Source organism: Xenopus laevis, chromosome 6L (genome assembly GCF_017654675.1).
Source record: "Xenopus laevis strain J_2021 chromosome 6L, Xenopus_laevis_v10.1, whole genome shotgun sequence".
NCBI classification, from domain to species: Eukaryota; Metazoa; Chordata; class Amphibia; order Anura; family Pipidae; genus Xenopus; species Xenopus laevis.
This window is the reverse complement of record NC_054381.1, coordinates 134,672,315-134,816,493: the sequence shown is the minus strand read 5'-3', so window position 1 is coordinate 134,816,493 and position 144,179 is coordinate 134,672,315. Positions and strand designations below refer to the sequence as shown.

The 144,179-nt window shown below is 39.1% G+C and overlaps 6 protein-coding genes and 1 long non-coding RNA gene across 10 annotated transcripts in view; 3 read left to right on the top strand and 4 right to left on the bottom strand.

Moving 5' to 3' along the window:
• The window catches only part of ca1.L (carbonic anhydrase I L homeolog), an 11,017-nt gene extending 8,292 nt beyond the window's left edge, over positions 1 to 2,725 (top strand). The window contains exons 5-7 of the mRNA XM_018266920.2: positions 443 to 505; positions 1,822 to 1,977; positions 2,512 to 2,725. Coding sequence (XP_018122409.1) covers positions 443 to 505; positions 1,822 to 1,977; positions 2,512 to 2,631 — 339 coding nt within the window. The 3' untranslated portion in view covers positions 2,632 to 2,725. The remainder of the gene's footprint in view (positions 1 to 442; positions 506 to 1,821; positions 1,978 to 2,511) is intronic.
• Positions 2,726 to 13,708: 10,983 nt separating this feature from the next.
• ca13.L (carbonic anhydrase XIII L homeolog) lies at positions 13,709 to 27,119 on the bottom strand. The gene is given in 7 exon segments (NM_001093512.1): positions 13,709 to 15,863; positions 16,364 to 16,519; positions 16,915 to 16,977; positions 18,977 to 19,072; positions 21,052 to 21,170; positions 23,711 to 23,908; positions 27,020 to 27,119. Coding segments are annotated over 7 exon segments (792 nt in total). The 5' UTR covers positions 27,054 to 27,119; the 3' UTR covers positions 13,709 to 15,737.
• An 8,116-nt stretch (positions 27,120 to 35,235) lies between these two features.
• Positions 35,236 to 57,119, bottom strand: LOC108719319 (carbonic anhydrase 2). Of its 2 annotated transcripts, none has more exons than XM_041566537.1 (7): positions 56,778 to 57,119; positions 40,627 to 40,835; positions 39,181 to 39,299; positions 38,351 to 38,446; positions 37,226 to 37,288; positions 36,900 to 37,055; positions 35,236 to 35,604 (listed from the first exon to the last, which is right to left on the bottom strand). In XM_041566537.1, the coding sequence occupies exons 2-7, from the start codon at positions 40,820 to 40,822 to the stop codon at positions 35,458 to 35,460; spliced, it is 777 nt and encodes a 258-aa protein (XP_041422471.1). In that variant the 5' UTR covers positions 40,823 to 40,835; positions 56,778 to 57,119; the 3' UTR covers positions 35,236 to 35,457. The 2 variants fall into 2 exon arrangements, with proteins under 2 accessions (XP_041422471.1, XP_041422470.1); XM_041566536.1 differs by lacking the exon at positions 56,778 to 57,119 and adding an exon at positions 48,840 to 49,441.
• A 9,843-nt stretch (positions 57,120 to 66,962) lies between these two features.
• Positions 66,963 to 72,172, top strand: rbis.L (ribosomal biogenesis factor L homeolog). Its single transcript, XM_018268103.2, has 4 exons — positions 66,963 to 67,122; positions 68,025 to 68,197; positions 69,993 to 70,109; positions 72,071 to 72,172. The coding sequence occupies exons 2-4, from the start codon at positions 68,084 to 68,086 to the stop codon at positions 72,137 to 72,139; spliced, it is 300 nt and encodes a 99-aa protein (XP_018123592.1). The 5' UTR covers positions 66,963 to 67,122; positions 68,025 to 68,083; the 3' UTR covers positions 72,140 to 72,172.
• Positions 72,173 to 74,589: 2,417 nt separating this feature from the next.
• On the bottom strand, positions 74,590 to 87,495 carry e2f5.L (E2F transcription factor 5 L homeolog). Of its 3 annotated transcripts, none has more exons than XM_018268101.2 (9): positions 84,622 to 84,737; positions 83,201 to 83,354; positions 82,747 to 82,908; positions 80,806 to 80,849; positions 80,617 to 80,681; positions 80,186 to 80,438; positions 76,870 to 77,085; positions 76,660 to 76,704; positions 74,590 to 74,937 (listed from the first exon to the last, which is right to left on the bottom strand). In XM_018268101.2, exons 2-9 carry the CDS (start codon positions 83,338 to 83,340, stop codon positions 74,831 to 74,833), a joined length of 1,032 nt encoding a protein of 343 aa, XP_018123590.1. In that variant the 5' UTR covers positions 83,341 to 83,354; positions 84,622 to 84,737; the 3' UTR covers positions 74,590 to 74,830. The 3 variants fall into 3 exon arrangements, with proteins under 3 accessions (XP_018123590.1, XP_018123591.1, XP_018123589.1); XM_018268102.2 differs by lacking the exon at positions 83,201 to 83,354 and adding an exon at positions 87,248 to 87,495 and having other exon boundaries at positions 74,592 to 74,937; positions 84,622 to 84,731; XM_018268100.2 differs by lacking the exon at positions 83,201 to 83,354 and adding an exon at positions 86,999 to 87,486 and having other exon boundaries at positions 74,593 to 74,937; positions 84,622 to 84,731.
• Positions 77,126 to 80,813, top strand: LOC121394755. Its single transcript, XR_005961998.1, has 2 exons — positions 77,126 to 77,446; positions 79,905 to 80,813. It is a non-coding gene; the product is annotated as an uncharacterized LOC121394755 (long non-coding RNA).
• A 4,489-nt stretch (positions 87,496 to 91,984) lies between the features above and the next one.
• On the bottom strand, positions 91,985 to 129,793 carry lrrcc1.L (leucine rich repeat and coiled-coil centrosomal protein 1 L homeolog). Its single transcript, NM_001091416.1, is given in 19 exon segments — positions 91,985 to 92,391; positions 95,595 to 95,730; positions 97,949 to 98,086; positions 98,188 to 98,396; positions 100,204 to 100,367; positions 103,955 to 104,129; positions 106,879 to 107,064; positions 108,690 to 108,891; positions 111,827 to 111,966; positions 112,856 to 113,060; positions 115,695 to 115,843; positions 117,841 to 118,033; positions 118,123 to 118,316; positions 118,965 to 119,177; positions 120,650 to 120,816; positions 122,140 to 122,307; positions 123,766 to 123,831; positions 126,363 to 126,568; positions 129,558 to 129,793. Coding segments are annotated over 19 exon segments (3,093 nt in total). The 5' UTR covers positions 129,617 to 129,793; the 3' UTR covers positions 91,985 to 92,268.
• Positions 129,794 to 144,179: the final 14,386 nt, after the last annotated feature.

Genomic DNA, 144,179 nt, shown 5'->3' with positions numbered 1-144,179 from the left:
GAAGTGTCTCTGCGTCCAGTCCCTGTGTCCGTGGGATTGCGCTACTGCGCATGTGCCCCACGGACCATCTAGCGTCCGTTAATTTAACGGGCTTAATGTCTAGTAATAATATAATACTGTTTTTTATGTTTACATAAACTTTAAAGTGCTGTAATTCTTGTTAAGATGGCCCTACATGAATATATATATATTGTCTTTTACCATACTAATGTTAATATAAATGATCATTTGGCAAATGACAAACCATTCATATGAAGACTACTATGCTGCAAAAATAATTGTTCATAGAAAAGATCAGCGTAAGGATTTTTGTTTAGGATGTCATCTGAAAAAATTGGTTAGCACAACATTGGCTATACAGGTATATCTGTTGCAGTATGAACTGAAGGCCATATTTTATAAAGGTTTGTTGTTCACTTGATTTATGTCCTGTTTATTAAAGGTTGGCAGTTCCCATCCAGGCCTGCAGAGAGTTGTTGAAGCACTCAAGCTGATTGCGGCAAAGGTAAGCGGTTTGTTACTTCTAAGAATCATTAAGAATAAGTACATTTTACTTGTATTTTCTCAAATTCAAAGATATAGGATATTTGACAAGAAATACTACACTGCATTGAGTATACAGTCTAGGAGGGGCAAGTGCCTTAGAAATAAGAAGTTAAAGCAGTCACTTTACACTATCTATTAAGCACATTTTATACTTTCAAAGGTCTGGAGATATTAGCAAATCCTTTTCTATTTCTCAGTGCCTACAGTTTCGATTCTTTTCTCAATATCAAATATCTAATTTTCTAACTGGTAGGTGACTGATCAAAGCTAAACTGCTGATTGGTTGCTATGGGTGGGCAACTGCATTTGTACTATAAGCACCTATTTTTGCAAATTAGCCCTTCTGTCTCCTTTATTCTTCTATTGTGCTTCTGACAGCCAGCATAAAAATAGTAGGGATGCACGGAATCCACTATTTTGGATTCGGCCGTACCCCAGAATCCGAATACTGAACCGAATCCTAATTTGCATATTCATATTAGGTATGGAAAAAAATTTTACTTCCTTGTTTTGTGATAAAAAGTCACACAATTTCCATCCCCGCACCCAATTTGCATATGCGAATTAGGATTCAGATTCGGTTCGGCCGGGCAATAGGATCCGAATCCTGCTGAAAAAGGCGGAATCCTGGCCGAATCCCGAATTGAATCCTGGATTTGGTGCCATGATATGTACCTAAAATTATTACTAAATGAATTTACAAAGTAAATTATATAAAAAAATATCATAACATGCATGTTACGCTGTATATAGTCATATAGGATGATGTGGTTTTAGTCTTTTTTCACAACCTAGAGAAGGAGTCTATTAGGTTTGTGAAGCTAATTATTAATCTTATGAAGGTCTACAAACAATGTGGATTAAATTATATGGGTGCAGACTACACCCTTTCCTCCCTGTATCCTTCTGCTTTGCACATATTGTGCCTCTGTCGGCACATCTATAACTATTTGTGTGGGCAGCAGCACTATATATATATATATATATAGCATGTAGTACATGAGTATACTGAAAATTCTGGTTCCATGAAATACAAGAATGGAATCATCAGCAAGTAACCAAGGGGTATATGTATTTGTAAATATGCTAGCATAAGCACCTAAGCATATAGTAAAATATCCATCACTTAACGGTAGGTTTTGAAGGTTAAGATTTTATCCCAGTACTAGTACTCGTAGTGAATTATAAACAACTGTATGGGACACTATGCAGCAAAAGAATCTTATTATAATAAGATATTGCTCTTAATTTTGATATATGATAATTTGGTTTTAGGGTAAACAAGCAGCTTTTACAAATTTTGATGCTTCAACTTTACTTCCTGCTTCAATGGACTACTGGACTTACCAAGGGTCTTTGACTCACCCTCCTCTGCTTGAGTGTGTGACCTGGATTATATTCAAGGAACCAATCAGTGCTAGCTCTGAACAGGTACATACGTGTGACATGTGACAACAACCTGACTTACAGTATATTCCACTGCTAATAAAACATGTTCTATTCCCACCAGAGTTGGACAACTTTTAAAGATCTAGTGTTTTAGAACTAAAAGACAAGTTCAGGGAGGGGATTTCAGGTGCCTAGAACCCCCCCCCTTCCCCTGCTGAGGTCTGCATTCCTCTGGATCAACTGGCAGATAGGCAGGTTAAAAAAAGTTGAACTTGATGGACGTGTGTCTTTTTTCAACCTAACTTACTATGTTACTATGTATATGCCCTGCTACTTTAAGACTAAAATTCAATGCTATTCCATATTTTAGTTCTGAATGGCCTTATTTATAAAAGGGCTTGCATGCACTTTTCCATTGTCTGGCTGCAGCACAAGTGGTGAGAGAGTTTCCAAATTCTGGTGGGCAAGGTATCAAGGAGACACTGCTTCAAGTTGGAAGTCCAAAAATTCCTGCTTTGCTTATTGCTTGAACTGGGAACGTCGTTTTTTGTAATCTACTATTTCTTCTTTCATTAGATAAACTTGTTCCGCAGCATTCTGTCTTCTGCCGAGGGAGAAAAAATGTGTCCTATTTTGACCAATTACCGACCAATCCAGCCCCTGAAGGGCAGAGAAGTCAAAGCTTCATTCCAATAACAGATGTAGTTAGAATGGTGCTGGGCGCAATAAAGAGAAAAAGAGTGTGTAATAATATGTTTTCTGCAATTAGAACAATAAACATTAAATGGTCGCTTTGGTATTGCTCTCAGCATTAAATCTTCACTATTTAGTGATGGTTTGGCCTCCATTCACAGAAGTATAAACTAAAATGCAATGACCATTTCAATAGTAAGCAACATTAAAAAGAAAGGGAAAATAAACATTTTCTTGCTCCTCTTTACCCTTTACAGGCATCGCTTAAGTGGTTTTCAGACTTCTTGTGTTGAGCCCTTGTAGGACAGTCCTTCCTTAGCACATAATATGGTTATGGATTCAATGCTAAAAACCTTCAGTGTATCTCAGAAGACTTTTAGTGGGATGGGGGGCTTGGTTGTGGGGAGGTCTGGGAGTACAGGGGGGCCTGGTGGGGAGGAAATGTTGCAGGTGAGTCAACGCTAACACCACACCATGGGTGACCCGCAATTTTTCTTTTCAGGGGCCCGGGCCCTCATAGTCACGCCACTGGTTCCTTACATTTCAATACAGCAATTTCATCAGTTGTGCAATGACTATAACGATATAACTACAACAATAAAAATTGACACTTTGACATTTATTTGGTGTAATAACACACATTTTAACAAATGGAAAAATAATGGCCAACCCACATTAATTGAATTATCTCACACTTGAGCCACCTCTAGTGAATATACCCTATAGCTCCATATGTAAAAGGTAAAATGCTACCTGCTGATTAGTTGCTACAGGTATAAGATCTGTTATCAGGAAACCTGTTATCCAGAAAGCTCCAAATTACAGAAAGGTCCCATACCTGTATTGGTTAATACACCTGGACAAACTTAGTGTGTTTTAATGCATAACCCCAAGTTATTAAGAATGCTTGGGACTTGGGTTTTCCAGCCGGCATTCCGGTTGGGGATAACAGTAGTTATCCCCCAAAAAAAAGCACTACGCTACCCGCACTGGGTGGAAGTTCCCGCTGTGAGCAGCCATGTCTGGTCACTCACATGTGCATAACGCGCATGAGACTTCAAGGATTACTTGTTTTTTTAGTTAGGATTAAATAAAATGTACTGTTTTATTATTACAAAGAAAAAGGAAATAATTTGAAACAATTTGAATTATTTGGAAAAAATGGAGCCTATTTACGATGACCTTCCTGTAATTCTAATCTTTCTGGCTAATGGGTTTCCTGATAACAGATCCCATACTTGTAGTACACTTGAGAGCAGGGAAACAATTTCTACAAATTCTAGCCCCTTTAGACCCAGAAAAAAAACAAAATAATTACAATTTATATTGGGATCTGGGGACTCAAAACCAACCTCCCTCTTATAAGAGAAAGCTATTCCTAAATACACAAATATATCTCAATAAATCCCTTTGTAATGCAAATCACATCCATTGACTGATATAAAGGTTCTCAGGACATATTTTTTTCTGTAGCAGTAGCCAAACTTTGTTTCCACATCCGCATGGTCAATATTCAGGGACTGCTAATGATACTGGCCAAAGTATCATTTTAAACACTTAAACATTGAATATGAATATATATATATATATATATATATATATATATATATATATATATATATGTACAGCTCAGCTGTACTCAACAAAATACCCAGCACAGCTAGAGGCCCCCAAATCAGTTCCACCCAAACCAGCATATGTATGTTGTCTTCTTTACAATATGACTGAGCTTTGAGGTCCCATAAGCCTCTAAAGTAATGTATATACAAAAATACCTACTTTTTCCCAACAGAATGAATACAGAGCGGCTCAGACTGGGGTTTGGTGGGTTCCCCAATAATGTACATACATTAAAGCCATATTTTGAATCTTTTTTTAAAGTCACGCACTCTCCTAAAGAAACAAGTATGAGACTAATTTGCCACAGAGATCTGCCCTGTTTGCAGGAGCCAGAGAGACAAAAATTAGCTGAGATCAGAAACACCATTATGGGGAACTGGGGGCTGGGGCACATACTATTGCCCTGTTTGAGGGGAAAGCTTCATGGACAGGGCAGTTATCCACCTTTGCACACCCCCCCCCACACACACACAGTCTCCATCCCCCTCTCGTAAATAAAGATAAGATGCCATTATTGTCTGACACACGTTGCCCTTTGAGTCACTAAGCAGGAGCTGCTCAAATACTTGCATAGGTTTCCTCATCTTTACACCTATAATAAGTGGTGTTTAGCACTGACTGGGGCATCAGCCAAACAACCTTACACCATACCTCCAGCTGCTCCATGTTTCTTACTACAGCTTGGAGTGGATCAACACAAGCACAAGATATGGGATGTGAATCATGACATGCAGTGAAGAAGTACTGTCTTCTGTCTGTCTCTAGCCTTGGGCTTTTTGGCCGATATAACTAGGGATGCACCAAATCCTGCTTTTCAGGGTTCATCAGATTTGGCTGAATACTGAATCAAACCCTTCTTCTGCACCAGAAAAGCCAGCACACTGGTGGAGATACCCGATGCACATGATATAGGGTTCGGATTCATTTCGGCCAGGCTCTTAGATTCATCCGAATCCTGATAAAAATAGCTTGGTTCAGCTGAACTCCAAACTGAATCCAGGATTTGGTGCATCCCTATATACAGTATATTACTTTGTAAAATAGCTATGGCATGAATCTAAAAGTAACTGAAAAATAAATGCACGTTCTGCTCAAATGGCTTAAACTGCTAGTTACATTGTATATTGTCATACAGGTATGGGAACTGTTATCCAGCATCCTTGGGACCTGGGGGTTTCTGGATAAGGGATCTTTTGGTAATATAGATGTCCATACTTACATCTACTAAAAAAAATAATTTAAACATATTAAATCCAATAGTATTGTTTTGCTACCAATATGGATTCATTTTAGCTTAGTTGGGGTGAAGTACCAGGTACTGCTCTATTTTTACAGAGAAAACATTTATCATTTTTTAAAAAACGATTTATTTGATTAAAATAAAGTCTCTGGGAGATGGCCTTCCTGTAATTAAGAGCTTTCTGGCTAAAAGGTTTCCAGATAATTGATCCTATGCCTGTACGGGAAGCCCTAGAGAAGGAGTCTATGAAGTGTGTGCAGTTACTTAAGCTAATAAAGGCCTGATATCACTGTAAACAGGGTCAGACTGGGCTGGGGGGAACACTGGGTATAAACCTGGTGGGCTTTGGCCCTTGTGGGCTCCTGCTGACCCAGATCCGCTTCTTTCCTGGATGTGAACTGCAGGTGCTCATCTGCGTACCTCACGTCTGCAAGGAGTTGAATATAAAGTAAGATACATGGTATATAGGGGATTATGGTTCTTGCAGCTGGGGTGAAGGGCCCCCACACGCCTACCCCTGGTATGCCCCAGACACCCCAGTCCAACAATGAATGTAATGATTTGTATCGACAAATCCTTTTCCTTTTTTCAGGTGTACTCGTAAGTACGAACTAGGTAGCACTAACCTGTTGGGTACAGAAAAGATTGCTATCAATGTTCCCTCTAGGTCAGAATAAATGCAAAACTTGGTGTTTTCACAAAAAATTCTATGTGCGCAACACAATTTCCTGTGTGAGTTGTCCTCCAAACTTGTGTGCACACATGATCGCACAGGTTAGAGGGAACATTGGTAGCTATCATCTTATTTCGTGTTGCTTATCCATATTCATGAATGTGTATTGGGCAAAGGAATTAGATGATAATGGCACATTACACACTTTTATTGCCATCTAGCGGTTAACAAGTATGTTATCAAAGTGCAATGTTATTTCAGGTTGTGCAATACTATTGTAGGGACCAACAGGGTTAATGTTCCCCTATGGCTTTATTTCCCTATCCCTTCCCTAGTTACTGGGCAAAAGCTCATGTATCTAGTTAAGTATTTGCATATCCAGGTTATTGGACAGGAGGCTCTGTGACCAAGTCCTGTCACACTCTGGTATAGTGAGAGAGATGGGGTGGATCTTCCCTTTTGGCTGCTGGTGTCCTGATCGACTGGTTGTTCCCATTGAGCCTGGGTACAACAAGGCCCAGTTAAGTGTTAGCCCTAGCGTGACGGGTCCTCTAGTGTCTGAGTAGGGAATGCAGGTAACATCTTGAATGAGGTTAGTTAAACAGGGTTAATTCTGTCATAGACTCTCTAGTAGAGTAAGGTATAGAGGACAGATAGTAAGAGCAGTTGGAGCTCTATCGAGGATTGTAGTAGGGAGTAGCTTCCCAAGGCTTTTGAATTGCCTAGAGTGAAGGGGCCACAGTTGATAGGGTGTCAGGATTAGAAAGGTGTTCTCCCTGACCACTCCACTGGGGGGAGCCGGACCACTTTGAGGTATATTCCAGAAGGAATGGATGTACTACCTGACTACCTCGCCTGATGGGAGTCACCGTTCTCTGCTGTGTAATGTAACCTGTTTCAGCCTGGCATTGTGTATACCTTGACCTCTGTAATTAAACCCTGGGCTCATTTGTCTTGTATAAATAAACTGTTATTTGTTTGGTTCATCACAAGAATCTCCTGGTGCCCATTATTTCTATTTGGCGTTGCAAAGTAGAGATGCTATTGTTGTAGTTATACTACTCCACCTGGGAAATCTTCCATGCAGCGAAGGCCCTAGCCTGAAGTGTTTTGAGTCGCATGTAACCCACTCCCACAACTAGCTGGACATTAACCCCTTTTTGGTCTGCCTAGTCCACTGTAGCGTTACACTATACTTGTGTAATAGTAATCCAGCAGTGAGAATGTGAAATGGTGTGTTGCTCTGTCTACGGATGTCGCCACAAGTCCTTAATGCATGGGCTCTAAGCGCAAGTATCCATTAATGAGCCCCATATACTGAATATATTGAAACCATATAATTTACCGTAGAAGGCAAGACATTGTCAATATAACAGAAATAAATACAATGATAAGAGATGAATCATTTGCGATGACACCTCTAGATGGCAGTGCACATACGTTGGGTGAATTATAGAACACGTTTCACTGTAACTAAAAAACATTCTTAAATGCCATTACTTGCACTTCATTATTTTGTTATCTAGTGTTTACTGGGCACAAAAGAGAAAAACATTAATGACAGGTTAGCCAAAAAAAAGTTTACACATTCAACACTACATAAGTTAAACGAAAAGTCATGGGAATGAAAAAAAATCCTTAGGCAACAGTTATAACTCATTAGGTCACTATATAGTTTAAATAATAATGCTATATGGAACAGGACATTGTTGTCGATTTAAATAGAGTAGACATCAGGTGGGTTTTAAATACATTATACAGACTACAGGTACAATAATTCAGCTCCTATTACCATGGTAATAATATTAGACCATCAGCACAACATTAGATATCGCAGTTCAATATGTAAATAGTTGTTATCTTAAAGGAGGCCTGTTATCTCTCAGATAAATAAAGAAATGTGCAGAACGAAAGGTCAGGGAAGTCTAACTATCCAACGTGTGCCATAAAATCTACTTCTAGGAATCAATTATACACAGATATTAGACGTCAGTTAGCAGTGCTAAAGCCAAACAAAGCTAGTAAATAGTAAACTAGTAAATAATCACTGCCATTGACTTGTATGTGAACTCTGAGTAGTATTTTGGCAGTGTTGGATCTAATGTAAACCTTAATGTAAATGATAAGGATAGTTGAAATCACTATGGAGTTCTGAGGCCATATAAAGTCACAAGTACACAGACTGAATTATATTATTCAACTGATGGATTATAAAATGTTTTATCCTATAATATAAGGAGCTCTGCGACCATATAAAGTCATTATGCTATAGGCTGACAAAGACCAAAGTCAGAGCAATGAAATCACTCCTGAGTGATATGGCATAATGTGCCCCCTAGTGTAAATTACAAGATTTTAAAGTTCAGTGAGTTGTGTGATCATTTAAAGTCACAATGCTGCTTGCTCATTTATACTGGTACATAACCTCTGAGTATCATTTTTGTAGTGTAAGGGTGCAATCTGCCATGTGTTTTGCACTTTGTGCACTGTCTTGCACCTTAAAAAATCGCAGAGACCTGTGTCCCCTCAGATTTCCAAAACCCATGTCCCAAACTTTGAGATCCCATATGAAGTCATTATGGAGTTGAGAGACAAAATGAAGTTGTAATTTTCCAGACTGCGTTATACAAGTTTTTGAGAGAATATTGAGAATATTGAGGCCAAATAATGAAGGTCAACTTGGACAGTTCCATCAAACATTACATATGTTCACATAAAAACATTTTCACATAAAATGCTAAAAATGCATAAGACATTGGTCTGGTATTAGTCTGATTTTAATGGAGTAAATAGACTATAGGAGCACAGCGTGTTGCTGTTCCAAATTTTTTTTCTTATATCTGTTCACATAAAAGGCCTGATTTGTCCATTAAAACTAAAGGGATCATTTGCATTTTACCCACTGTGGAGGCATTCTGTGAACAATTGAAGGTGTCTGAGCATGGTTTTGGAGTGCAGAGTCCTGCAGACTGCTGTTTGAATCTAGTGTGGCTTTCATTATGCCACGCTCTATTCAAAATGGACACGTAGGCGCCTGCCCCACCCATTCCTAACATGTATCATTTGTTTTATTCACAGCTATTTCAATTCATTGAGTGAGTAAATGAACATAGAGAAGAGATGAAGTATACTAGATCATTAGGAATGCATGGAATACAATAACTATAATAATAATATAACAAACTATCCTGCTGACTATTATTGGTGAATTAGCAAAGTGTTTTATTTGTGTAGGGACCCATAGGTTTTACTATGTTCCTATGGCTTTAAGCCCTACCATTTTCCTTATCCTTAGTTACTAGGCAAAAGCCTATGTATCTATTTAAGCATTTACATATCCAGTGTTATTGGTCAAAGGGTGTAATGACCATTTCCTGCAACACTTCAATATACAGTAGTGTGTGGAAAGGGGTGGATCTTCCTCTTTGGCTGCTGGTGTCCTAACCATCTGGATGTGCCCATTGAGCCTGGGTACACCAAGGCCCAGTAAAGCCACTGCCCTAAAGGGACAGCACCTTTAGGGGCTGATTCACTAAGGGTCGAATATCGAGGGTTAATTAACCCTCGATATTCGACTGGGAATTGAAATCCTTCGACTTCGAATATCGAAGTCGAAGGATTTAGCGCAGATAGTACGATCGAACGATCGAAGGATTATTCCTTCGATCGAACGATAAAATCCTTCGAATCGAACGATAAAATCCTTCAAATCGAACGATTCGAAGGATTTAAATCCAACGATCGAAGGAATATCCTTCGATCAAAAAAAGTTAGGCAAGCCTATGGGGACCTTCCCCATAGGCTAACATTGACTTCGGTAGCTTTTAGATGCCGAACTAGGGGGTCGAAGTTTTTTTTAAAGAGACAGTACTTCGACTATCGAATGGTCGAATAGTCAAACTATTTTTACTTCGAATCCTTCGATTCGAAGTCGTAGTCGAAGGTCGAAGTAGCCCATTCGATGGTCGAAGTAGCCCAAAAAAAACTTCGAAATTCGAAGTTTTTTTACTTCGAATCCTTCATTCGAAGTTAGTGAATCGGCCCCTTAGTGTTCAAGTCAGGGACCAGGGAACCCCGTGAATGAGGATTAGTAAGAGCAGGATAGATCTTTCATAGACTCTCTAGGAGAGTGAGATAGGCAGGTTATATAGCAAGAGCAGTTGTGTGCTCCATCAAGGATCAGTAGCAGGAGTAGCTTCCCAAAAGGCTTCCTTGTATGCCTTTAGTGAAGGGACCACAGTGGATAGGATGTTAGGCTAGACTTCTTCTCTCTAACCACTCCACTGGATGGGATCCGGACCACTTAGAGGTATATCGGCCTGAGGGAATTGATGTACACTTGACTACTATGCCTTATGGGGGTCACATCCTTCATTGCTGTATCATCCTCCTCTATCCACGCTCATCTTTGATATGCTAATACGTGAGTAAAACCTGTGGTCATTTGTCTCTGATATAATAAACCATCCTTTTTGTTTCACCTTAAGAACCTCCTGGCGTCCAATCTTTTTCCTATTTAATGTACACTAGCCTGAGAGTTGTAGTTCCACTACACCTTTATGGGAAACTTCCACTTAGCGAAGGCCCTGACCTTGATGTGTAAGTCGCAATGTAACCCATACTCATATCACTAGCTGGACACTTAACTATCTGTGGTCTGGATAGCCCAGACTAGCGTTACATCTGTATGGCTTGAACATCATCAGATTAAATGATGGAGTATCCACTGTCATGTACAGCAGTGTTTTGTTAGTGTTAGTGCACTTAATAGGTAAAAATAGATAGAACTTTGACAGCAAATTATGAATAAAGCTTATATACATAGGGAATCTATTAGGAAGAATTCTTAGGACCTGGAGTTCTCTCGATAAATGACCTTTATGTTTTTGGACCACTATACCTTAAAGAGATACTGACACCAGAAATTAAACCATTTTTACATCTATCATAGTATTGGCTTTGTTTGCTATTTTTTGCCAAAAAGTATTTGCTCAAAGCTTTTACATTATCTATCTGACTCCCTTATAAGGGGGCTGCCATATTTGTGCAGCAGAAGTCCGTTACGAAAAAAACATAAATATATAGGAAGGCCAGTATTTTTTTCCAGAAAAGGTGGCAACCCTAGTTGGTAAAACAGTCAGGTTTAGGAACATCAATTAAAAATTATTTACAAAAACAGACCTCTCAGGAAAAAACCTTCAACATGACCTATAGCTAACTTTTAATGTACATTCATATTTTAAAAAGTCGTTTTTTTAGCATCAGTATCACTTTAAGGCTACTAAATGGCATTTAAAACATTACAGTAGAAAATATTTTTGCCATTAGCATGGATTTACCTACCGACTGATTTATGCTACCTCAGTTGACTTTATGTACAAAGTACTGATTAATACATAGAATATCAAATCAGCTGAAATAAAGAATTTTTTGATTTACCTAGAACACTATTAAAAATTGCATTCCCATATTTTAGAGCTCTCTAAATAACAGGTTTCAAAATGATAATAATATCTGGCAAGCTTGGTGACACTTGAGCCCCAAAAGATGTGCTTGCTTCTTCTATTATCTCTAGTAAGTATTCACTTTTTTCTTTACACCAGTGATTGTTGGACTTTTTAGGTTCCAGCTCCCATTTCAATGTCCTGCCTTGGGTCAGGGCCCCCTATGTCCATAACAGCATTATTAATATATAAAAATATTGGGGTACCAGTCATTTAGCCAGAGTCATGTAGGCTATGCAAGAAGTGATTTGGAAAAAGATTTTGTTTTCCAGAGCAGATTAAGGTGATTTTTAAAATCATTTTTCAAGCAGTTATATATCTTTATGGGTGAAAACTGATGAGTCTGGAAGCGAATTACTTAATTTTTATTAGCTTTTTTCCCCACATAGTGTCACTAACAGAAGAAACAAGGAAAACAAAGTAGGAAGTTAAGAATACACACTGCCGCAGGAGACGTTACAAAGGTTACAAGTAATAAAAGTGTAGGAAAATGACATAATGTCACAAGAGGTTGGTTACTACTCCTTTGTGTATGAGGTCCTTTCACAATATCGGAAAAATCATTCTTTTAGTGAATCAAACCTGTGTGAGGCTGCACATTAGCAATGGCCATGAAACAAGATTATTGGAATTGGTCATTGCAACATACCATGTGATACAGATAAAGTGTTATATCTCCTTTTCTGAACATTAGGGATCAGTCAGCACCTTGCCATGAAGTGTCTTGTCATTCTTAATCATGCTATGAACCTTGGAAGTATCTGCTCTCTAAGAAACGTTTTTGGACAATGAAATGGAGGCATTACAGTTCAGGTGAAAATACCTATCCTAGCATTGCTTTATGTTATATCTCTGCACAGATTATGAACAAACATAGAGACCATAACTGCATAACTCCATTTGAGGTAGCCAGCATGGAAAAAAGGCAGTTTAGGCAAGACTATAAAAGGAGAAGTAAAACTCAACAAAGAAGTAGGCCTGAAATGCTGCACATTAGGGAGCTCGAGTGAAGGAATAGAGGAAAATAGAGGAAAAAAACTTCTAATTTCGAATGTTTTTTTTTGGCTAATTCGTCCATCGAATTGGCTACTTCGACCTTCCACTACGACCTTCGAATCGAACGATTCGAACTAAAAATTGTTCGAATATTCGACCATTTGATAATCAAAGTACTGTCTCTTTAAAAAAAAACTTTGACCCCCTAGTTTGCCACCTAAAACCTACCGAAGCCAACCTTTACAAGGTTTTTTTGATCGAAGGAATTACGTTCGATCGAAGGATTAAAATCCTTCGAATTTAAACGAATTGCGCTAAATCCTTCGACTTCGATATTCGAAGTCGAAGGATTTCAATTCGGCAGTCGAATATCAAGGGTTAATTAACCCTCGATATTTGACCCTAGGTAAATGTGCCCCTACGTTTTGGGGATCTCTGAAGGTGCCCAGTTGCTCCCCATCTTATTCCCTGCTGATTCACTGCACATGCCCTGGACTGCTGTCAGTTACCTGAGCAATAATAAACAATATAAAGCTATGGCATCTGTTATCCAGAAACACATCCAGAAAGCTCCCAATTACGGGAAGGCTATTTCCCTTAGGGACACATTTACTAAAGGGCAAATTATGGATGTTTATAGAAAATATTCCAAAAAGACAATTCGCCAAATACTTGTATCATGGACAGCACCACTCACGGTTTTCCTTTTCTTTAAAAAGCCTTTATTAAGCCATGGGCTCTGACCCAAACAATTTGGCAACGTTTCAGACCGACATCGGTCTTTTATACATGGTGATCAGCCAATTGCTCAACGCCACATCATCAGCCCCACCCCTGACATCACACACCCCACCTCCCCACGTCAGCCGCCCCGCCCCAGATATCACTGACCCCACCCCGACATTAGGACCTGGGACTTTCCAGATACTTTAACGGATCTTTCTGTAATTTGGAACTTCATACCTTAAGTCTACTAGAAAATCATGTAAACACTAAATAAACCCAATACGCTAGTTTTGCTTCCAATAAGGATTAATTATATCTTAGTTTGGATCAAGTACAAGCTACTGTTTTATTATTACAGAATACAAGGAAATCATTTTTAGAAATCTGTATTATTGGATAATAAAATATCATAAAATAATAATTTGGAGCTTGGCAAATAGGTTTTACGGACAGAAACAGGTGAACAACACCTACACAGAACTGAAAATGCAATAAATAAGCAGCCTATGTTGCAAAGTGGTTGACTTATATAAGTATTTTGAATAGCTGTTATGACTGATACAGTACAAGCAAGCACTGGCCAAAGGTCTTAAACAAGCAAAAAGAGAAGTTTTGTTTCACACATATATTAAAATCAATGTTTATTTGGCCATATCTGCACCAGTATAAAAGAATACGCAGAGCTGATACATTAGAAAAAATATACAATTATCAAAAAGGATAAAAAGCTCTAAACGTTCCTGACCAAGATGACTATGTACGTAGTACTACGTATATACCTATATACCTTCTGGTCATTACCTCTCAAACAATGGAATGTGGCATTGACCAACAAGGCCTCTCAATACACAAGGCCACATAGGGAATTTTACATATTGTGAAAGTGGAAGATGAAGGAAAATCACCACCTCTGTTGAACCAATTAGAAGTGGATAATTTTAGTATTTTAAAATCATTAGGTTGAAAAAATACTAAAATAACTATAACAAAAGTAACAAGATATAAACATGTTATAACTGGGGTTATGCAAAATGAGCCTCTAATGCAACACATTCCATTTATCCCATCCAAGTCTAGGTAGCTAGATGAGTTAGTGCGCAAAAGGGTTATTGGCCTCTGGGTTGTCTTAATAGAGTACCAGTTAAATGTTTTAAGTAATACTGCAGAAAATGTTTTCAAACTAATTACATATACACTATATGGCCAAATATATTCGGGTGGGAAATTTACTAAAGGGCTAACGGTGGCAAAGATTTGCCAGCGTAACGTCATTTCGGAACTTCGCCGATTTACTAACGGGCGCTGGCGTAACTTCACTAGCGAAGGAGATAGACTCTAGCGGCACTTCGCACCCTAACGCCAGGCGACGTTGCGCTCTGGCGAACAAACGTAAGTTTGCTAATTCACTAAGATTGAAATTTGACTGGACGTTACCTCTTGCGCCAGACTTGCCTTCGCCAGCTCAGGGTGATAGGCTACAAAAGATCGTAATTTTTTTTGGGGTATCCGGCTTCCCCCCTACATTTCCTAAAATATGGCACATGGGATCATGTGTAGGGCAATATAACAACTCTAGTTTATTTTATTAAGGTTCCCTGGGCTTGTGTAGTGTAATGTATTGGCTGCAACATATATGTCCATTGAACTTTAACGTCCCACCGTATGCAAATTAGCCAATGCTATCGTAACTTCGCTTTGCTTGCCGCAGTAACGCTAGCACAACTTCGCCCTGGACGCAACTTCGGATTTTCATTAATAAATGTTGTCCTGGCGAAGTGTTGCGATGTCAGCTAAGCCGTCGCTGGCGCAATTTTGTACATTTGCCCCTTCAACAACTGTCTGTCCAACATCTCATTCTTATACCAAGCATCTAAATATGAAGTTAGTACCCTCTCTGTTGCCAGAACAGTTTATACTCTCTACTTTCCACTAGATTTTGTAATTTTGGTGGTGGAATTTGTTTCCAAATCTATTGATGTTGGCGATCAGACCTGACTCATATCTGAGTTTTAGTTCATCCAAAAGGTGTTCCATGTGCTGAGGTTAGACGAGCTATGTTCTTCCATCTCAACAAATCCATTCTGTACAGACCTTACTTTGTGCATGGGGGGATTATTGTGCTGAAATAGAAGATTGCCTTCATTAAACTCTTGTCAACAAAGATGGAAGCACTGAATTATCAAGAATGTCTTTGTACGATGTTGTGGCTCCTGTATCTGCAATGACAGCTGTGGTTTAAATAGCCAATCTGTCATTAAAAAATGTGTCCATACTTTACGTCATATATTGTACTTGAAGCTAAAGACACCTACAACAAGCATAAACACTTCAGCAAAGCACTTGAAGTGATCTAAAGGAACGATGCCCTGACTTTCCGGTTCTTGAGTGGCTGAACTGGGCGATGGTTGGTTGTCATGCAGCACGATTCTATTCCTGCTGTCTCTTTGGTTGACAAGAGGCTGCGGAACATGGCCAGCTGGAAAAAAAATACAATACAGAGGAAATAATTACAGTGACCTAAACCTCACAATGTTTATTTTAAATATATGAAGTCGAATAAAAGAAGGATAGAATCGTGCTGGCTGTACTAAACTGGGTCTATCCCGAGTCATTCACTTTCCACGCAGTATAACAACAGAATAGTCTTCAGTGTTGCAATAATTGTGCACTGTACATTTGCATTGTTTAAGGCACTGGCTATTTTTGGCAGCCAATATTTATAATAATTAGTTGAAAGCTAAAAATAAGTTTGGAAATTGATTGAGATTCAAAGTGCAGTCCAGTTCTGCCCCATTGGAGATTTGACCAGTGACTCCAACTATGCATATATTTAATTTTCACAATGGTGAGATAGAGGCTGATATTATCATGCTGTATTGTTGAGGAAGAATCCATGAAGGGAAATCACCATTGGTCAGAACCAATTTGCTAGTGTCTAGGAGCCAAGATCCAGTTACTGTACTGTATCATATTTACCTGTTCACAACTAATAGATATTGGGTCTTTCAGAACAGTCCATACGACACTCTCTAGAAGTGGTGGAACAGTTAGAGATCCTGGGTAGGTCCAAAAATCCATGGAGGCAGGGAGAAGGCACGATGGGTCAAAGTTTGTAAATGGAGACTGTTTACCCTACAAAATAAATAGGTGCGCATATGAAGTTACTCATATGAAAAACATTCACTTCTGTTATAGACAAAAACACAATAGAGATATTGGCAAAAAAATAAGGTAATTGTTTGGCACAGTGGCACAAACTAAAGCTGGTCATACACAGGCCAACACCAGCTGCCCCATCAAACCAATTCTACCCACAAACTGGGTGTCAAAGTATAAAAACAAAAAACAAACGCCTGTTATAAATGTTAAATAAAACACATCAAAGCCTTGATAGTGTCTGTATTGGACACGTTTCTCCAGTGTATTAATCAACAGAATCAGTAATGCTAAAGATCTAAGGAGAAGAACCCAAAAAAAAACAAAGGTTAGCCAATATATTTTACCAATATACGTATTTAAACTGTTACCTTAGATCTGATGGCGCCGAAAGTATCTGTTATCTTCTCAATGTATCTGTTCGGCTCACCAACCTGGATGGGAAGAGAAATGCAAATGAACATTATGTATTCAAATAGCATTTGTTACATTTTAGTCATTTTGTGAGTTCTTACCATTGACCAGATTAAAAAAGTCTACAAAGAATGATAATTAGGGCAGTCGGCAAGTATATTTTATTGTGAGACGCAATCAACACAGACAATCGCTACATTGATCATTTTTCCCCACAGCCCTAGCATTTCCTATTACCGGTCTGTATCGCACTTTATTACTGGTTTTGTACTAGCTTATTACATTACATTTACTGTATTTACTGTATAAAAGACTATACCAAGTGTTGTAGTAGGCCAATAGTACAATTAAATTCACTTAAACGGATACTGTCATGGAAAAACACATCAGTTAATAGTGCTGCTCCAGCAGTCTTCTGCACTGAAATACAATTCTCAAAAGAGCAAACAGATTTTTTATATTCATTTTTGAAATCTGACATGGGGCTAGACATATTGTCAGTTTCCCAGCTGCCCCAGCCATGTGACTTGTGCCTGCACTTTAGGATGGAATTACTTTCTGGCAGGCTGTTATTTCTCCTACTTAATGTAACTGAATCAGTCTCAGTGGGACTTGGCTTTTACTGTTGAGTGTTGTTTTTAGATCTACCAGGCAGCTGTTATCTTGTGCTAGGGAGCTGCTATCTGGTTACCTTCCCATTGGTCTGTTGTTAGGCTGCTGGGGGGGAAAGGGATGGGGGTGATATCACTCCAACTTGCAGTACAGCAGTAAAGAGTGATTGAAGTTTATCAGAGCACAAGTCACATGCCTGGGGGCAGCTGGGAAATTGACAATATGTCTAGCCCTATTAATTACTAATCAGCCTTAGATTTCAAAATTAAATATAAACAAATCTGTTTGGATTTCAGTGCAGAATTCTGCTGGAGCAGCACTATTAACTGATGCATTTGAAAAAAAACATGTTTTCCCATGACAGTATCCCTTTAATTTTACCTGAGGTTAAATAAAAACACTTGCCATGTGTTGAAAGTCCAATGTGCCTTAAATATCTTAATTAATGTATATTTGGAAGTTGCTTAGGACAGCATTAAATCTTATATGGCAAATTTTAAAAAATATTATTTGGGCGGAGTTCAATTTTTTAGGGGAATTCAATTGTTATTTTTATTAAAGGGTATATTTGTTTTGAAACAAAGCTTAGCCAATAGACCATTTGTATTTGAATATGTGACCTCTCAAAGATCTATCATATTGGCACACACATATCAATAAATATTTCCTTTGTTATTCTCCCTTGAGCCACCATTTTGTATTGTTCTGTGTCTCCCTCACTGATTGGAAAAAATGTGGGTTCTAACTGTGACAGGAAGACGTGTGGGAGTAAGGCGCACGCCTCTGTCCATTCATTGGCTTGTGTGCCTTGAGTTTGTGTGTGAACCTAGAGGAAGGGAGCGTTTCAATATAGAATTATCCAATGGCACATATTCTTAGAAAATGTTTGTGTGTGGCTGTCAGAGAAATCAACTGTAGTACTTACATTGCATTTTGGGATAAGCTAATGGCACTTATTAACTGAAAACATATTTTAATTCAGGAAATGTTTTTATTTATTAGAAATGTGTTTTAGTTTGATCTATTTTATGTGATGTAAGGTCCCATTTTTGAAGGTGAGACAAGGTACAATAAAGTGCAAAAATGTATAAAGCAATCCTCTTCTTGCACTTTGTACCTTCTGTACCTCTGTGTGTGTGTCTATTTTGTATTTAAATGCACAAAATGCAATACAAAGAGCCGAACAGGACATGGGTGCTCCTGGCATTCCCCCTACCTTACGCATCAGTCAGGATTGTGGGAGCAATTGAATTTTGTATATCCCTTGTACCCATGCAAGTTGCAAGTACAACTTGCAAATAGGATGTGTAGGGGCTCTAAAGAGGACAAATTCACACCCCTTAGTACCTTGTTAACAACTTGTTCATTTTTCAGTAGAGCAGCTTGTGCCACATATTGTTATCTTACCTTTAGAAACACCCCCAGTACCGCTAGTCCATCTGGTGCACAAGCTGCCTTAACAAAACTGGAGAACTTTTCTGAATTCCAGTGGACAATATGCAGCTGAATTGGAAAGAATGTATTGAGAAAATTGAGAAATATTGAGATGTAATTGAGAAAAAAAGCAGCAGTCCTTCCACAATAATAATGTGCTGGTGATTTATATGGATAAGGGTTATAATTGGTCCTCCCTTGTCTGATTTGGGTGACCCACACTACACCATAGTCCTTTCTAGGGATATTAACTTAAGTTATGATATGATCACACTAGGGATGCACCAAATCTACTATTTTGGATTCGGCTGAACCCCGAATCCTTCGCGAAAGATTAGGCCCAATAGTATACTGAATCGGAATCCTAATTTGCATATGCAAATTAGGGGTGGGATGGGAAAACATTTTTTATTTCCTTGTTTTGTGACAAAAAGTCACACGATTTCCCTCCCAGCCTCTAATTTGCATATGCAAATTAGGATTCGGATTCGGTTCTGCCGTACAGAAGGATTCGCCCGAATCTGAATCCTGCCGAAAAAGGCCAAATCCTGGCATAATCCTGAACCGAATCCTGGATTCGGTACATCCCTAGTAGACACCGTCTTACTGAATCTGAGCTCCTACACTAGCTAGGCAGAAAGTAGAAGCTGTACTTCAGTACAGGTATGGGATGCATTATTCAGAACAAACAAGGAAAAGTTGTGCTCACCACTAATTTTTAAAACCATTAGGCGGGGGTGCGTTAAGGCTGTGACCAGAAAATACATATAGACAAATACAAGAGTCCTCTGCACTCAACCCATTATCAATATATTTAAGACAGAGACATTTTGTGCATACTGCTACTGAAAAATGCCTTACCCTTTAAACAAAACAGGGATTGTTTGTCCATATATTGCAATATATTTAAGCTGGCCAACTAAAAGGGAAGCCAAGTTTGGGAGTTTTACTTTGAAAGCAGCGAATAAGTTGCAGGTAAAAATAGTCCCTTTGTAAAATGTATAATGAAGCAATAGAATTCTTAATGAATCAGATGAAAATTGAGCATAGGACTGGCCAGATATGGGATGACTGTGACGTAGTTGGCCAGCTTAAATATATTGCAATATATGGACAAACAATCCCTGTTTTGTTTAAAGGGTAAGGCATTTTTCAGTAGCAGTATGCACAAAATGTCTGTCTTAAATATATTGATAATGGGTTGAATGCAGAGGACTCTTGTATTTGTCTAGGCATTATTCAGAAACCCTTCATCCAGAAAGCTCCAATTTATGGGAAGAATATCTCCCATAGACTCCATTTTAATCAACTAATTAAAATTTTATTTTAAATTATTCCCTTTTTGCCTGTATTAAAAAGACAGTACATTGTACTTGATCCCAACTAAGATATAATTGATCCTTAATGGAGACAAAGCAATGTTATTGGGTTTAATTCATGTTTAAATATGAAGATCTGAATTCTGGAAAGACCCATTATCTGGAAAATTCCAGGTCCCAAAGATTCTGGATATACATGTATAGCAAGGTTTAAAAGACTCCCAAGACCCTCTGATGGTACCTGGGGTCATGCAAATCGCTGCAAATGAGTATGGAAAGACTTTCACTCAGCCACAAAAACGACTAAGTAAAAAAAGTATTTACTGTTACTTGCAAGTATTCTTAATTGATGGGTTACAGTTTCCCTTTAAAATAGAGGCCATAAAGAAAGGGATAACGGATAGCGGTGGTATTTATGATTCCTCTGTTAAAACATTTATCAGTAAAGAGTGATAAATGTACAGTAAAGTTAATTTCACCTCCCGTCATAACCTTTGAGTACACAAAAGAGACAATGACCTTTATTCAGTGTTGATTTTCATGGCAGTGAAAGCCTGACAGTACTGCACTGGGGAGCATTGATAAATCACTGGTTGGCATCACCCTGGTAATAAACTCTCTTAATTATTAAATAATATCTTTTATGTTTCATTGATTAATCATTATCAACATCTGAAAGGCATGTTTTTCATTTAAGGTTGGAATAATTAAATGATTTGTCTCTAATACCTCAGCTGCATAGTCCACGCCATCCACCTTGTGTTCAGAGCCATGGTCATCGCTGGGCCCCCAGTGAAAATGTAACTGACGTAGTCTGTAGTTTCCCATGAGTGGGCCTCCCCTGACCACTGCACAGGAGGAGATGAAAGTTATGAGAAGACAATGCAATTCACCTTCAAGAAGCTTAGAAGTAAAGGCAACCTAATTTTCAGTATGTGAAAGTCTTAATTTTGTGGCTTACCAGTTGTTCTACCACTGCGAAATGGGACACTGCTAAAAAGAAGAAATTGACCCAGGTTTTGCCTTAACTAGGCAGCCTGTGACATGCAGGAATTTGGTAGTGAAGAATGCCTGCAGCTCAGTGGACCTGACAGGGAACTGCATTTTATCTGTCCCTGTGGATATGCAGAGTCTTCTCAGTCCTACTGAGCTTCTAGGGCAGGACCTTGAGGCCATGGCCAGACATGAACTAGTGAGGATTTATAGGAAGCTCCATTGAAGAATTAAATTAGTAACTATAGTTTTAGGCTTTTTTATGCTTATGGCTATAAGTGCAAGAAACAAAGGGGCAGATTTACTACGGGTCGAAGCAAATTCGAGGGAATTTTCGAAGTTAAAAAATTCGAAATTCAAAGTAATTTTTTGGATACTTCAACCATCGAATAGGATACTACAATTTCGAATTTACTTCGACTTTGATTCGAAGTAAAAATCGTTCGACTATTCGACCATTCAATTATCGAAGTACTGTCTCTTTAAAAAAAAGTCGACTTCAATACTTCGCCAACTTAAAGCTGCCGAAGTGCTATGTTAGCCTATGGGGACCTGCCAGAGGATATTTCAAAGTTTTTGGGTATCGAAGGAAAATTGTACGATAAAATCATTCGAACCGTACGATTCGAAGTACGACCGTAATTCGATCGTATAAAGAATAAAATCCTCCAACTTCGAATTCGAATGTCGGAGGATTCTATTCGATGGTCGAATTTTGAAGTATTTTCCACTTCAAAATCCGACCCTTGATAAATCTTCCCCAAAATGTGTCAATAAAATTCTAATATAAAGTACCAATAAAATTAGAAGTTTTATTTGATCTCTGACGAATGGTGGACAGATGAATGCGCACCCATCGGGATAATACCATAGTTTTAGCCCGAATTTAAATCTTGCACCTTATAAAAATTGTCATTGGCTAAATTATGGAGGGGATTTTATCACATTTTAGGGGGCATTTACAAACACAGCCACAACTGAGGATGCTCCAAATGGACAAAATGGTGCCTCCATCTTGACGCAGTTTAGTAAGGAAATTGTGCTCAGATGCTGTGACACTGGTATTTTGAAAAAAACATGGCAAATGGAACACTGTACTTGTGGCTGTAAACGACTGCTTTTATATATCATGTATATATTTCATATATATTAATCAAAGATGAGGAAAGCCAGATCAAAAAAACAATGTTCTAAGCCACCTTTGCTACATGGGAAAGGCACTGCTATAGCATATGTGGGTGTCATCAAGGCAGAAGCACTTAATTAATTTATCATGAAAGATCCCCATCCCTGAGAGAACCACCATTGCAATTATAATGCAACAAAGTATAACATATGGAGAACCTACAGCCTACTGTCATTCATACAAATCTGTGCTGCAGAAACTGCTGCTCTTGTGAGTAGTGATGGGCGAATTTATTCGCAGGCGTGAATTTTCAGCGAATTTGCGCGATTCGCAACCAGCGAATAAATTCGCGAAACGCCCGCAAAAAATCGTCCAAAAAAAATTTGCCGACGTCAAAAAAATTTTCCGCCGCGTTGAATATAAATTCCCTCCCGCGTCAAAAACGAGACGCCGGCACGGTTTCGCACTTTTTTCACCGTTTCGCAAATTTCCCGTGAATTTTCCGGCAAAGCGAAATGGCGCAAATTCGCCCATCACTACTTGTGAGCAAACGCTCTGTTGTTAATTTAAAGGTTAAAAAAATACAGAAGAAAGTATATATATATATGTGTGTATCTAGGCTCTAGATATAATGTACAGTAAATGAAAACATTGCACAGACGTGGCGTGCAGAAGGATCACCTAAGTGCCAGCTTCACTTCTCATTATAGTGAACATTTCATTCCCTGAGTGCTAAGTAGGAAAACATAGAAGCTCAAGTTGTGTGACTCAGTGATGAAAACTTTCAACAACTTGGCGACGTAGCACAAGTGGTTTGGTTTCAGGGTTAGGCCTCTATAGCTGTTCCAGGTGTTGCAGAACTAGAGCTCACAGCTATTTAAAATTGCAGCAGGGATTTGGGGGCTTGTAACTGTTTCCTTTAACCTGTTTTATCCGGGGAAAAACTTTAAAAGTGACTTTTAATGGAGCACGGTAATGTAGCTCAAGATGGGTCGGCGTTTGCCTTAATGAACTATGATTCTACCCATTAAACATATAGTTTATTCACTCAGTTAAAGCAGGGGGAACAGGTTTGGGCAGGAAACGGAACCAATAGGAGAACCTTTCTGACTTTACAGTTGTAATGCTCAATCCAATGATGGCACAACCACAAACAAACGTGCAAAAAATTCAGCACTTCAGGAATACCTGTACAACAAATAACTGTATAATAATTCAGAGAGCAAACGACTGCAGTAAAACATAGGCAGTAAAATCAGTTCGACATACCTGAGCTATCATCCCCATCATCAAACTCCACGGCGACTGTATGGCCGCTGTTACTGATAACCTTAGCAGAGTGAGGATCATAATCAACCAGGAGGGGCTGCAGTGAGGGGTCATAGAGGGCATCTTTTGTTATTATATTGATCGGAGATTGGCGATCGCCGTTGGCAAGTGGGAACAGGTCCTGCCACACGTCTGGACCTGGATTAAGTTGAGGAAAGTTCATAATATGACTTGACAATAACAATCTCTAGGTGCAAAGTAACCCCAGCCTGGCCAGGATGTATGCACAGAGCTCCCTTTTGGAGTACTAGGCATGGAAGGCATATAAATGTAAGCCCATAGCCCATTCATGTACTAATCTACACAACCGAGAATAAAAACAGAGTGATTTTTTTCTTTACTCATTGAGAATTGAGCCATTATTCTAAAAATAAAAAGTTGCACCAGTAGGTTAAAAAAAGCTGTTTTTTGTATCTTCTCCCAGTATAACATTTAGTTTCCCTTATACAATATATGACATTAAAGTTGTTAGAGTTGTTCACCTTTACGTTAACTTTTAGTATGTTATAGAATTATTGTTTTTCATTATTTATTTTTTATAGTTTTTGAATTATTTGCCTTCTTCTTCTGACACTGACCCCATCTAAAAAACAAATTCTCGTTAAGGCTACGTTTGTTATTTCTACTTTGTGCTACTCGTCTTTTTATTCAGGCCTCTCCTATTTATATTCCAGCTTCTTATTCGCATCAGTGCATGATTGTTAGAGTAATTTGGACACTAACAAGCAGACTGCTGAAATTGCAATCTGGAGAGCTGTTGAATAATAAAAAAATAAAGCTAAATAATTTAAAAAACACAAATTATAAAAAATGAAAACCAATTGCAAATTGTCTCAGAATCTCATTCTCTCAACTGGCAGCACAGAAGAAGATGGGAAGCTACTGTGGCATCTTTGGAGGCACAGGGCTATGGTTGCCTTGGGCTGATACAGAACCCCAGGACATAATGTGTAAATATAAATAAATAATAAAAATATAATAATAATAATAATAAATAATATTAAAAATATATAAAAATGTATATAAATACAAATATATAAAAAAATATATACTAATATTAATGGAAAGTGAATATAAAATTTCTAGAGAGAGGTTATGACAAAGAATCACGTGCCACACAAGGCTTAGGGAAAGAATGTTGTTTGTATACAGTTACACTGAACTCGGGAATATTGTACTAAAGGGCAATGGCACACGCTGCAATTCCATTGCTTTAATCTTCCCACTATAAAGACAAGCAATAAAATGTTGTGTTTGTGCTACAGCCACAAGATGGAATAAGTAGAACATATATTTTTACAAAGCTTATTTCCCTTCCAGCACCCAAAAATTGGGGTTGATGAAGCACAACAATATTATTATATGCAGTGAAAGTGACAAGGGCTCAAGGAACATGTGAATAAGAAGGAGGAAACCATATATATCTTGTAACAGTAGGTAATGAGTATACAAAACACTTGGCACAGATTAGCCTATCTCTTCAATACAGAATAGACGCAGTGTGTGCTGATAGTGCTGCTGTGAGGTTCAAGGCCAGAAGGTGGAGGATAATATTTAACTGTTTTACCGCTTGCTGTTAGGCATTTGGGTATTGCACAGTTTGTTAGTCTAAAAACGTGGGGGCATATTTATCAAAGTGTGAACAGACTGTTAGACCTTTAAACATTCAATACCAGTGAACAGAGCTTTGTAATTCTTCCCTTGTGAACTGCCTGTTTGCCTTTTGGTTAATTTGCCCCATGGTGCTTTACAGAAGGGAAGTCTGTGACTGTATGCATGTGACTCAGGTTGGTGTCAAAGCAATGCAAAGGAAAGTGGGTTTATGGTCTACATGTCAGAAAATGGTTATTACCCTTATATTTTATTTATAAAACCGCTTGGTTGTACCCCCCACTACTACTGCTGCTGTTTCCCGTATTACACCCTTCTCTCTTGCGACTCCTTATATTCGGAATGCCATTCCTGAATCTTTCAGGAGAGAATCCTCCAGTGTTTTTAAAACAAAACTCAAAGACTACCTCTGGGAGCACCTGGATAACACCTGAACTGGGAACTGATACTTATATAACAGTGTAACAAACTGTAACCTACAGCACTTTAATACCCCTCTGAATTATGTCTGTATGTTACCCTCCCATTTAGACTGTAAGCCCTAAAAGGTAGGGTCCTCCAGCCTTTTGTCTCCTTGACACTGAGCACTTAATCTGTTTTGTAATTATATTTTATATTTATATGAATTCTATTTCTAATTTCAATAACCCCTTGTTTGGTACTAATTTATTGTTTTGCTGTACAGTGCTTTGACCTCAAGGTGCGCTATACAAATAAAAATGTACATACATACAAGTGCTACGCAATATGTTGGTGCTATATAAATACATGTTAATAATAAAATAATAAAGTGTATTTATGAACATAGCTGCAGGTGTGGCCGCACTAAAATGGACACAAATATTGCAGGGATTGTGTTCCAAAAACACTTCCATATAATTGCAACAGCAACATTGCATGCACTTTGCCTCTTTGGTTGAATCGCAAACAAGTTTCCCTATTAGTTGGAAATGTTTTGCATCAATAGGTGCAACAGACTTGAGCAAAAGAATCCCTTTTGGCATTTTAACATTGAGTGCTGGAAGTGCCACAGTCCCGACTCTAAAAATGTTACAGCAAATGTGCATGTGAATGTCTAAGTTTTGATACCTGGGGTGCAATGTATTGGGGAGCAAATTCACTTGTGGCCACAATGAGGATGGAGTTTGGGAAATAAACTCTGCATTTGTGCTCCAAGCTGCACTTTGTTATTGTTTTTATCCCAGAATATTACTGGTATGATTTGAGCATGCCGTTTACTATTTGGTGCCAATTCAAAATGATAAGGATTTTTTTTTTGCTGCTAAACTGGCACCATAGATTTTTTGATTATGCAGAAGGTGCCTCCAGTGTAATTCATCGTGTCCCCTTGGGATTCTATATCTGTGCTGACACCTAGATGGAAGGAGATGCTAGTCATCAGCCAGGCATAGACCGCTACTCAATGCCATGGATCCTGCATGGCCAGAATTTACTCACTTACCCCCTAAAACAGGATTTCCATGCAACTTATTGGGTTTTTATACAAACCAGAATGTACATCAAAATACCTACCTACCTACCATTCCTACTAGTTTGTGATTGTATTTTTCCCCATTCATCTGCTGTTGCATGCTTAGCTCTCTACAGATCATAAATAGCTTTAGCCACTCTACTTACCATTGTGATCTTCATATCCCCACTGATGCATCATGTTAGAGTTGTACCAGGGTCTCCTCTTTGCTCAGTTCTTTCACTGTAACCTTGTTCTAAAGTTGCTAATCTTCATATACAGCCTGTTACAGCCCTGGGCAGCTGGAGGAATAGATCTGAGTTGCTCAAGTGCTGCTATTTTACCTCTAGTCCCTGCCCACTTCTTCACACATTCATACATATGGGTGGAGTAGAGATGATATGCAAGCCAAAGTGCAATCTTATAAACCAAGCCGGAAAATATTCCACGCCGCAGACCTCTTTACCCTGTATACAAGGGAAAGCTGTACAGAAATGAAGCTTGTAGAGAAGAGTGCTCTGTGAGCAGATCAAGAAGGATTTATATTTCAGAATATGTAAGGGACCAGCTATCAACTGGCTATCAAAAAAATATCATGCTAATTTGCACCAGTGCAGTTACTCATAGCAACTAGTCATTTTTAAACTTGCAGTTGACTGACTGCTAATTAATATAGGAAACTATTACCAGGGCCGAGCCAAGCTAGCCAGGTGACCTAGGTAGCCCTGGCAGAAACAGAGCTGCACAATTGTTAACTCATTATGATCAGGGGTGGAGGAGAGTGGGCAGGACTGGGGGACTCATGGTCCACGAATAGGTGTACACATTCAAGAGTTAAGTGCCCAGCACCCACCTTGTTGCGTCCCAGGCTTACCCCTAGTTCCAGCCGCCCTGACCATTACAATTAGCATGTATATTAGTAAACCAGACACAATATGAGACATAATACAGCGTGTATATTACAGCAGATAATGAAGAATTCTTTATCCATTACTATTGCTGGTGGCTGTCATAAGCGAGGTAAACTTGTGTGTCTTTTGGCCATTGGCACATTTTGCTGCATTTTTTGTATTCTTAAAATTCTAAGGGGGAAATTTGCAAAAAGGACACATTTGCGAATAAAAAGTCACGTCGCAATGTAATATTCTTCAAAAGGTATTAATTGCATTACAAATCTTCATTGCGCGTTGGGAACCTTTAACACCAGCTTGGCAAAATTGGTTGGCAAAACACATCACGTTTAGGAACTTCAAGTAACAAAAGCAGAACCATCAGCAAAAAATGATCAACATGACTTATAGGTAACTTTTAGAGGGACATTTATCCTGGGTCGAATTTCAGGTTTTTTTTTTAACTCACATGAATTTGATTGTACTCGAGTATTCAACTATTAATTAATAAAATCGAATATTTAAAACTCAGACGAATTTTACAGACTTAAAAACACATATCAAATTCGACCAAACTCGGTTCATTTTTTTTTCAAATAAAACTCAAATGTCAGGAAGGCTACAAACATCACCAAATCCCTGGACTTCTCCCATTGACTTATACAGTAATTCGGCAGGTTTTAGGCGACGAATAGTCAAATTCAAATTCTTAAGGGGCCAGAGTATGATAAATCTCAAAAATCTAATTATCATTTTTTTTTTAAAAAAAAAAAACTTGAATCCAGTTTGGATTATTCCCTAGTCGAATTTGACAGCTTTGACCATAAAAATTCAACCCTTAATAAATCTGCCCCTTAAAGGGGTTGTTCACCTTCCAAAACTTTTTTCAATTCAGTTGTTTTTAGATTGTTCTCCAGAAATAAAGACTTCTTTCAATTATTTTCCATTATTTATTTTTACTGTTTTTCCAAAATCTAAGTTTTAAGTTGAATGTTCGTGTCTCTGGGGTTTCATCTGGCAGCTCAGTAATTCAGGCGCAGATTCTAAACGGTTACAGTTTTGCAACATTGAGTTGAGACATTTTTCAGCAGCTTCTCTGGAGTGTTAGCAAATATTGTATCAATTCTAACAGCTGTCTGTAATGAAACCCAGAGATTCTGCTCAGCAGGGACAAAGATAAGAAATGTATGAACTAAATGTATCCATTTAGAACAGTTTACAGGGTCAACGACCCCCCCCCTCTTCCAAAGCTGTTTCAGAAGGTGAAAAATGACACGTAACACTTCAATATTAGAAAAGCGGTCACACATAGTTTACACACATAGTATATTTCTGGTGATCTATCTGAAACCAACTATTTGTTTGAAGGTGAACCACCCCTTTAATGTACATTAATATTTTGAAGAGTTGTTTTTTAGTGTCAGTATCACTTATCCCCACTCTGAAAATGCTTGCTGAGGTTAGTGCATATATTGCACCCATATAACACCTATATATCACCCATATATTACCCATATAACACCCATATATCACCCATATATCAGCCATTTAACACCCATATTTCACCCACATATCACCCATATAACACCCATATATAACCCATATAACACCCATATAGCACCCATATATCACCCATATAACACCCATATATCACCCACATATCACCAATATAACACCCATATAGCACTCATATAACACCAATATAACACCCATATTTCACCCATATATCACCCATATAACACCTATATATAACCCACATAACACCCATATATCACCCATATATCACCTATATATCACCCATATAGAACCTATATATCACCCATATATTAACCATATAACACCCATATATCACCCATAATTATCCAGACATTGACTGGGGTAATGGGGTTGCTAAGACAGAAAAAACTAGTAGGTTTGTAAATATGCTGAATGACAACTTTTTATTCCAGCTCATCAAGAACCTACTAGGAATAACTCTCTTTTGGACCTTGTAATAACTAACAATACTGAACTCATCTCTAACATTTGTGTGGGGAGCATATAGGGAATAGTGATCATAACATGGTCTCCCTTGAGATTCTGTTGCAGAAGCAATTCTATAAGGGAGTAACTAAAACACTAAGGGGTATATTTATGAAAGAGTGAAGTTAATAGTGAAGTTCCGCCACTCTCCATTCATTTCTATGGGATTTTTATAGGCGTATTTATCAAAGGGTGAACTTTCACTTTCACCCATTGATAAATACGCCTTTAAAAATCCCATAGAAATGAATGGAGAGCTGCGGAATTTCACTCTAGTGGCGGAACTTCACTCTTTGATAAATTTACCCCTAAATTTCAGACGTGCAAACTTTGACAGTATAAGGGCATCTCTGCAACATATTAAGTGGGAAATGTGTTTCACAGGGTTAAACAAAAATGGGAAGTCTTTAAAATGCTGCTTAATAAATAAACTTGTCAGTATATTCCTGTAAGCAAGGAACGTCGTTGCAAAGCAAAACCTTTTTGGTTCAATAGAAGTGTTGGTGTTGAGGTGGGTAAGAAAAGACGTGCTTTTAAGGCTTTCAAGTTAGCTGGGACAGACGAATCATTTATAAGTTACAAGGAGGCCAATAAATCATGCAAAGAAGCTATAAGGCTAGCGAAAATTGATATCGAAAAGGATATTGCAGCAAGCAGTAAAAAAAATCCAAAATTATTTTTTATATATGTTAATAGTAAAAAAATGAAGCAGGAAGGGGTGGGACCCTTACTATCAGAGGGGGGTCAGCTGGTTGATAAAAACAAAATAAAAGCGCAGATTCTGAACTCATATTTTTCATGTCTACACAAATGAGGAACCAGTAAGTGAAGGTTTCCTTCTTAACAGTCCCAATTCTAATAATACAACTAATGATGCATGGTTCACACATGAAGAAATTCAAAAGAGACTAGAACATGTTAAGATTAACAAAGGTCCCGGGCCAGATGATATTCATCCCAGGGTACTTAGCGAGCTTAGCTCTGTGATTGCCAAACCTCTTGACTTAATTTTTCAGGATTCATTGAGATCTGGCATAGTGCCGAGAGACTGGCGAATTGCTAATGTGGTGCCTCTATTCAAAAAAGGATCCCGTTCTCAGCCTCAAATCTATAGGCCAGTTAGTCTGACGTCAGTGGTAGGAAAGCTTTTCGAAGGGTTAATAAAGGATAAGATACTGGACTTCATAGCAAATCATAATACTATAAGTTTGTGCCAGCATTGTTTTATGCGTAATAGATCTTGCCAGACTAACTTAATATCTTTTTATGAGAAGGTAAGTAGAGACCTCGATTCTGGGATGGCAGTGGATGTGATTTACTTAGGGGCAAATTCATCAAGGGTCGAAATTCGACTGGGGAATAGAATCGAATTGAATAGGCAATTCGGGCGAATTTACGCGCTGGCGAATAGTCGAATTGGCGAATATTCGCCAGGCGAATAGGCGCTCGATCGAAGATTCGATCGAAGGATTTTCATTCGACCGAATGCCTTTTTATTCGATCAAAAACTTGGAAAACAAGCCTATGGGACTTTCCCATAGGCTTTTAAAGCAATTCGGTAGGTTTTAGGTGGCGAAGTAGGCAGTCGAAGTATTTTTAAAAGAGACAGTACTTCGATTATCGAATGGGCGAATAGTCGCAGCATTTTTTCGCTCGATCCAGTACTTCGACTATCGAATGGCGAATAGTCGCAGCGTTTTTACGCTCGATCTATTCAAATCATTCTACTCAGGCGAATTTACGCCAATTCGATAGTCGAGGAGCACAAAAATTCAAAGTTTTTTTACTTCAAATCCTTCACTCGAAGTTAGTGAATCGGCCCCTATGACTTTGCTAAAGCATTTGATACAGTGCCACACAAAAGGTTACTGGTTAAATTAAGGAATGTTGGCCTGGAACATAGTATTTGTACCTGGATAGAGAACTGGCTAAAAGATAGACTACAAACAGTGGTGGTAAATGGAACATTTTCTAATTGGACCAGTGTTGTTAGTGGAGTACCGCAGGGCTCTGTACTTGGTCCCTTGCTTTTTAACTTGTTTATTAATGACCTGGAGATGGGCATTGAAAGTACTGTTTCTAGTTTTGCAGATGATACTAAATTGTGCAGAACTATAGGTTTCATGTAGGATGCTGCCACTTTGCAGAGTGATTTGTCCAAGTTGGAAAACTGGGCAGCAAACTGGAAAATGAGGTTCAATGTTGATAAATGCAGGTTATGCATTTTGGCAAAAATAATATAAATGCAAGTTATACACTAAGGGGCCGATTCATCAATAGTCGAATATCAAGGGTTAATTAACCCTCGATATTCGACTGAGAACTAAAATCGTTCGACTTCGAATATCGAAGTCGAATGATTTAGCGGTAATCCTGCGTTCGATCGATCGAAGGATTTTTTGGGGTTTTTGTAGATAACATGTTGTCTAATTCTGGGCAGTGTCATTCTGTGGCTACTAAAGCAAATATAGTTCTGTCTTGCATAAAAAAGGGCATTAACTCAAGGGATGAAAACATAATTATGCCTCTTTATAGGTCCCTGGTGAGGCCTCATCTGGAGTATGCAGTTCAGTTTTGGACTCCAGTCCTTAAGAGGGATATAAATGAGCTGGAGAGAGTGCAGAGACTAAGTGCAACTAAATTGGTTAGAGGGAGGGAAGACTTAAATTATGAGGAGAGACTGTCAAGGTTGGGGTTGTTTTCACTGGAAAAAAGGCGCTTGCGAGGGGACATGATTACACTTTACAAGTACATCAGAGGACATTATAGACAAATAGCAGGGGACCTTTTTACCCATAAAGTGGATCACCGTACCAGAGGCCACCCCTTCAGACTAGAAGAAAAGAACTTTCATTTGAAGCAACGTAGGGGGTCATTCACAGTGAGGACAGTGAGGTTGTGGAATGCACTGCCGAGTGATGTTGTGATGCTGATTCAGTTAATGCCTTTAAGAATGGCTTGGATGATTTTTTGGACAGACATAATATCAAAGGCTATTGTGATACTAAACTCTATAGTTAGTATAGATATGGGTATATAAAATTTAGTTAAAAGTAGGGAGGGGTGTGTGTATGGATGCTGGGTTTTCATTTGGAGGGGTTGAACTTGATGGACTTTGTCTTTTTTCAACCCAATCTAACTACCTGTATGTAACTATGTAACATATATCACCCATATATCACCCACATTACTCGTACCATAATCAGTGCTGGATTAAGCATTTCAAAGGGCCTGAGTTGAAAAGTAGAAGGAAATATTCACAAAGGATTTATAAAGATAACATTTAAAAAATGTTGAACTTGAAAACAATGTTTTAGAAATACTGGCCCTTGCACTGAAAATGAATCAATCATTAAAATCAAGTAGAGACTGACCTCGGAGAAGCTGCTGTAATTCTTCAAAAATAATGGCACACACTGCTGTTTAGATGCCAAGTTTTTAAGCAGCCCAAAAATTATACCATTGCCTCCTTTTCTATGACCCCATATAACATACACAGCCTTAATTGGTTGTTGATTTTTATTGACATTTGACATTGACATTTCATATATTCATATATTTGCTTTGGTGACAGCTTGAAAGAGTTCAATTTCTGGTTACATTTTAATCAATGTGGTATTGTTTTCAGACCGTGGTGGCATTTCTTAGTCTGGAATTATGTTTTTGGTCCAACATGCACGCCTTTCTCAGAATTCTGCATCTCTTTACTAGACAGCAGCTCACAGTACAGAACCCACTATCACTCACCCACTATCACTCACGTCTAAACACTACTAGACAGAGTGGGATTAAATCCCTCACTACTACAATCAAGACAGAGGACATACAAGAAAAGGCCATGTTTTGTACTGTTTGCTATTATTCTCAAATTAAAATTTGGTATGTTATAGAATGGCCAATTCTAAGCAATGTTTCAATTGGTCTTAATTTATTTATTTTTTATAGTTTTTGAATTATTTGCCTTCTTCTTCTGACTCTTTCCTGCTTTCAAATGGAGGTCGCTGACTCCATCTAAAAACCAAATACTCTGTGAGACTACAAATTTATTGTTACTGCTATTTTTTTTATTATTGAGCGTTCTATTCAGGGCACTCTCTTATTCAAAACAATGCATTCTTGTTAGTTTCATTTGGACCTACAAGATTGCTTAAATGGCAAACTGGAGAGCTGTGAATAAAAAGCTAAATAACTCAAAAATCACATTAGTTGGGTATAGCTATACAGTGTGGTCCATATATATTGTTCTGCTGGATGTATTTTTATCAATATGTTTTATTCATTACATCCACGCAAAAATACATTTATATATTTCAGATGGATTTGGCATTATTACTGATCCACAAAATGATTCCCCATTACTCATAGGCGCCATCCTGAACTAATATACATCGCCTATATCTTCCATGTTTTATTTCTCAAGTGTGTTCTGTCTTTTCTTTTAGCTGGATATAACTGGAGAGGTCTGAAAATGCTTTTGGGTGAGCACCACTTTGGTCCTTGTCCAACAAGTCTCAGCATGATAATATCATTGACCCTTGGCAATATAAATTCAGGGTTGGATTGACCTACCAGGGTACCAAAGTATCTCACTGTGGGCCTCAGCCAGGTATTTAGGTCCGATGCCGCCCTAGGCATTGGACATAAACACGCCCCTAGGTTGTGCGGACTGACATCACGCGCCTCTGTCTTCCTCTTACCCCCTACCCCTCAGCTCCGTCACTGGATTTCCTACGGAGGGTTTCTTTTTTAAAAAACCAAAACCCAAAAAAATAGGCACCCCGAAGCCCGCCCCCAAAACCGTGCTGCCCTAGGCAAGGCCCTCAGGGACCTATATATTTAAAATATGGCCCTGGCCTCAGCCTAGGACAATTTCCATCTACCCACCTTTTTTCCATGTTAGGCCTATATAAAAACCTAGACCATTTGGCAGTATCTATTAGGGATGCACCGAATCCAAGATTCGTTCAGGATTCAGCCTTTTTCAGCAGGATTCGGATTGGCCAAATCCTTCTGCCCGGCCGAATCCTAGATATACAAATTAGGGGAGTGGAGGGAAATTGCGTGACTTTTTGTCACAAAATAAGGAAGTAACAAAATGTTTTCCCCTTTCCACCCCTAATTTGCATATGCAAATTAGGATTCGGTTCGCATTCGGCCGAATCTTTCGCAAAGGATTCAGGGGTTCGGCCGAATCCAAAATAGTGGATTCGGTGCATCCCTAGTATCTTTATCTAATTGCTGTAGACCTGGGCCAAGCATGCCAGGTTCCTAGGATACCCAGTCCAATGCTGTATATGTCTGTTTGCTTTTTCTGCACTCCTGGCTCTGACCCCACAAACAGTGTTGCAAGCAGCTAAATAAAATATCCGGAGGAGACCTGACACCTCTTAAATTGTTTTAAAAGTCAGACCCAGAGAAAAGAAAGGGATAAAAACACATTGCTTTCACTGCATTTACAAATAATTCACAAGTTTAAATATAAACTCACAAGTTTATTTTTTTCGATGGGATGTACTAATACCTGAACCTATGCTAGCTAGATGATATCACAAATGTATTAAAATACAGCAAAGCAAAATATCTGATAATTCAAGCTTTAATCCCACAATGGACTGAACACAGGCTGCTGAAAGATGAAAGTCAAAGACGCTGAAGTGCAAAGTTCAGAGAAACCTATTGCCATTGAATCAGATTCAGAAAGTGTGAAGAAGTTTGTGTTTTACGGGACATGAAGAGAGAACAACTCTGTGGTCAAGTGGCTGAACGGGCCTGTGGTTTTCCAGAATGAAACTTGGATTTTCATTTTCAGATGTGCGCTGTAGCCTGCGAAATTGTTCCAGCTGTGAAAAAAAACAAAACTTTTTTACTTTGGGCATACATTTTGTAGTGCAGGAATAGGATCCGTTATCAGGAATTAGAATCATAAACACTGATAGGTAGATGCAGTAAATCTTTTCAGGTCGCAAAGTGAAAAACACTCACCAGTTTAAGGAAGGGGTCCAGGTGCACCGCCCTGAACCTTCCGCTGAGGGAGCGAATAACCTTATATAGAAATTGAGCAGGGGCTTCTAGGAACCAATCTTCCAAGCAGACTTTTCAGTTAAAAAAGTATTTATTTATTGAAGAGCACTGGGACACAGCCTAACGCGTTTCGTATCAACGGGATACGCGTTAGGCTGTGTCCCAGTGCTCTTCAATAAATAAATACTTTTTTAACTGAAAAGTCTGCTTGGAAGATTGGTTCCTAGAAGTCCCTGCTCCAATTCTAGTCCGTTATCAGGAAACACATTATCCAAAAAGTTCCGAATTACGGGAAGGCCATCTCCCACAGACTTCACTATAATCAATAATTTGTTTTCATTTTTAAAAATGATTTCCCTTTTCTCCGTAATAATAAAACAGTACCTTTTTACTCGATTCTAATATATAACTAATCCTCAGTGGAGGCAAAACAATCCTATTGAGTTTATTTAATATTTAAAAGATTTTCAGTAGACTTAAGGTATGGAGATCCAAATTACAGAAAGACCCCTTATCTGGAAATCCCCAGGTCCAGAGCATTGTGGATAACAGGTCTCATACCTGTATATCATTTTATTTATTTATTTTTTTAATTATTTTGACAGTGCAGAATTGTAATGAAATGCAAAGACATTTACAAATACTTTAAAGGAGAAGGAAAGGTTAAAATTAAGTAAGCTTTATGACAAAGGTCTATATAAATAAACCAGTAACCCCTCAAAGTAATGCTGCTCTGAGTCCTCTGTCAAAAGAAAGAAAGCATTTCTTCCCTATTGTGTACACATGGACTTCTGTATCAGACTTCCTGTCTTTAGCTTAAACCTCCAGGGCCAGGGCTTGAGCATGCTCAGTTTGCTCCTCTCCTCCTCCCATCACTGCTGTAATCTGAGCTCAGCGCTAAGAGTGAGCAGAGAGAGACTCAGGCAAGAAGTGATGTCAAAGCAGGCTAATATGGCAGCTGATTTTTAAACAAACAGAGACAGTGTCTAGAGCTGTTTACTCGGGTATGGCAACGCATTCTAAAGAATAAAAATAGAGTTCTAACTTGCACTGTTGTGCCTAATCTATTGCCAATAAACTGCCTTGGAAGCTTTCCTTCTCCTATAAGACCTACCTGCTCTGAGCTGACACTTATGGCCTCCTGAAGAATAATCCATGTAACACACTCAAAGTAAGGTGTTGTGGTCAGCGATCCCATGTAAGTCCAGTAGTTAAGATCCTTCGGAAGGAGGCCATCGAGGTCAAATTCTGTAAATGGACATGCTTTACCCTAAACAGATAACAAAAGCATGATTTAATTACCCAACATGCTTCATTTGACAAAGAGCAAAACCTTGACTGTGTCTAAAAGTCTCATCCGAGATGTTTTTATCCAGGAATAACTCAGGATACATATCATATGGCATATTGCTGTCAGCGATATTGACAAAAATAATGTACCTTTGTTTTAACTTTATCCAGATTTTCTATAATGCTTTGTAGAAAAGGGTTTGCGTTTCCCAGCTGGAAGAAGAAATCAAGTACAAATGTTAAGTACTTTCCTTGACTGTAGCACCTACCAAAATATGGATATATTCTGTCAGTTATACACCTACTAATCCATTCATTGTGTATATGATGGTTATACATATATACAAATTCTGCAGCCGATGTCAAGCAAGCGTCACTATATGCAAGGAGAAATAATACAACAAAAGTACAATAACAGTTTGGTAAATAGTAGGCAGCTAGCCTGCCTTTAAATCTGATGAAATTTTTCCCTCAACATCGGTCTGTACAATGTACCTAGAGTCAAAATAATTGTTGATCACTTGTCTTTGGGATCAAAAAGTTTCATCCTAAGCAAATAATTATAATCATCATCATCGCTTATAATACATACTGGCTTTTCAAAATGCAACAAAGGATTTAAACTTGTCTGTCTTTGACCAATTTCATGACTGTGTCTGATGTTTGTTCCAAGTCCCTAAGTTCTAGCTCTACTGTACTTCACCATGTCACTCTAGGCCAGCCTCTCCTCTGCTTCCAATCTGGTGTCCAGTGAAGGACAATGTTGGTGGTTGAGCGTGTATTGCACCTTAGTACAGTGCTGTCCAATTTCTGTTATACCAAGGGACATAATTTCCATGGCCTAAATGGTGGAAAGCCAATAAAGGAAGCCAATGTTGACCACTTGTCATATTAAGACATACCCTTATATTCATATGCCTCCTCCTTCCCTGTGGATATCACAGCAACACCCAGCACATCATTAAACGTCTAGAGGACCTCCTAATAAGCATTTCCAAATGCTAACAAACTCCCACAAGGTTCCCCTCCCACAAGCAGAGCAGGCTGAGTATTACACACACAGGGAGCATTGGGCAGGCAGAGTATGGCTCACACAGGCAGAGTTGGACAGGCAGAGCAGAGTAGGAGACCAACAAGACCACTCCACTATACTGTACTATGTACTATGGCAGTCTGTATGAGGACTGGGGAAAATTATAGTGACTTTTATGACATTTCCCACATGAGAATTAGATAACAAATTGGCTTTCATAAGCCCAATGTGAAGTACCGTACCTTTAAGAAAACCCCTACTACGGCTACACCATCAGGATGCTGTGCGGCTTCTGCAAACGTAGCATAACTTTTGGAATTCCAGTGCACTATGTGTAGCTAGAAAAACAAAACAGGTATTTGTAACTAGTCAATTCCTGCAACACATTCACATAACTATATACTTTGCTCAATGCAGTTTGAACCTACCATATCATTACATTTTGGAAAGAGCTAAGGCCAAATCAGAACAAACACAAATCAGAGTAAACCTGGATAAATGTAATATACAGTGTTAGTAATTGCTAGTACAACCTGACAATTGAAATAACAACTATGGGGCTTGAATTATCAATGGTCCTGTAAGTTTTAGGGGCCCACTGTGCTCTACAGATGGAAATATTTAATGATTTTACATTAATTCTTATCAATATAAGTGCTTCTATACTGGAAACCTTTTGTTCGGCTTTGACCTAGTAGATGTGGAAATAAAATGCTTTGGCACTTGGCAGCCATTTATCCTGGTATTACTCCAGCCCTCACTTTGTATGTCTCTAGTAATGGTACTAAGTGTACTGGGTGCTGCAGTGCTTGGATCCATTTTTATTCAAACATACCTTCATTCAAACAACCTTCATTCAAACATGTTACTTACATGAAGGACATAATATAGCACATATTACAATTTAATTAGTAATATAATATATATATATATATATATATATATATATATATATATATATATATATATATATATATATATATATATATATACAGGATATATATATAATATATATATATATATATATATATGTATTATATTATAGAATGTAAACACACAAAGTGGCCCTCACCTCAGCAGGATACAGTTTTCCATCAATATTGTGTTCAGAGCCATCCTTATCAGATGATCCCCAGTGAAAGTGGAACTGACACAGGCGGTAATGCCCAGTTAATGGCCCATCGGTTAGTACTGCAATAAATCCAGACATATCAGTGGTATATTGCACAGATATGGTATTTTGGTGGGGGATATAGTAATCGGGGAAAATATCCACCATCTGATAACCCATAGCAACTAATGAGCTGTTTGCTTTAGTCATAACTGTGTGAGATCATTAAAGGCTAACCATCAATTAGATGCAATGGCTTACATATTAAGTAGAAAGTAAGAACTTATGAGAACAGTGTAAGGATAGTTTACTAGTAGGTAGCCTGCTCCTGCACTCATCAAAAACAGGTCTAGATATTAAATCGGAGCTCACCCTTGTTAATGCAGCGTCTCTCCCTTCGGTCGCAGCTCTCGCGGGATCCCCCTCACTTCGCCAAGGAGGCAACTTCAGCGCACAGATTCACCCCGTTTCACAGCGCAGATCGAAGGAATCACAAGAGACGGTAAAGAGGAAAGAGGGCACGAAAACGCGTAGGTTTTCCTCACCGACCCACTGCTAGAAACTCACTAGATGTGCCAAATAAAGCCGCAAGAAAATTGAGCAATAACGTCTCTTGTGATTCCTTCGATCTGCGCCGTGAAACGGGGTGAATCTGTGCTCCTGCACTCATGTCCATACCTTTATATGGGTATTGTGATACTGTAGCAAAAGGAGGATTTATGTCACTAGCTGGAAAAATGGACTGATAACAGTTTGATAGTGATGGGCTAATAAATGCGACAGACACAAATCCGTGACAAATTTCCGCGTTTCGCCACAAGTGAATTAATTTGCAAAACTGCTGAATTTCGCAAAAAATCTGCCGCGTCACCAATTGGGCGACAGAATTGTCGCTCACGGCAAAATTGTAGTGCGTCAGAATTATTCGGACGCCCTTTGGCTTTAATGAATTTGGAGCAAATAGTCACGAGTATAAAAATTGTCAAAATCGACACGCATCAAAATTATTTTGACGCCCATTCAATGCATTTCACAAATTTTTCGTAAATTCACAGATTTGCCCATCACTAAAGTTTGAGACTCCCGAGTCAGCTCCTTGTTCCTTTGGGCAAGCCATTTTATATCTTTCTTATATCAGCCTGTTTGTTTATGCATCAGTCCCTGTCCCAGAGGTGTTTACAATTTAATTTCACACACATTAGGGTCAATTTCAAAATCAAAGCAAAATAACTGTCATTATAGTTTTAGAGTGTAGGAGGAGCCTGGGGTACCTTCAGTAAACCCACACAACCATGGGCTGAATATGTTAGCTCCTTGCAGATAGTACCCAGATCAGATTCAAACTCATGACCCCAAGACATTGTGGCAACCATGCTAAACAATGTATAAGAAACCTACTGTACATACCTGATCGATCACATGTGTCCTCAAACTCCACATTAAAGCAATGGCCAACATTAACAATCCGTTTAGCTGTTTTGGGATCGTAGTTGAACTTCAGAGGCTTCAGGGAAGGATCATACTTTGCCGTTCTCGTGTGAATATTGATGGGAGATTGGTGGTGAGTCAAACAATGCTTGTGGTGTGAATAATGTAGACCCATTTTGTGTTTTATTCTAAAAGTTATACAAAAAATGTCATGAGTAAAGAGACGTCAATGACTTCAGAGTATGTCCCTTAGTTGTAAAGTCCCACCCCTTATGGATTTATAACACAATAAGGCGACTAGGGGTGGTGATATAGAAGGTTGTGACCAATCAACTGGACAGACAATGGAAGCATAGACAGAAGTCAATTTCTAAGATGAGCCACTTGCACCCTTATAGAAGCCAGGGCAAATAATACAAGAGAAAAACAATGACACATTAACCTTGCAATATATTCAGGTGGACACATAACTCAATAAATAATGACAGTATTTTGGTCCTTTATGTCTGATTTTTGTGACATGCAGTAGGTGTTATAGCTGACTGTCCCTTCTCCTTCTACCACATATAAAGTACATGATTTTTATGTACTGATCAGGTATAGAACTGTTTATGCACATGATCTATATATGTTTTCCTACATATAAAACCTCTTTCCATCACGCTTATCTTTGTTATCATATATCAGGCCATATTAAATTCAGTGAGAAAAACGTATCTCATGGGTTTTATTTGTATATATCAGTTATAAATGACTTATTGGTTTATAAATTGGATAAAATAGAATAATCTGCACTGATTTTATGATGCATATCTCCTGTTGCTTCCTAATAAGTAACATTTCAGTTCATTTTCTGCAAAATAAGATGAACAATGACTGTTCTTTATTATACCCATTATTATCATTACAATCACTTCATGTTACAAAGACCTTATTAGTTCCCTGAAATAATCCACAATACGCATGAATCAGAGGAGTTAATGTGTCGACAATTTGATATGTGCAAATAATAGCTCTAGAGGGTACCCTGAGATCCACACCTTCATTTGTTATATAAGCTTTGTTTTTATCATTTTGTGGTCTAATGTATCTGCTTCAAAAGCTGATGAGTGATCTTGCCTGGCATTAGTGACAATAATACTTCTTTATTTCATATGAGAACTATACCTTTTTTGTTTGGTATAGGGATAAAAAAGAAAAACAACAGGATATATACTATTTCCAAAATATACGGTGTTCAAAAAGGTGAGCAAAATAATATTTGGTTATATGATAAAAGATCTGTGGCCATTTTCAAGTGAGACGCTTGCATGTTGCCCATCACTGTTTTAGAGCCTGTTTGTATATACAGACATAAAAGGTGAGCCTCCTTTTGCAAATGCAACCTCTAGAGCCTCTAGACGCCTCCTATAACCTTTGATGAGTGTCTGGATTCTGGATGTCGGTATTTTCCATATGACTGTATATTCTGATAAAGCTTGCACCGGTGTAAATTGCCCAGTAAGTGATGCTCATGTTCTGGAGATCCCATGAATTCCATAGCTATTGTGTGTTGGTACATGCATAGCCATCTGATCTAATCTCATGTATGCTCACAAACATTTAGGGGCAGAATTATTAAGGATCGAATTGTGTTTTCCATGAAAATTCAAATTTTCAAGGTTATTATTTTGGTCAAAAATCAATTTATCAGATTGAAAAAAACCTCGAATTTTTCTAGTTTTTTTTTCAAAACACGAATTTTGAGATTTATTATAACCCAAACCAGGAAATAGCTTGAATTCGAGTTGGGAGTTCATTCGAGGTATAAAAAAAAATCTCACAAACCTCTAAAACTCGACCTTTGATAAATAACCCCTTAGTGTTCTTATTAAAAAAATTACATTTTTATAAGTATGAATTTATAAGAAATTATTTAGGAGACCAAAAGATGCTACCAGCAGAACTTATCCATTTTATCCCAGGGATTGCATACATGTATATTTTTGGGAAGTTATCTATTATGCCAAGTTCTGGTTCACACAGTACACTTCATTTTTGGCATGCCAGTGCAATGTCCATTGCTTACATAAGCTTGGCTCACTAGTTTCAATATCAAGGTTTCCATAATCGGCAGCTCTTTTGTCATGTGTAGAGGTGAGTACCTGGCTTAGACACATAGTCCCAGAATATGCAACAGAAAAAAACAATGTGCATGCCCATAGAGCCCTTATATATTTCATAGCCAAACATTCAGTTATGGTATATGGCCCTTTTGCAATGTCAGCAGCTGGTGGATACCTTGAATAATGGTAATTAATATGGCAGCAGCTTGAATTGGACCTGCCCTTGTTCCTGGGGATGTGCTTTCTACACATTCTATTACATCCAAAAAATAAAATAATTAGCAGGGGCTTGGTTCCCACAACTTTGTTTCTACATATGGGTTTCTTTTTAAATCAAGACCTATAGGTATCTACATTGGTATGATATATTTCATAAAGAAACAGGTACATAGTGCCAGTAAGGACACTGAAATACTTATTCCTCGTTGCATAAGCAGGGAAGTCATTTGAGCAGGAAGTTTTAACATCAATGGCGCAACCAGGAAGGAAGGAGACTGGGAGTTTCCATTTATAAGTAAAACTTTGAAGGATTAAGAAGTGATGGTTGAATATTAATGTGCTAATCTGGAGCGATAAATTGGGGCATGACAGGCAATGAGCTGCTCCTTTGTATGTATGTAGCCTTACTATTGAAAAATTCAAATACAACTGATCAGCGTGACCTTGTCCCAATGATTAAAGGCACCATAAAGTGCTGACATCAAGGGATATAATCATTACCTATGCTGAGTTACATCTTCAATAATCAATAAAGAATGTACAGTGCTGAGAACCATTTCATTATCAGACAGAAGAATGTTATGCCAAGTTTCCAAACCACATGACTTGTTTCAGCCAAAGTATCTTTATTGCCAGAACATCTGTATATAGATAAATCACTTGCATTCAGACAACTTTGAAATACCATGTTTCATATTCTAAACTCAATCCTATCTGGGGGCGTGGCCTGCATGAGCTTGTGAGAGGACGTGCGTCCCGTAGCTCCTACAACGATCCTGAACTTATCCTGTTTTAAAGTGCACCTTAAGGTACGAAATTTGAAGTGGAGCTAGTACCAGACACAGGTGAACTTATTCTGCCACTATGAGGAGGAATTCTGCGCTTAAAGCCTCAGCAAATGTTGTGAAAAGGTCTGATCGTAAGGACTCCGCACATGGCCAAGATGGTGGCGGCCCCATACCGGAGAACTCACCTTCCACAGTCAAGGTCAGTGTTAAGAAAGCAGACGTAAGCGCTTCAGCAGCCAAACGTTTGGAAGTTTTTGCACACAACCCGATTAATTCTGCCCTCAGCAGTCTTACTGCGGATGAGACAGACCTCCCACCCGACAGTCCACCGCCCTCCCCTCCCTCACCGGCCATAGCAGTAGGCCCGGATAACACTGCGGAACCTTCCCTGCTGGAAATTGTGCATATTATGAAACAACATAATGCGATGCTGGTTGACAAAATAGACGGTCTTAAAACGGAGTTTGCCACGGTGAAACAGGATATTTCTAAATTGAGAGACCGTACCAGTGAGGCAGAACGCAGGATTGGGGAGTTGGAGGACATCTGTGGGCCACTGGGAAAAGGAGCCACAGAGGCTGCTAGGCACATACCGGCATTAGAGATTAAGACAGACGACCTCGAAAATCGCCTACGCCACAACAATATACGACTGGTGGGAGTGCCAGAGGGAGCTGAGGGTACTGTGACGGAAGCTTTTGTAGAACAGTTCCTGCTAACACAGATCGGGGAGAAAGCCTTCTCCACCATGTTCCTAGGAGAGCATGCGCATCGGGTTCCAGCACGGCCATTACCACCAGGCGCAGAGCCCAGACCGGTGATTGCACGTCTGTTAAACTATCGAGATTGTGACACAGCACTCAGAGAGGCACGCACCAAAGAGCTTTGTTTACAAAATACTACTGTCTCACTGTATCCGGATTTTTCGATGGAGGTGAGGAAACAACAGTTACAATCTATGGAGGTGAAGAGGAGGCTGCGACAGCTGAATATTCAATATGCTATGCTTTTTCCAGCTAAACTTCGAGTGGTCCATGCTGGAAAATCCTTTTTTTTCCCTCCCCGCACCAAGCAGTGGATTGGTTGGAGTCCACCCCATCTACTCGTCGACAGAATGGTGCAGAACCTATTCAGACGGGGTAGACCTGAACCTAATCGGTATTTGGACAGTATATGCAGGTTACCCCACTCTTCTGTTAGAGGCTCTTGTTTTTCTATATCTGTTTTGGCCTTACTTTTGGCTTAGTTGAAAATAACGAATTTTGCATCGTATGGGCACTTGTATCCAGTAGTGGATTCGCCTTGGGACGCGGATAAGTTATAGGTGACTAGCAAAGGCTAGCTGTCCACATTTGAGCCTTTTTTGGCTCCCCCACAGTGTACTATTGTTATGGCTTTTTTCCTTTTTTTTTAGGTTTTTTGACGGTTAGGGATCCAAATAAGCTGAACCCAGGTTGGGGTTACGGGTTGAAAGCAGGGTGGGGGGTAATGTTTTTTAGGTTTAGGTGAGAGATTACTTACTATATATGCAAAAACTGGTGGTAATTCTGCAGAGGCCCGGAGCATTCTGTCTGAGGGTACAAGTTGATATTCTGCGTAGTCTTTACTGGTTTATACAATGGCTTGTGAGGGATTGAGATTGATAAATTGGAACGTGAGAGGACTGCGGGATAAACTCAAACGATCCTTAGTTTTCAATTTTCTAAAAAAACACCCACATGATATTATCATATTGCAAGAGACCCATATGACGCCTGATAAGACCCCTTTTCTTAGGCCACTGTGGTTGGGCACTATTAACTATATTAGTCAGAAGGGGACTCGCGTTCCAACCGTTAACATCAAAACAGACCCAAGGGGCAAGTTTATATATGTGCATGCTAGAATTGATGAGAGGGAATTTTTGATTGTTGGGGTATATTTTCCTCCTCCCTTCACAATGACCATGCTGACTGAGTGTCTTTCCCCAATATCTTTGTTCCTCCGTTTGCCTATAATTTGCATGGGAGATTTCAACTCCATTCAGGATGTACAACTGGATAAATTTACCCCCAATGCTCAGATAGTTACTAGACCGTCCCATAGGTTTCAACAATGCCTAACAGCATTGGGACTGGTAGATGCATGGAGGGCTAGGCACCCTACTTTAAAACAATACACATCTACACACTATCTACAGATTTGCTACCAACGATACAGCATATACACATTATGCCTCGTGGGATCTCAGACCACTCACAATTTCTCTTACGGTCTCCACATCAGCGCGTGGCAATAGACAATGGAGGATGCAGCCCTACTGGTTGAAGCTCCCAGATGTGTCTGAGGGACTCCCCCAAGCAATTGATGAATATTGGGTATTTAATGAGCACAGCAACAGACTCTAGTGAATGGGATGCGATGAAGGCATATGTGAGAGGAAGATCCGGCAGAATCCTTAGATAGACTCCTCCATACGGTTAATTCGTTCTGGAAATTTTCGGGTTTGCTTATAAACTGGGGTAAATCCTATATATTTCCTTTGGATCATGAAGCCCCTCGCTATCAATTACCTGGTCAACCCCTGCAATGGGTCACCCGACTTCAGTATTTAGGAATATCCTTTACCAAATACCACCGTAATTACTTGCAAGATAACTTGAACCCTATACTTACTAAAATATCTAGTCAAATGAAGGCATGGAGCTCCCTCCCCTTAACACCACCGGGTAAAGTGGCTATTTGTAAAATGATCTTTTTGCCGCAGCTTCTGTATGTATTTGTAAATTCCCCAGTCTACATACCAAAACAGGTATTTACACGGCTAGATTCTGACACTAAAACATTTGTATGGGCAGGCAAGCGTAGCAGACTGGCGTACTCAGTTTTACAACTTCCGAGCCTGCAGGAATTTACAAATACATACAGAAGCTGCGGCAAAAAGATCATTTGAGCCCTCCCAGATTGGAGATCTTACTACTTAGCGTCACCATTGCAGCATTTCCTGCATTTCCTGCCATGTTCTAAACGAGACACAACTGATTCTTCTTTTGTGGTAAGTGTTGGGGTAGTAAGGCGGTAATTAGTAAGTGTTGGGGTAGTAAGGTGGTAATTAGTAAGTGTTGGGGTAGTAAGGCGGTAATTAGTAAGTGTTGGGGTAGTAAGGCGGTAATTAGTAAGTGTTGGGGTAGTAAGGCGGTACCGCCGCTAATTTTTTTAGAACATATACAGAACTTCAAATGCCCCCTTCCATTGATAAGAACACTTTTTAGGATGTGGGAGGTGGCACTGAAACTTATTCACTACCAAGGAATTTCCCCAAACACTCCGTTGTGGGAAGATGAGGGGACCCCTCATTTCCAGAATGCGGATTTGCAGTTATTTTGGCAACCACAGGTGGTTCAGGTCATTGAAGATCTATATGTGGATGGTGTTTTTAAAACCCCCGAGCAGATTGAGACTGATTTTGGTGTGGTGGTTACAGCCTGGTTACAATATTAACAACTTAAACAGGCCGCTAAGGCACAATGGTCACTACCCCGGTTGTTATAACTAAATTACCACTGGAAAATATGTTGGAATATCTCACTAGCTTCTGCAGAAATCATCCCTTATCATGGCTCTACTCTGTGTTAAAGAGAAACAAGAAAGGTATACCAGGTAATTTTAGAGGAAGGTGGGAATCAGCTGGGGTAAAATATAAGTATGCACAGGGCAAATATAAGACCAGATGACTACTGTCCCAAATGTAATTTGCCAGGGGCCGATTTTCTTCACTTGATGTGGAGCTGCACAGTGGTGGCTTCGTTTTGGGCGAAAGGATGTGAAGAACTTACCCATATAACTGAGATAAGAATTCCTGTGAACCCAAAGGTGTGCCTGCTAGGTATTCTTACATATCTCACTAAGTCTCATTATGTGTTAATATCCCTGAGGGAAGCGCTATTCCTGGCACGCATATGCATAGCACTTAAGTGGTTATCGGGAGACTCTCCCACTGTACAGATGTGGAAAAACCTTTTACAGGAACATATTACACTGGCACGGTTACTGTATTTACAAAGAGATACACCAAATAAGTTTGACCTGGTTTGGACAGGATGGGTGGAAGCCGTGCAACCAGGTGCTGATCCTACCTGAGAAATTGAATAAGTATGACTTTTCACTGTGTAAATGTTCTGTTGTATGAAGTGTAATGCAGAAATATATACCTGGCAATGTGCATATGTCAAACATTGAATGTCATCGTCGTCATCATCATCATTTATTTATATAGCGCTGTCAAGATACGCAGTGCTTTACTGCAGTTATAGCAAACAGGGAATAAATGTCAATCCCTGTGACTTGTATCTCCACCAACCTTTTTTATCTTTTTCTTTTGTATTTGGTTCCTATCTCAATCCTATCTCTGAAGACTTTATAAAGAATATAGTTCCTTCCTTTGTTTATTCATTATGATTCCGAGTGGTTATGGACAGGATAAGTTAAAATATGTCAATATCCCTATATAGATTATAAACTCATGTGCAGTTAAATAATTGGGTAATGGACTTCAAGGTCGTTGCATGCACAGCTTAAAGGTAAACAAGGTGGAAACTGATATTGATCAAGAGATGTGTGTACAGTATGATAACAAAGCACTACTTTACATACATACATTCATGGAAGCAGATACAGTAAATATGGTTGAGCCTTCCAGTAAATATGGTTGAGAATACAGCAACTGGCAAGAAAGACACATGCTTTATATATATATATATATATATATATATATATATATATATATATATATATATATAGCATTGAAATAAAAAAGAAAGAACATAAATAAAAGTGTAACAAAATACCTAAATTACTGCAATTATAATTTTGAATGAGCATGACAGTGTTATAGTTGGCTCTCATACTACTACTATACTATGCCCCAGGCTCTCCACACCATTACCCAGTGACATTCCAGCTGTTCCCATTGGTACAAAGACTTGGATGAATTAAATATACCGTCTATTCTCAGCCTCAGAGAAATAACCCTAGTACCAAATGATAGTGCAGCAAATCATCTTGCTATAAAAAGACAGTTCATCATGTGCCGTATACTCACAGAGCAGCTGATGATCGAGGCTTCTTTCAATCTGCACTGAGCTTGACTGCTCCAGGATTAATGACATGTATCAGAGATACGGCAACACTGGCCAAGTAAGCTATACTGGTTCCACAGCATATATCAGCCAGTCTATTTAAGAAGATGGGTGGAACAGGATGGCACTGGAGGAGCGGTTACATGTAATGTAATGTTACTCTTGTAATAACCAGACCAACCATGTAATGCAACACTGCAGTTACCTAGCACACACACACGCACACACACACGTAATGCAACACTGCAGTTACCTAGCACACACACACACACACACACACATGTAATGCAACACTGCAGTTACCTAGCACACCACACACACACACCCCACACGTAAATCCTATGTTATTTTTCCTCCTTGTGGCTTACGTTTGATGCATAATTTATTTACTCCTGTTTCACTGTGGATCCTTTCTGTACGTCAAAACATATTCTATATATAGAGATATTTTAGTAATCGCAATAATGAGCCACCATCTGCCAAGCATGACATTATACTCAAAGACTAAGGAGCGATTCAGCATCATTCCAACCCCAGACATAGAAATAAACGACTGCATCCTACAGAAACCTTTAGCATTATAATTATAGCTGAAAGACAGTCTGACAGCACAGTGGGGGAAAAATACAAAATCACAGATGCGCTGTTTAAAAGGTAAGAAAAATACTGCATGAAAAAACATCGTCTGTCATCTCCGTCGGCAACAGATTAAAGGATACTTGTTAGTGAACATGAATGTGGCTGAGCAGTTCAGAGAAGATACAGGAAAAATTGTGTACATTGCTATCACTGTGCAGACAATTTATTCCTTTAATTGGGTCCATTACATGAATGTATACTGAGCTCTGTGATAAATGGGTAAGAGCTCATGTGCTATGGCACTAGGTGGCAGTAGAGATGGTTTAGAGCTATTACCTGGGCAGACTGCCATAAAGGGGTGATTCACGTTTAAGTTAACTTTTAGTATGTTATAGAATGGCTAAACAATTTTTCAATTGGCCTTCATGGTTTCTTTGCCTTCTGCTTCTGAATTTTTCCAGCTTTCAACAATACAATACAAATGTATTATTATTGCTACTTTCTATTCAGGCCTCTCTTATTCATATTCCAGTCTCTCGTTAAAATCAGTGCATGGTTGCTAGGGTAAAGTGGACCATAGCAACCCGATTGCTGAAATTACAAACTTATTAAAGAACTAAATAACTCAAAAAAACAGAAATAATAAAAAAATGAAAAGCAATTGTAAATTGTCTCAATATCGCTATATCATACTAAAAGTTAATTTAAAGGTGAACAAACCTTTAATGACTTGGGAAGGACTCACTTTAATTATTATGTTTAAGAACCTTTTTAGGTGCTATTAACAGCAAAAAACAAAATTGAATTTAGAGCTGGTTTTATATTAGATTTATTAGCCATTATTTATTGCACACACTCACATACTCACAAGCAATGAAGGTATCTCTTGTTTTATATTGCAGAGCTGTGCTAATATTAAATCATACATTATTAGCCCCGGAAATATGGGCCAATAACAACTGCATCTTTTACTTAGCTAGCTGGTCAGCATTTCACCATTTTAAAGAAATGTTAAAATTCTGTCTTTAAAAAAGGGCAAATATTGACCATTAGTGAATCCGTCCATTTGTTCTAAATGGAATAAATTTATCACGCCATGTAAGTTGAATGTCTGCAAACATGTAGCCAGAAGAAGCTCAGACCTGTTGATTCCTTACTAGGGGGCCCATTTACTAAGTTCGAGTGAAGGAATAGAGGAAAAAAAGTTCGAATTTCGAATGGTCGAATATGGCTACTTTGACCATCGAATGGGCTACTTCGACCATCGAATGGGCTACTTCGACCTTCGACTACGACCTTCGACTTCGAATTGAACCATTCGAACTAAAAATCGTTCAACTATTCGACCATAAAACCTACCGAGGTCAATGTTAGACTATGGGGAAGGTCCCCATAGGCTTCCTAACAATTTCCTGATCGAAGGAATATCCTCGAATTGTTCGATTCGAAGGATCTAATCGTTCGATCGCAGGAATAGCGCAAAATCCTTTGACTTCGATATTCAAGGTCGAAGGATTTTACTTTGACGGTCGAATATCTCTCTCTCTCTCTCTCTCTCTCTCTCTCTCTCTCTCTCTCTCTCTCTCTCTCTCTCTCTCTCTCTCTCATGTCAAGGCTTTGGATAATTACAAGATCTATCGCGCATGCACTCGACCAAGAGCAGCAGTGAGTACAGGTATGGGACGTGTTATCCAGAATGCGCAGGACCTGGAGTTTTCTGGATAAAGGATCTTCCTGTAATTTGAATCTTCATACCTTAAGTCTACTAGAAAATTATATAAACATTAAATAAACTCAATAGGCTGGTTTTGCTTCCAATAAGGATTAATTAAATCTTAGTTAGGTTCAAGTACAAGCTACTGTTTTATTATTACAGAAGGAAATACTTTTTAAAAATTTGGATAATTTGGATCAAATAGAGTCTATGGGAGATGGACTTTCCGTAATTCAGAGCTTTCTGGATAATGGGTTTCCCGATAACGGATCCTATACCTTGCAAAGACAAGAAGCAAGGCGGCAGCACGGCCAGTGCATATTTCATAAAAGAGGAGCACTGGCCTATGGTCTAAGCTCTAAGGTTAGCGATTAATCATCACCAGGGGTGGTCTAACTAATTGGCACCCTTCAGTGACTAATCCTTTAATTCTCCTTTAGTTCCTTTAATTTAGTTACTCTGTTCCACAATCCTATAGTCCTCTAGATATAGCCACCAGGTATTATATTAATTAACCCTCGCTCAAAAAACCAAAAAACTCTGCATCAGTTTTAAAGGAGCTTAACATTTCAGTCGGTACTGCAACCAGTTATTGTGTCACACAAAAGAAAATGATGAACTGAACATAAAATAGAAACAGGAATAAAGATCTACATGATAAAAAGCATTAGGAACAAATTAAAGGGGTGGTTCACCTTTAAAGGAGAAGGAAACCCAGTTGGCGCAAAAATCCTCCCCCCCTCCCGTGTGTTGTCCACCCTCCCTCCTCCCCCCTGGCCTACCTCTCCCGCTGGGCAAAGGTTTGACCAGCGTTTTGGCGCATGCGCAGTAGGAGCATTTCACCGGTACGGATCTACTGAGCATGTGCCAAAAGTCACGAAGTTTTCTGATGAAGATCGTACCGGCAAAATGCTCCTACTGCGCATGTGCCGGTCAAAGCAGGAAGAAGATCGCGTGGAAGAAGATGGCGTCTGTGAACTCCGTAGACTGGACCTGCGCAGAAGGGTAAGTAACAAAATAGGGGCATTTGCCCAGCGGGACGGGTAGGCCAGGGGGGAGGAGGGAGGGTTTTTGCGCCGACTAGGTTTTCTTCTCCTGTAAGGTAACTTTTAGTATGTTGTAGAATGTTCGATTCTAAGCAACTCTTCAATTGGTTTTGATTATTTATGTTTTTTATAGTTTTATAATCATTTGCCTTTTTCTTCTGACTCTTTGCAGCTTTCAAATGGGTATCGCTGACCCCTTCTAAAAAAACAAATGCTCTGTAAGACTACAAATCTATTGTTATTGCTACTTTTTATTACTCATCTTTATATTCAGGCCTCTCCTATTCATATTCCAGTCTCTTATTCAAATCAGTGCATGGTTGCTAGGGTAATTTGAACCTTAGCAACCAGATTGCTGAAATTGCAAAATAGAGAGCAGCTGAATAAAAAGCCAAATAACTCAAAAAACACAAAACATCATACTAAAAATTATTTCAAAGGTGAACCACCCCTTTAAATATCAATGTATTAGTTGTGTTGTATCAATGTTGTTTTAGTTTAGGGGCACTTTAACTGTATGTAGGCCAGACTCAGAGATGTCTATGTAACATTTTCATAATCAAAGGAATATACTCTTCCCATAAGATCTCCTGTTTAGACGTTACCATTGAATTTTTATACTTTATAGATAGAGGGATAGCTCACCTTTAAGTTAACTTTCAATATGTTATAGAATGGCTAATTCTAAGCAACTTTTCATTTGTCCTTCATTTTTCCTTTTTTTTTTTTATAGAGTTTTTGCATTTTTCTTCTGACTCTTTTTATTAGTTATCTTTCTATGCAGGCCTTCTTCTATTTATATTCCAGTCTCTCATGCATGCTTGGTTGCTAGAGTCATTTGGGGCCTAGCAACCAGATTGCTGAAATTGCAAACTGGAGAGCTGCTGAATAAAAAGCCAAATAAGTCAAAAATATAAATGAAAACCAATTGTAAATTATCTCAGAATAACACTCAGAATAACATCATACTAAAAATGAATTTAAAGGAGAACAGCCACTTTCAGTAGGCTAGAATATGTCCGTGTTGTTCATAAAATGGCTTTTAGGTTTTTAAAGGGCACCTGTCACATAAAATTGTTTTCCCCATCAGTGCAGACTAATAGAACAGCCTTTGTTGTTGTTTTTTTTTTTTTTAAATATTAGCCCGCACCTCTGGTGGTGGAAAAAGATTCAAGTGACAGATGCCCTTTAATGTTTGAATAGTGTTACTAGCTTTAAGGAATTGAGCTCCACATTACCCAAAGATCGCTTGTTAGAGAAAACCCTAGAACACAAGCCTTTGCATAATGGATCTCATACCTGTATAGTGCCTTTCATGCTGAGTAAGGTCTGTGGAAGGGCCTGTCAGACTTTTTAAAGTTTAATATTTGCTCTAAAAACAGGTAATATTAACATGCCTGTGAGCGCTGCTAAAGGTCAGTGGGTGCAATCCATAAAGGTTTTCTGCATTGAAAGTGTCAGCTATTAAAGTGATAAAGGGAATATAATTTCCTGCTCCCTGCTTTACTAAGTATTTATTCACCAAACATTAGTCCCCACACTAAAACAAGGACATATTTACATGAAATACTTATATTGGGTAACAAGACCTGTCTGAAAGAATGAATAATTGTGAAAAATGCAGATTTGAATATTACTTATATAAGATTATTGCAGTCCTAAAGGCTCCAGACATCATAATACAGCCAATAATTGACTCAGAGCAGTGTCATTTACCAGGCATGATATTCCCAGCATGAGTGATCCCTGTAATTCACTAACAATTGGACTGATCCAGACACTCCTGACAGACTCGACCCCTTCTTTCTGAGCTATCCAGAGTGGGTACTTTAGTCTTACAAATCTCCCATGAAAAATTCAGTGTTAGTCTGAAACTTTAAATGATTTTGCTGTGCCAGCTGGGTAGGTGTTGGTATAAATGCGGGTGACAACTATTTGCACATGTGATGCTTGTCCAGTGATTATGGAGCTTGTGTGGACAAACAAAGAAACTAGTGGTGCTAGAGCAGGAATATTTGGGGATATCATATGGAACTACAGTTCTAGCAGACATATACAGCTACACTTATACTGAGGCTCCTTCAACAGAACAGAGTAGAGCAAATGGCTATCAATGCACACAAAAAATTTAAAAGGGTTGTTCACCTTCAAACACTTTTTTCAGTTCAGATTGTTCACCAGAAATAAAGATTTTTTCCAATTACTTTCTATTTTCTATTTGTGTCAGTTTATCAGGATTAACACGCCGCTTTTTACAACACAAAGCTCCATGTGTTCCATAAGGAATATAGAATTTGAAGCACCGGTGACCTGTCAATCTCAGCATGCTGCTTTCATAATCCACTTTTTTATAGGAATGGGCACCTGCATACTAAGCCCTTCACCCATGGGTGCCACACCGACAAATACAAGAGATCCTCTGCACTCAACCCATTATCAATATATTAAAGGGCATGTAAAGGCAAAAAAATTAAATCCCATTTTTACTTTCTTTATTGAAAAAGAAACCTATCTCCAATATACTTTAATTAAAAAATGTGTACTGTTTTTATAAGAAACCTAACTGTATGCAGTGAAATTCTCCCTTCATTTACTGCTGTGGATAGGAATTGTCAGACGGTCCCTAACTGCTGAGCAGGGAAACAATCATACTTATGAACAGCAGGGGGAGTCCTCACCTTACTTCCCAGCCATGCAGAACTCAAGCAGCTTTGTTTATGACAATCCCTAAGCAGCCCAGACCACACTGAGCATGTGCACAGTCTTAAGCTGGCCATAGACACAAAGATCTGATCGTACGAATTGAGGATTCGTACGATTTCCGAACCGTGTGTGGAGAGTCCCGACATTTTTCGTCCGGCGGAGATTGGTCGTTTGGTTGATCGGACAGGTTAGAAAATTTCTGTCAGCTGCCGATAATATCTCTGCATGTATTGCCGATCTTACGATTTTCAGTGGGAGACTGTCACCAGCTTTGGTTGGATATAGATATCGTACGATTGCTGTCAGGGGCAGAACATTGCTGATCTGTTCTTTAACTAATCTGACTGGTAAGACTTTGATCTGAATGGTTAGTGGCGGGTCGGGAGATAGGAAAGTCCAATCGTAGTTACAAGATGGTGACCCCCTGTAGCCAACTTTGAAAGCATAAATTATTCGTTTGATTAGGCTTGTGGTGCAGTAAGTTCATGTTGATATTTAGAATACAAAATACAGCATTTCTAGCCTTATTCTATTTTAGACTTTACATGCCCTTTAAGGACATTGAGACACACTGATTATGCAGCTGTGATGCTGGACTGGGAGGTGGTGTAATGACCTAATATATGTATATATATATATATATATATATATATATATATATATATATATATATATATATATATATAAGCTCCATCCTATCTAATGTGTCTGCATGGGGAGACAAGATGAAAACGTTAAAATATTTTCTAAAACGGGAATTTAGCAGACTTACCTTTGTGTATCTACTAGAATTTAATTGCTATATGTTTTATATTACAGACTACATGTCTAAGCCTCGTTTATGTTACATAGAGCAAGGTACAAAAACAACAACTACAAAGTGCTGTGAGTTTTGCACTTTTCAGTACAGCTCTCTGCACTCCTAAAATGGCTGCACTTTACTGCACTGCACTGCACTTTTACAAAGCAGGGTCCCCAGTTTTACCACTTGCCTATACAGCACAATTTTGTAACTCTCAGAGTTCTAGCGCTAAATGAGGCCCCTTGTCTCTTGAGTGTCTGATCATCCATACCGAGTCCCATGAACACTTATTTTATAAGTGAAAAACTGTCTTGGTATATCATCATAAATGTCCGCACTGGCTCATCTTTGTATGTAGATCAAATCACTCTTGGTGCTGTGCTCAATTTGGTAATAGATAAATATATAGACAAAAACAAGAGTCCTCTGCACTCAACCCAAAGGGCAGCCAAGTTTGGGAGTTTTACTTTGAAAGCAGCAAGTAAGTTGCAGGTAAAACTTAGTCCCTTTGTAAAATGTATAATGAAGCAATAGAATTCTTAATGAATCAGATAAAATTGAGCAAAGGACTGGCCAGATATGGGATGACTTTGACGTAGTTGGCCAGCTTAAATATATTGTAATATATGGACAAACAATCCCTGTGTTGTTTAAAGGGTAAGGCGTTTTTCAGTAGCAGTATGCACAAAATGGGTTGAGTGCAGAGGACTCTTGTATTTGTCTATATATATATAAAACCAATAAATGTTATCACTGTGTTGCCTATATATTATGAGAACTAAAGTAAAGATACACAGTTGCATACAGTGCTTGAGGTAATCTCTTGTGTATAGAAGAAAACAGCACAGCAGTTGCAGGGCAATAGTGACATACACATACATACAATAGCACACTTATACCATACAAGCCATACTACAATTAGAAAACACCTTGGTGTCACCAATATTAAGTAATATGGAGGGAGGAACATTCTGTGCGTTCAGTTCACTCATAGGATGCACCACTCAAACATATTAAAAGCTACACTAAGCATAAATTGATATGCTATTTACTATACCACGCCAAGATGATCGCTGATCTTGTCTTCAAATTACCATCTTACGGAAAGATAAAATCCCTTGCCAGTCACCTTGGCTTCTCCATTGAGCTCTCAGTGGCCCTAGCAACATAGCGCTGAGTTCCTCCCTTAGGACTCCATGGTACTACTCACGAGAGACTGCAGCGGAACCTGCTAGTTAACGTCCCGTGGGGCTGCACTTAACAAAACATGCTTGCAATATCTGTGCAGTTTTAGGGAGCATAGCAGTAGGGGCACTAAACCTTAGAGAGAATTCATCGGAGTTTATATATATGACACATGAGGGAAGCCCTCAGAAAACAAGTGTTATTAAAGGAGAACTAAACCCTGCACGTTAATATGGCGAAAATGGCATATTTTATATACTGCACTTATTGTACCAGTCTAAAGTGTCAGCTTGTCAATAGCAGCAATGATCCAGGACTTCAAACTTGTCACAGGGGGTCACCATCTTGGAAAGTGTCTGTGACACTCACATGCTCAGTGGGCTCTGAGCAGCTGTTGAGAAGCTAAGCTTAGGGGTCGTCACTAATTATCCAGCAGAAAATGAGGTTGGTCTGTAATATAAACTGATGCTACAGGGCAGATTATTAAATTCTGATGCTAGTTGCACTGGTTTATGTGCTGCCAGGTAGTAATTATCTGTCTTAATTACTAAACAGCTTCATATTGTGACACATATTCTATGTGTACTGTATATTGTGAGTGGGTCCCTAAGCTCACTAAGTGACAGCAGCACAGAGCATGTGCAGTGAATCAGCAGAAATGAAGATGAGGAGCTACTGGGGCATCTTTGGAGACACAAATCTTCCCTGCTAAAGGGCTGTGGTTGCCTTGGTCTTGTACAGAAGCTCAAAACATAATGTACACCATTTCTAGCCTACGTCTATAGTTAAGCTCTAGTTCTAGCTAGTTCTAGTTTAGTTCTCGCTAAAGGTTGCCCTGGGCCTGGAAGAATCCCTTCACTGGTTGATGTAGAGAGGCACTTGATCCTCTGGCCAAAGGGCTGGCATTTGATTGAGCTTGAGTTGCATCCCAGGCCTTGCAAACCTGGTGACGTGGAAATTTCTTATATTTCGCCATATGGCTGCCACCGATGTGGGATAAGCGTCTTTACGACCGACCTTTGCACAGTCGCCCAATCATACCGATTCCCATCCGATTTGTGTTCATCAGGCATGACTGCAGCATGTCGGGTGTGGCGCCGGTTGGGGTTGAGGAATACGGACCACTGAACAAAGGGGTACTTTTACAAGATCAGTACAAGCCATGCTAAGATCACTGTGTCTGTGTATATGTATATTACCGGGGGAAGTGACTTTTGTCCTGGTGTCTTTTGTTTGCCTAGGGCAGTCTACCTTTCCCCCCCCCTTCTATGGACATGTGTCTGTGTGCTGGTTCCACCAATTGATTCGTAGCATAACATTCTCATTGATTGGATATATTGTAAGACCACCTTTTGTCTTGGTGTATAATAAACCACTGGCCATTGTAGAAGGAGGCAGAATACTGGACCCCAGCTAAGAACGACTGCTGTGACGTTATTTCCGGGGGATTGCGCAACATCACCACACGATACATCAAGGTTTCCGGATCGATTGTCCATTAAGGCAAAAGATCATTTAATTCTACTACAGCAGTAGTCTACCACAACAGATGGCGAGCCAGGCAGGAGGTTCAATTTTTCCCTTAATTTCAGCAGAATTAAAAGGGGCCATATTTTATTTCGGGCAGCAAAAAGGCCGGCATTGAGGTAAGACATTTTTGTTTTGATACTCTCATATTTGAGAAAGTTTTTGCTGTCTGCAAATTGATTTGTGGTCTCTAGGCTGCTGGAATCAGGTAAAAATCTACCAAAAGAACCTTTTGGGTGTATGTGTGTTGTTTTTCAGTATTAACTGCCCAGGTACTGGTTGGGGCATATCTGCATAACTGCTGTGGGGTTTATTCGTTTATTTTTTTAACCATAAGGGACTGTTATTGCCCCTGCTGGAGGATCTGTGAGTGATTCAGACCAGTGGAGGGAGTTTCTGTGTATGTCGGGTGGTTGTAGGATAATCTTGTAGCAGGCAGATATGGCCAACAGTATCTAGAGGGGATTTAGAATCATTGTTTTTTTTAATTTGTGTTTGTTTTCTGTCTGTCTACTAAGTGGTGTTTGTTTTAAAATTGCGACTCTATAGGTTTCATCCTTGAGAAGATCTTTATTTTGGAGGATTGTATTGCTTTTATTATTACAAGTTTCAATATTCGAGGTTGGGTAACAATCCGACCAATCTGAATTACAAACCAAGTTTCTAGCCCTTGCGCTGAACAGGGGGAGCCTACGCCATTTTGAAATAGCACATGTGCCAGTGGCCATTTTGTCTTTGTCTTAATTTTTGAAAAGGTATATTGGGCTATTGGTGGGAGGCACATTCCCTGCATATAACCCTAACAGTTGTTCTTTTGTATATAATAGATTTTCATCTTTACATTTCATAACAGCAAAGTTCTCTTTGAACTTTTTGGAACATTTTTTAAATTTTTGTTATACCTCTCTGCTGTTCCCTGCAGTCTATTGACTCCTACTTCCTCCAGGATAGGGGGTTTTCCTAAGGAAGAGACCATCACATGGTGTTGTAATTGTAATTGTCCTTTTGTGTGAGTGAAGGAAGAGTGTTGCATGGTTTACAACATAAGGCTATTTGTTAACTAGCTGTTTCTCTTTTTATACTCCTTGTTTTCCTGCTCTTTCTCTCTTTATTTTCCTCTCTTTATCCTTCCTTCCATCCTTTATTATCCCCATCTCTCTCACTTTTCTCCATTTCTCTCTTTTAAAACACTTTTGCTTACCCTCTCTCTCTCTCTGTCTATAACTACCACACTAACTCTTTGCCTTGCTTTTGGCTAGCCCTCTTTTCTGTCTTAATCTATTCTCAAACCAACACATTCTCTGTAGGTTTGGTTGGAAGACATCTTTTCTGTCATTGGAAGTCTGGTAGTGTAAGATAGCTGCTGTCTGCTTATGAAAGTTGCTGCTAGGAAGGAAATTCTTGTTAATTACGTCCATAAGGACTGTGCTGCGAAGTCGGACTGTATAGGGCGAAAAAAAACAGTGAACTGGTTAGCTTTTTGTGAGGAGAAAAAGTGGGCCAAGCCTACTCGGGTTCATCAATTGTCGCGTGAGCTTTGTTCTCTTTTCTCTTCCCCTCGAGGTCCATCCTAAGGGTGGAAGGTGTCCGTGGTTCGTACCAAAGCCCGGGGGTGGAGTTTGTGGGGAAAGTATTGAGGACTGTTCCCTTTCTTGACTTTTCGTCACTGAGTGACCAGGTGTCCGCGGTTCGTACCGGAAGCTTGGGGGACGGAACTTGGGGAGGTGAACTGGGGAGGGGTTTCTCTGTTTCTATCTGTTTTTCTAGCCACTTTCTCTAAAACCTATTGGCCTGACTGGGGTGACCAGGTGTCCGTGGTTCGTACCGGAATCCCTAGGAAGGTTCAACTATATCTCCCTTGTTCTCACTTCCTGTCGCTCCCTCTCACTTGCTGTCAACACTCCAGGCATTGGGGACTCTTATCCTGCAGTCAGGGCGCTGTTTTGAGCCAATTTAGCACGAGGGATAAGGAAGGTGGTTCGTACCTGTCCGGATCCCTCGGCCGCTAATCCTTCTCTCTGAGTGGGCTACGGTGGATAATGTCTGTGGTTCGTATTTGAAGCCCTAGAGCTACTCAGAGGACGAACAGGTAAGGATCGACGGCGGTCTGCGCGGTGGAAGTAGACACTGTAGGTGGACGCATCTACTTGGAAAAAGCTCGAGACTCGAGTATTGGTGTAGGGAAATCTAGGGAACAGAAGGGTACCACTTCTGAGTTCAGGACGGCTCAGCAGCACATGAAATCCACATATGGAGGAGGGACTGTTAAGCCCCTCAAAGATTGGCACAAATGGTCTTCAGGTTTAGAATGGTCCATCCCTAAGGAGGGGACGTTTGAGGTCTGGATCTGGGAAAAGTTTGTCCATGAGTTCCACTCCAGACTCCAAACACATGGGTCTTTAGAGAAGGCCAATTTGTGGTTACAGGAATCTACCAAGCCTTAGCAGCAGGGCATTCAAAAGTCTCAGACAGTAAGGTCAAACATAATCATGTACTTCCTTCCAGCCAGAACTGCAGAAAGCAATAATGATAAGGACGAGACAGAGCTGCAAACAGGTTTAAATTTGCTAGCAACACAGGACATCTCAACAGCCTCAGCTCATCTGTCTCCATCACCATCCCCACATCCAGAATCCGCAAAAGATGCCTCTGACAAAACGGATTACTGCCGCCTTGGAAAATCCGATTTGGTCACCTTATGTGAAGCCAGAGGTATCTCTATAATAGACAAATCCAAATTAGAATGCATAGAGGCCTTGGGAAGGGATGACTTCCAACAGGGCCCTGAGGGGGATTACAGGCGCTATGGGGGGGCAAGGAATTCTGTAAGCAACTGACAGACAATATACCCACTATGTATAGTGTTGTGTCCCCATTCCAGTTTATGACAGCGATCCAGGGCCCAGATGAGGACGCCTCGGTCTATTGGCAGAGGTTAAAACAAGGGGTAACAGATGCAGGGTTTGAGCCAGGTCCAGATGCCCCAGATAACACCCAGTCAGTATCGCCCATCCATCTAATGTTAAAGGCTACATTTCTGGCTGGATTGGTGCCTAAGCTAAGAGATAGGCTAATGGTTGCACGACCAGAGGCCCATTCTATGAGTTTCCACTCCCTTATGGCAACAATCCAGGCCATAGAACTGGACCTGCATGCCAGGAAAGAGGCCAAGTTGGCCAAAATCATGGCAGCTGTTGAGCTAATAGCCCAGGACCACCTTCCCTATACTAGGAAAAAGAAACTCACCAAACGTACTAATATAACTTGTTTTAATTGCTATCAAAAAGGACATTTAGCGCGCCACTGTCCAGAAAATGAGGACAAGAAAGAACAAAATTCCCCTAGTCCTTATAAAGTTGTTCCTGACCGGCCTCATGCACATAACCCAAACCCGGGGAAATCTTACCGTAGTACGGAGGGCCCCCCGGGTACCTACCATTTCATACCAGACCCTGAAACAGTTAAAACCTTCGGAGCTGCTACACAGTCCCATAGCTTCGCCCACTAGGGGAAAGGCAAACCGGTGTCGGCCCATTTCCATCTATTTCTTGAGGAATTGCCATATCCTCTGTCCTGCCTCATCGACACCGGCGCAGCCAGGACTGTTCTAAAAACACAAGATCTAAAAGGCAGGATTCCACTCTCTGGCAACACAACCCCCACCATTGGGCTTACAGGTCATCCAGTGACTCTTAGGGAGACAAAACCATTGTACTGCAGGTTAGGTCAACACACCGAAGCAGTCAGATCTCTATTAGTTTCAGATGATGTCCCTATCAACCTATTGGGAGCAGACATTCTGTCAGAGATTCAGGCCAACATCACTTATACCCCAGAGGGTGTTGTGGTAACTAGTGCACTCACAGACGAGTTGCTGTGTGCAGTGGTGGCAGTCCCGTATACTGGAGAACCTGGTACAAATTTGTCCCTGGATGTACTAGCTGAGATAGACCCTAAGGTTTGGGCGGTTGACAAATATGATGTCGGCTTGCTGCCAGTACCTCCAGCCACTATACGGATTGCCCCCGGTTGCGTGCTACCAAAATTGCCACAGTATCCTCTGAGTATAGCGCAGATGGACAGTCTCAAGATCCAGATTGATAGATATCTCCAAATCGAGGTCTTAACCCCAACACAATCACCCTGTAATACACATTTATTTCCAGTGGCAAAAAAATCAGCCAAGGGTCAGGAAGTCACTTACCGACTGGTCTATGATAACAAAATCATAGTCAGTGATGCCTCGTTAGTGCCTAATCCTCACACATTACTTGCATCCATTCCTCCTAAAGCTTCGTACTTTAGTGTTATCAACTTGTCTAATGCCTTCTTTTCTGTTCCACTAGATCCACAGTGTCAATACATCTTTGCTTTTTCGTTCCAGGGTAGACAGCTGACATGGACCCGGTTACCACAGGGGTCCATGACTAGCCCATCGGAATATAGTTGCAAGCTAAAGGTGGTATTAGACCAGTGGGTGCCAGAGGATCCGGAGGTCGCACTGTTACAATATGTGGGCGATCTATTAGTTTGTTGCCTGGAGAAGGATTCATGCTATAGACACACTATCTCGCTACTGAACCATCTGGCATCCACTGGGAATAAGGCTAGCAAGGAAAAACTGCAGTTTTGTAAGGAGAAGGTTATTTTTCTAGGCCTCTGTATCTCAAAAGGGACCCAACACCTAATAAACACAACAGATACAGACTCTCAAAGACTTCACCCGACCTCGTAATGCCCGACAGTTGAGAGCCCTTCTAGGTCTGATCAATTACAGCAGAGATTGGATCCCTAATATTTTATTCAGAATGGGTCCTCTCTATACTTTCTGTGTTATTACAGAAAGTTGGTGACATAGTTTTAGATTCCCCTCTAACCTTTCTCATCCCACACTCTGTCCAAGAAATTCTCAACCAGGTCCAAACCAAACATCTTTCAGCAGCACGTCTGACCAAATCTGAAGTGACTCTCCTTACCCCTTCTAACCTCACACTGAGACGATGTACAATCCTCAATCCCGCATCTCTTCTCCCGACCCATTCTGACTCGGAAGAAGAGGGGGGGACGAAGGGATTGTGACTGACTCTAACCCAACCATGACAGAACCAACAGACAATCACAACTGTCTTGAACTCATGGAACCCGAGACAGAAGCAGTACAACATCCACCTCCGTGACGGGCGGATCCACGCCAGCCACTGCAAGAAGCTGCTGGACTATCAAGTGCAATGATCAGGTGCATTGTTTCTATATACACTTGTTGTTTAATGTATTTTGGATACTGTTATGAGGAGTCACATCCAAATTTACTGTTCAAGATGCATTTACAATTAGCAAAGACAGCAAATAGGTCCAACTGCTGGGTGTGCTCCAAACCCCCTCCGAGCCAGAGCATCCCGGCAATGGCGGCAGTACATGCCCTTTATGACATCAGGGTGGGCATGAGAAAGTTTAGTCCTTCAGGTAGATCAGCGGAACGCCATCTGTCCATAGAATTTAATCAGACATTCGTAGATGGTAATGTCATCTATGGTCTTGATGTCAGCCCCGAGGCTTGTACTAGACTTAGCAGACCCGTGTGGGTATCCGGTCAATTAGGCCAGTCCGGGATATGTTTTAATATCAGCTCTGGTTTTGGAGCCAAGTCCCTGGGGAGGACCGAATGCCCATCTGGGATAACCATCCAGATCGACCATAGAATCCCTGACAAAACAACCTAACCTCCAGACATGATTATGTCTGCTGGGGGGGGAGGTGTGACATTCAGGAGGGTGCAGCAATCCCATTATCCATCCAGTTGTTGCGCAATGCCCGTAACCGTAACCCCAATGACCTTTGTGTCTCATTAACTGGGCCCTATTACTTTTTGTGCGGCCAGGCTGCCTATAGAGCCGTTCCCCCGAATACTAGAGGGTCATGCTCCTTAGTCAGGATAGTCCCTGCCTCCTACATTGCCGACGGTCACAAGGACTTGATGGTGCAGAGGAGGGTAAGTGTGGAAAGAAGGACCAGAGGAGAGCTATTCTCTGCAGGGGACCGTGCATGGGCATGGTTTCCGGCATGGACCGGATGGGGTATAGAACTTATGAAACGGCTAAATAATTTTTCCATCATAATGGACGAGATGTTTAATGAGACAGTCGAAGCCATGAGAGAAATTTCTTCTGAACAACGACAGCTGAAGACCCTTATGCTTCAGGAGAAAAATGGCTCTCGACTATCTTTTAGCATCAAAGGGGGGTTTCTGTGAGTTCATCGGGGAGGATTGCTGTACCTGGGTGGAAGATACTGGGGACAAGGTTCAGGCCCATCTTGACAAGGTGAAAGCATTACAGGGACAAGCACGCGCTATTGCAGAGAAGGGTTGGAACCCCTTTAAAGGTTTAGGGGGCTTCGGTGATATGTTGTTTTCTATTGGATCATGGCTTAAAGAAGTTGAAGTGTATGTCCTGATGCTGCTCTGCTTTCTTTTCCTCCTCTATGTGACGGCGAGAATGACCTGTTGTTTGGTGAACCAAGTTGCAAAGAGCCGTGCAGAGGACCATGTGATGATTCCATAAAGAGCCATCGCCTGAAGCATCCGGAACCCTTTACCTCAGGAAGATCAGCACAGGAAGAACCACCACCTTTTTTTAACAAACTATGGACTGTCCCTAAAAGAACCGACTTCTTCCCTTCTTGGAGACTTTTTTTTTGGGCTGTTCTTCTCAAAGAAGACATAACCAGAAACCTTGTATGATGACATCACCTCCCTGAAGGCCAGTCTGGACCTCATGATCAAGATATAAAGAAGATCAAGAATATTAGGCCGGTTTTTCTTGTTAGTGCATTTGTAGAGTAGCATGTTCCCTTTTCTTTCTGTACCCTTTAGAAGCTTTGGTTGGAGTGATTGTAGCGTCAGGAAGCCGTTGCTGTGACGACATATGGTGAAAAAGGAGGGACTGACGTGGAAATTTCTTATATTTCACCATATGGCTGCCACCGATGCGGGATAAGCGTCTTTACGACCGACCTTTGCACAGTCGCCCAATCATTCCGATTCCCATCCGATTTGTGTTCATCAGGCATGACTGCAGCATGTCGGGTGTGGCGCCGGTTGGGGTTGAGGAATACGGACCACTGAACAAAGGTGTACTTTTACAAGATCAGTACAAGCCATGCTAAGATCACTGTGTCTGTGTATATGTATATTACCGGGGGAAGTGCCTTTTGTCCTGGTGTCTTTTGTTTGCCTAGGGCAGTCTACCTTCCCCCCCCCCCTTCTATGGACATGTGTCTGTGTGCTGGTTCCACCAATTGATTCATAGCATAACATGCTCATTGATTGGATATATTGTAAGACCACCTTTTGTCTTGGTGTATAATAAACCACTGGCCATTGAAGAAGGAGGCAGAATACTGGACCCCAGCTAAGAACGACTGCTGTGACGTTATTTCCGGGGGATTGCGCAACATCACCACACGATACATCAAGGTTTCCGGATCGATTGTCCATTAAGGCAAAAGATCATTTAAGTCTACCACAACACTGGGTTGCCTGAAAGCACCGGTGGAGAGGAACACCAATGGCACAGGCACTTTATGACTTTCATACACTTTCTTTTGCACATGCTCTTATGCCTCGGGACTTTTGGCTAGGACCTACGAATTTTTAAAATCGGGGCTGCACACAGCTGCACTTTTAGTAATTTCCCCACCCCTATTAATATTTTTAGCACTTATGCACTTTTTTTTTGTGAAAAGATATATGGCCATCTGGTTCCTTCTCAGCCTGAACCCGGCCCGAGTGGGCGCAAACAGACCTCTTCGGAGGTCACACGTTCCTTTTCGTCCGGGGATCGGGGAAAGGAATCCCCCATAGCTTTGCGGCGAAGGGGCTTGAAGACTCTTGCCCCCCCCCTTCTGTGCGGGGGTTGGGAGACAGGGTTCCACCTTAGCCTTGGGGTAAAGATGGTTCAGAAGTACTGTGTTTTAATGGAGTTTTATGGAGGATCTTAGTCTTTCTTAAAACTAAGGTCCATTGCAACTAGGGATGCACCGAATCCAGGATTCGGCCTTTATCAGCAGGATTCGGGCGAATGCAAATTAGGGGCAGGGAGAGAAATCGTGTGACTTTTTGTCAGAAAACAGGGAAGTAAAAAATGTTTTCCCCTTCGTTTCGGTTCAGTATTCAGTGAATCTTTCCCAACCCTTGCACTTGTGTGTGACACTTGCACTGGGTGATTTGTAGGAACACGCTCGAGCTCCATTGTTTTTTAAACAATACAGAAATCCTGGGGGGGGGGATATTGGGACACAGTGCACAAACTGATGCAGCAGGTTTATATTAATAACTCATATAATGTAAAGATCCAAGTGTATTATTTATAAAAGAAAGCGTTCACGGCCAGGTTCTGTGGTATATGCCACATGGGACATTTACCACAGGTCATAAATGTATACTACCCTAGTAACCACACAGGCACTTCCCCGCCTTCACAATAACCACGCCCACAACTCCATGTGACTAACTGCAGCCTGCTTCCCCGGCTCGCTCCATATAAGATAAACTTGTCGCATATCAATGACGTCACCAGACCCACGAGTGCTTTGGGGCAATAGCTCACTACTGAGTGGCTGCAGGAATCGCTGCTGGCTTGTTTTGTTTACATTGGGGGATGAGCCGTGCGGATTAGTAGAACAGTAACCAGGTAACGGAGGAATCGGTCGGTGTCAGTCTTATTACTCTGGGCTGTAGTTAAAGGGGCCACAAGGAAAGATGAAGTTTAAACTTCATCTTTGTGTCTCAGGGCACATTAGTTCTGATACAGAAACTCACAGAACCCGGTAACGTGAGTCCTGCTGGGTTGTTGTCATGTATCTGACAGGAGAGCTCTCACCCAGGGACTGAACAGCCCCACCTTCCCCTCTCATTTCCTAATCAACAAATAAATGTCATTAGGGGCATAACTATAGGAAAAGCAGACCATGTGGCTGCAGGGGGGCCCAGGAGGGATAATAAGCCTCTCTAATTAATGAGCAGTTTCAAATATATAATAGTAAAACAGGACAACCTCTGGCCATGATGGGAGCCCTAAAATGAATTTGCTGTGGGGCCCAGTAAGTTATGCCACTGAATGTCATACTAAGCGACTTTACAAAATACATTAACTACACCCACTTTTCATTGATTTAAAACTTGTTTTTTAAATGTAATTGCTATGGAAAGCAGTACCTGGCTATTTACATTCTCTGCACTCCTTGTTCTGACTCTCAAAATAATGTAGCAGAAGCCAAAAATGGAGAAATGGCCTCTGCTCCAGCCTTTCAAGACTCTAAACCAGAGAAGAAAAAGGACTGGTTCAATCAACTGACTTAAAGGGAATGTCAACCCAAAAATAAATGAAAACCTAATTCTAAGCAGTTTTGTAATGAATACATTCATTACAATTTTCCATGGTGGTTTGGCAATTATTATATGTATTATTATTGAAAGCAGTGACTTGCTCTTTAAGCAGACAGACCCTAAAAATCTATGGGTGGGCAACATTTAGTCTGTGGTTGGACAACCCTGGCTTAATACTTTTTTTCATCACTTTTCTTTTTACATTAGCTTGCACTAAAGTAAACACCCAGAAGACATTTCACTATCCAAAGCTTTCATCAGCAGCAATGGCAAAAAGCAAAGGGAAGGGGCAAAAACAAAATAATGTATTTCACGTTGCAAACAGTAAATGTGTAAAAGCCAAAAACAAAGCAAAGCCAGTGAAGATAAGTCTAAAGAAGGTATGTATTTCAATAATTACTCTCCATGTCACTTAAGCTAAAGGTCTTGGGGTGCTGCACAGTTCGCGGAGAACAGCGAGTGTAAAAGATTAGACACTTTTAAGGCTAGGACTCCACAAGCGATTTGGTCGCGATCCGACGCGCTGCGACAAAACGCATGCAACTTATCGCATGCGACAAAATAAGGTGAGAGATAGAATTGTCGCATGGTGTCGCAGCTTTCATCCGACGCGACACGACTGTCGGATGCAGACGCTGTGCGCTGCGTTTGCATCCGACAGTCGTGTCGCGTCGGATGAATACATTTTGTAAAAAACATGTTTTTCCACGACAGTATCCCTTTAAAGGAGAACTAAACCATAAAAATAAATGTGGCAAAAAATGCTATATTTTATATACTGAACTTATTGCACCAGCCTAAAGTGTCAGCGTCTCAATAGCAGCAATGATCCAGGACTTCAAACTTGTCACAGGGGGTCACCATCTTGGAAAGTGTCTGTGACACTCACATGCTCAGTGGGTTCTGAGCAGCTAAGCTTAGGGGTCGTTGCAAATTATCAAGCAGTAAATTAGGTTGGTCTGTAATAGAAGCTGATGCTACAGGGCTGATTATTAAATTCTGATGCTAATTGCACTGGTTTCTGTGCTGCCATGTAGTAATTATCTGTATTAATTACTAATCAGCCTTATATTGTGACATTTCTATTCTATGTGTACTGCAGTGAATCAGTAGAAAAGAAGATGGGGAGCTACTGGGGCATCTTTGGAGACAGATCTTTACTGCTAAACGGTTGTGGTCTTGGGCTGGTGCAGAAGCACAAAACATAATGTACAACAATGTCTAGCTACTTCTTTAGTTAGGCTTTAGTTCTCCTTTAATCACTCAGAGAGGCCAATATATTCGGCACCCCTCAATGATTCTAATCTCCTTACCTCAGAAGCTTAGTCTAGCAAGCGTGCAGCCATCTTTTCCTTTCCCCCAGATTCTTGCCAGACATAGCACAGGCCAGAGTGAAGATCTTGAGACAGGAAAAAAAGATGGCAGTGCTCACTATAGAATAATACCCATTACAAATTGGCATCCCACTGATTAACCATGACTTTGTTCCTTTCATGTTACATATTGCTGCTCAAATAGATTGAAAGGATTGGCCACAGATAATTGCATTAATGTTCCAGTCACAACTGCAAACACTGGACAACATCCACTGGAACTCACTGCATATTAAGCTATTGTACAAACTTACTTATGTACATGCTCTGAAGTCCAAAATAATTTACACAGAGGCAAAACGAGTCCACAATTTCATTCAATACAGGTGTTTGGCTTCACAATACCTATACAGGTATGGGACCGGATATACCGGATATACAGAATGTGCGGGACCTGGGGTTTTCCGGATAATGGATCTTTCCGTAATTTGGATTTTCGTACCTTAAGTCTACTAGAAAATCATGCAAACATTAAATAAATCCAGTAGGCTGGTTTTGTGTCTAATAAGGATTAATTATATCTTAGTTTGTATCAAGTACAAGCTATTCTTTTATTATTAAAGAGAAAAAGGAAATCACTTTTACAAATTTGGATAAAATGGAGTCTATGGGAGATGGCCTTTCTATAATTCTGAGCTTCCTGGATAACAGGTTTCTGGATAAGTGATCCCATACATGTAATAAACTATCAAAGAACAGTAATTTCCTTCAGTTATCCACTTGATATAGGGAAAAAATCCTCACTGATGCAGAAGTACATTGGTTCAGAGTGTAATATTAAATCTGTATTTATTTTAAACAGATAAATGTTTGTGCCAGTGAGAAGGTGAGCACCATTAACAAGGTATTTACAGAGATTGAAAAGGAGGTTGTACAAGCAAAACTGAATGTTCCATCAAACCAGATAAAGAAAATACAGGTGAATACCATTTCTAATCCATAATCATTTTATAGTACCATAACCAGAATTCCACCATGCTGCCCCTGTATGTTCAGAGAAATGGGTACTATAAATCACATATCCCATTGTGCTGTATATTTGTTTCATGCCTTACAAGACCTGTGGGACACTCCAAACAGATGTAAAATGAATCAAACTAACCTTGGTGTATGGTAGGAGGATGTTCCAGATTAAGATTTTTATAAATATACACTTACAGGTAGGTCTATATGTGGAGTCTCAGAAAACAACTCGGTGGTTTAAGAAGCTATGTTATAAAGGGTCACACCAAAGTCCCTATAATTGTTACAAGCTACTCACCTACAGTGTCAGACTGGCCCGGCGGGACACCGGGAAAAAAACCCGGTGGGCCCGACCCTCATGGGCCCCCGCCGGGCCAGACCCCTGATACGGTTTTTAGGGAAAAAAAGCACTGTGCGCCGATGGGTACCTTGAGTGCATGCACACAGAGGGGGGGGGGGGGCGCCGCACGGCGAGTCGTAGTAGTGGGGCCCTGGACTGGAGTCCCGGGCCCCCCAGTCCGACCCTGCTCAGGTAGTTAACCTTCAAGCTTTTTCCAAGCAATCTGGTGGGTTTAGTCAAAGTAAACTTTGTCCTCTCAGCAGTATACGAATACACAGTTATGCTTTGGGAATGAGACTCATTGCGAGGCAGCACAATATTCTAATAGCATAACCCAGAAACTTGGGTACAGGTATGGGACCTGTTATCCAGAATTCTTGGTGTCTTCTGTTTAACGGACCTTTCCATAAATTTGGATCTTCATACCTAAAGTCTAATAGAAAATCATGTAAACATTAAATAAACCCAATAGGCTGGTTTTACTTATAAGGATTAATTATATATTAGTTGGGATCAAGTACAAGCTACTGTTTTATTATTGCAGAGAAAAAGGAAACCATTCTTTAAAATTTGGAGAAAATGGAGTCTATGGGAGATAAGCCTTTCATTTTAATTCAGAGCTTTCTGGATAATGTATCACTTACCTGTGCTACATTGTTGGCAGTGTATGGGTTAATTTAATTTTCTGTTTGACGCAAACAATTAGATTCTGATACAAACTGCAGTTGGTCTTTTTATTTTTTATGGTTTTGAATAATTAAGCCTTTGTTGGGCAGCTCACCATTGTGGTATGTAGCAGCTGGTTATCTTGGTACAATTTACTTTAGCGACCAGGAGTTGGTTTGAATGAGAGACTAGGGGGTAAATTTATCAAAGAGTGAAATTCCGCAGCTCTCAATTCATTTCTATGGGATTTTGAAAGGTATATTTATAAATGGGTGAAAGTGAAAGTTCACCTTTTGATGAATACGCCTTTAAAAATCCCATAGAAATGAATGGAGAGTGGCAGCATTTCACTCTAGTGGCAGAACTTCACTCTGATAAATATAACCCTAGTTGTTGAATAGGAGAGGACTGAATATAAAGATAATAAAAGTAACAATAACATTGTTCTCACAGAGGATAACATTTTAACGGGTGGGGGTCAGTGACCCGAGTTTAAAAGATAAGAGGCAGAAGGTGGTGGTGAAATTAAAGGGAAAAAAACAAAAACAAAAAAAAACTGAAAGCTGCCAAGGACTATTCTATAATATAGGAAATATTAACATAAAGGTAATCAGCCCCTAGTAATTTTGTATACAATTTATGAAAATAAATTAATTCTAATTGCCGGTAGTTCTTTAATCAGAGTCATAAATACCTAAATACTTTATAGCAAACCTTTGACTTAAATGGGAAAATAATTGTGTAACCACTGAAAACAGTGAAGGATGAATGCAAATCTGCTTAGTTCAGCCCAATAGTGAACTTCTTGAACATTAGTAGGGGATTTATGCAATGCTATATTAAATCTTAAAAATCTAATTATCCAATAGGAAGTTTATTACTAAACCATGAATTATTTATTTTTCCCCCAGAAACCCAGTGCAACACAGGAGGCCCCACCCGATGTAGATCAGGCTGCAGACTTGTTTTCACATTTGTAACAATATAAATCATTAAAAATAAAATCAAAACAATTTGTCTGAATGTGTTTATTAAAAAAAGGTTGACCAGTACAAACATTGGCATATTTCATAAATTCATGGAAGCAAAACAAAAATGGAGTTGCCATAATAGCTCTGTTGTACTGCCTACCAGAGTAGCCTAGCAGTTGATTTGCACTACAGACTGATAAAAAGGAGTGAAAGTGCAGCGTTTCAAGGCACTTTACAAATCTTTCCAACTTAAAAGAATGCAACATAAGTTCAGCGTAACCTGAAACTGGCAGTGACTACATAAAAACAAGCAGTTCTTGGCTGCTACAACACTTCCTATAGCAATAAACATCAACTGGTGCAAAAAAATACTCATTTTAACTTTTTGCACAATTAAAAATAATAATTGACCTTATGTTTAAATGTTCAAACCACATCCAAAATGGGTTATGTGGGGGCTGGTATGTTTGTAAACGGCAATTGTCAGATTAACAAAGAGGGTAAAGGGCAGTTGGGGGGGGGGGGTGCATGGGATTTGAGTAAATGTAGACAAACACTAGAAAATCTCATTGGCACCCATGAGTTTTTTTTACCTGACTGATAGCTATCTGGCAGACCATTGGGATGGCCCATAGTGGGCCAAAAAATTGCAGATTTGGTCTGGAGAGGCCAAGTCAGCTGCTTTTATCAGCCTGCATGTGGCCATCTTAAAAGAAAACAAAATCCTTACATTAACGCCCCCACCATACCACCGGTTATAGCAGCACAGTTGGCAGGTACCATCTCACTCCACTCTCTTCTGTATCAAAATCACTGCAGGACCAGACTTCAACTGCACTTGCTTGTTGGCAATTGAACCAAAAAAGGACCAAATGCTGCTGTGCATTTTTAAAGGAGGTATACATACAGAGGTATTTAAGAGATCTAGTGGCACAGGAATGGGCCATTAGAGGGAGCCTGGGGTTGGAGCTTCTTGTTTACCTTTAACAGCCATTTCCATGTTATGTCAATCTAACTAATTTAATAAACAAATATAAGTCAATTCTCCCTGTTCTCAGCATTAGTACAAGATAATGCCAATTCAAACTTTTCTCTGAGATTAGATTTCAGTGACTTGGAGGGATGTGTACAATTAAGCTGCAGATTGAACATGGGTCACAATGTCTTAGCAACATATTTATATTACATTACCAACCTCCAACAGATGCACACAGGTCTGGTGGCATAACAACCAAGATCCTCACTCTGTTGTGAATAGAGAGGCACAGTCTGGATACTGTTCATACCCCCCTCCTTATATTTAATTCTTAATCCTGTGTCTATATACTCTTTTCTTCCAAGTGCATTTCTTCAGAATACATGTTAGACTGTCTAACATTCTACCAATGGATATCGGCCTATTTGTTACTATAATCTGCATTTTACACAAATGTACACAATATCCCCTTTAGTACAGGGATGCGGATGCATCAGAAAGAAGGCCATTGGTTGGACAATGCTGCAGTTCAAATAGGGCTATGTGCTGCTTTTGGCCTGTAAACAAATTACTTCTACTACACATACGTTTTCATTAATTATACAAAAAAACTAAATAAAAAAATGTTAGTCTCCTATTTTGGTACAGGAGCTTCTATACAGTTGGGGTGGATTGGTTTTTCCATGCAAGATGTTGCTCCTACTGCCATGGAAAAGCACATATACACGAGACCTGAACAGCCATTATTTCTCACTCTTTATGATTCAGCCACATTATACATTTATTATACAGCTCTACGATAAAAAAAAATAATAAATGGAAGTATGGAATTGAAAACAGCAAAATTAATACATATTCAATTGAAACATACTTAAAGGGATACTGTCATGGGAAAAACATTTTTTTTCAAAATGAATCAGTTAAGTACTGCTCAACCAGAAATCTGCACTGAAATCCATTTCTCAAAAGAGCAAACAGATTTTTTTTTATATTCAGTTTTGAAATCTGACATGGGACTAGACATTTTGTCAATTTCCCAGCTGCCCCATGTCATGTGACTTGTGCCTGCACTTTAGGAGAGAAATGCTTTCTGGCAGGCTGCTGTTTTTCCTTCTCAATGTAACTGAATGTGTCTCAGTGGGACATGGGATTTTTACTACTGAGTGCTGTTCTTAGATCTGCCAGGCAGCTGTTATCTTGTGTTAGGGAGCTGTTATCTGGTTACCTTCCCATTGTTCTTTTGTTTGGCTGCTGGGGGGGAAAAGGGAGGGGGGATATCACTCCAACTTGCAGTACAGCAGTAAAGAGTGATTGAAGTTTATCAGAGCACAAGTCACATGACTGGGGGCAGCTGGGAAATTGACAAAATATCTAGCCCCATGTCAGATTTCAAAATTGAATATAAAAAAATCTGTTTGCTCTTTTGAGAAATGGATTTCAGTGCAGAATTCTACGGGAGCAGCACTATTAACTGATTCATTTTGAAAAAAATTTTTTTTCCCACGACAGTATCCCTTTAAGGCAAGGCTATGCCAAGCAAAGATGATTAAAAAAAAAAAAAATTGATTAGACCTTTAAATCTAGAATTTTATACTACTGTACTTTCAAAGTGCAAAAAATTATGTCCCTAGACATAGTATAAAGATCAACATTATGGATGTTTTCCCTGCTTGGAGTAGGGCAGAGAGGTAGAGACTGGGGAAAAGAAACCCCAAAAATGGCGTCTAATAATTTAATATCTGCACATCAAAGAGATCACAGACTCCTTCACTGTCATCCAAATTGAAGCTGTAGTCATCTGGAGTTGGTGAAAGCCGTAACAATGGGAAAACTAAAAGGGGTGGTGGAAAAAAAAAAAAAAAGTAAACATTAAAATGCAGCATTACTTTAAACATTATTTAAAGGGGTAGTTCATCATTATATTAACTTTTAGTATGATGTAGATGGTTAATGATTTTTTAGATTTTTTTGTTAGGAATTTTAAAAGCTGGGTTTCTATGGTTAAATTTAACCTAGCAACCAACCAGGCAGTGATATGAATGACAGACCAGAGGATGAATAGGAGAGGGTCTGAATAGAAACGTAATAAAAAGTAACAATAAAACTGCTTTTTTTGGTTGTAGGAGTAAAAAGTGAACAATGGAAAGAAGAAGCAAAAACAAATCATTTAAATTAAACCTTAAACCCAATTAATTTTTTTAAAGAATAAAACATTGTAGAACATACAGTTAATGTGAAGGTAAACCACCACATAGCCTGTAATCAGTTTTAGACATAAAAATTCTGAAAAGTTGAAGTTATTTGTAAATTGCTATTTAAATCATTATCTTGTCTTGACTTTCTCATGTATGTACCTCTCTCGCTTTCTGTACTCTACTACTGCCTGCTGTCGCTCACTATTACACAAGAATAGCAAACTATTTGTTGAGCATAGAAACATGGAAACTGATGCTACACCAGGACGATATTTGCCACCCACCCTTCACACTTTGTTGCGATTGTTTTGGCTTAAACATAGCAGTACACGATTATGCAGAGCGATTACTGCAAGGACCAAACATGGAGTAGCTTCAAATTTCCCGGTTTAGCTTAAGAAATAAAAAAACTAAAATTATAAAATCTTAAAAAATACTGTATAATCAGTACAAATACTATGCAGTGAACTCATGATGAACAAGGGGGTACACTGCTTTTGCTGGCTTTGTACATGATTTCTATTCTATTGGTACAGAGGGAAAGGTATTTTCGACACAAATATTTACCAGCAAAGCACCCCATCTGCCATCACCCTTAATTTCTGTCTGGTTAAAATAACTCCTTAATACATTATGTAACTTTATTGCATATTACATGTTTATTTTTGCTGCTTTAAAAGTCCAACTGGATGAACTCATGTAAAACAAAAGTGGGTATTTTTTCCCCTCTAAAGGGTAGAGAAGAGCCTTGAATACTATGGCTTATAACAGGTTTATTTTGGTCAGATAAAGCAGTGCAATAAAACACTTATGTACCTGATCTGCTACTTCACTTACTTTTAAGACTCAAAACAGTACCACCTCCACCTCTGAACCCAGGACAATGTGTCTGTATAGTGCACTGCCCTGTGTTGATGTGGACACACATATGATTAATAAATTGACCTGGCATCCCAGAAGGGGGCATTATTTCATCTGCAAATATCTACTGTAGAGGAATAAGTTATTCTTCTAGGGCATTAGTTGGCCTTTAAATGGTTTGCAAACTATAAGACCTGGAGTTATGATGTTTGATCCCAGGAATAGTAGGTATTTGACTATTTGAGAACTGCATTTCTTGGAATCCTGCTAGCTCAATTGGTGAAGAATTGTAGTTCTGCAAAACCTGGGGATGGCAAGGTTGTCTTTTATAATCATACAAATGTGCTACAGCAGACAAAAATACCTATAGCATTTTATAGAACTAAAACAACATTATCCTCCCACCAATAATGGTGACAAGTAAAGACTGTTAGTAGATTTAGTAGAAACATTCAGGCCCTAAAGGATAGCTGTGCGAGTGTGCGCGCGCTACATACCATCAGAAGACATAAGCTCATCAATAAGGTCTCCGCTAATTTGACCTAGAAAACACAAAGTAAAGCAACGTCAAATAAGCAGATTAGTCTATATAATAAAAAATAAAAATTTACTTTGAATAGTGTCTATGACATCAGTAATGTTCCAGGTATGGAATGCTGCAACCTAGATCTTCTTGATAAAAGGAACTCACAGTATAAAGAACTTACCTTCCTGCTCGTCCATTTTTGTTATGTCAAATGCATTGGGTCTTAAAATACAATTAACATCCAACGGAAGCAAAGGGGAATAGCCACTGGAACCGGCTGTGCTGTGTGCTACGTCTGTCCCAAGCGCAGAATACAGAATGGACTCAGGAAGTTCAGGGTAAGAGCTTGACGTGTTCTCCTGTAGATCGCTGGCTGCGCACTCAGGTTTTAATTTACCTACGAGAAGCAAACACCCATAGGCGGATTTTCAATAAGGCTAGGGGAGGCTAAGCCTCCCCAAACCTGCCTGGCACCTAACTAAAACGAACTCTCTCCGTTTCTGACTGCTGGTTTACACCTTTAACATTGTGGAAACCGGTTCTCTGAGCTGCACACTGATTGGAACTTATTCCTCATGGTTTCCCCAATCAGAATGCACCTCTCTTGACTGACAGTAGAACTAGCCAATCAGGTCACAGATAAAGGAGGGGGTGGGGGTGAGATTCGGATCGTCGGAAGGCACTGCAGAAAGGACTAGAAGGAACCTCACCAGAGGTGTAACTAATTTGCTGCAGATTTCAACTTACTGCTCCCACAGGTACAGTACTATACTGGAAAAACTCTAACAGCTTAAACACTATCTGTATAAAATAATTGAATTAACTCTTTCCCCATGAAAAGCAAATTGTCCTTTTTATGTTTTTGCACTTGTTTTTTTTCTCTTACTTTGTTTATTTTAGTCAAAGGGGTGTTCACCTTGACATTAACTGTTAGTATGTTATACAATGGCCAATTCTAAGCAATTTTTCAATTGGCCTTTATTATTTATTTTTATAGGTTTTGAAATATTTGCCTTCTTCTTCTGACTCTTTCCATCTTTTTAATGGTCACACCATCTAAAAACAAATGCTCTGTAAGGCTACAAATGTATTGTTATTGCTACTTTTTATTATTCATCTTTCTATTCAGGCCTCTCTTATTCATATTCCAGTGTCTTATTCAAATAAGTGCATGGTTGCTAGGGAATTTGGACCCTAGCAACCAGATTGTTCAAACTGCAAACTGGAGAGCTGCTGAATAAAAAGCTAAATAACTCAAAAACAGATAATAAAAAATGAAAACAAATTGCAAATTGGTTTAAGAATATTACTCTCTGCATCATAATAAAAGTTAACTCAAAGGTGAACAAAACCTTTTAAGTCTGTAAGTTAGTCAGATATTCTGAGACAATTTTTGTCTTTAATTTTTTTTATTATTTGTGGAGCTTTTTATTCAGCAGCTCTCCAATGTGCAATGTCAGCAATCTGGTTGCTAGGGTCCAGATCACCCTAGCAACCATGCATAGATTTGAATAAGGAACTGGAAAGGGGTCTGAACAGAAAGATGAGCAATAAAAAAAAAGCAATAACAATAGAATTGTGGCCTTACAGAGCATTTGTTTTTAGAAGAGGTCATCCCCATTTGAAAGAAAGAAAGAGTCAAAAGGAGAAGGTAAATAATTAAAACTATAAAAAAAGAAAAAATGAAGGCCAATTGAAAAGTTGCTTAGAATTAGCCATTCTATACACATAAAGTGTACTTAAAAGTGAAGCACCCCTTTAAGGTGGCTTGGAAACAAAACAATGTTGTATTTCAGTGGGGGCATAAATATATCTGAATCTCTGCCACCAGTACCCACTGCATATCACTGCATATATGTGCTTGTTTTGTAAATATAGACTAAATCTCACATCTAAGCTTAACACTGTTTAACACTTCACAAATATATCACCCCTTTGTTAAAATTAAAGGGACATCTGTGAACACAAATGGATTGAGAATCCATTTAATATGAGTTGTGGAACCCACAGAACCGCTTGAGGTAGTTGGGGTGGGGGTTTATTTTCATTCCAGTGGTGCATCCACTAAGCCTCACAGTAGCTTTAGGTCAGTCTATGAATGGCCCATCTTTAGCCTCCCCAAACAAAAAATTCACCCTCCGCCTATGCAAACACCACAAAGTGTAAGTGTGACACAAGGTGCAAGACACATCAGTATAGCATTCTGTAGCAACCAGACATGTATTTATATTACTACTTTTAAGGACACATGCTGTAAAAAATTTGTATCAGTAAGGAGACTGGTGGGAGGAGGGCCTGGATGCAAATTCTACACCTGGGCCTTTGGGGTTTTAGTACCATTTTTGCAAGTGGATCTGTGCGGACTATATGAGGGGTAAAATATGATAAATAATAAAGCTGCAACTATATTTTCCAAAAACAGTAAGTCGACAGCTGCATATAGAGTCCACCAGCAGATGGGATAGGCCACCAAAAAAAAAAAAAAAAAGCTTCTTAAAAGTAATGAAAATATAATGTACTGCTTTGCTGCACTGGTATAACTGGTGTATTTGCTTCAGAAACACTGCTATACGTTATGTAAACAAGATACACAGCAGATAACAGATACACTCTGTACTATAAAATGGCAGTCTTCAGAATGTATCTGTGTATCCTGTGCTTGAATGGCTGCCCCCATGGCTACACAGCAGTTTGTTTACATTAACTATAGTGGTGTTTCTAATGCAAACACACCAGTTTTACCAGTGCAGGGCAAAAGTACATTATTTGTCATTACTTTAAAACACTCACTGCTTGGTGGTACATGTACGAGACTGGTTATCCAGAATGCTTGGAACCTGGGGTTTTCCGGATAAGGGATTTTTCCGTAATTTGGATTGCGAAAATTTTAATTTAATTCGAGCTTCATCATGCCGAATTACGATTTTCAAAATATAAATCAATTAATCATTCTGTGCCATTTCTGAAATAATCTAGTAAATCTATCCCTCTCTCTGCAATTTGTCTCTCTGTGTGTACCTTTTTTCTCAAAAGATTTATTGGAGCTCACAGTTTCAAAATAACCAACTCGGACAGAAATCCTGTCTCTCAAAGTGCAGGATTTCAGTTTGTTCTAATACATTTGCTAGGAAAGAGCTTCCCCCCTAAAACACACCTCAGACCTAATTGTTGGTAAAAATCTGACTCTGTATCTCTTCATTCTCTATTTTCATGCAGGAGCCATATACCGAGAGAGGGAGATGGAAGAGTAACTTCAATATTTCAGAAACAGCGCCATTGGATTAGAATTAGAAAGTTTCTGATTTTAGTATGATGAAACTTGTATTACATTTTTCATTTTCACAATCCCATTTTAATAAAAAAAAAATCAGAGGCTGGAGGCATAGGCAAAAAGAAACACTGCAGACTGAACCCCCTATGTTCAAATGCCCTAGGCAGGTCCTAGTTCGCAGCCTGCACTTCGTTTTCTATAACTGCAAACAAAATCCATTACTCACCTGCAGCTGCCTGTTCTGTCAGGTTGCTTTCATGTTCTTCTTTTGCACAGAGAGAGCTATTCTGTGCTGCTGGCTGTTTATTTGAAGAGGCCGTTGCTTCAGGCTGTGAATTGGGTTGTGTAAGGTCATCCGGTGGAGGAACAGGAAAGACGACTGGCTTGGATGAGCTGGATTCCTTATTTATCAAAAGTACCTGAATTGGACCTGAATTACTCTTTAAACTAATCTGGTATTTCTTTTGTCCATTTTGACCCTAAAGGAAAAAACAAAGGCCCACAAAAGCATTGGTACATTGTATATGCTTTATGCAAGGAATGTAAATTCATGATATTAAACACAGCAACTCTCTCCACATCTTAACAATAAACAACTAATATTAATGGACCTCAGACGATCAGAAGTATCCAAGCTAAGCAAATATATTTTTATACCATTTCGGGAATTGGAACTTCCAGTTGAGTGCCAGATGGAGCCTGGATAGCAAGGAGAGTGTCTCCTAGAATATGAAGGGGGAGAAAAAAAAAAAAAGAAAAAGTGTATGAACATTTTTTTTGTCTGTTATATGCACCTTTACTACTTAGTCTGGACAAAATAAAATAAGAGAGGTTGAAAGCACCTACCATTAAAGCAGTTACACAGGTCTTCGTGAGTAACAAATGAATATGTGAGAGTGTTAAGGAATAAACAGTAACTGCATCTTATTCCGGTTAAACAATCAGTATATATTATATTCTATAGATTGATATTGAACTCATTAGTTGTGTCAATGCAAATGTGAAAGTTAAACAAGCACTAAACCCTAAAAACAAATACGGAATAAAAATTCCATATTATATACAGAGCTTAATGCACCAGCCTTAAGGTCAGCATCTCAATAAACACAATGATCAAGGCCTTAAAAGCGGTCACAGGAGCTCCCCATCTCGAATTTTGTTAGGAGTGTCACTGCACGTGCTCAACTAGATGTTGAGAAGCTAAGCTTAGGGGCTGTCACAATCATCAAAAAGAAAATGAGGTTTCCCTGTCATATAATGTGATGCTACAGGGATAAATGCTAAATTCTTATGCAAATTGCACTGGTTTTTGCGCTGCCATGTATTGAGAATCTGAATCAGCCTTGTATTGTGACATTTATATTCTATATATACACAGTGTATTGAAAGTTGGTCCCAAAGCTCAGGAAAGTGATGGCAGCAAAGAGCAGGTGCTGTGAATCAGCAGAAAAGAAAATGGGGAGCTACAGTGGCATCTTCGAAAGAACTGTTAAAGGCCTGTGGTTGCTTGGGCTGGTACAGGACCCCAAAACAGGAGTAGCATTTTTACCTTGTCTTTTTTTTTTTAAAATTCCAAGATATAGGGATACAAACTGTTACCATAAAGGAATTGTTACGACAGCGCCAATCGCTGGTCAATTTTCGAGCACCAAGTAGTTAAGGAAGTGGTCAGGAGAAGGAGGGCTGGTCTGATGTTCTTCTGGTAAGTAAAGATGCGAGAAAATGTATCTGATGTTTCTAATGTTTTTTCTAACGAGAAGAACATCACACCAGCCCTTTGTCTTTGTCGTGACAACTTCCTTGAATACTTAATGGTCAGAAGGTGACCAGCAGGATGCGCTTAGAATAAAAAAAATTTATGTAAATTGAAAAATGCTTAAAAGAGCACTCTCGTCAATTTTAAATTGACTTATGGGTCAGAAAGTGACAAGCAGGAGGCACATGGAATAATAATAATAAAAAAAAAAAAGCTATGTAAATTGAAAAATGCTCAATTTAAAATTCACTTATTTTAAAGGGTTAATAAAGGTTTTAAAGGTTTACTGTCCTTTAACGTTTAAAAGCTGAATATTTAGCGGATTTAAATATTCCACACTGGCTACATTTGCAAATATGATCGGATACGAGCCCAGTTCACTTTGAGTGTCCACCATCCGTTCAGATGACAACTATAGATACTGGAGCACACAGGGCAGCAAATATACACCCAAGTCCAAACCTCAAAAAAATTATATAATACCACAGCTAATATGCTAAAAAAAAAGAAAAGAAAAAAGAAAATTAAATTATAGAGTAATGGCAAAACTACACAACATTATATAAGAGCAGCTGAAGTGCACAAAAATGGATAGCGATAAAACAAGGCTACACATTGGTTTACTGATCAAATAGTTTTTATTGAATGTTTTTATTACATTGTTTCTAATAACTGATACTAAGAGATAACACTGCTACAACTGTAACTAAATAGATATTTAGTATAAACTTCACAGGTGTCACAGCAGAAAATGTTGCTAAAGGGACTGTTCTTATATTCACTGCACGTTGGTGACACCAAGTGGTGAGCGGATATATTTTCCTTTTGATGTTTTCACTATGGCTAATTAATGCTTGTGAAGCTTTGACGACGTCATACTTGGCGCCAAAAACTCAGGAACAAGTGGGATATATATTCATTAGGGCTTCAATGTATATTTATGAGGCCTAACTTGTCAGACAGCTACACAGATTGATACCGAGTATTCTAGTACAGACAGAAAGCCTTTCAACTGGATCTGAAAAGGATATATTCCATTGGAGGATGAATCCATAACATTTTTGATGCTTTGCTGCAGCCATGCTTTTTGCTGGTCCAGTTCTCTCTCCTTTAGTTCCAGGTCCTCAATTTCTGCTTTCAGGTGCCTTAGTCTGTCGAGCACTTCTTTGGTGTTGCAACCTGCACCTACACCACTTCAACAGAAGTACAAAGATTCAGTGCACCTTTTTAACAACATATTAGGGATGCAATCAAACTGAATCCTGGATTCGGTGTATCCTTACCACATGTGGGTAAAGACATTAATTATATTTTCATTTCGCTCTAAGTTTCATTTCTAGGTAATGATTTTCCGTTTCTGACCTTAAAGGAGAACCAAACCCTTTTTATTAGAATCCCCTACCCTCCTACCCTACGTAGACCCCCCTCCCTGCTCCCCCCCAGCCTAGGTGTTACCCTTGGTAAATGCCCTAACTCTTTACTTACCCTTGTTGCTGATTCAGGGCATCAGAGTTCACAGGCGCAATCTTCTCTGGTAATCTTTGGATATTCCTCCGGCACCAATTACGGTGGCTGTCGGCGCATGCGCAGTTGTTAGGGACCGGCAGATTGCGGCAACTACGCATGTGCCGACCTCTTCCTGAAGATAAGAAAATGGCGCCCATCAACTCTGATGCCCTGAATATGCAACGAGTGGGTGAGCAAAGAGTCGGGGGCATTTAACCAGGGTAACACCGAGGTTGGGGGGGGGCGCGTCTGTGTAGGGTAGGGGGGTAAGGAATTTTAATAAAAAGGATTTGGTTCTCCTCTAAGATTCTAATTCCTTTACAGTCCAAATTTTGATTAAGCCCCCTTGACCAATGAATGGATTAGAGAGATCATCTCCCAGCCACCCAGTTATCATCCTGAAATGTCCAATATATTTATTTACTTTTAATTCTCAACCTTATTGGTCTTCAGGCAGCCTCTCCAGTGCATTCCTTTGAACTCTCTACGAGTCTAGGTATATATCAACAACTGCATGGACAAGATCATTAAACAGCTGTAAAGCATAGGCCATTTTCTGCTTAAAGTGGGGCTTACTAAAAAGCTATGCAAGATCAGTTATTTGGAAAGGCTTGTTTTCTTCTTCAGTGAAGGGTATCTCTCACTCATAAAGATTGCATCTGTTTTCCACAGGATGGCACACTAAACCCCCAGGGAGTAATTGAAGATTCTAGACAACAGTTAAGCCCTTTAAATGGTTGCTTAAAGGAGAACTAAACCCTACAATGAATGGCTAAAATTATATATTTTATATACTGAACTTATTGCACCAGCCTAAAGTTTCAGCTTCTCAATAGCAGCAATGATCCAGGACTTCAAACCTGTCACAGGGGACAGTGGACTCTAAGCAGCTGTTGAGAAGCTAAGCTTAGGGGGTGTCGCAAATTATCAAGCAGAAAATGAGGTTTGTCTGTAATAAAAGCTGATGCTACAGGGCTGATTAGTAAATTATGATGCTAATTGTACTGGATGCTGTGCTGCCATTTAGTAATTATCTGTATTAATTATTAATCAGCGTTATTGTGAAATTTCTATTCTATGTGTACTGTATATTGTGAGTGGGTCCCTAAGCTCAGTAAGTGACAGCAGCACAAAGCATGTGCAGTGAATCAGCAGAAAAGAGGATGGAGAGCTACTGGGGCATCTTTGGAGACACAGATCTTTACTGCTAAAGGGCTCTGGTTGCCTTGGGCTGGTACAGAAGCCCAAAACAATGTACAACATTTCTAGTCTACTTTAGTTAGGCTTTAGTTCTCCTTTAAATGCTTGCATGAATGTGTGTTGCATGAAATGTGGAACCTACAACGTATGGGTTAACTTAGACACATCTGTAGTTTGCAAAATCAAAATAATGTTCTTACTTCCACTGAATGCTGTTCTTTGACTTCTTCTCTATTAAACCAATACCTTCCAAAACATTGGTAATATCATATATTCTTCTCTTTTGTCTGACAGCAAGACTATCTGCAGCCTGCAGGGGAAAACACTTTTTTTTTAAGACTTTTAAACATGTTGGTAACATTGAAAAGTTTCTTACATGCTGTAAAGATTCTGTTCTGCATAACCCTGTGCCTGAGCAATAGATGTGTGAGGTAATACTCCTAGTGCCCCTTCTTCAGTCAGTAGCTTTACCTTGTGGGGGTCAGGCGCGCAGCAAATTAATGATATGAGCAAAAAGTTCCTAATACAGGTATGGGATCAGTTATCCGGAAACCCGTTATCCAGAAAGCTCCAAATAACAGAAGGGGTCTCCCAGACTCCATTATAACCAAATAATCCCAGTTTGTAAAAACGATTTCCTTTTTTTCTCTGTAATAATAAAACTGTACGGTATAATTAATCCTTATTGGAAGCAAAACCAGCCTATTGGGTTTATATAATGTTTACATGATTTTCTAGTAAACTGAAGATCCAAATGACAAGAAAGATCCGTTATCCAGAAAACCCCAGGTGCCGAGCATTCTGGATAACAGGTCCCATACCTGTACGTAGACAACTAGTACAAAATGTTAATTGTAATTCCAAACAATTTTCAGTCTCCCACTACCCTTTGTTTCACAGAAAACAATATATAAATAAACTCCTTATACCTCCCCCTGCACAGATGTAGGTTAACCCATGTACACAATAAGCAAACCTTCAACTAAAATGTAGTTTTACCTTCAACTAAAATGTACCATTAAACCACAACTAATACTCCTTTGCCGAAAGTATAGATTTCTCATACAGTCCCTTCTGTTAAAAGTATCCTATGTAATAAAAACAAAATCTTACACAATAAAATTAAGCAGTAAGAAGCAAACTAAGAAACATATACAAAGTTAAAAAATGTACCCACCAGGGCACTTAATCATGGGCTATCATGGGGATACAAGTATAATTTTTTTTAACTTTGTAAAGTAAAAAGATATGTTTTTTAATGGGAACTATCTATACACATACATATATACTTTTTTCTTAAATGCCCCCACAAATACTAGGCAACTCTCCCCAGGAGGGAGCTTTCACCCACACTGGAGCTACCTCATGGTGCAGGTCATGGTTGGGTACGGGAAGGCCCTGGACTGGCAATTTGTGGATTCTGGTAAAGGCCAGAGGGACAGCTGTAAGTTGCCATAGACAGAATAATGTATATAGTAGGAATAAATAAAGAGCATCAATGCAGTATTTTCAAAACTGCAAGTGTTTCATTTATTAGCAGTGTCAACACTACATGTTTCGGGTTTAACCCTTTTTAAAGTGTGAAAAAGGGTTATACCCGAAAAACATGAAGTGTTGACACTTGAAGTTTTGAAAATACTGCCTTGATGCTGTTTATTCCTACTATACACATTATTCTGATTACTTTGGGGAGTGTGACACAGGCTCCTTGGAATCTACAGTAATGTATCATTTGGAATTTGCACGCTGAGACCAGCAACTTGCCTTACCTCAAGTTGCCATAGACAGTCACTATTTATTGGGCTGGTGGGGGGCTGTTTGGGCCTCTGTCTACCCAAAATGCCAGAGGGGGCCTATTTTGAATCTCAGCTCAGACCTGGGTGAAGGTCAGTGTTGGGTGCGGGACTAGGGAAATACACTCCTCCCCAAGATTCCATGTTGGAACCAATGGCGCACAGTAGTAGAATGCAGAGAGGTGATGCGGCTACAAGTCGAGTCCTAAAATGGTAATAGGGTTAGGGTCAGGTGTGGGTTTAAGATTTTGTTAGTTAGGGTCGGATTTGTCCTGCCCCCCCCCCCCCATCACTAAAGGACACACAAAAAAAGTCTTACGTAATACAGTATTTAGAGGCACAATAATAGTCCAACTCCTCTGCCTCATATTCCCCACATGATGCTATTATATCAATCACACAGGTCTACCCCCTATATTACTGTTATCAGTATAATTGATAGGCAGTCAGCTTGCCACCTTCAGCTACATCCCCTCCTCTGTCACTTCCCTATCACAGGTACAAAACCCACTATGGAATCATCATATAACCAAGTTCCTTTTTGCTTTCCCATGGTCCCCTGTAGATAAATGAGCAGGCCTTCCCCGCGTGATACTCTGCAGCACAGGAAGAATACCCAGCATGCCATGCAGGCAGCCCCCTTCTAGAACTCTCACTTCCGCCTCTGGCTGTCAGTGCAGGTACTACAGGCAACATGTCATTCCCCAGTTACACAGAACACAGCCACTGTCCGCATAACTCAAGAGAACAAGGCCGGGCACCTCAGGGATTGTTGGGAACTTACCACTTTCAGGTCGAGCACTCCATCCTTCGCTTCCTGTAGCAGCGACACAAATTTACTAGTGAGAAGCCCAAGGCTCTTCTCGTGCCGGCTGGACGCTCCCGCTGGTTCCGCCATGTTATCCACCTACCGGAGCTTCACTCGGGGCGGGCCACTGAAGCCCGCCCCAACTCGACAACAAGTGATAACGGGAAAACTCGGTGAGACACGCGGAGAACACGAGAAAGAACCAAGTTCCCGGATGTGACGTACCTGCAGTTGCCTAGAAACCATACACTCGAGGAAAAGTTTTTGAGCGCTCCGAGTGACATTTAAAGAGGCGGAGCTTCACAAAGGGAAAAGTCCATCTTCCGGAACAGTGACGGGGCGGCCATATTTGACGATGGCATGTTTAAGAATTTAACGCCCTTGCGTCAAACAAGGATTATTGCAGTGACGATGATTTGTATTCTCTAGTTTCTGGTGTTCGTAAATTTGTTCCGGCGAATGGATTAAATTAAAACTAGCTTCCCCGCCTCCTTATCATCTTTATGATTGGAAGTCGCCGAGGGCTGAGCTATAAAGTAGGCGGGGACGTAGCGAGGGATTGGCTGGTAGAGAGCTATAATGTAGGCGGGAACGTGGCGAGGGATTGGCTGGTAGAGAGCTATAAAGTAGGCGGGAACGTAACGAGGGATTGGCTGGTAGGGAGCAAAACAGCGGACCACGTGTAGGGCTGTTAGGGAGTAAAACTCAAGAGAAACTCAAGTGAGCGTTCTCGAAAGAGCTCTTTGTTGGATAAGTGGAATGCGGATTGTTAGGGAACTATTAAATACATAAAAAACACATTTCTACAGATTATTTTGCTGTGAGGCCACACACCCCGTGTTGATATGGTGGCACCCTGAACAGAATCCCAGTCATCTGCCTGAGTAGCAAAATTAATTGTTTTGAAATGTGTGTGAGGGATGAGTGGGGCTCCAGACCAGTCTTTACAAGGGAGGCAGATTTCTCATAGGGGGATGCAGCTGCTGTTACCCCATTGGCAGCAGTCTAGTTGCTACGGTATTAGTTACCTCCCAACATTTTGGAAATAGAAAGAGGGAGAAAAAGTTTAGACTAGGCCCATTTTGTGGCCACGCCCCTAATTACCATGTTAATTTTACAAAATGTTTCAGGTTATGAAAGTTCGAACACATTTCTGTGGTTTTTATGTGTTATTACAGTTTTGCTAATGAAGTTGAATTGCCCTTTAAAGGAGAATTAAAACTGTAACTAAAAAAAAACCCTACGTAGACCTCCCTTCCCCCCAGCCTAGCTGCCCTCCCTGGAAATGACCATAACGTTTTACTTACCCCTCGATGCAAAATCAGGGAATGCAGTTCACCGCAGCCATCTTCCGGGTCTTCGTGTCTTCTTCCAGCGATTAAACAATTTCTATCTATTTTGGCGCATGCGCAGCTGCCGCAAACCAGGAAATTGCTCCAACTGCGCATGCGCCGCATCTCTGGTCTTGGTGTCAGCTTACCGAAGACCCGGAAGATGGCTGCGGTGAACTGCAATCCCTGAATCTGCACCGAGGGGTAAGTAAAACATTAGGGACATTTCCCTGGGGTAGCAGCTAGGCTGGAGGGAGGGTCTACATAGGGTAGGGTTTTTTTAGTTACAGGTTGAATTCTCCTTTAAGTTGCAAGTCACAGTTTCCCCAAGAGACCTGCTTATCTTACATTGTTACAAAAGTATCCAAGTATATATTATGGGCTCTCTGCCAAAAGCCAATTAAGTTAGAAACTTTGTATCTTTTTCTGGCTGTTCAGTGCAGGAGATCAAAGAGTAAGTTTGGATCCAGGACTGCGGGTTGAGCTGTCAAAATTGGGAAAAACGGGACAGTTTTTAGGTATGTTACCAAACTCAATACATTGCCTGCATTGTCAACCTTACAGTCATTTCTGTTTTTCACTTTTGTTATTGTCTAATTTAACTGAAGGGCAATATCTAAAGTGCTCACAGTATACAGAGAAAATGTAAGCAATGCTTGTCATCATTGTTTAAACAGACGTGACTCACAGGTGGACCATGGGCATTTTTGCCTCTTCCAGCTAGCAGCAATCACATAATAGGGATCATTTTGGTCTGGTACCCCAGTATGTTACACCAGTGTAATAGCAATGAAACAATTTGGTTAAGAGAAATCAACAAGATAACTGAGAACAAATGTAACAATATAAAGAATAAAGTACATAGGTTGTATCTTAATATATCCAGCACTGACCCCTCAGTAGGGTTAAATTAGGGTTAAAGTAACACTAAAAATGACTGAAAGTTATGGAAATATAATGCAATGTTTCCCTGCACTGGTAAAACTGGTGTATTTGCTTCAGAAACTCTACTATTGTTTATATAAATAAGCTGCTGTGTAACCATGGGGGCAGCCATTCAAGCTGAAAAGGCTCAGGTTACACAGCAGATTAGCTCTGTAGTATACAATAGGATTCTGTTCTCTACCAATCAATGGGTGAAAGTTAAGAGTTCACCTCTTGATAAATATCCTTTTAAAAATCCCATAGGAATGAATAGAAAGTGGGCGAGTTTTTCTGTGCTGAGCTCTAATTTCACATTTTGATAAATCTGTCCCTTAGTCATCAACCATTCTCTCATAAAACCACTAACTCGTTGCTAGGGTAAATGGTAGTGATGTGCGTGAGAAAAAAAAAAAAAAACAACCTGCACCCGACCCTAACCCACAGAATGTTGACATTGAAGAACATCGTCATATGTATGTCATTGGCAAAGAAATGTGAACCTTATACAAGAAACCTATACAAAGGCACAGCAAGTAAAATATATGGTGTTTTAAAAAAAAAAAATTGTGATTTGCTACAGCAAGGGGGGGGGCTTAATTGAATATTAACATGTTAAACTGAAGGGTTTACTTGTCCTGTAAGCCTTCATGGAAAATATAATAATAATATTGGTTATCAGATCATGTGCCCAGTGCCATAAGATCACACATTTTTGGATGGCCTGTCAGGCAAAGATTAACTCATTCCTGTGTACAGACAGGTTTTGTCACAATAACCATTCAAGTAGTGTGTAGGGCCTCTTATTGGGTAAATAAAAGCATTGGTCTGAGAAAGCCACTGAATGGCAAAACACATGCGTTTATTCAGGTGCAAGGGCACGTCACATGGCTGCCAATGTGATCACATGTCTATTGCTTTCTGCTTCAGCATAAAGAGAAGCCCTGATGTATTCTAGTGACAGCATTTTTTACACTTAGGGCAGGGATCCCCAACCTTTTGAACCCGTGAGCAACATTCAGAAGTACAAAGGAGTTGGGGAGCAACACTAGCATGAAAATGTTCCTGGGGTGCCAAATAAGGGCTGTGATTGGCCATTTAGTAGCCCCTATGTGGATTGTCATCCTACATTGAGGCTTTGTTTGTTAGTGCACCTGGTTTTTATGCAACCAAAACTTGCCTCCAAGCCTGGAATTTAAAAATAATCACCTGCTTTGAGACCACTGAGAGCAACATCCAAGGGGTTGGAGAGTAACATGTTGCTCACGAGCTACTGGTTGGGGATCACTGACTTAGGGGGTTATTAAACGTCGAGTTTTAATTTCTCGAAAAATTCTAGTTTTTCAAGGTTATTTTCACAAAACAAATCTAACATTTTGTTGCTGGGAAAAAAAAACTTTTTCGATACTTATTATGCCCCGAAGCTGCAAAAAAGTCTGAATCCTTAAATACACCAGCTAAAACCTGTCAAATTCATGTAAAAGTCAATGGCAGAGGTCCCTTACACCATTTGAAAATGTTTATTGCCTTCGGTAGTGTAACTATAGAGGAAACAGACCCAGGGAGGCCCAGAGAAAAGAGGGGCCTGGACTGTAGGGTCTGCTTCCTCTATAGTCAACAAGACCCGCCCCCTAGTGATGTGCGGGCCAGTGTATGTAGTGCTGGATATATCGGGCGGGTTCGGGTCGACCTTGCACTGCTCCTCGCCACCTTCAAATGCCAGCTTCTGATTTCCGGTTTTATAGTCTCGCGTCTGCTCGCCCCGCCTCTTTTGTGATGTCATTGTGACTTCATCAGCGGGTAGGGTTGCCACTTGACCGGTATTTTACCGGCCTGGCCAGAAAAAATGATGCTTGTTGCCAATGTTATTAATAGGAAAAAATGTCAGGAATATAGGAAGCCCGGTATATTTTTCCAGAAAAGGTGGCAACCCTATCGGCGGGGCGGGTCTATAAAAGGACCCCGGAAGCGCGGGTGCGGGCCGGAGCAGGGCGGGTTAGGGTCGAGTGCGGGTCAGGAAAACTCTGACCCGCACATCACTACCCCACCTTCCCTAGCAGCTCTTTTACCTGTGTGTAGTCTGGGCAGGGAGTGGGTGGAGTCCAGACAGGATGGGCGGGAGGACGGGAGTGCGATGGGCCCCTCTGAAGATTTTTTTTTTTTGCAGGAAGGCCCAGCACACTCTAGTTACGGCAAGGATTGCCTTCACAATTTTCGAATGCTTTACACTAGTTTGTGCTCAAAAATCCGATTGCATTTAATCAGGTTTTTTATATTCAGATTATTTTTCATAAATAAGCAAACAATTGAGTTTGTTTTAATTGTGAGTTTATTCGAGTTAGAAAAAAAAAAACTCACAAACTCAACCTTTAATAAATAACCCCCTTGAGTTCAAGAGTGGAGTTACAATTTCAAAATAATTTTCACATAGAAATAGTAAAAGCAGCTTTGCTATTGGCCTTCATTTTTTACAGTTCTTGAATCATTGGCCTTTATATAAAGTGAAATTGATAATGATCTTTGGTGGCCAAGTTCAGTGACTCTAGAAACCATAAGAATGTGGCCCTGCCCTTCTATTATTCTTCATGCTGCCATTCAAACGAATGCCTGGCTGGTATTGTCAACACTGTAACCAGAGAGTCCATATTCAAAATTGATGGCCATTGAACAAAAGTAAAATCATCCAATGAACTATTAAAATTCCCATTTAGTATTAAAAAGTATTTATTATTAATCTGACTAAAGCAAATATTTAACATGTCCACTTATATGTAGAAAGCAGATATTGTCAGACCCATGACGGTAATTATCAAAAATCATGTTTTTGCAAATATCAGTAGAATAAAATTTAAAATGACACAAAATTCATATTCTATATACCTACATATATAAATAGATTAACAGCAGATAAGACAAGTGCTTTTTCAAGAAGGGTTCAGCTATATACAGAATATTCTAGTATTAAATTATTGTATATAAAAAGTAAAAAAAAAATTAAAATTCTTTTTGGATGTCACTTAGAGCGCCGGTAAGACGTTTTATTTTTTCCTCCATGATTTTTTTACTGTTAGCGGTTTCTTTTAAAAGATGGCGCATTTCTTCTTCCACTTGGTAAACCTATGAAGATAAAAGAAGAATGAATAAAATAATAGTAATCTGAATCATATTTATGTCTTGGATAGCTTTTCCTTGAAGCAGAATTCCTGATATTTTAATCCTCTGTCTTCAGCCTCGTACCCAATGGGGCCTTAAATAATGCATTTTCATGACCTGCCCCCAAAAGGCATCTCAAACAAAACTACAGGTATGCTGAAAATGATAATTAGGTTTTCTTTAAATTATGCAAAATGTTTAAGAGTAGGGATGGTGTTATGGTGCATTCATCTGCATATAAATGTAAGGAAAAAAATCCACTTAAATTGGTGAAATAAGCTATTTTTCCCCAATTAACATTTAACCCTATGAGTGCCTATGGGTAGGACTTGTTTTTCTGGGAGATCACAAAAATTGTAAAAGGTTAGTGGTTTATTTTTTATTTAGGAGTGCTCGGCGCAGCTGTAGTCCTGCAAAATTTTTACTCAATTCCCTGGAAGGTGGCAGTTGCTCCAGGGTTCAAAAAATCCAATGGCACACATGATTAATGCAAGAAAGACTGCTGCTTGCATTAATCCTGTGTGCCATTGGATTTTTTCTATTGAACGGTTCTTGTGAGGTGGCTGAGCCTCTACCCTTTGAGCACCAGGTATCTCTATTATTCATTTTATTAAGGTGTGCGAGAGCCTAATTTGTTGCAGTTGCTCCAGGGTTCCTACAATGTCCTTTGTCTATGGTGCAGCAAACTTGCACCTAAAAGAATCGGGCACAGATATAATTTTAATGACGATAACCGGAGATGACGAAATCCAAATTCATCAAAGATTCTCAGCACAATTGCGTTAGGTGCATTGCTACCTAACAGCTGAAATTACACTGAAATTGTAAAAATATACTACGAGTTAAAAAAAACAGGAGCCCTTTCTTGTACTGCGCACACGGAGGCTGCGGCTGTAATGACCCTTCATGTCATCTCTAGTGTCAGAGGTGCTAAACTGCACAAGTTCAGCGACAGGCAGCCAATCGGGTCTCCCTTTCTAAGCTTGTAGTTGAAGGTGAATGAATTGCTAATTGGATGCTGTTGGCGATCGCCCCTATGCCCCTAGTACCCATATTTGTAAGTCAGCTCCCATTTCTGATACACGTTGCTTGTAATTAGTACCATGTCCTGTTTTGTGTTTTCTATATTTCAATGCTATAGCTCAGGAGTGCCCATACTTTACTAATGTGAGGTCTACTTTTAGTGATGTTGTCCCATTATGATCTACAGAATGATGTTAGCATTCTGTTCTATGGATAATACAACTTAAATATTATATTGATTTATGAAAGAATTTATATTGCTATGTTTTAACAAACAACTATTTCTTATGTAACCTTAGCATAAAAATACCATAATGAAACTAGAAGGTGATATAGACAAGCTGATTGTTGACAGTGTCTTGAGATCTACTGACCACAAGCTTATTGTATACTGGTAGATCCCGATTTACATTTGGGCACCCCTGCTCTAGCTCGTTACCTTAAAGGAGAAACAAACAAACCCTTGAAAAAAAAATAAAACCCTAGCTGTTACCCCAAGCAAATGCTCCTAACTCTTTACTTACATGCAGATTCTGTCCAGTGGAGTTCACAGGCGCCATCTTCAGCCGCTTTGGTAATCTTCGGAACGAGACCAGCGCTTCAGCAATTTTCATGAGTTTCAGCACATGCGCAGTTGTTGCAAAGCAGAAATTTGCTACAACTGCGCATGCGCCTCCCCGCCGGTCTCATTACGGATTACAGAAGAGAAGAAGATGGCTGCCGTGAACTCCACTGGACAGAATCTGCAAAGAGGGGTAAGTAAAGAATTAGGGGCATTTGGCCGGGGGGGGGGGGGGGGACAGTAGGGTTTTTTTTATAAAGGGTTTGTTTCTCCTTTAAAGGGGCGGTTCACGTTCTAGTATGGTCAACCTAAGCAACTTTTCGATTGGCCTCCATTATTTATTTTTTTATAGTTTTAATTATTTGCCTTTTTTCTTCTGACTCTTTCCAACTTTCAAAAGGGGAGTCACTGACCTCATCTAAGCACAAATGCTCAGTAAGGCTACAAATGTATTGTTATTGCTACTTTTTATTACTTATCTTTCTATTCAGGCCTCTCCTATTCATAATCCAGTCTCTTATTCAAATTTAATGCATGGTTGATAGGGCAATTTGGACCCTAGCAACTAAATTGGGGAAACAGCAAACTGGAGAGCTGCTGAATGAAAAGCTAAATAACTAAAAAAACACCAATAATAAAAAATGAAAACCAATTGCAACTTATCTCAGAATATCACTCCCTACATCATACTAATAGTTAACTGAAAGGTGAATAACACTTTTAAACACGTTGCCCTTGCACACCCTCCCTGATTTCTATCTCTCCAAATTTCAATTCATACCATGCATTGTAACACACATTCTTTTACTCGCTAATGATGCTCATTATCTCATATTCTCTTGCCTTACTCAAAGGATGACAGAGATATACCAAGAGAAATGAGAGAACGTAGAGTGGGAGGGCATGACACACAATATGAATCACCCACTCTGAAGGAGTAGCACAGTAACTATAATAATTATATATTACGCTTTGAGTAGGAGAGCTAGGTATACATTTTGCAGTAAACATTGAAGGAAAATTATTACAATGTAGTTACCTTTAAATGAACTTTTAGTATGGTAGACAAAGATACTCTGAGACAATCTGCAAATGGTCTTAATTTTTTGGGGTTTTTGAATTATTTATAGTGTTTTGTTCAGCAGATCTCTCTTTTAGAGTTTTAGCACCTAGCTGCTTTCTATGGTTCAATTAACGTTAGCAATCATGCAGTGGTTTGAATGAGAGAATAGAGAATTATGAGGAATGGTCCTAAACAGAAATACAAGTATTAAGAGTTTACGATAGCAATACAATTGCAGCCTCACAGAGCCATAGTTTGGCAGCCAGCATTAGTGACCCCTTTTAAAAGCTGTAAAGAGTACAGTAAATAAAAACTATAAAAAAATAGAATAACAACCGAAAACCTAATGAAAATAGGACATTCTATAACATAACAAAAGCTACCCTTTAATAGAAATGATCATATCATCATCATTATTCGTCTTTTCCTAGAAAACTCCAAGCTAGCTGGTTTTTCTGTAAGAAATGATGATGCTTGATTGGTACAAATCATAGATACGCTGCAGAGTGCACCACTTACTCTTTCATTTGCCGCTTCAATTTCTTTTTGCTTGTCACTGGCCAGCTTGATCAGCTCAGCCTGGTGGGCAGAAAGCACAGATTCTAGCTGCCTCCGAAATGCGTCATCCACAGATCGAAGCTTCTCCGTGATCACCCTGAGACAAGGCAAGAAGAAGTAAAATAATAGCAGTAATGGCAGTAACCTGTGGGGCAATAATTTGTGATTTGACAAAAAGCAGAATGCCTTGTTATATGTGTCCGTATACGGCAGTGATCCCTAACCAGTAGCTCGTGAGCAACATGTTGCTCTCAAACCTCTTGGATGTTGCTCTCAATGGCCTCAAAGCAGGTGCTTATTTTTGAATTCCAGGCTTGGAAGAGAGTTTTAATTGCATAAAAACGAAGTATAGTTCTAAGTAGAGCCTCCTGCCAGTCCACATAGGGTCTACCAAATACCCAATTACAGCCCTTATTTGGCACATCAAGGGACTTTTTCATGCTTGTGTTGTTTCCCAACTCTTTAACATTTGAATGTGGCTCATGGGATAAAAAAAAGTGGGGGGGGGACCCCCTGATATACGGTTCCCACATTCATGTTTTCATTGAATGACAGCTGGGTAAAAAACGTCACAATATAAAATGACAAGGAAGGAAAAGCAAGGGATGACATTGTGGGCAGCTATGGGGTGTAGAGACAGCGTAAGTGAAGCAAGAATAGAATATCACCACCAATTCGAGTCCTGAAGCGGGTCAGGCAAAAAACGCGGGTACCCTGCGGACCAAGGGTAGGCTTTTCAGGTGCGGGTATAGATGCGGGACATGGGTCTCTTCCTGCTGCAGCTTTCCCTCCACTCGTCTCCCCCTCCCATCTGACTTCAGGCGCAGCTCTCTTACATCACATGGTGCACTTCTGTCCCTCTCAGCTATCTGCCACGTCTGATGATGTCACTTCCGGTTTGCAGCAACATCACTTCTGGTTTAATGGTGGCCGGTGGGTTGCGGATAAGGCAGTTGCGGGTCAGGGTTTAAATTGGGTAAATATGCGGGTCACGGGTTCGGGTCTTAAAAATTGGTTCCATGCAGGACTCTACCACCAATATTGCTGCTAAGCAACCATTTTTAAATACAAAATTGATGTCACTCAGCCTTATAGATCCACATGACTTGATTGTGGTGATACAGCAATGATCAATTGACTTTGTAACGTGAAATTTCAGAAACAGTATTTAATAATTCAAATGTCTTTTAGGCATGGTGATTTTACCATATTAGATATTATTTGCTCTCCAATACTATGGCATATATATTTGGGTGTACTCTTCAAGCCCTTCCCCTTTAGAATCCATGTTCCAATATCTTGCACCGACAAATCAAACAATTAATTTATCATATATTGTTGCCCTGCACTGGTAAACCATTTTTTGTTGGTTTCAGAAACACTACTATAGTGTATAGTATATTGCTCTGTAGCAATGGGGGCAGCCATTAAAAGGAGAAAAGGCTCAGGTTTACATAACAGATAAGCTCTGTAGAATACAATGTGAACGTCTCAGTTATCTACTATTTAACCTGTGCATTCTCTTCTTTTTCCAGTTAGAATGTCTGCCCCCATGGCTACACAGCAACTTTATATAAACTATAGGAGTGTTTCTGCAGCAAACACACCAGTTTTACCAGTGCATGGCAACAGTAAATCTTATTTACTTTAAAACACTTTAATTTTTTAATGTTACTGTTCTGTTAAAGGACAATGGAAACCACATCTTATGGAAAGGAATACCTGGGGAAATCAAAGAAGATCTGTACACAGTGCTCTAATAAAAAGTACCCCAAACTAGAGAATTGAAGAGAAGAACTAGCCTGGTGTTCAAGGTTGGTGATTAGGCCTAATGAATTGGCACAATAAGGTTTTTGTTGTCCTTATTGTTGTTAATCTCTGGTGGAATTTTTTTTTTTAGAACACATCAAAAGAATTTGAAAGTCATTTTTGTTTATGACTAATCTAGATACATTTATGTTGAATTGCAACACTGCAAGAAGCAATATAACCAATCACAATAAAATACAATACAAATATAGGTCAGATGTGATTTTCATCCAAAAGCTTCCACCAAAAAACTAAAGGCTAATACTGCAAAGGACAAATGTTTTTTTTTTTTTTTACTTATATAGTTTAATCACCAGGCTGGAAGATGTTCCAGATAAATTAGCTGATTAGCAAGATTGGCATCAGAACTGAATTTTTTTTCCCCCCTGAGGCAAAACTGGATAAATAATGTGATCATTAGCAAAAGGTTCAACATGATTGATTTATGTCTAATTTCCACACTCGTTATTTAGTTGCTGTGCTAAATCTAATATTTCTCTACTTACTTCTGACACTGAAGGCTTTTGTCTCTCTCTTCAATCAGCTTATTTTCCTTGGCATCAAAATTCTCTTTCATCTGTCTGACTTGTGTTTCAAGATGACTTAGTAATTCTGCTTTATCTTGCCACTTTTTATTCATTGCGCTACGAATAGAAAGAGCAAATGCTTGAAATGAGCAGAGATTCGACATCAAAAAGCACAAGCTGCATTGCTAACGCCTCTGCTCTAGAGGCGGCTTAATCACCTGTAAGCTTTCTTTACATCTTCCAGCTCAGCTTCTTTTTCCTCTAGAAGTTGCTTGACTTCCTCCTTTCTCTCAGTCTGCCTTTCCAGCTTTTGTTTCAGCTCTTCCAGTTGTGCTGTACGTTCATCACTTTGTTCTCGAAGAACTTTTTCAAGCTCAATGTTTTCCTCTCGCAGTTTTCTGATTCGCTCATCTCTCTCCTGCAGACCCTGAATGCAAGCAGAAATCCAGTACAAATTCATTGGCAAACCAGTTGTCCAGAATTCATTTTAATGCTTTAATTAACTAGTTTAAGCAAATCTTCTAGTTAAGAATATGGGAAAAGTGACCCAATGAGTTAGACAGGTTGTTTCCAGGCTATAATAAGTTCTGGATATCCCCATAGTGGTACAAGCAGGCCAATAGATCTATAATTTTTGTGAGATCAACCGATACTGCTGTTATGACTGGTTTATATCTTACTCTGATTGTGAGAAGCAGATAACAACATTGGGAACAAGTTAGACCAGTGATCCCCAACCAGTAGCTCGCGAGCAACATGTTGCTCTCCAACCCCTTGGATGTTGCTCTCTGTGTCCTCAAAGCAGAAGCTTATTTTTGAATTCCAGGCTTGGAAGTAAGTTTTAATTGCATAAAAACTAAGTATAGTACCAAGTAGAGCCTCTTGTATGCTGCCAGTCCACATAGGGGCAACCAAAGAGCCAATCACAGCCCTTATTTGGCACCCAAGGGACTATTTTATGCTTGTGTTGCTCTCCAACTCTTTTTACATTTGAATGTGGCTCACGGGTAAAAAAAAGGTTGGGGACCCCTGAGTTAGACCCTGGTCTATAATCAAGGGGTCCAGATCTGTTTCCGGTGTCAACTACTTAATGCAAGTCCCTTACCATGTTCATGTTACCACAAGAACTTTTAATACCATATCCAAACTAATAGTGGTAGCACACCAAAAAAAGAAATAGTTGGTACTCACTGCAGGGATATCGCCCATCACTCATATGTGAAACAAGTTTATTAATGGACAAGGAAAAGTCTAAAATAGAATAAGGCTAGAAATGCTGTATTTTGTATACTAAACATAAACTTACTGCACCACAAGCCTAATCAAACAAATTATTTATGCTTTCAAAGTTGCCACAGGGGGTCACCGTCTTGTAACTTTGTTGAACATGTTTGCAAGACTGTGCACATGCTCAGTGTGGTCTGGGCTGCTTAGGGATCGTCATAAATGATCAAAACAGCACAAGTCAAATAATATCTGCTAGAAGCTGATACAACTAAACTGATTAATAATCAGAATATACAGACTGCACTGGGTCCTGTGTTGTCATGTAATCTAATGTGGATTTTATAGTTTTTGTATTGTTTAATACAAACTTTCTCCACCTCTGCAGAACCAGTGGCTGCAGCAAAATAATCCTCAAAATATAATCCCAGTTTATCGGTTTAAATTTGGCTCCATGATCTTTGTAAAGGCAAAAATCAAATCCAATACAAATCTCTACACAGTCGCCGACTGCTCTACAGGGAAACAAACAAAGCTGCTTGAGTTCTGCGTGGCTGGGAAGTAAGGCGGGGGACTGCCCCTGCTGTTCATAACGATTGTTTCCAGTGCAGATAGGGACCGTCTGACAATTCCTATCCACAGCAGTAGAGGAAGAGAGAATTTCACTGCATACAGTAAGGTTTCTTATCAAAACGGTACACATTTTTTAATTAAAGTATATTGGAGATAGGTTTCTTTTTCATTAAAGAAAGTAAAAATGGTATTTAATTTTTTTTGCCTTTACATGCCCCATAAATCATATTAAGACACATCCTTAAATCCCTATGCCTCCTCTTCTCCTGGATAACACAGCAACCCCCAGCACATTATTAAACACCTTTGGGACCCCCCTAACAAGTATTTCAAAATGTTAAACCCCTACCAGGTTCATCTCCCCCCAAAAAAACTGTATATATAACTTTGTAACTATAATAAAAGAGATCTGAGCTTTGTAAATCTGAAAATGGTACCTCTTTCAGTTTCCTTATAGTTTCTGTCTGATCATCCACAATTTTGGTTTTAATCCTGAGTGCGTCCGCATCACGTTCATTCTGCTTTTTCAAACTTTCAATCTCATTAGAAAGAACTTCAATTTTGGCTTCAAGTCTTCCTCTATCCTGGGCAAGTGACACACCTGAGAAATGGCATTTCCAAGCAAATATTTTTAATTTTATTTCTATGAGGAAAACAGATCACAACTGGACTAAATATCTAGAAGAATTCTACAAGCACCCAGTACCTGGTAATCAAATCCATTGGGCAGCATACTTAACATAACTGTCACTGTTTAATTCTAAAAGAGAAGTCCCCGTCACATGGTCGCTATGCCCAATTTACCCCCATGTATTGCAAACTCCACAGGGCAGGGACTGCTGATGTGGAAAGTGGTAAGCATATAATCTGAGAAGCCACAGAAACGGTAAACTAGTACAGGTATGTGATCCATTATAAAGAAATCCATTATCTGGAAAGAAAGAGACAGTATCTGTGGAAGAAAGAGACAGTATCTGTGGAAGAAAGACAGTATCTGTGAAAGAAGGACAATATCTGTGGAAGAAAGACAGTATATGTGGAAGAAAGAGACAGTATCCGTGGAAGACAGAGACAATATCTGTGGAAGATAGAGACAGTATCTGTGGAAGAAAGAGACAGTATCTGTGGAAGAAGGACAATATCTGTGGAAGAAGAACAATATCTGTGGAAGAAAGAGACAGTATCTGTGGAAGAAAGAGACAATATCTGTGGAAGAAAGAGACAGTATATGTGGAAGAAAGAGACAATATCTGTGGAAGAAAGAGACAGTATATGTGGAAGAAAGAGACAATATCTGTGGAAGAAAGAGACAGTATATGTGGAAGAAAGAGACAATATCCATGGAAGAAAGAGACAATATCCATGGAAGAAAGAGACATTATCCGTGGAAGAAAGACAATCTCTGTGGAAGAAAGAGACAATATCTGTGGAAGAAAGAGACAATATCTGTAAATTTAGAATAAATGAAAGTAAAATAGCAGCAAGGATCTTCTGCATTCACTTTTGAGATGGGACAACTTATTCATACTAGGGATGCACCGAATCCACTATTTTGGATTGGGCCGAACCCCGGAATCCGTCACAAAGGATTCGGCCGAATACCGAACCAAACCCTAATTTGCATATGCAAATTAGGGGTGGGAAGGGGAAACCGTTTTTCACACAAAGTCACACAATTTTCCTCTCCGCCCCTAATCTGCATATTCAAATTAGGATTCGGTTTGGCTGGACAGAAGGATTCGGCCGAATCCTGCTGAAAAAGGCCGAATCCTGGCCAAATCCCGAATCGAATCCTGGGTTCAGTGCTTCCCTAATTCATACTAATCAATGGCTTTTTGGACCAGAATAGTGGTACTTAGCCCATTTCAGGGTCACAATTGGATGTTTCTAGAGGCCATGTAGTGAAGTCATTTTTTAAAAAAAAAAATAATGCTAACCATACACTGTACAATATATACCTCTCTACTGATAAGGCCTATGCTACACAGGACATAATGATTAGGGGTTCATTATACAGAATAACAAGGGCAGAAAAAGGGATACAGTCTAATTTTGGTTGCAGTATAAATAAAGGATTCTGAAGAGTGGGTTGTCACTTATTGTATCCTCAACATAGCTGTCTTACTAAAAGATATTGCTTTGTTAGCTAGATTGATTATTGTTCTACATACTTCTGATGTTTTATACCATATGGACAATGTCAACAGGGCAGCAGTTCTGGATGAAAGGCTTCCCAGCTTGAAAGGCTGTAACAGTTTATTAATCATGTCTTGGAAAGACAGATGATTATACTTGATTTTCGCCCCAAGGGTAAACAGGTTGAAATAGCTTGAATCTCCTTCTTCTGTTAAAGCAGCTTGATGTAACAATGCAGCAATAACTGGTAAGCAGCAACCAAATTAAAAAAGTGGTCTTAAAGGGGTAGTTCGCCTTGGAGTTAGCTTTTAGTAAATGATAGAAGGGCTAATCCTAAGCAACTTCTAAACACCAGGTAGTGGCATTTGGCCAAATCCTGCAGAAAAAGGCAGAATCCCGAACCGAATCTGGATTCAGTGCATACCTATTTTATAGTTTTTGAATTATTTGCCTTCTTCTTCTTCTCACTCTTTCCAGCATTCAAATGGGGATCAACTGACCTCATCTAAAAAAAAAACAAATGGTCTATTCAGGCCTCTCCTATTCATATTCCAGTCCCTTATTCAAATCAATGCATGGATGCTGGAGTAATTTGGGCCTAGCTACCAGATTCCTGAAATTGCAAACTGGAGAGCTGCTGAATAAAAAGCTAAATAACTTAAAAAACAGAAATAATAAAAAATTAAAACCAATTGCTGGTCTCAGATATCACTCTCTACATCATACTAAAAGTTAACAACCCCTTTAAGCAGATCTAAATGTATTATTGCCCCAAGGGCAAAATCATACTCAGTGTACTTAATAAAGGGTAGCCAATCCACCATGCTATGATCTTGTAGCTGTTTTTAAATTACAACTCTCTTTGTTTGCTGGAGATGAGGCTCTTTAAGCAAGGGCTATCAATATGTTACATCCCCAGGTAGCACCAAAATTAACTCAAAGGTGAACAACCCCTTTAAACAGACTGCAAATTCCCCTTAGAGTAGCAATAATGGTCTGCAGGTGGGACTGCTCAATAACCACATGTGAGTGAGGCTTCCCAGTTCCATCATTTGACTGCAAGGCAAAGAACGTACCATGAATTGGCAATTGGTTATTGCTACTTTTAAATTACTCATCTTGCTATTCAGACCATCCCCTAGTAATATTCCATATTCTCATTCAAATCAATGCATGTTTGCTAGGGTAATTTGGACCCCAGCAACCAGTTTGCAGACATTGCAAACTGGAGAGCTGCTGAATAAAAAGCTAAATAACTCAAAAACCATGAAAACCAATTACAAATTGTCTCAGAATATCACTCTCTTCTACATCATACTAAAAGTTAACTTAAATGTGAACTTTAAACGGAGTTAGAGCTAGAATCCTCTTTCCTCCTGACATTACTTTCTATCTGTAATTTCTAAATCCCTATGTTGAAACCCAGCCCCCCAATTTGTGATATTTCGACAGCCGACACCACTTTTTGCAAAAAATACAGCACGGTCTTATTCACTACCCTTTCAGTCTGATACAAGTATGGGACCTGTATCCGCATTGCTTGAGACCTGGGGTTTTCCAGATAAAGAGTCTTTCCATAATTTGGATCTCCATACCTTAAGGTCTACTAAAAATATTTTCCACATTAAATAAACCCAATAGGATTGTTTTGCCACCAACAAGGTTTCATTAGATCTTAGTTGGGATCAAGTAAAAGGTACTGTTTTATTATTACAGAGAAAAAGGAAGGACTTTTTAAACATTTGGATTATTTGATTAAAGTGATGTCTATGGGAGACGGCCTTTCAGTAATTAGGAAAGTTCTGGATAACATATTTCTGGATAACTGAACTCTTCATCCCTTTCTATAAAACACATAAATACACATTCATTATGAGCCCATCTAAGACACCTAGCATTTCCCAAAACGATACGCAAATAAATCTATATACATGGCAAATGCAGTGCAAGTATGAAGGAAGCACTCTAAAATAATAGCTCAGATACATTACTATATACATTGGAAGAATCCGTACCCCCACGTGCTCCACCAGAGAAAATCAATGCTTTTACCTTGTTGTGTTAGCTCTTGCCCCCAGATTTTCCTCTCTGCTTTTAATCCATCTATCAATGACTCCTGGGCAGTGAGCTGTGAAATCAGTTTTGATTTTTCTTTCTTAAGAAGTTCAGTCTGAACAGTTTTCTGTCTTCCCTCTTCAGCCACTTTTTCCAGAGAGTGTATTTTACTCTAAAAGAACATGAAGAAATGCTGATCAGCGCCATTCTATGAATGAGTAATGACTCAAAATCTGTAATCAGTGGAGGATGAACGAGCACTTGATGAATGTTACAAAACAATGTGGATTCATGAAACACAATTTTGTCACCTCTTTCCACCCCATCTCTGGGGGCCATGGCTCATTTTAACTTTCCTCTCTGCAGCAGAATGACATATAATGGTTAAGTTATCAAGTGTTAACGAGAAGCACTCATAATTATTTGCAATAACACATGGACTAATGAAAGTCTCTTTAAAGGAACAGTAACACCAAAAAATTAAAGTGTTTTAAAGTAACAAAAATATCATTTACTGTTGCACATATAAAACTGGTGTGTTTGCTTCAGAAACACTACTATATTTCATATAAACAAGCTGCTGTGTAGCAATGGCAAAAATTGAAAAAAGTCTATATGGCACGGGTTAAATAGTGGATAACAGATAACACCATTATGTTCTAAAGAGCTTATCTGCTGTGTAACCTGATCCTTTTCTCATTTGAATGGCTGCCCCCATGGCTACACAGCAGCTTATTTATATAAACATTAGTAGTTTTTCTAAAGCAAAGCAGTTTTACCACTGCATTATATTTTTATTACTTTAAACCACTTTAATTTTTTGATGTAACTGTTCCTTTAAATACATACTAGCATGTGCAGGTACAAGGCAGCAGAATGTTAAAAAGAAACTGGCAGCAAAATGCATTTGACACTATATATACTGAACATTAAAGAGGTTATTTATCAAAGGTCAAGTTGGAGAGTTTTTTTATACCTCAAAAGAACTTAACTTGAATGGATTCTTATTCAAGAAAAAAATTTGAATGGAAAAAAAAAAAACTAGATTCAGTGGGTTTAGGGTTAACTAAACGAGTTTTAGGTGAAAAAAACTCGTATCGCTCATGTTTTTAGTCAAAACAATCCGAAAAAAACTCATTACGGCTAAAAACATTTTCAAATGTTTCAAGGGACCTCTGCCATTGACTCTTACATGACCTTGACAGGTTTTAGATGGTGTATTTTCAGATTTGAGCTATTTCCAGGGTGGGGATATAGTAAATCTTGAAAAATTCAAGCTTTTTTTTTAACCAGAAAAATAGATTTTAGAACAAAAAACCCCAAAAAACTCTGATTTTTGTGGAAAACACAACTCAAACCTTAAAGGGGTGGTTCATCTTTAAGTAAACTTTTAATATGCAATAGCATAGCCAATTTTAAGCAACTTTTCTATTGGTTTTCATTATTTATTTTTCATAGTTTTATATTTATTTGCCTTTTCCCTCAGACTCTTTCCAGCTTTCAAATGGGCGTCGTTGACCCCATCTAAAAAGCAAATGCTCTGTAAGGCTACAAATGTAGTGTTATTGCTAACTTTTATTTCTCATCTTTCTAGTAGGGTCTTCTCCTATTCATATTCCAATCTACTGTTCAAATCAATGCATGGTTACTAGGGTAATTTGGACCTTAGCAACCAGATTTTTTATAATGCAAATTAAAGCGCGGCTGAATAAAAAGTTATATAAATATAACTCAAAAACCTTAAATAATAAAAAATGAAAACCAATTAAAAATTGTTTCATAACATTACTCTCTACATCATACTAAAAGTTAACTCAAACGTGAACAACCCCTTTAAGGGTGGTGGCACACGTAGCTATTTGGGGAGGTAAGTCGCCCAGCGACAAATCGCCTCTTCTTCGGGTGACTAATCTCCCCGTAATGGCTTCCCGCCAGCTATAATGTCAATCGCCGGTGGGATGGCACTTGTATTGTTTCCTCATGAAGCAACTTTGATTGACTTCGGAAAAATGAAGCAATCCGAGTGCCATCCCGCCGGCAATTTACATTCTAGCTGAAGGGAAGGTACTGCGAGGAGATTAGTCACTCGAAGAAGAGTACATTTTTCACTGGCCAACTAATCTCCCCAAGAAGCTAAGTGTTCCACCACCCGAATAAATAACCCCCAAAATATTACCTATAGCTTTTTTTTGTCTGGTCTAATTAGGCCTGAGGGCCATGTAATTAGATCATGACGATTTGACCATGAACAATGGTGGCCAAATCAGATAAGGTTTGTCTACATTTGGCCTCCATTATTCACAGACTGTTTGGACAAAACCATCCTTATAACCCCACTACAGCCCTCCTGTAGTGTTACAATCCCTTAGAACAGGGGTCACCAACCTTTTTTTACGCGAGTCACATTCAAATGTAAAAAGAGTTGGGGAGCAACACAAGCATGAAAAAGTCCCTTGTGTGCCAAATAAGGGCTGTGATTGGCTATTTGGTAGCCCCTATGTGGACTGGCAACCTATAGGAGGCTCTACTTGGCACTATAATTAGTTTTTATGCAATTAAAACTTGCTTCCAAGGCTGAAATTCAAAAATAAGCTCCTGCCTTGAGGACACTGAGAGCAACATCCAAGGGGTTGTAGAGTGACATGTTGCTCATGAGCTACTGGTTGGGGATCACAGCCTTAGAAGGAGCGAGTAAAGCTTAGCTAAGCCATCTAGCGTTATTATGGGCCAGGAATGGATTGTTCCAACAGCAGCAGAAGCAACCTCAATGCCAATTTAGGTATTTTATTTTACTAACGTTTGGAAAAACCATTGGAAAAATACAGTAATTAGAAAAGTTCAAATCCCAATGGATTCACAAAATCATTAGTCACTGAATAACTAAAATGATCCACGTCAATTTCTGTTGAAGGATTACTGACTTTTAAATCACTTATGATTTCTTGTTTTGCCTTGGTGATCTCTGCAATTCTTGCTTTTTGTTCCTTCACCATGGTAGTCAGCTCCTGCATTAAAGTTGCCGATTGCTTTTCTTTTTGCCGACAGCGATGAACAGTCTCCTTGTGCTCAGCCAACTCTGAGGCCACATTATCAAAACCATCTTTAACCTGTATCACATGAACAGAGATACACCTTGCAAATTATGCCGTTAATCTTACATAACCGATTTGCTGTTGCCGGAACATGTTCTTTCACATTATTTTTAGCATTAACAATCAATATTTGAAGGTCTTATAGCTTTTCCCCCCCACTAATGCAGGGCATAGCTGGCCTTATGTTCCATACTTAATCCTGTCCCAAAAAAGTTCATAATTGTGCAATATCTATTTTTTGTTATTTCTTGTCTAAAACAGGGAGATTTAAAACTCCTCCCTCTTCTCCCCCAGCAGCAGCCTCGGTTAGTCTTACAAATAAGGAACAGCTTATTGTGTAGAGGGCTTCTCACTGGATTTATGAGTGCACTTGTCAGAACCAGGAAGTAGAATGTGACTTTACTTTCAGTTGCTGACTTTGCCCAGTTTTAAAACTAATATGGCTTCATGTGGTTGTCAATCTTCACCTGGAGATATCAATATGAGGGGACAATGCCCGATTCTACACTGTCCACTTATTTGGAATTAAAAAAGGGAAAGATAAAAGAAAAGCTTAATGCAACTGATGGCATATGTATACTAGCAGTCTCAAACTGTGCCATGGGGTAAGTATTTATAGAGGCAATGCATATCCAGCCCATACACCCACTGTATCCGTTAAATACATTGATATTAGTAAGTGAAACAAGAAGCAAAACAAGTTCAACGGGTCTGTAATTAAAGTAGACAAAATCCTTTTGCATTAAACTGTGGCTATTCTCAGCTAATTCGGAACAATTTATATTAGCAAGTTATACTAGCATACTAATTAGCGTCACCACCAGTCCTACTACAGTGCAGCTGAACTGATCAATTTTTCGGGCCAATACACAGACTTACAATAGGCCCAGTCTGTGATGAGGAACCAAACTTGCTATCAATACTGACTGTGAAAAGCACGTTTACCTGAAAATTAATATTAATGGAGAAAGACATCAGGTAGAATTTAAGAAAATACAGATACAGGTACAACAAAAAAAGCCCTCATTTTACTAAAGTTCCTGATCAAAGCACTAAACAAAAACAGTAATAAATATCTTGACAGAACCCATTTAAAGGGCATTTACAAGCCCAACAATTACGGTACCTCTGTAATGTGTAAATATATAGGCACTAGGAATATCTAAATACATTTTCCATTAAAGTCTTTCCTTGTGTAGGGACTTTAAGGGGCTGATTTATCAAAGGTATTCGTGTTTTTTTTTTCTTGAATTAACTCGAATGGTAGCTTAAGAAAAAACTCGAATGTGAAAAACATGATTCTGCGAGTTCAAGTCCCGCAACCAGAATTTAGGTTTTTAGGTGAAAAAACTCGAATATCAAGCAGGCTGCTAACCTCTTCAAATGAATCAAGGGACCTCTGCTATTGAATTCTACAGAACCTCAACAGGTTTAAGGTCGTGTATTTTCGGATTTAAGCAATTTCCAGGGTTGGGGTATAATAAATCTCGAATATTCGAGTTCTTTTTTTTTTTTTAAACCGAAAAGTTTGGCCAAAAAATACAACTCGAAAACGCAAATTTTTGTGGAAAAAACAACTCGGACCTTAATAAATCTGCCCCTAAATATCACCTTAAATACAAATGCCACCTTAACAGTACCTCTTTAAATCTCTCTGCTTCAATGATCAAAGCAGCACGAAACTCATCTTCTAGGTCAGCATACTGCTGCGTCAGCAAATTAATCTTCTCTTGAAATGAATGTATTTGTTGACTATGGTGATGTTCTTCCTTGGCCATTTCTTGAGCCAATGCATACTGGAATTCAGGCCCATTAAGTGCAACTCTTGATTCCAGTTCCTTTCTACAGGATGAAAATATACAAAATGTGAATTAAGCAGGGATGAAAGAGATTTAATTTACTTTCTTGCGATTTTACTGATTTCTTGCAAGTGCAATGTGGAAAGTACATACCAAATGGTCGTTGGCAGGAGATACTTAGCTACCATGAATCTTGTGCCTCATGCTCAACAGAAGGAGCAACTGGCACACAGTAAGAACACTACTGAAGTATTACAGAATGTATTATCCTAAAGCAAAATACCACTTCCTCCATTATAATCCAGCAGTATGCTTTGTACTTTTTTCCCCCCATTATATATAGTTGAGCATCAGTGGAACTAGGGGTTCAATGAGGAACTGCTACAGTACCTCATCCCCTTCTGTTAGGTTTGCTAGATTAATGTTCAGTAAAGGAAAGCTTTACCCCCAAAATGAATATTTAAGCAACAGTTTATATCATAGTAAGTGGCATATTAAAGAATCTTACCAAACTGGTATATATACAGAAATTTAAGTAAATATTGTCCTTCTACATCTCTTGCCTTGAACCACCATTTCAGGATGGTTTCTCTGCTGCTTCAGAGATCACCTGACCAGAAATACTGCAGCTCTAACTGTAACAGGAAGAAGTGTGGAAGACAGAACTATATGTGTATTTTAATTGGCTCATGTGAACCAACATGTAGGGTTTGTTTGTGTGCATCGTGAATCCTAGGATCCCAGGGGGCGGCCCTTATTTTTTTTAAATGGCAATTTTCTATTTAGGATTACCCAATTGCACATACTACTAAAAACATATATTATTGTGAAAATGGTTTATTTACATGAAGCAGGGTTTTACGCAATATATTTATAGAGACCTACACTGTTCGGGAGTATAGTTTTCCTTTAAAGGATGACAATGATAATTGCTAAAATTCTAGGTTTTAGGATATACCAGCATGTAACAGAATACCTTTTTGCAGGCTTCCGGGATTTCAACAGCACTGATTAGAAGAGTACTTGTTATAAGAAACAAACTTTAAGCCTTTATAACTATTGTATATAAAATAAGATATAACTGAATATCTAACTTGTGCATGAACATGAAGATTTATCTTATTGTGGTTGTAAAAAGCATGAAAAGGAAACAAACCAACTTTAGGTTAAACTAAATCTCAAAATGCTTGGACTTTCCTTGTCTCTTAGCTACCGTACTTCTGAATAAACTGAACCAAGGAAAGTAATCATGCTGTGAACATTTAGCTTTAGATTATGTTTATAATTTTATTTGGTCTGAAATCTGCCCTACATTGCCTGCAAATATCTTGAAGTGCAGGGATCTTTAAAGTGCAGTTCCTCTAAAGCTATTATGTACAGAGACCCTATAGGAATAGAAAGAACTGCACAGCTGCTCTCAGAAGTCTTTGTATGTGTTTTCAGTTTTATCCACAAAGAAATAATAAAACAAGACTGCGTTTTTCATCTATTGGAAACCACGACCAAAGTGCAAAATTTAAATTAGACTCTGCCAATACAGTAAGTGTCAATTATGTATTTTATCTACACAACGCTTTTGAAAATATCAAATTATTCTCTTAACTGTAATGTATTAATATTATGTATTATCTATCTGCCTTTAGCTGGGCACAAAAGGCTAGAGGCAATGGGGATGGTGACGGTCTCCCAAACTGACCAAATTACCCTATGACACAATTTTCATATTATATTTTATAATGTGAACGAAAGTAAGAAAAATAAAGGGGACAATTACACAAAGTACAGTTAGTTTACCAACTATTCTATGAGAATGATCAGCTAGGAGCTAATGTACAATCCGGATACCAACGACATATGGAGACCTGAAAATCAACAGTGATGGAATTGAAGAGTATATAAAGTCCTTGAGGTCTAGAGGCTTAAAATGTATAAAAGAAAAATGTGGAAAACAATACTGCAGGTATGATAGATAAGATGTGCAAAATAAAAAATATTTCTAAAATAGTTAGTAAGCCAAAAATGTGATCTATAAAAGCTGGAGTGACTGGATGTATAACATTGGTTTCCACTGATTGGTTACCAGGCAGTAACCAATCAGTGACTTGAGGAGGCCACATGGGTCATAACCATTTGCTTTTGAATCTGAGCTGAATGCTGAGAATCAATTGCAAACTCACGGAACAGTTATGTCCCATTTGGCCTACCCTTCAAGTCGTTGACTAACTCAAGAGTTAGAGAGCCAAACACAAGAAGTTGGGTTCTGTTCTGTTAGACATCAGCTCACTCCAACCTTTATAGATTACATTGTTGGCTAACTATATTAGAAACATTTTTAATTTTGCAAAGCCTATTTACCCAGTTTTTTTTTTACACTGAACTATTCCTGTAAGTTTACAAGAAAATAATGTAAACAGTACATAAACCCAATAGGCTGCTTTTGCTTCCAATTATTATTATTGATCAAGTACAAGCTACTGTTATTAGAGAAAAGTGAAATAATTTTTTTAAAATTTTGGATTATTTGGATAAAATGGAGTCTATGGGAGACTTTTCATCCATATACGTTTCTGTATAAGGGATCCTATACCTGTATTTAGAAGCCATATTTGTGGCCTTTTTGTTGGGAGATATGCTGGTATAAATGTAAAGCTTCTTATAAAGCCTTTTCTTTTAGTCCTCATTCGGTTGCATGTGACAAGTATTTCACTACACCTGTAAAAACTTTTTTCCAGCTTGTTGCACAAACATAAAGGGTGTGATTCCTACGCAAATCACCTACATCTTAACAATTCACATAGAAATAAGTGGTAGAGGGGGTGAAAGAATCCCTGTTTAAACTATTACCATTGTATGTCTAAAAAAGGAAAGTTAACAAGTTTAACACACTATTAAAATTCTGATAGGGCAAATACTAAAACATAATTTTAAGCTATGCTTTTAAAAAAATGTTATTGGTAAGAAAAAGCACATTTTGCTACCTATGCAATTGCTCCTTTGACGTAAGCACTTCATGAAGCTGATTAACTTTTTCTTTTTGCTGACGAAGAGCGACACGGAGCAAGTCTATTTCTCTTTGGGAAGCAGATACCTTACGTTCAGTTTCTTGGACTTGTTTCATCTGTGGCAAAAAGAAAGGTTGAGAGTTGCTGTATTGTACCGAGCCTGAAGCAGGGACCTAAGTATTTCCAAAAGCTCATATCTACAAAGTTAGCCAATAAAAGTTTTGATCTATGGGCTGGAATAAAGCCGCTAAGAGCCTTTTCAATGCTTAGAGTGTGTACAGTCCCTGTGTTTTTTTTTTTTTTAATTTAAGCATCAAATGGTGTATCTAGGGAACAAGTGCAAAATGGACAGTGTTGGCTGCCAGGGACCAGACTGTTCGTTCCAAGTTGCCCTTTGATCGAGTCTATGTGCTCAGCAAGATCAAGTAACTCCAGCAGGCAAGCGGTTAATCAGCGAACAGAGATAAAAAGCAACCTGCTGTGATGGATTTGTGAAAGACTGCAATTTACAGGAAGGAAAGATGTAAAACATATATTTGGCTGTAGAAAAGCAGCCACTAGAGAATTTGTAAGCCTACTTTGAACTTTGGTAAAGAGTGCGGAAGAAAGAAAATGTCAAGTATAGGTATGGGACATATTATTCAGAATGCTTGTCACCTGGGGTTTTCCTGATAAGAGGTATTTATGTAATTTGGATTTCCATAGCATAATTAAACAATAATTTAAAAATGTATAATCCTGACTGAATAAAATGCTAAAAAAAAAAAAAAAAAAAACGACGTAAAGAATAAAAAATGAAAACCAATTGCAAATTGTCTGAATATCACTTTCTATCTAAACGTTAACTCAAAGGTGAACATCCCCTTTAATACCCTGTAACTGGATCAGCCCCCTAAATGACCAATATCCTGCAAAATAAGTTTCATTGCCGAGTGTCTACGTTTCTTGAACATAAAAAGCAAGCAATGTATACTTCTATACAAATTATATTTATGGTACACATACCTCAAGGGCCTGTTTCTGTATGTTTTGTGTTTCCAGTTTAGCTAATGTATCTTCCATGGATTTATAAGCTTTTTGATAGTCTTCCTCTTTGCATTTCAGTTTCTTTAGCTCATCCATAAGTTTTTCATTCTCTTCTCTCAAATGATGAATAAGTTCCTGTAGTTTGGATTTTGCATTTTTTTCCTTTAAAAGCAGTTCTTTTATCCTAAAATGTAACCGTAGAATAAAAAAAAAACTGCAGTGTGAGCTTCCTCTCAATGAGGCATTTTGTCAGCAAATAATATAGGATAGACAGAAAGATAGATAGATCTGTTATCCAGAATGCTCAGGACCTGGGGTTTTCAGTTTTTTTAAAAAATATTTTAAAAATTATTATTATTAAAAAATGTGAATTATTTGATTATAGTGTACTCTATTGAAGAAGGTCTGTAATTGTGAGCTTTCTGGACAACGGATCCCAATTAACCCTTCATAAAATTATAATATGCACTATATAACGTATATATTCGAGTATAAGCCGTCCCGAGTATAAGCCGAGGTACCTAATTTTACCTCCAAAAACTGGGAAAGCTTATTGACTCGAGTATAAGCCTAGGGTGAGAAATGCAGCAGCTTCTGGTAAGTTTCAATCAAAAAATTGAGGGTTTCTGCTCCCATTGGAGGTGCCGGCGTCTCATTTTTGGATGCCGGCGACCATTCTTGGACGCCGGCGAATATTCTTGGAGACTATTTTTGGATGCCGGCGACTATTCTTGGATGGCAGCGACTATTCTTAGACGCCGGCGACTATTCTTGGACGCCGGCGAATATTCTTGGAGACTATTTTTGGATGCCGGCGACTATTCTTCGATGGCAGCGACTATTCTTAGACGCCGGCGACTATACTTAGACGCCGGCGACCGTTTTTGCGCTTGACCCGAGTATAAGCCGAGGTAGAGTTTTTCAGCATATTTTGGGGGCTGAAAAACTCGGCTTATACTCGAGTATATACAGTACATAAAACCAGAGTTTTAATAGTTGCCAACTTTTATTTTTCCCCTCTGCTTAGCTGCTTGCCATGTAGTTCTTAATAAAGGCATTTTTAACCTACCGTATATTTAGTGCTATACAAGGATTTTTTCTGGATCAAGTACTGGTGGAGGATGGACCACTGATGGTACGTGCACCTATACTAACATAAATCGGGGGATTTGAGCTGACTCAGAGAAATGTTTACAACCTCTGCTTAGCTGTCCAGACTCCCACTATTTCCTCTGAAGGGTCTGGGTTATCCATGGGCTGAGCAGGGGGGCAACACACATAAGGTCTCCTTCAGTGTAAAGAATCAAACCTCCTTTTGAAACTTACTGGGAGAGCATATAGATTTAGTGCAGATGGCAGGGCTATTGACCCAAAATCTGGAATAGTCATTAAATATGTTAACCTGAATTAAATATGACCCATTGATAAATATTTTCTACCTTCTGTTTACTTTCCATTAGAGTGGTAATGAATCTAAAATTCTAAATTAAAGGAAAATGTAAAAAAATATCAGCGTAAAAATGCTCTGGGCTGTTGTCAGTTACTTGAGCTTAGGGACAGACTCACGAAAATACAGTGTATATGCAATGTAAAATTCACAACAAACGGTTAATTAAGTAACTCATTCCACATTACATAACAGCATAAAAACCATTGCATTATTCATCAGAACTATCAGCCCTGCTATCTTCTATGACAGATGTCATTTCTAATGTTTTGATAATTTCTACCAACTCCTAAGTTAAGCTTCTCACACAGAGGCATGAATTACTGTTATATGGCTGCCTCTAGGCTGGTATAGTAGGCTCAGTATATAAAACAGAGGATTCTAGCCACATTCCTTTTTAGGATTTAGTTCTCCTAGTAACATTAACAGCTATTCTAGGAGATCGTTATGACTAACTATAATTTGTCTGAGGATTTAATTATGGATATAGATATTATTCATAATCATACCCGACACCCTTCTCTTAAAGTGGCGCCAAACTATCCCCATGTCAGTTCAGGGTAATACCTGTACCAGTTTTGTTGTATGGTATCTTAATGAACAGTCAGCAAACAAAGGCAGCCGTTTCTGTTAATGCTATGCCTAGAGCAGGGATCCCACAACCTTTAGAACCAGTGATCAACATTCAGAAGTAAAAGGAGTTGGGGAGCAACACCTGCATGAAAAATGTTCCTGGGGTGCCAAATAAGTGCTGTGATTGGCCATTTAGTAGCCCCTATGTGAAATGTCAACCTACATTGAGGCTCTGTTTGACAGTGCACCTGGTTTTTATACAACCAAAACTTCCCTCCAAGCCTAGAATTAAAAAATAAGCACCTTCTTTGAGGCCACTGGGAGCAACATCCAAGGGGCTGGAGAGCAAAATGTTGCTCACTAGCTACTGGTTGGGGATCACTGGCTTAGAGAATTATATTACCAAGATATTCCATTGGTTAGGTCCCCAGTTACATCAGTATTTATTAGGGATGCACCAAACCCTCGAATCCTTCGCGAAAGATTTGTCCGAATACCGAACCGAATCTGAATTTGCATATGCAAATTATGGGTGGGAAGGAGAAAACATTTTTTACTTCCTTGTTTTGTGACAAAAAGTCACGCAATTTCCCTCCGTCCCTAATTTGCATATGCAAATTAGCATTCAGTTCGACCCGGGCAGAAGGATTCGGCCGAATCCGAATCCTGCTGAAAAATTCCTAGATTTGGTGCATCCCTAGTATTTATACTGCCAGGCTGCATTTAATATATAAAATATGTAAAGAAGTAATATATTTTGCGACGCAAAGCTTTTTTTTTCATATAAAACTCTCTTACCTATCAGTTGTATAGACAGCCATACTGTTAATGCCCTTTTCTTCTTTGGCCTGGCTCTGTAGTTCTTTTATATTTTCTGTTAACTTCAGGACAACTTGCTCAGCCTTCCACCTCCTTTCTCGTTCTTGGTCCAGTTCTTGCACAAGAGCCTGTGAAACAAGATATATTTAACCACCATCTAAATCTATCAAAAACAATATACAAGAGGTTAGGGAGAGGCCATCTATAAAACATGTATGCATGTCTAAGGATGTCTCACTGGGGCCTGAGGCTGTCATAAAGGTACAAGCAGTAAGTGCCCAAAAATAAAAAGTATATTGTGGCAGATATTCAACATCAGGATGACAGATATGGAAGGCTACATTTTCAGCCTCCTAGCTTTTACTACCATAAGAATGAACATTTCCAAGTAACTGCAGCAGCCAACCACATCTTTTTGAAATCAAATCCTCTTCTAGCTTCTACAAGTGATATACAACATATGGCCGAAGTGCTGGAAACTATCAGTAAGGTTTTGTTAGGGATACTGACATTTAGGGGCAGATTTATTAATGGTTGAATAGTAAATGCAAATTATAATTTTTGATTTATTTATTTTTTTGGTGTAAAATTCACACATACCAAATTTTAATCCCCCAATTCGAATGTAAATTCAAATGTGAGATTTATCACACCTTGACCATGGAAACAGTTCTAATTCAAATATTCACCATCTAAAACCTGCAAAATAAATGTTCAAGTCAATGGCAGTGGTCTATTGACCCATTTGAATATGTTGATAGCATTCCTGACATTCAAGTTTTTTTCGGAGTAAAATTCTATTTGAGTTTCGTTCATATTCGATTTGAATACAAAACATTTTTGGATCATTCCCATTCTTTCAAATTTTAGACATTCAAATTTTTTCATAAATAACCTCCTATTCGAGTTGTCAGTACATTCCAATTTATTAGACGCACATTTATCAAAGTTCAAATTTCGAATTCTTTTTGTTTTTTTAACGCCTTTAAATTCTAATACAGGTATGGGATCCATTATCTGGAAACCCATTATCCAGAATGCTCCGAATTGCGGAAAGGCTCCCATAGACTCCATTTTATCTGAATAATCCAAATTTCTCTGTAATAATAAAACAGTCCCTTATATTTGATCCAAACTAAGATATAATTAATCCTTGTTGGAAGCAGAACCAGCCTATTGGGATTTTCTAGTAGATTTAAGGCATGAAGATCCAAATTACAGAAAGATCCGTTATCTGGAAAGCTACTTGTTCCAAGCATTCTGGATAACAGGTCCCATACCTGTATACTGGAAATTCGATTGGGGGGGGGTTATTTAATAAAAAATGTAATATTTAAAACTCACACAAATTTTACTGACTCGAAAACTCGTATAGCATTGGACTAATCACGATTCGAATGTCAGGAAGACTACGATTAGAGTTTTTTCTCCAAAAAAATCCCAGAATTAATCCCTGGACCTCTGCCATTGATTTATACATGAACTCGGCAGGTTTTAGGTGGTGAATAGTCAAAGTAGAGTTCTTAAAGGACCAGTAACATCAAATTTTTTTTTGAAATCGCTAAATAAGAAATAACTTATCAAAAGTCCACTTGCGCTCCTCTTCAGAAAAGGCGACAATGTTTAATTTGTCTCTGTGGGGTTTTTTTTCGTTGCATACCAACGAATTTATAAAAAATTTATGTTACTGGTTCTTTAAAGCAGGACCGGACTGAGAATTAAAATAGGCCCTGGCATTTCAGGTACACAGAGGCCGAATCAGCCCACATAGAGGCCCAAATAGTCTCCCACCAGCCCACTAAATACTGACTTTCTATGGCACCTTATAGCAGCCCTTCTGGCATTTGCCAGAACCCACTGATTGCCAGACCGGGCCTGCTTTAAAGGGCCAAAGAATGATAAATCTCGAAATTCGAATTTAAACTCTAATTGAGTTTGGATAATTCCCAATTTGAATTTTGAGTTTTAAACATAAAAAAAATGAATTTTCAATTCGACCCTTAATAAATCACATCAATTTTTAAATCGACCTTTGATAGATTTGCCCATTCGTTTTTAGAACAAGTTCTCCTAAAAGTACATGACTGGGATGTTATTAAACCAACTTTTTAAATGAAGTACTTACCCTATATGTAGATTCCTCTATTGAATTTCTGACAAGCTCCCCTTTCTTTTTTAGACTGCCTCCTATAGCATGAGGTTTTCCAAGTATCTGTCCTGTACTGTCTGTGTCCGTTCGCCCAGATGACAAACTAGTCTCAATATCTGTTTTTCTCTTGGAAAGGGATTGTTTCCTTGATACATTCTGTTTTAACTCACTATTGGAGAATACAAGCAGCAAAGTATTTAAAACAGAAATTGATTTACTAATGCAAACCATACCAATTACATAAAGATATACAAGTACCTGTAAGAAGTTCTGCCCTTCAACTGCTGGTTGGCCTGCTGCTTAGAAGTCTGGCTGGTTTTATGGCACCCAGGGGTTCTTTTTGTTGTACTACCCTTTCTGTTTTCCTTTGTACTTTCAGAATCACTCTCTGTAGTGATATCAGTATCTCGCTTTGCTTTTAGTTTAGTCTGTTCTGACTTTGGGCAGGAAGCCTGCAATAAAAAACAAAACAAAAAAATAATAATAATATTAATAATAAGAGTATGGGCCTGAGGGTGGTCATAGATGTTACAATTACAAGCTTTCCAGGAAAGATCGTAAGTTTCAATACACGAATAGAGCTGAATCGTCAGATATACAGGTATTCTACCTGTATCTGACGATTCAGCACTAACAATGGCCGATGTTTGGTTGCCTTCAAAGGTGCCAGATCAAAATTCCTACCTTTAGGAAGGGATGGCCACAGTGAGTTAGCCCTCCACCTGCCCATAAAATAGTGAATTTTTAGGGCAAGTTGCAGCAGCACCTCTGGCATTCGCCAGAACGCACAGATTGCCAGACTGGGCCTGATAACAAGTTAGTATTAACTAGGGATGCACCGAATCCAGGATTCGGTTCGGGGATCCTTCTGCAGGATTCGGCCGAATCCAAATATGCAAATTAGGATACGGATTCAGTTCGGCATTCAACAGAATCTTTCGCGAAGTATTCGGCCGAATCCAAAATAGTGGATTCAGTGCATCCCTAGTATTAACTCCTGTCTTTGATTTACCCCTATGAGCCTAAACACATCTCTATGGATGAATTACCATTTTTAAAAATTCAGTTGGCTATATCTTTGCAGGCATAAACGTTTATACCTTCACAAGCAGTTCTGAAATCTGGTCCTCCAATTTCTTAATTCTCATTTCACGCAACATGTTGCTGTTATCTTGGAACCGGACAACATCATGCTCAGATGACGATGTACCATCTGTATTCAAGTTGATTGCCTCTGAGGAATCGCGATGCTTTCGGTACTTGGTTAGAACCTCATCAATTCGAGCTGTTTTTACAGGTCCAGTCAATGATTCCTGATTTTAAAAAGACAGTACAAAAACAAAAATATTCATAATATCATATCCAAATCATCAAACTAATGCTCCCCAAAGAGTTTGAGGTTTATAGTGTCCCATTCAAGCCAACTGCTGTCAGCTTTACTGGTCCAATTACTTAAAAGTAATTAAAAGTAAATATCGGATTGCTTGCTATACTCTAGGTCATTTTATTGGTGCACACCACAACTGTCACAGTATAACCCTCTACATTTTATGAGATACGTATAATATGTACATTCCTTCTATCCAGACCAGATGGTTGTTTAAGCTGTGCCTTCAATACTAGTAATTAGGGATGCATCAAATCCAGGATTCAGCCTTTTTCAGCAGAATTCGGCCGAATCCTTCTGCCCGGCCGAAATGAATCCGAATTTGCATACACAAATTAGGAGCGGGAAGGGAAATCGTGTGATTGTCACAAAACAAGGAAGTAAAAAAATGTTTCCCCTTCCCACCTCTAATTTGCATATGCAAATTAGGATTTGGCTCGGTATTATATAATATATACATTCCTTCTATCCAGACCAGACTTTTTGTCACAAAACAAGGAAGTAAAAAATGTTTTCCCCTTCCCACCCCTAATTTGCATATACAAATTAAGATTCTGTTTCAGTTCGGTATTCGGCTGAATCCTTTGTGTAGGATTCGGGGGTTCGGCCGAATCCAAAATAGTGGATTCAGGGCATCCCTACTAAAAATTAGCTTAAACTGCCATATGCAAGATTTGTTGAAGATTCAGAAGAAATTATGAATATGCTACCACACAAACACTGGTAGTCTGTCCATATCCTGAAACCCACAGTATTCAGTATTGTAACTTAAATGCTTAATAGGTAAATTAAGTATGTCATGTCTATTTTTTATGTTTTGTTTAAAATGAATACCATTTTTGGTGCACAATTTTTAGGCTTTGGATTTTAACAACTATCTAGATGCTACAGCTTTATTACCCCAGCAACCCGGAAGAAGTTCTGATACGTATAATATATACATTTCTTCTATCCAGACCAGACGTTTGTTTAATATGGGCCTTCAATACTAGTAATTAGGGATGCACCAAATCCATAATTTGGTTCAGGATTCAGCCGAATCCTTCTGCCCGGCAGAATGGAATCCGGATGCGGGGCATACCTAATTACTAATATTGAAGGCCGAGCTTAAACAAATCGGATTTAATGTGTTATTCGGCCAAATCTTTCGCGAAGGATTCAGGGGTTCGGCCGAATCCAAAATAGTGGATTTGGTGCATCGTTACTAGTAATTAGCTTAAACTGCAAGATTTGTTGAAGATTCAGAGGAAATTAAGACCAAAGTGATACCAACAACCACTGATTAGAACTCATATGATGAACAGAAAAAACATGCAAGTTCTAGTCTTTTGAGACATAAAAGCAAAAAACAAAAAAACACACATATAAAAAGCAAGAGTGTTAAAAGATATAGATTACCTTCACTTCTTTCCTCCCACTGTCAAAAGTTATAAGGTATTCCAAAAAGTCCAGATTTGCTAAATCCATTGAATCCACCTCATGTGCTGTGACTGGGTCACCAGACCTGTCTAACCCATCTAAGGAGTTTAACTGGGGCAAGTTCTCCAGGATTATTTCTCTGTATCCTAACAGAAACCAGTACTTTAGGTAACCAATATATACAGGAATTAAGCAATAACTTACATGCACAAGCAGCACATGCAAACTTCCCTGGCCCAGTAAGCAAACACCAAATTAGCAGCTATGAGTTACTGGAAAGAGGAAAATCTTGCCTTTGCTGCTCCACAGCTCCTAAATATGCTACTACACAAACACTCAGTCTGTCGTATCCTGAAACCCACAGCAGCCAATCAAATGTTTTCTTTCAGTTTTGTAACCTAAAACTGCTATATACTGTATATATATTTAAGTAAATCTTGCACTTTTACATCTCTTGCCTTGAGTCACCATTTCGTGTTGGTCTGTGTGCTGCCTCAGAGATCACCTGACCAGAAATACTGCAGCTCTAACTGTAACAGGAAGAAGTGTTGAGGCAAAAGACAGAACTCTGTATGTTCATTTGCTCATGTGACCTAACATGTATGGTTTGTTGGTATGTTTGTGTGCACAGTGAATCCTACAATCCCAGGGGGTGGCCCTTTAAAATGGCAATTTTCTATTCACAATTACCCAATGGCACATACTACTAGAAAAGTATATTATGAAAATGGTTTATTTACAATAATCAGGGTTTTAAATATGAGCTGTTTTATGCAATATCTTTTTATAGAGACCTACATTGTTTGGGGGTATAGTTTTCTTTTAAGAGGCTTAAATTAAGTATGTCATGTCCATTTTTTATGTTTTGTTTAAAATTCGTTCCACTTATGTGCACAATTTTCAGGCTTTGGATTTTAACAACTATCTAGATGCTACAGCTTTATTACAGCAGCAATCCGTTAGAAGTTCGGAAAAGGAATAGGAGAAACCAAATATAATTATGTAATAATATGTAAGCAACAAAATATGCTAACAATAAAACGGAATCTTGATAGGCAATCTGTTTATGTACAACCCTAGAAGATTCTCAGTATGCCACTGGGTCACTTTAAAGGCAATGTAAAATCATCCCCGAGTTTTCAGGAGAATTCTTAAAAAGAAGCTAGACGGTTACAGAATATTTTTTCATAGTTATAAAGATGGGGCCTCCAATACTCTTCGCTTAGTGTTGTTTCTGGCCTTACTGAGGAGAGGTAGCAAATCAGTAGCAAGTATTCACAACACTGTGAGGTCAGTCTTAGCCATGATGTATCAATGCTTCTATGAATTCTGAACCCAAAGTACATCTGCTTATATTTGCTTTATTCCCCATATTGGCAATGATCCACTTATTTGGCTTGCCAAACAAGCATTTTTAGCATGTATGGACAGTCAATATAGGCACTTTTTCCGCTAAACTTTATGATTACCTAAAGCATGACAAACAGGGTTTCCTTTTGCATTCTGCTCCAGTGTAAGATGAAGCAAGCAGTTCAATCCAACTGTACTCTGGAGCACTTCATCAATGCTATTTATGCAATTACTATGAAGATACAGGTGGCTCAGTTTATGATTCCATCCATGAAGGGGTATTAAACCTGGAAAACAAATGATGAAGTTAAATATTAAAAGAAGTAAACATTCAACATATTTTTGCAACAGTCGGCAAAAAAATATTCAGTTACACTATTAAATTAGCTGGGGTTTTTTTGACTTGAGAGTGCACTGGGATCCTGGGATTTGGATAAGGCTGAATAACGTACCGAATCCAAACTCTAATTGCATATTAGGGATGCACCGAATCCAGGATTCGGGCTTTTTCAGCAGGATTCGGATTTGGCCGAATCCTCCGGCCTGGCTGAACCCGAATTTACATATGCAAATTAGGGGTGGCGAGGGAAATCATGTGACTTTTTGTCACAAAACAAGGAAGTAAAAAATGTTTTCCCCCTTCCCACCCCTCATTTGCATATGCAAATTAGGATTCGGATTTGGTTCGGTATTCCGCCGAATATTTTGAAAAGGATTCGGGGTTCAGCCGAATCCAAAATAGTGGATTCGTGCATCCCTATTGCATATACAAACTGATCAAGGTAAAATTAGGTCACGTGAATATTAAGAGCAGGGTTGCCAGGTCTAATTTTCAAAACCAGCCGAAGTCAGCTACAAAACCAGCCAAGAAACACTTCCAAGTATCCCCAAATAACACATGGCTGGTTTCCAAAGTAAAAACCAGCCAAAGGCCCAAAAAGTAGCCCAAATCCGTACCTTGGCTAGTTTGTACCTTTAAAACCCGCGTGGACTTTAAATTGATAGTCCAATTTGGCTGGAAAACCGCCAACCCTGATTAAGAGGGTTATTTATCAAAGGTCGAGTTTTAGGGGTTTTTTTATATCTTGAATGAACTCACAACTTGAATGTTTTCTGATTTAAGAAAAAACAGTGAAATTGGGGTGAACAACCCAAAAACTCTATTTAATTGAGTTTTTTGTGGGAGATTAATTGGTTTCTAAAAAGTGTAGGACTGTGATAGGGACTATGATAATTGTAATGGAATATCTGTAACATGCTTTTGAAACATGTCAGCACTATATAAACTTAGGTTAAGAATAACTTCGGACCACTGCAACAGAGTTTTTCTAAAACAAGGGCGCTGCCTCTGAGTTATGATTCTGCAAAGCAATAGATGTGTCTTAGGGATTTTCTTGCAGAGTAATGCAATGGTTTTCGATTGTAAAAAAGACAGCATGCATTCTGCTATGCTTTATTAAAATTGGTTAGCAAAGGTCACTCTAATTAGAGCTAATGAAGAAAATTTTGAAGACAGATAGTGCCATTTGGACCGATGCCAGGCACTAAGCCCCAGTTGTAAACAGGGTAAATTTCTTCTTATTGCAAGTTTATTTCCCAATTATTAAAACAAAATATAAAATACCAGCTCAGCAACAAGTTCTATTAGTAATTGTGTATAATAGTGTTTCATAACAGAGCGGAATTGTTTTTGTATCCCAATTAAAACCTCTCAAATTGAGATAGGAAGTTATACATCCACTTACCTGTAAGGTCTTGTATGCTGTTATATGACAAATTCAGCTTCTTGAGATTAAATAGCTTTTCCAACCCTGAGCAAAACAATCAAGTAAAATGGTTTAATGGCAGCAAATAATACAACCATTTCTTCAGCAGGGATCATAAACTTTTCTAATTGAATGGTGTATTCTTGAGAAAAAATATTTCCTGTGTTTCAGAGGGTTTTTTTTTGTTTTTTTTTAACCTTTTTAGACGAGACCCAGATTTAGTCTGGCAGTCAGCATTATGGCTTAAAATTCAGATTTGAACGGCTGTTTTTTTTATTGCAGGAGGAAATTTCACTTTATTGAAAAGCATTATTGAAAGTCTATTCAGTAATGTCCTGCTGTATTTCTGCAAATGATCGGAATATTTATTTGATGATTTATTGCTTAAAGTGATTTTATTTCATATATAACCATTGAGCAACATCAAGTAGCTGGAAAATTGTGAGTTACTTTATGCAAGGTATTTGTAAGATACAGTCATTTCGATGTCTGTGCTTTTGAACTAAAGTGTGTGGGGTAGTTATATGGCCAGCTTAAAAAAACAGTTCAATGTAAAAAATAAAAACTAGGTACATAGATAGGCTGTGAGAAATAAAAAATGTTTTCAATTTAGTTAGTTCGTTAACCAAAAATGTAATGTATAAATGACTGGATATCTAACATAATAGCCAGAACACTTCTTCCTGCTTTGCATCTCTCTAACTCAGTTAGTCAGCGACTTGAAGGGGGGCCACATGGGACATAACTGTTCAGTGAGTTTGCAATTGATCCTCAGCATTCAGCTCAGATTCAAAAGCAAACAGCAATGACGCATATGGACCCCCTCAAGTCACTGATTGGTTACTTCCTGGTAGTAACCAAAAAACGTTATATTAAGCCTGTGCTATGTGGTGCATACTTCATCTCTAGCGTACACTTTCAAAAATTCACATTAAAACAGCTCACCTGAAATAGGTGGTTATCCGGGTGTGTAAACCCCGGGTCCCGCTCCTGGGTTCACTTGTGCCTTCAACAGTATCAAGGGTAATATGCAAGAGGGAACTCACCAGTGCACCGGTGGCCCGGGTGCATCGCCCCAAGCATGTAGCTATAGGTGCGTCACACTCAGTAAAAAAGATTTGACGAGCACTCCATTCCCCCGTTGGATTAAAAGGGAATGGATGCTTTTAATATGCTGAAATAAACATTTACTTATTTTAATCGAATGAGTGAATGGAGTGCTCGTCAAATCATACTCCAGCCTTTATACATTACATTTGTGGCTAACTAACTATATTGAAAACATTTTTTTTTTATTTTGTACAGCCTATTTACCCAGTTTTTATTTTTACACTGAACTGTTCCTATAAAGTGATACTGACACTAAACATCCTTTTTTCAAAATATTAATCTACATTTAGGGGCCGATTCACTAACTTTGAGTGAAGGATTCGAAGTAAAAAAACTTCGAATTTCGAAGTATTTTTTGGGCTACTTCGACCATCGAATGGGCTACTTCGACCTTCGACTACGACTTCGAATCGAAGGATTCGAACTAAAAATCGTTCGACTATTCGACCATTCGATAGTCGAAGTACTGTCTCTTTAAAAAAAACTTCAACCCCCTAATTCGCAATTTAAAAGCTACCGAACTCAATGTTAGCCTAGGGGAAGGTCCCCATAGGCTTGGCTAACTTTTTTTGATCGAAGGATATTCCTTCGATCGTTGGATTTAAATCCTTCGAAGGATTTAATCGTTCGATCGAAGGAATAATCCTTCGATCGTACGATCCCACTATTTGCGCTAAATCCTTCGACTTCGATATTCGAAGTCGAAGGATTTCAATTCCCAGTCGAATATCGAGGGTTAATTAACCCTTCGATATTCGACCCTTGGTGAATCGGCCCCTAAAAGTTAGTTTTTTTTGTCTGCTTTTGTAAGTAATTATTACTTGGAAGCTCCTAAACCTGACTGTTTTGCCAACCTTACTGTTCCATCTCAGTCCATTAGCGTTTCTAATGGTAACCGACTACTGCTGCCCAAATATGGCAGCCCCCTCATAAAGGAACATGGGGGTAAGAAAGGTAATGTAAAAGCACCAGGCAAATACTTTTATGGCAAAATTATAAATAACATTCAAAGATAATGTTATAATTGATATAAAAAAAAAAAAAAAAAAAGCTATTTTCTGGTGTCAGTATCTCTTTAAAGCATTTACAATTTAAGATGGCCACTCGCAAACTGGGCATACCTAAGTATTCACGGCCCTAAAGCAAATCTGGTATGCGGCTTCCCCTTTTAAACGCCATTGTCCACAGAGACTAAAAGTTTCTTAATCATACCATATTAAATCCACCTACATCTCTTATTTATGATTAATGCACTGGCCATTTCACTGTTCTACATCATACTAAAAGTTAACTCAAAGGTGAACAACCCCTTTAATGCACATCACAGAGATTCAACTCACATCCTTCTATCTGTACAATTACAACTCTCATGACCTCTCTCAGGGATTGAGACTTTTGGGAATATTCTTCTACATCAGTATTCACTATTGCCACTTGAATCTGGCAGTGTAATCTAAAACACAAACCTTCTACTCTTGTCAGTTTGTTACAAGACAGATTCAGGCTCTGCAGAGATGCCAAAGAGTCAAGCCCTTCAATCTTAGTTATGAGATTTGATGAAAGGTCCAGATGTTGCAAGTAGCAGAGGTGTCGAAGTCCTTCAATCTTGGATATTTGATTGCAATGTAAATTGATGGAATAGAGATTGGAGTTCAAGCAAATCTCAAGCAAGCTGTAAAAAAATACATTTAAATCAACCATTTTGTAGACAAAATTAAATGAATAAACCTAGTGATCTAGATCCATTTTACATTACGTACACATAAAGCCTAATTTCACACTTGGAGATTAGTAACTGCTCCTTGAACCTGGTCACAAATAATTTACATTATCTCCACTGGGTCTAACAGACTACCGGTATGCATTAGTAGTGAAAGAGCAATTAAAAAAAAAAAAAAAAAAGGCAAAACATTGCTCAGCTAAGTAGACATGGGCCTTTGCTGCAATGCTTGAACTTTCAGCAACAGAAGCAGAATTGTTAAATATTTAAGAAGGGCAAACTTGAGATGCCACAACCAGAAAACTTTACCGCCAAAATGAGTATTTAAGCAACAGAGTTTATATCATATTAAGTGACATATTAAAGAAACTTACCAAACTGGTATAAATATTTAAGTAAATTATTGCTCTTTTACATCTCTTGCCTTGAACCACCATTTTGTGACTATCTGTGCTGCCTCAGAGACCCCCTGACCTTAAATACTACAACTCTAACAGGAAGAAGTGATGAAGGAAAAGACAGATCTCTGTGCACCGTGAATCATACGATCCCAGGGGGGCGGCCCTTATTTTTTTAAAATGGCAATTTTTGAATTAGGATTACCTAATGGCACATACTACCAAAAAAGTATATTATTATGAAAATGGTTTATTTACATGAATGCAGGGTTTTACATATGAGCTGTTTTATGCAATATCTTTGTATAGAGACCTACATTGTTCGGGGGGTATAGTTTTCCTTTAATTTCTTTTAATTTGGTTCCACCAGGCACTTGGATTTGGTCAAACCCTGAGCCAAACCCAGTATTTGGTGCAACCCTAGCTAAAACCCATGGAATGCATGCTGCTCTATTAATTAAAGACAGAAAAGCGAGATAGATGGCGATAGTGGAAATATATACCAGCATGTCAAAAAATGGCACACCCACTTTTAAAGCCAACACCTACTTTTGAGCTACGATGACTACATATATGTTTTATAGATGATCTACCTCATCTGGACAACAAAACAGTGAAGAAAAAAAATAGATTTGGTACATCCCTAATTTTAGTGACTGTTCCCAATGTCACAAAGTCTCCTAGCAGTTAATGGCACGGTGACTAACTACATTTCACCTATCCCTTCACTTTACTTATCTGCCTTTTGGCTAGGATCAAGCATAGTATCCAAATCCGTTGTTAGGGAGGTATGAAGGGGCCCCTCTAATCACAGACAAGCTCACTTGATCCTCTAACCAGATGCTAAGAAGCCCAAAGTGCACCTTGCGCTTGGATTGACAACCCAGAGGTGCCTGAAAATACACAGTCGGATAGATGGCTCACTAGTGTTTATTGTGTAACTTTGCACAAGCATCCTACAAAAACTTGTGCTGTTGCACGGTATTGCATGGAGGATCAGAAAAAAACAAATGAAAAGCGCTTGTGGAGTTCTACCCTTATAGATAACGTTTAATGTACATTAAAATTTTGAAAAGTGTTTTAGTATCAGTATTAGGGATGCACCGAATCCAGGATTCGGTTCGGGATTCGGCCTTTTTAAGCAGGATTCGGATGAATCCTTGTGCCTAGCTGAACCAAATCCGAATTTGCATATGTAAATTAGGGGCAGGTAGGGAAATTGCGTGACTTTTCATCACAAAAGAAGATTTTTGTTCCACTGTTTCCTTTCCTGCCCCTAATTTGCATATGCAAATTAGGATTCGGTTCGGTATTCGGCCGAATCTTTCACCGAGGATTTGGCCGAATCCCAAATAGTGGTTTCGGTGGATCTCTAATCAGAATCACTTTACTGTCACACTAGGAGAGCAAATGGGCTTTCCATTGTAATTAATAGATTATATTATAATTCTAATGGTTTTCATTGCCCAGTTAGACGCCATGGGGCAGATTTACTAACCAGTGAATATTTGCCATCGTCCACTTTGCCCCCAGCGCAACTCTTTGCCAGGAGAAAATTTGCTCAGACTACGCTGATTCACTAAAATGCGGAGTTCCGTTGTGGGCGCCGAACGCTGCACCTTTTCGCTAGCTTTACTTTGGCAATGTGAGCATTTGATAGTGAAGATGCGTTAGTGTTCACATAGCGAAACTTCGCTAGGGATCTTGCACTCAGGTCCATTTACATAGGGCGGGAAATTTAAAGTTGTATGGACGTCTTTATGTTAAATGTTGGTGAATATACTTACAAATGACACTTTTTAAAACTCATGTCCAGGGAACCTTAATAAAGACAATAGAGTTATTCTAATGCCCCACACATGTGGCCACTGTAAAATGAATGTTCCATATGTTAGTAAATGTATGGGGAAAACCGGTTAGCCAAAAAAAAGTTTAATTCAGGTCTTTTGCAGACAATCAGGCTGAAAAAAAAAGGAAAAGTCGCCAGCGTTATTTGGACTTTGATGCGTTTTCGGCTCACAAAATATAATGTAAGTGACAGAAGATTGAAGAAGATCTGGCTACTTTAATGCACTTCGCCTGGTCTGAGGTGGTGAAGGCAATTCTGGCGAAAGAGGTAACGTTCAGTAAAATCTGCACTTTAGTGAATTTGCAGAGTAACGTCCATTCGTCTGAGTGAATTGTCGCCTGGCGTTAGAGTGTGAATGACCGCTAGCGCCTGTCTCTTTCGCAACGAATTGGCGTCTGAGCCCGTAAGTAAATTGGCGATGTCCCTGCGGACAGTAGCGCTAGTGAATTGACTATAGCGTTAGCCACTTTATCCTTTGGTAAATCTACCCCCCCCCCCAGTGCACTTTGGGATAGTCCTAGTGAAAGAAGAATTCAGCACGTGATCAAACTGGGTGGCAGCAAGGAATAGGTGCCCTTAACCCTGAAAGTGTCGTCAGATTCACTCGAGAATGGGTTTCAATGGTGTCACAGGGCTGAGAGCTCCTGCACACACACTTCATATATGACACTTGGACTGAAGCCATGCTGCTTACCTGGAGATCTGCTTGTCCATAAGGCTCAGTTCTCGGTTTCGTGGGTCCGTGCCTGCCATTCTCCCGCAACAAAACTGCAACTCCCAGCAGGACACAACCGACTTTCATAACACAGCACACAGTCCAGGATTGCTTTTCAAACGTCCCGCTCATTAGTTCCTGCCGCCCCGCTTTCGCAGACTTGTTGTCAAGACTACAGCGTATGCAAGCGCAGTGACGCAGCACGCCGCCGCCTGGGGAGTGTTTAGAAATGACGTAACAACGCGCTGGGACATGCGCACTTCGCTATTATACAAGTTACTAGTCGGTGTAGTATGCTGCAGGCTGTTTGTTCTGCACAGAGCTTGATGACTTGTCTGTGTCCAGAAACTTAAAAAAGAAAACAAAAAATAAAGCACATTTTCCTGGCAGCTGCCAGAGATACTACCAGAGTCTTCACTCCTCATATCTGACCAAAACTACAATTCTTTATTTCATTTGCTTAGAGAACATATTCCTCTCCAGATAGAACCAGATGAAATTAAAGGGATTCTGTCATGATTTTTATGATGTAGTTTTTATTTTTAAATTACACTGTTGACACTGCAAATAATTCACTCTACAATATAAAATTTAATTCCTGAACCAGCAAGTGTATTTTTGTTTAGTTGTAATATTGGTGTGTAGGCTCCATCTCAGGTCATTTTGCCTGGTCATGTGCTTTCAGAAAGAGCCAGCACTTTAGGATGGAACTGCTTTCTGGCAAGCTGTTGTTTCTCCTACTCAATGTAACTGAATGTGTCACAGTGGGACCTGGATTTTACTATTGATTGCTGTTCTTAGATCTACCAGGCAGCTGTTATCTAGTGATAAGAGCGTGATAAGAGCATAGGTTACATGTGACTCAACACTTCAGGCTATGGCGTTGCTAAGTGGAAGATTTCAGATAGGATGAAGTGTAACTACAACTCTCAGGCTACTGTGCAGTAAAATAGAAAATGATGATGGACGCCAGGAGGTTCTTATGGTAAAACAAAAGAAGGGATGTTTATTTGTTCTAGGCAAATGACCTCAGGTTTACTTACAGATGATGAGAGGTACAGGCAGATGTAAAATCATAGGCTAGAATAGGTGGATGACACAGCTGAGGAATGTGACTCCCATGAGGCATTGTAGTTAAGCAGTATTTGGAATCCCCTGTAGATATACCTTGCAGTGGTCTGGAACCCACCCAGCGGAGTGGTCAGGGAGAAGGAGTCTAAAGGTGGCCATAGACGTAACAATTACGATCTTTCTTGGAAAAGATCTTTCCAAGAAAGATCGTTCGTTTCAATACACACGTGTAGAGCTGAATCGTCAGATATACAGGTGTATATACGGGAAGAAACAATAGAATTCTACCTGTATCTGACGATTCAGCACTAACAATGGGCGATGTTTGGGTCCCTTCAAAGGCACCCGATCAAAATTTTCCGTCCAGCCCCGATCGACGAGCCGACCGATATCCAAGTCTTCTGCCGATATCGGTCGGCTCTTTTTCCACCATACACACAACGAATATCGGACGAAAATTCGTTTCGGACGATATTATTTGTGCGTCTATGGGCACCTTAAGTCTGACGCCCTATCCACTGTGGTCCCTTCATTAAAGGCAATCTAGGAGCCTTGGAAAGCTACTCCCTGCTACAGATCCTTGACGTAGCACAAAGCTGCTCTTGCTATCTGAACTCTCTATCTTACTCTCCTAGAGAGTCTATAACAGATATAACCTGATTCTAGCTAACCTCATTCACGGGGTTCCCTGGTCTTCAACTCAGACACTAGAGTTACTGGTCCCTTTAGGGCAATGGCTTTACTGGGCCTTGGTGTACCCAGGCTCAATGGGCACATCCAGCTGGTTAGGACACCAGAAGCCAAAGAGGAAGATCCACCCCTTTCCAAACACTTTATAGAAGTGTGGTAGGAAGTGGTCATTACATGTCATGTAAATACTTAAACTAGATACATGGGCTTTTTTGCTCAGCAACTAGGGAAAAAGGAGAAACGGTAGGGATTTAAAGCCATAGGGGCATATTAAAACTATGGGTCCCTACACTAAGTTAAAAGAATACAAGTGAAATTGATAAAAGATTTGTGTAAGCAAGAGCCACTTTTTTTTTCATTATTTAGGGACAAAAGGGGCCAATATAGGAGAAGACAATGGGTGAAACTGACAAAAAGTAATCTTTTTTTTTCCAGTGAAAAGGGCCATGTTTTTCCACAAATTAGGAATGAACAAGGGACTAATTTAGGGGGACCGGACAGACACTCCACCTGACCTTACTATATACCACAACGTTACACAGCCACTGTATGCCATTGTATAAATAAATAGCCATTGGATACAATTGTTCTCTATGAGCACATCTGCACTTTATCATGTTCTTACTACTATTATGTCACAATGATACACCCATCATGTCTGACATTTAGCATTATTAACTTAACATATTACATCTGCTGAGTGTGCACTGTCTTGTCCTGTCCCTGCACTATGCTGTCCTATCTTGCAGGAGTTGCATATTTTTGCACTTGTACTTTTTGTTTGTTGTACGGTATGGTCTATGTTGTGTGTAGCACCAGGGTCCTAGAGGAACTTTGTTTCGTTTCACTGTGTACTGTACAAACGTATATGGAAGAAATGACAATAAACTCATTCTTGCCTTTTGACTTTCTTAAAGGGGTTGTTCTCCTTTAAATTAACTTTTAGTATGGCGAGTGATATTCCGGGACAATTTGCAATTGGTTTTCATTTTTTATTATTTGTCTTTTTTGTTTTATTTATATTTTATATATCAGCAGCTCTCCTGTTTGCAATTTCAGCAATCTGGTTGCTAGGGTCCAAATTACCCTGACAACCATGCATTGATTTGAATAAGAGACTGGAATATGAATAGGAGAAGGTCTGACTAGAAAGAGTAATAAAACAATAAACAAAAGCAATAAAACAATACATTTGTAGTCTTACAGAGCATTTGTTTTTTAGTCAGTGAACCCCATTTGAAAGCTGGAAAGAGTCAGAATAAGACTAATAAGTAATTTAAAAATGATTAAAAAAGAAAAAATTACAGCCAATTTTAAAGTTTCTTAGAATTAGCCATACAAAAAATTCTAATTTCGAGCTATTTTTGTGTACTTCGACTAGGGAATAGTCCCAATTTGAATTTGCAAAAAAGTAGAATATCAAAATTTATCATGTACTGTTACATTAAAAATTCGAATTTGACCATTCGCCATCTAAAACCTGCCGAATTGCTGTTTTAGCCTATGGAGGACCTCCTAGAACCTATTTAGAGTCAATTGGTGGACTTTTTTTGGGGAAAAACTTTCAAATTCAATCTAATGCGCTATTCCTTCGACAGTACATGATAAATTTCGATATTATAATTTTCTAATCTTTTTCAAATTCAAATCGAATTTTGACTATTCCCTAGTCGAGGTACAGATGAAGCCACTTGGATTTGTGAGATAAATGCGTCATGACTCATGGTTAATTGAAGAAACTGCGTTATCTAAAGTCATCTTAACTCATTTAATGCATTTAACCTTTCCATTAGCATACCAAAGCACCATTGTGAACAATGGTGAATGCTTTAATTAGATGGGATGTTGTGACGCAGTTTTCTGTGTTAAATGAGATAAATGGGATATCTGTGTTTAGTTATTCTGTGTCAAACAGACAAACCAAAGTGGCTGCATCTGTATAGCTCGAAATTCAATTTTTTCAATTTGAAAATTCACCTCGACCCCTTAATTGAAAAAACAAAGGGTAATTTAGTAGAGGCCAATTCAGGGATAAACAAGGACCAATACCCTCCAGTATTAAACATGTAAGGTATGAAACACGTAAGGTGGTATACCATGGGGTCTGTATCTGGACTCTTTTAATATGAGTTTATGAATAAGAGAAAACAAAACCTATTTTGGAAGCAGAAAATATGTCAAATTGGGTTTTAGGATTTTTTTAAAATTATTCTGGCATCAGAGGATCCCAATTTTATTTTTTCTAACATGGATCATATTTATGATATTTTATGGACATAAAAGGGATAATTTAGGAGAAGATAATGGTTGAAATTGTTAAAATCAGTTTTTTATGCTCCTTTACTCTCTTGCATCAGAGAAGCATCCCATAGTTTTTTATGCAAACAAGGGCTAATTTAGGAAAAGACAATGGGTGACATTGACTAAATGTTTTTTTTTTGCTCTTTTTTTATACCCTGGCTCCAGATGGTACAATTTTATTCCTGCTAGCAAGGGTCAAATTGATCACAACTTTGGGACAAAAAAGGCTAATTTACTAGTAGATTATGGTTGAAATTTTACTTGGTTTTTAGGCAATTTTTTTCTAATAGGATCCGGAATCTTTTGTTCATTCAAAGGGCAGATTTTTCACAATTTGAAGATAAAATCAGCAGAAGACAATGGGCAAAATTTCAAATCTTGTTTAGATACAGTTTTCCTCCTGTTATTAAAGGAGGCTCTGATGAAGTGCCAGGGTATTAGCTACAAAACACATAAGCATATAAGCTCTTTCATAAACTCACTATATGCACTGGAATAAAGCTGTGATTTTATAAAACTGTGGTTTGAGTAAGTCTTTTGATGTGTGCAAAGGAGGTGAAGCAGAGGATTATGGGGCAGATTTATAAAAGTGTGAAATTAGAGCTCACCACAGAAAAACTTGCCCACTTATTCATTCCAGTGGGGTTTTTAAGAATCTTATTTATCAAATGGTGAGGGAGGATATGGTTTTTTTTAGGTAAAGAAAGCCTGATAGGGATTATTTTGGAGAAGACAATAAAAGAAATTAACGAAAAATAATTTAGGATTCTGAAGCTTCTTTTCACTGAGCCCCATTGTTTTTTGTATTAACAGATATTTTGCAAATTATATAGAATACACAGACTCATTTAGAGGAAGGCAATTGTTGAAATTTACAAGAACTAATCTTGGGTTTAGGCTCTAAACTCTGGCACCAGAGGATCCTATTGTTATTTGTGCAAACACAGGTTAGATTTTTCACAAACAAGGACTAATTTAGGAGAAGGCAACAGGTGAAATTGACCAAATGTAATCTTGGGTTTTAGTGAGTGAGTTTTTAGTGAGTTTTTTGCAAACAACGAAAGATTTTTCTCAATTTAGGAATAAACAATATCAGAGAAAACAATGGGTATAATTGACCAAAAGTACTCTTTTGATTGGTAAGCTTTCTTTTATTATAACAGCAGAGGGTCCCCAAAAGTGGCAAGTGCCAGATTACTATCAAATGTATGACTTTTCCATTGAACTAGTAGTTGAAGCACAGTGCTGTTTATTGACATTTCCTGCACAATTATTTGACAATATAAAGAAACAATTCATGGCAATCATTTGTAACACAGTATGGCTGGACAGCTGAAACAATGTAAGACAATGCAGGTGATACTAAGGCGACCCCTGTATAACTGCTTAGATATAAGGGAAGAACCGTTTTGTTTGTGCCCATTTTTCTCTGTTTTGAGTTTTTCTTCTATATGTGTAAAGATCCTAGCATTTTCTGCTAAAAAACTGTTTGTAATAGCTTTGCAACAATTCAGTATATGTCTATTGTAGAACCTTATTTTACTGCTTTTGAAATTCAGCAACGGACCTTTTCTACCTTCATTTCTTATATCCCTGATCGGTAATGAGTTTCTGTATTTGCTACAGGTGAATGGTTAAACTGTCAAGCAAACACAGAGAGCAGCAGCTTTATCTTTTGAAATCATTCTTTGCCTTGGTCACTGCAATGCCAGCTATTCTGAAGATCAAAAATGTTTCTTCCTTTCTTTATATGTGCTGTAGATATTGTTGCATTCAGCTTTAAATCATCCTCAGGACAATACAAGGGTAGTAGTCCCACCTCAAAGTTAAACTGCTTCTCTTTTTTAGAAACTTGTGGGCAAAACAAAATATAATTCCTGCTATGGCGCTTTATAAAAAGAAATTCATGAGTAGCAATGGTTTGAACATATTTCTGAATGACCCTTTTTTATTTCTCACCTGTAAAAAGGGAAATATTGTCAAATTAAAAATGTTTGTTAACTTGAAGTATGCCTACTGGATAATACCTTTAGTTAGAAATACTATGCAGGCCAATAATGAATTGAGTACAGTTTCTGCTGGACATATTTTGTGTCATTAAGGGGCGGATTTATTAAGGATAGAATTGTGTTTGATTTTAATAGCCTGCATGAAGTTTGAGTTTGTTTGGAGGGTTTTGCCCAAAAACTTGATAAATTCGTTAACCCTGAACTCCCTGATTTGAGTTTTTTCCATTTAAGTTTTTTGTTAAATTAGAAACCATTTGAGTTGTGAGTTCATTCCAGTTCATTCGAGGTATAAAAAACTCCACCTTTGATAAATAACCCCTTGAGTGTCATAGTAAGGCTGCAACAGTACGAAGAGAATAACTAAGTGAAATCAAACTTTACATGCAAAGGATTCTGTTTTTGCATAACAAGATATTAGTAGGCAAGATCCTCGAGAGGAGAATCAATAACATGATATGAATATTGAAACTGTGCATCAGTTAGAACTTCCACAAGGCTCTCTATATTCCTGGGTTTGCAGCAACCTCTAATAATGCCGTTTTATTGTTAAACCATTGAAGCAATGGGGTCAAGATAAAATGAGTAACACTAGACTAAAGCTGGCCATAGATGTTGAGATTTTTAAAAGATCAGATTCTGATCGTGAGACCACGATCTTCTCAGAACGATCGTATGAATTTACCAATTTACGGGTTGGATGGCTTTTTAGCAAGTAAGAGAATACAGGGTTATGGGAAATAGCTCATAGTCCAAGTTGATCCAGGGACTAGTCCGATTGCCATTTTGGAGTCAGGAAGGAATTTTTCTCCCTCTAAGGCAAATTGGAGAGGCTTCAGATGAGTTTTTTGCCTTCCTCTGGATCAACTGGCAGATAGGTAGTTAATAAACAAAAACAAAAAAAAAAGGTTGAACTCGATGGACATGTGTCTTTTTTCAACCTTACTTACTATGTTACTATGTTACTATGTTACCATCAACTAAAAAGACCAATTTGCCAGGAAAACAAAGGGGAGCTGCCTGCTTGGCCCTGCAAACATAGATAGATTGCACTGGGACCGACAAAGATTTTTTGACCTGGCCGATCAATTTCCTGACAGATGTCGGCCGAAAAATCGTAAGATGTACGATCGTTCGAACCCCACTAACCGCACGATTAATTTCGAAGGATTGGTCGGGGGCTTCCCTAAAATCGGTCGTTCGGCAAGAAGAATCATCGCGTCTATGGGGACCTTAATGTGGCACTTGGATTGGCCAGCTTGTTACTTGAACCCGGGTGGCTTTTCTCTAGTGTTTATTACCATACAGTATGCCATTAATAAATTAGCAGATTTTAAATCAGATTGTGCTCAATCATCTAAATCCCAAATATGGTAGAATATTGTCAGGACTTATCCTGGTGGTCTAGTGGGCAGCGGGGTCCACCGCCGCTCCTTCGGCGTGGACACCCGCTGCGCAGCTCCTCCTTCCTTCCTGGTGCCGGTTTCCTCTAAGGCGCGCGCGCCGCGCATGCTCGTTTCTTAAATGCGCAGTGACGCTGGCGTGTGACGTCAGCGCGCAATGGCGGCAAATTCAAATGGATAAAAGGGGAATTCAGTATTCAGCTTATTGCCCGTTGCTAGGTTCAATTAGTTTGTTCCTGGGTGTTTGTTCTCAGTAATTCCTGTTTGATCTACTGTGTTTGACCCTTGCCTGCCTGCTTACTACTCTGACCTCTCCAATCCTGACCTTGCCTGTCTGAAGCTACGTTGATCTCTCCAATCCTGAAACCTTGGCCTGTCCTCTGACTATTCTACGATCTCAGAAACGGAACTAGAGGGGGGCGGGCCCTGGCGCAGGACACGCAGCCGGGCCCCCGCCCCCCTCCATACACCCGGAACTGGCCTGGACTGCCGGGGGCCCTGGCCCGCTCGCACCCCCTGCTCCCCCGGTAGTTCCGCCCCTGTACGATCTCTATCCTGATTCTGGCCTGTCCTACTATTCTATCTGCTTGTGCTGGCCTGGCCTGCCTGTTCCTGGTAGCTTCCTATCTTCCAGCATCCTTGTAAACGGTCGTGCCCCATTGCCTGCCAGAACTTACGCTTTGCACCTCTCGTTAAGTCCAGGTGGCATCTGAGTAAGCCGAGGGCTCCTCCCGAGGCCAAAGGTGGTCACTTAACTGGTGAAGTACGAGCCGAGACCAGGGTGCTTGGCATCTGTTCTGGTGTTGACCGTGACAAATATGTATTATATAGAATGTTTGGAACCTGGGGTAATCATACTTTATGTGGGGTTGTCTCCTGTATGAGCAACTCTGTAGTTTTGAGTGCTAGCTACCAACAGACACTCTCTAGTGATTCTTGATTTCCAGCTTGTCATGCATCATTTTGCGAGATGGTGATACTGAGCATTAAATCCAATGAACTGATCAACAGTTGGTCAGATCACTGGCTTGTGTAGAGACCCTCACTGCCTGGGTCAAAGTGAACCATTGTCCGAATAGATTTTCTAATACATTCCATTGTTCCATCACAATTATTTTTCAAATTATTTCAGATGTTGGCAGATGTCTGATATGTTTACTAGAAATAGATCAGATTAGCCCATGAAACTGTGGTGGTTTATAACGAGCTTTTATTTCACTATCCAAAACCAATTTACTGGTATAAAGCATGTCTTTTTGTGGAGTAAATTCTCTGACCCCTAGAAACCTGCATTTTAGGTGCCTTATCTGTACAGTTTTCTTCTTTCAGTACTGAATGTTGTTGCAGAAAGTTTCCCTTTTAATATGACAGAAGAGGTCATATGATCAGCTTTAATGAAACAGTTGGAGATTTATTTTTAAATGTATTTTAACCTTTCCTTCTTTTGTAGATAGCAGAGTCTCTCTTTGTTAACAGATCATCACATGAATTGAGGTAATCAAATGTATTATCCTCAGCCCATGGCTCATTCTTTTCTCATCTCTTGGCAGATAATTAATGGCACTATTGAATCTAGCCGTATCCAATGATTGCTATTTTATATAAATGCTACCAAAGGAAAGAAAGAACTGAGCTGCCTATCAGGGATGTTTTTTTCAGTAGGCTAATTTCCCATTCTCTGCTGATTTTGTAAAATACATTTGATCCTGTTAACACTAGAGGAACAAATAGACACTTGCCATTCATTTAATATAACCCATGATTTGCATTATATTCCTTTTTCTTTTGTTTATGCCTTAAGTGGCCAGACTATTGCATTTTAATATCACAATACAATGCTTTGTTTACTAGAAAATGTTTAGTATGTTATACATGGGCAAATTTTAAAAGTTTCTTTCAGTTGGTCTTCATAATTTGTTTTGTACAGTTCTTTATTTACCAGCATTCCTACTCTGCCTCTCTCTAGCCTGCATCTGAAAATGCTTTCTAGCAGGGCCGGATTTACATAGCGGGAGCCCCTAGGCCCAATGCCGTTCAGAGCCCCTGTCCCCTTTCCTTTATTTGTGCAAATTGTCATCATCGAGACTGGAGCAATGGGGATTGGCACACGGGAAATTACAGTGCATTCCCAGTGTATCTGGACCAATATGGGTGTGGTTGGGCAGCATGCCTCCCCCTAAAATGCTGCCGCCCTAGGTCCGGGCCTTGGTGGCCTTTCCACAAATTGTGCACGTTATACCACCCCCCCCTCAAGATAATTTTCCAATATAAAGAAAAGATTATTGGGCTTTGGGTGACAGTGTGACTGGCAGAGATAAACCAATACAAGATAGTGAAGCTGTAGTATAAAACATGATGTGAGTGGGGAGGTGATGGGGACAAGGAGTTCAGTTTTGTTAGAGCCCATATTTAGCATCTACTTTATTTATACATTTACCTTTGTAGAGCAGATTTTATTGTTTTTTTTTGGCAACAACACAGTGAATGGGTTTTTATAGAGTCTCTTTCTTTTACCACTTCTAACGTTTCTCAATGCAGGACCTTCCTATTTCCTTTACTATTTTTATTTCTTGTATCCCTGATCAGTGATGAGTTCTGCATTGGTAACAGCTGAACTATTGAGCAAACACAGAGAGGCACTTTACTCTTTCTTTGAAGTCATTTCTTTGCCCGGATCATTCTTTTCTAAAGATGACAAAAGTTTGAGTTTCCTTTATGTGAGCAATAGATATTGTTGCGGTATGCTCCATATCATCTTGAGGAAAATACAAGAGCTGAAGTTTCACTTCAAAGTTAAAATGTTTTTGTGTGTGTGTTTATTTTTCTTTTTAAGAAATATTCAAGCTGAACAGTATTATTATTCTTGCTATGGAAACTTGCTATGTTAGTTTTTCACCTGAGGCCAATGTTCTCGAAATGAGAATTTGTATCTTTTGTACTTAGAACTGTAAAAATAAACTTTATAGTATAGTAATCGTTGCAGTTAATTTGCAGATCCGTTACCTGTTTATTAATTTTTGGAACAGTTAATGGAAAAGATTAAGCAATGGTGTAGCATATGCACCTTGTGCGCCAGTCAACCAAATTGAGAGAACGACCAGAAACCTGAACAGTCAAACATTGTGCTATTCGCCCATTCGTGCAGAAAAAAAAAGGGTTTTTCTATAAGTCTGACCTGATGGTCCAAATAATCTGAACACAACGGAGGATCAGATGTGTTACCTATAATTTACACACTTGTTAATACCCTGTGCACCAAGAAAAGACCAGTGTAGAACACTGTACTCCTTATCTATAAGCACTATAGAAAGATATAGCACTAAAATGTGCTGAATTTATTTAACAGACTAAACAAATCAGGAATATATGTTCTAAATCATAAAATTAATTACAAAATAACCCCTATACTATACTACATTGGTCCCCACCCTATTTTACCTGTGAGACACGTTCAAATATAAAAGAAGTTGGAGAGCAACATAAGCATGGGGGTGCCAAATATGAGCTGTGATTGGCTATTGTAGCCCCTCTGTGGGCTGATAGCCTGCAGTATGCTCTGTTTGGAAGTACAGCTAGTTTTTATGCAATTAAAGAATGCCTTCAAGTAAGGAATTCAAAAATAAACACTTGGTTGGAGGCTACTGGGAGCAATATCCAATGGACTGGTGAGCAACATGTGGATTTCTGCTATACTGCAATACTTATAGGGGCTATTGTGCATAAAAGACTTTGCAAATTTAGGCAGTGTTAAGCTGACCATAGATGTTGAGATTTTTAAAAGATCAGATCCTGATCGTGAGACAACGATCTACTCAGAACGATCGTACGAATTTACCATCAACTAAAAAGACCAATTTGCCAGGAAAACAAAGGGGAGCTGCCTGCTTGGCCCTGCAAACATAGATAGATTGCACTGGGACCGACAACGAATTTTTGACCTGGCCGATCAATTTCCTGACAGATGTCGTCCGAAAAATCGTAAGATGTACGATCGTTCGAATCCCACTAACCGTCCGATAATTTAGAAGGATTGGTCGGGCTTCCCTAAAATCGTTCGTTCGGCAAGAAGAATCGTCGCGTCTATGGGGAGCTGTAGTCAGTGTCGGCAAAAGTCAATAAAGCAAAAAAAAAAATTGACTTTATAGATGAAAGAACTATTTGGACTCTTTATCGGATCCTTATAAAACCTTACATTGAGTATGCGGTGCAACATAGGTTGCCAGAAAGGGTAGTAAGTAATGCACTGAAAAAAGTTCAAAGAGAAATGACTTCAAAGAATAAGTAAACCTTTAAAACAAGTGAATGTAAAATTGATGCAAGTGCACCAGACCAGCCCTCTTTCTTCCTCCTGGCTACTTCATGGTGGGAAACTGATCAGCTGGTGGCACTGTTGTGATGAAATTCAATCATATTAACAGTACATGTATGCCTACATTTCTTGGAATTAAAACAAATGAGTGTAGATTGCAAAAGTGCTTAGAATAGCTAAATTTAAATGCAATACTTTCCCACGTACATTTTTCATTAAGATATTTAAAAGCATCAGCGATAGTAGAAGAACTAGATCTAATCCAATATTTAAATATGGATTTTCTGACATGCTGACTGCACTAGATGTATAAACCTAATAAAATATAAATTCATCTTACCTCAGACTTAACAGATTTAATTGATGCATTTACATCCTTAGACCTGTAGGTAAAGATTTTGCATATCTAATTGATCATGAAAAATGCTTCTCTCTCTAACCACAGTTATTTCATTTTAGGACACAGCCAGATGCAAGAAGTCTGAGTCTGAACTGTGGCATTTTGGGTCAAGAGGATGTTCCAAGAAGGCAATTTTGTTTTTTCCAAAACACATCAGTCAATAGTGCTGCTCCAGCAGAATTCGGCACTGAATCCATTTCTCAAAAGAGCAAACAGATTTTTTTTATATTCAATTTTGAAATCTGACATGGGGCTAGACATTTTGTCAGTTTCCCAGCTGCCCCAGTCATGTGACTTGTGCCTGCACTTTAGGATCGAACTACTTTCTGGCAGGCTGTTATTTCTCCTACTTAATGTAACTGAATCAGTCTCAGTGGGGCTTGGCTTATACTATTAAGTGCTGTTCTGAGAACTTCCAAGGAGCTGTTATCTTGTGTTAGGCTAAGGCCACACTAGGCGATAGCGCCGCGATTTGACTCGCGGCGACTTTTCGCCGCGACTTTTAATCCGCAATCGCTGGGGAAACTTTTGCGCTGGCGTCTATGGGAATCGCGACAAATCGCCAGCGTAAAAACACACGCGGCGATCTTTTCTCTACTGTGGCTCGAAATTGCCTCGCTAGGCGATTCCGAGCGACAATAGAAAAAAGATCGCCGCGTCTGTTTTTACGCTGGCGATTTGTCGCGATTCCCATAGACGCCAGCGCAAAAGTTTCCCCAGCGATTGCGGATTAAAAGTCGCGGCGAAAAGTCGCCGCGAGTCAAATCGCGGCGCTATCGCCTAGTGTGGCCTTAGCCTTAGGGAGCTGCTATATCGTTACCTTCCCATTGTTCTGTTGTTAGGCTGCTGGGGGGGAGGGGTGATATCACTCCAACTTGCAGTACAGCAGTAAAGAGTGATTGAAGTTTATCAGAGCACAAGTCACATGACGGAGGGCAGCTGGGAAATTGACAATATGTCTATCCCTATGTCAGATTTCAAAATTGAATATAACAAAATCCGTTTGCTCTTTTGAAAAATGGATTTCAGTGCAGAATTCTGCTGGAGCAGCACTATTAACTGATTCATTTTGAAAAAAACATGTTTTCCCATGACAGTATCCATTTAAACATATAAATCTACTGTGCTTTTAGCCTACAAAAGCAAAGTATCATTCACCATGTAAGTAATTGACTTTCAGACGTTCTGGTACAGTGCTGTCCAGCTGGATGTTGCTCTCCAAAGGATTTTCATAACCATTAGCATGCACAGATTGTCAGTATGTTTTTTAAGCTCTATTACTAATCTTTTCTAATGCAAGCTACGGACTTTTGTAATGAATGTAACAAAATATCTACTAAACGCTATAGCAAACTAACAAGTAAGCACATAGGGGGCAGCTCAGTGGTACTGTCAATCAGATGCTCTCAAGGGGTTGTAAAGTGACTACCTAAAACCAATCCAGTTTTTAATATATACTAATTATTAAAATGAATTATTAATTTCATGTATTTTGTTTTATAAAAAAAAACAGTCAGGTTTGCTCTATTGCCTAAGTTAGCGATATGATATATAGGCTTTGTATAAACAGGCGGAAGTCCATATGCTGGGTAACACTGGTAAGTGGGGCCATGTCCTGTCTGTTGATAAGGTAAAGGGTAGAAACCATTCATGAAAAATAAATGGAGATGGAGGCTGAGTGTGATAAACAGGCCAGAGGTCAGGACAGGCGAAGGAGGAGTCCATTATAAATACCCAGGGGCAGATTTACTAAGGTGTGAAGCGACTAATGATAGCGACAATTTGATAGCGTTGCCACCCGCAGGGCACTGGCGCCAATTCACTAGCGAAAGAGACCGTCGCTAGCGGTCATTTACAGTCTATCACCAAGGCAACTTTTCATTCTGGCGATTGGACGTTACTCCGCAAATTCACTGAAATGTTGATTTTACAGAATGTTGCCCCTTCGCCACTTCAGATGAGGCACTTCAAGTGCTTTAAAGTAGCTAGAACTTCTTTAATCTCCTGTCACATACATCATATCCTGTGTGCCGAAAATGCATCTAAGTTCAAAAAACGCTGGCGACTTTTTCCTTTTTTGAAGCTGGATTGCCTGCAAAAGTCCTAACTTGGGTTTTTGGATACTGGTTTTCCCCATACATTTTCAAACATATAGAACTTTAATTTTACAGTGGGCACATGTGTAGGGCATTATAATAACTTTATTGTCTTTATTAAGGTTCCCTGGACATGTGTTTTTAAAAGTGGAATTTGTAAGTATTTGCACCAACATTTAACATAAAGACGTCTATACAACTTTAAATTTCCCACCGTATGTAAATTGACCTAATTGCAAGATCATTAGCGAATTTTCGCTAGGCACATGTGAACGCTAGCACATCTTAGCTATGAAATGCTTGCACTGCCGAAGTGACGCTAGTG

Bases quoted from the DNA above. Each gene is read 5' to 3' on its own strand.
- LOC108719319 (XM_041566537.1), bottom strand. From the start codon at position 40,822: ATGGGTCTACATTATTCACACCACAAGCATTGTTTGACTCACCACCAA. The intron at 38,447-39,180 runs GTGAGGGCCACT...TTGTTTTTCTAG, and splicing joins GAAAACTGTATCCTGCTGAG to CTACACATAGTGCACTGGAA. The intron at 37,289-38,350 runs GTACGGTACTTC...TTCTTCTTCCAG, and splicing joins TAGTAGGGGTTTTCTTAAAG to CTGGGAAACGCAAACCCTTT.
- rbis.L (XM_018268103.2), top strand. From the start codon at position 68,084: ATGGCAAAAAGCAAAGGGAAGGGGCAAAAACAAAATAATGTATTTCAC. The intron at 68,198-69,992 runs GTATGTATTTCA...TATTTTAAACAG, and splicing joins TGAAGATAAGTCTAAAGAAG to ATAAATGTTTGTGCCAGTGA. The intron at 70,110-72,070 runs GTGAATACCATT...TTTTTCCCCCAG, and splicing joins ACCAGATAAAGAAAATACAG to AAACCCAGTGCAACACAGGA.
- e2f5.L (XM_018268100.2), bottom strand. From the start codon at position 87,112: ATGGCGGAACCAGCGGGAGCGTCCAGCCGGCACGAGAAGAGCCTTGGG. The intron at 84,732-86,998 runs GTAAGTTCCCAA...TTTCCCCTGCAG, and splicing joins GAGTGCTCGACCTGAAAGTG to GCTGCAGATAGTCTTGCTGT. The intron at 77,086-80,185 runs GTGAGTAATGGA...TGCTTCTCGTAG, and splicing joins GACAGAACAGGCAGCTGCAG to GTAAATTAAAACCTGAGTGC.